The sequence below is a fragment of the Cervus elaphus genome, chromosome 14 (assembly GCF_910594005.1).
Source record: "Cervus elaphus chromosome 14, mCerEla1.1, whole genome shotgun sequence".
In the NCBI taxonomy this organism is placed as follows: Eukaryota; Metazoa; Chordata; class Mammalia; order Artiodactyla; family Cervidae; genus Cervus; species Cervus elaphus.
In genome coordinates this window covers 71676322-71819968 of record NC_057828.1, presented here as the reverse complement: position 1 = coordinate 71819968, position 143647 = coordinate 71676322, and the positions used below count along the sequence as shown (strand labels likewise).

Genomic DNA, 143647 nt, shown 5'->3' with positions numbered 1-143647 from the left:
CCCAGAGGGAAGGGATGGGAAGGAGGTGGGAGGGGGGTTCAGGATGGGGAACACATGTAAATCCATGGCTGATTCATGTCAATGCATGGGAAAAACCACTACAATATTGTAATTAGCCTCCAACTAATATAAATAAATGAAAAAAATAAAAAATAAAAACCCTTTGACATAAGTAAATGCATTTTATTTCATATTTCATATTTCCCCCTTTTGATCCAGATTTGTCTCTGAAAGCATCACTGACTTCTATCTAGACCTGCTTTGCCTCACATCACTGGGATGGACCTCTCCCAGAAAATTAGATCCCATGCCAGGGGGAATTTTTAATTTCTGCTGGCTATTTCAGAGAGTCAGTGTCATAAGGATTAGGCCACATCTGACCAACAGGGAAGCATTCAGGAAAAGACGTGGGCAGTTTCATCATCCAGAAATTTCATTGTTACCTGAATGTTCAAGTGAATAAGCCTTCAGTTCAGTTCAGAAGCTCAGTCGTGTCCGACTCTTTGCAACACCATGGACTGCAGCATGCCAGGCCTCCCTGTCCATCACCAGCTCCCCGAGATTGCTCAAACGCATGTCCACTGAGTCAGTGATGCCATCTAATCATCGCATCCTCTGTCATCCCCTTCTCCTGCCTTCAATCTTTCCCAGCATCAGGGTCTTTTCCAATGAGTCAGTCCTTCACATCAGGTGGCCAAAGTATTGGAGCTTCAGCTTCAGCATCAGTTCTTCCAATGGTTGATTTCCTTTAGGATGGACTGGTTGGATCTCCTTGCAGTCCAAGGGACTCTCCAGAGTCTTCTCCAACACCACACTTCAAAAGCATCAATTCTTTGGTGCTCAGCTTTCTTTATGGTCCAACTGTCACATCTATACATGACTACTGGAAAAACTATAGCTTTGACTAGATGGACCTTTGTTGGGAAAGAAATGTCTCTGCTTTTTAATATGCTGTCTAGGTTGGTCATAACTTTTCTTCCAAGGAGCAAGTGTCTTTTAATTTCAGGGCTGCAGTCACCATCTTCAGTGACTTTGGAGCCCAAGAATAAATAAATAAATAAAGTCTGTCACTGATTCCATTGTTTCCCCATCTATTTGCCATGAAGTGATGGGACCAGATGCCATAAACCTTACTATCACTTCAATCCACTGAGAGACTACCGTCTTGGTGTTTATAGAAGCTTTGGAGCAGGTCTGAGTGAGGAGCAGCATAAGTCTAACTACAAACACACATAGCAAAATTCTAATAATCATAAATAATATTTGAAGTCCTGATCTTACCTAAGTGCCCAGAGCTGAAGACAGCCAGCTGAAAACATGGATAGGGAACAGAGAAGCTTTGTGCTATTTTTCTAAAGTTTCTGGTGAATCTGAAGTAGAACTTTAAAGTTTCTGTGTGTGTGTATGTGTTTAATAGTTATTTATTTGGCTGCACCAGGTCTTAGGGGTGGCCCTTGGGATCTTTACTTGAGGCATGCAAACTCTTAGTTGCAGCTGTGGGACCTAGTTCCCTGACCAGGGATAGAACCTGGGCCTCCTAGGTTCTGTCATGCTCCTTGGGAGCATGGAGTCTTAGTCACTGGACCACCAGGGAAGTCCCGAAATTCACTGCAAGTGTTAATCTAGGTGCAGCAGGAGGTGTTGGCTACGGCATTCTATCAACGGCTGCCCCATGCTGCAAGGAGATAATGAAGCCCTATTTGATTATCTAATACAACCCTCACTGGGGAATCCAGGGATTCCCATTGTTGTTAAGCTTAGCCTCAAGTGGTAGATTTTGTTAATTTAGCCATGGTCCAACAGGTCAGTATGGACTGCACCAGTTCAAGGAACAAATCCTTTCACATGGTAATCAATGGACAGTAATGTGAGGGTGTAAAAAGCGGGCAGCTGAGTCTCATCTCAGCCAATGAGATTTTGGCTGGATTTCTTTCTCTAACGAGAACTTGAAGTTAAGTGAAATGCTATGGTATAAAAAAAGCATTATCCTGTCACATACCAGCTGTGTAAACATTCATAAGCCCATGGTTCTCCTTTGTAATCACATACAAAGGTGGACCCCGAAGGAGTAACATAGTCTCCAGTCAGGAGTGTGATTATTCACATTTCCATTAACAGGTTATGAACTTAGGGATACGTTCTAGCCATGGATCATGTAGCCATTACAGCCAACAACCATCTGGCCCCGGTGCAGCAAAATGCTTAACACAGACTTGTGAGGTTACATTTCTTACAAATTTTGGTCAGCCATTTGCTTCTCGACAGAGGTAAAAGAGAAAAGAAGATCCAAGCAGGTGAAATGTTAGAGGAAGAGGACTTAGAGAAATGCTTTGTAACAGTGTCAAACAGAAACAGTAGAGACATGATCTTATCGTTTTACCCTGTAGACAACTTTAAGGGCTAAGTGCTTAAAATCTAGCAGACCATTGGGAACTAAGGAGAAATTGGTGATAAGGTGTAACTAGGCTTCCCTGGTGGCTAGGACGGTGAAGAATCTACCTGCAAAGCAAGAGACCTGAGTTCAACTCCTGTGTTGGGAAGATCCCCTGGAGAAGAGAATGGCAACCCACTCCAGCATTCTTACCTGGAGAATTCCATGGACAGAGGAGCCTGGTGGGATGCAGTCCATTGTGTTGGAAAGGGTTGGACATGACTAAGTGACTAACACACATAAGTAGACTGTCCTTAAATCTGGAAGACTGAGGTCATGGTAACATATCCCATCCCAACATATCCCACAAGTCCTCCAGCCTCTATAGTTTGAGAATGGATCACTAGAAGAATATCTCCCCATTTGCCAGAAAAGTGCCCTCGAGGAAGGTAAAAAATTCAGCTAACATTAAACAAATTCCAACAAAATGCTGACTGGTCACCATCTTGGACATAGTAAAGTCGCTAAGTGATATTCTGACACCACCAGCCAATTGAACAGGCCTTCTTTAGCAAGGATATTGAAGTAGTATCATTAAACTCAGTAAATTTATCAGTAGAGTAGAGCAGCCCTATTATGAAAAGGATCAGTAATGAGGTTAGAGTAGTGTGTATGTCCCTGGAGAAGGAAACGGCAACCCACTCCAGTATTCTTGCCTGGAGAATTTCATGAACAGTGGAGCCTGGTGGGCTCCACTATATATAGTCCATGGCATCACAGAGTCAGACACGACTGAGAGACTAACTTTTCACTTTAGTGTGAATATATATACCAGCCTGGTTCTGAATATTGGGAAAGCTGTGAGCATCAGACATTATCTGCTTTGCTTTCTAGTTAGTTTTCATTTTATTTCTCCAGTCACTTCACAAGTCCAGTTGGGCACTGGAGCCTTTTTAAGTTGAGAAACATGGGAATTCCCAGTGGTTAGGACTCCATGCTTCCAATGCCAGGGCCCAGGTTCAATACCTGGTTGGTGAACTGAGATTCCCACAAGGTGTGTGGTGTAGCCAGAAAAAAATAGAAACATGAATCCAAAAATTAACACCTTCCAGCGTTGTAGGACAAGAATTAGTTAAGAGTGCCTCTTATGGTTCTTTTCATCTGGGATGTAAAGAATCTTTTTGAAAAAAATTGTTTTTACTTTAAAAAAAAAACAACCTTTTTGAAGATTTTCCAGTAGACAAAACCACCTGCTTATAGAATGTGAATGTGATGTGTGTTGACTCATCTCCCAGGAGCACCCTGTGGAAAGATTGTGCTACGAGGGTATGTTTTTTTTAATCTAAGGCTCTGATTAGTTCTTTGCAGTAATGAAGCATGTCTCCTTTAATTAGTTTAACATGTCGAGAGAAGAAAGAGACAAACGCGTAGGTCTGCTGGTAATGATTTCGAGTGGTGACAGACTGCTTCCCAAAGGAAGTGTAGATTAGACCAAACCCCACAGACTTGCTTCATAATATGGCCAGTAGAATGTATTCCCTGGTCACCATGCAGTTCTGAGGAAACACCCCATGTGGGTGTAATCTTTTCTCTTTTTAAAAAAAAAATGTTTATTTATTCTTTTATTTTTGGTTGCCCTGGGTCTTTGTTGCTACACTTGGGCTTTCTGCAGTTTCAGAAAGCAAAGCAGGGGCTACTCTCTAGCTGTGAATGGGCTTCTCGTGGCGGCGGCTTCTCTTGTGGAGCACGGGCTCTGGGCGTGCGGGCTTCGGTCGTTATGGTGCACCAGGTTCATTGCTCCGAGGCAGCAGAATCTTCCCAGACCAGGGATCGAACCCATGTTCTCTACATAGGCAGGTGGATTCTTATCCACTGTACCACTGGAGAAGTGCCTAACCTTTTCTTACAATATTTCTTCAATCCAATGAGGAAACATACATATCATAACAAGCACAAATTTATAACCTTGGGAAGAAGACAATGGAATTAAATCCATGTGCCATATCTTAAAAGGCCCTTTGTGGTGGTGGTGGTGGTTTAGTTGCTAAGTGGTGTCCAACTCTTGCCACTGCACAGACCACCAGGCTCCTATTTCCATGGGATTTTCCCAGGCAAGATTATTGGAGTGGTTGCCATTTCCTACTCCAGAGGATCTTCCAGACCCAGGATCAAACCCATGGACCTACATCTCCTGAATCTGCATTCAGGCAGATTCTTTACCCCTGAGCCACTGGGGAACAAATCAAAACATCCAGGGACAGTTTGGATAGTTTTCCCTGTTGTTTTTTTTTTAAAGGGTGTACAGCACAAGCTAATTTTGCCTCCTTCAAGGCCTTAAAAATATTTCTTGGGACTTCCCTGGTGATGCAGTAGATAAGAATCTGTCTGCCAATGCAGGGGACACAATTTCAACCTTTGATCTGGGAATATCCCATATGCCGCAGAGCAATTAAGCCTGGGTATCACAACTAAAGAGCCTGTACTCTAGAGCCCGAGTGCTGCAACTACTGAAGCCCACGTGCCTAGAAGCCTGTGCTCTGCAACAAGAGAAGCCACAGCAGTGAGAAGCCCTCCCACTGCAACAAAGAGTAGCCCCTGCTTGTCAAAATTAGAGAAAGTCCACGCAGAAAGCAACAAAGACATGGCGCAACCAACAGTAAATAAATAAATAAAATAACTAATTAATCAAAAAAAATTTCCCAACAGTATTGTCTCATTTATCACAGCCCAGTGAGTCATCTGATGAGTCATTGCCATCAGGACATGGACTCTGGCAAGACAGGTCTTCTTCCAGGGCTATACCATAGATTAGTTAATGGGCTAAAAATACAGCTATCATCAGCCCAATAAAACCTTTGTGCACTGCCTTCAATGGGGCTTCTTTGATCACTTCCATTAGATCCTCTTTGATGATGTAGACAAACTTAATAAAACCTTTCAGGTTGGGTGGCTCATAGGTGGCTGCTCTTGCAGCCTGATCAACCAGATTATTTCCTTTGGTTTCATCTGAATTTAATTTGAATGTCCAGGCACCTTCATGACGACCAGGACAGATGGAAGTTGGGTTGATTTCAACAATTCATTCACCCAATTTTCATTCTTAATCTGGTTTCCTGGAATCTTTGTTTTCAAAGTGTCAAGGTTAGAAACTACCACAAAGTGACTGTCTGTATAGATATTCACAGTTTTACCTTCTTTTTGGGTGTGCAAGCTCAGTTAGGGCATGGAGCCCTGCTTGCTGGGCTGAAGTAGCAGTGGTCAGTGGAGTTTCTTCAGTTACTTCAAAGGAGGAAGTGATTGCATACAATGTTTTCCTTTGCCATTGTTCATATAAGAAACATCAGTAAACTTAAACTTAAGTAAACTTAAATTTCAGTGTTAGCTAGGTATTTCTTGTAAGTCAGCTCCAGGGCCAGATAGTGATGAGGAGTCTGGTCAGTAGGTAAAGGGGAAAGGTTTGTAGGGTTAAGGTTGTTGCCCTGGGAAAGGGTTTTGTGAGAAGTTAGTAACAGCATTTCATGTGAGGTAATATGGCTTACAGAAAGGCATTGAGTGTGATAGGAACTGAGCAAAGTTTCTATTGCTCGGGGAACATAGGTGATGAGTGGACAGCCCATAACCATTTCCTGAGTTGATTTTGTAGAGCTGCTTTTGAAATAGCTCTTAGGCACGGGGGAAGACCTCTGGCTACAGGGTCTAATTATTGACCGCAATGACCAAGGACTCAGTGTTGACCTCTGTGCCTTTTTGTAAACACTCCTAAGGCATTCTCCTCCCTTCCCTACACAAAGAAGGGGAAAGGGAAGCTGGTAACTAGGAAGGCCTAGAACAGATACTCTGAGGACTTCCCTGGTGGTACAGTGATTAAGAATCTGCCTGCCAATTCAGGGGACATGGGTTCGATCCCTGGTACGGGAAGATTCCACATGCGTCAGAGCAATTAAGTCCATGCACTACAACTACTGAACCTGCTCTCTAGAGCCTGAGAGCCGCAACTACTAGAGCCCGCATGCTCTAGGGCCCTCGAGCCACAGCTAATGAGCCCCTGTAACCCAACTACTGAGCCCAAAGGCTGCAACCACTGAAGGCTTTGAGCCTAAAATCTGTGCCCTGCAACAAGAAAAGCCACCAAAAAGGGAAGCCTGCACACTGCAAAGAGTGGCCCCTGCTTACTGAAACTGGAGAAAGTCCAGACCAACCAAAAATAAAGTAAATAAATAAGTAAATTTTAAATATAAAGCAGGTGGTTTGAGAAGTCTGATTTTCAGGATCTGAAGAGTCATACAGGTGTTTTCTTCCCAATTTAAAGGATCTAGTCCTTCAGCTTTGAGCAACATATAAAGAGAGTGGGCTATTAAGGAGAATCAGGTATCCAGTTCCCACAGTATCCAGCCAGACTCCAGAATCCTTGATGTTGTCTTTTGGTCTGTGGCTACTGGAAATTTAAGACACTGAATCCTATTAGGGTCTGCCAGGGTCCAGCCCCGGCAGGATCCAGGGGAACCCTCAGGATGAATGGCGTCGGCGAGAGAGAGACACGTAGGACCAGCCTTGATAGGGCCAAGTCTACTAGGGAGAGAGAGAGAGAGAGAGAGAAAGAAAGAGACCAGACCAGGAATATGCAGCAGAGTCTGGCAGTTGCTTTATTTTTCACCATAGCCTTTATACCCTAAGTTGGTACATTTCTAAGGGGCAGATAAGCATACAGACTTAGGTTAACATTACATCAGCTTGTCCTTCACGAAACCAGGTGTGCTCTGTATATTTTTTGTTTACAGAGTCTTTTCCCATAGATTTTTTTGTACATTATCTTCTGGCCTTGAGGTTAGCAGAAAACAGAAAAGTGGCAGTCTCATGGTACAGCAGGTTGTAACATAATAGAAATACAATCCTGTTAACATAAAGTCAGTCTTTTTGCAGAAATTCTCAGCTAAATTTATCTAAAAAGTTTAACACACAAAGACTCTGTGGCTCTGGAGAGGCAGCCCCTGTTTAGCACTCTTGGTTAAAATTAACAATTATCTTATTGTTTTTACACTAGGGCTAAACTCTTATTTTACTATATCTTTAACTATATTAACAATAGTTTTCACTGCACAACCTCAGCACATTAACATCAATCAAACGTTGATCTAATAACCACTTTTAAAACAATATTTTTTCTATTTTCTAATAGGGCTTCCTCACCCCACAAAGGGCTCTGTGCCTATTAGGGCCTTTTTAATGGTTAATCTCTATGTATAATCTTTTGGCTTTCAGGCCTGTTGACAATTTATGGCTTGCACCTGGTGCAACTTTAAGCAACTTCAAGCAACTTCAGTAGCCGGCCCTGTCTTATTTGTGGTTAATCTATTTTCTTTCTATTAGGTGTCATCTCCAAGGGAACTAGATAGGATTACATTTTTTACAGAACAGAAATGCAAAGGATTGCAAAAACAGCAGATATGGCACAAAATAGGCTCTTAGTCTAAAAGTTAATTACCTGCAAGAAGTCGCCAGCTAATCTCTATCTAAACTATTTTCTATTAGGCGTATATGTGGCTATAATATTTGTGGGGCTTTTCTCACCCCGTGGAGGGACCTGTGCTTAATAGTTTCTTTTGTTAGTGTACTGTGCTTAGAATGTTTAGAACAATCATGAGCATTTTGTGCAATGAGAGCACACATTTATCAAACAAGCCAGAATGCCAGCAAAAGGGTTTGAACTGAAGCATTTCCTTCATCCCTGGCCCCTTCATAGGGTACCAGCGTCCAGGAGATTTATTAATTAGGGTTTTAAGTTGGTCTTCATTCAGTGAAAGAGGAGCAGGAGAGCTCTCAGCAGGCAACACAAGAATCCGCAGCAGGGCAAACAAGAACAACAGCAGAAAAGGGGAGAGGATATAGGGTAGGGTAGAGGCCGAGGCCAACCTGGAGGGTCCCTTATCCTAGACGGCCTTGCCTGTCAGGTATTTTCCTCGTGACCTCGTCATGGATGGGGTCCCGGACGGCCTTGCCTGCCCGGTATTTTCTTCATGACCTCGTCACGGGCGGGACCTCCCATAACGGCTCCCGACAAGGGTCTAAAAGCAGTCCTTGATCTGAGATCAGGTATCCCAGGTATTTGACTGGCATTTGAACAACTTGTAATTTCTCTTTAGAAACCTAATGAACTATAGTTGCTAATGGCTTGAGGAGACTGACGTCGTTTTGCTTACTTGTTTCCTTAGAAAAGGAACAGAGAAGCAGCTTATCAACATGTTGTAAGAGCGTAGATAGACCCTTGTGGAAAAAATGACATCTACTAAATCGCTGTCCAGGATCTGTGAAAAGTAGGAAGGCTTTCAGTCTAGCTAGGTGTATTGTTGTTCTTCCCTCATGAAAGCTAATAAAAATTGACTTTCAGAATCCACAGAGATGCTGCAAAAGCCACCACAGAGGTCTGGTGCAGGGACTGTGGGGCCTTGTGTCTCATATTCCCTTGTGATTGGTTTGAAGTGAAGTGAAAGTTGCTCAGTCATGTCCAGCTCTTTGCAACCCCATGGACTATACAGTCCATGGAGTTCTCCAGGCCAGAATACTGGAGTGGGAAGCCTTTCCCTTCTCCAGGTGATCTTCCCAACCCAGGGATCAAACCCAGGTCTCCTGCATTGCCGGTGGGTTCTTTACCAGCTGAGCCACGAGGGAAATTCCTGCCCAGGCCTCATGGATATTGATTAATGCTTGGAAGAAGTTTACCAGGATCAATTTGAATTTGAATTGGGGGAACTGGATGAATCCACACAATGTCCGTTGTGAATTTTGCCCAGCATTTCTCAGGGACTTCTTTGAGGAGTGTTAACTTTCTGTTCTTTCAAGCTCGTCCTAAGGGCAGAAAACTGCTAATAATAGAACTGAGGAGCTGGAATGCCAGGAGTTGTCCAGGGAACTGAATCAATCTTGAGAATAATTTCCCATTTTAAGAAAAAGAGATGACAGTGTGATACTGTTGCAGCAAAAAGGAAAAAAAAAAAAAGAGGAATGAGGCTTTTTTCTTTCCCTGAGAACAAAGAAGATAAAGAGAATAGTGAGCAGGCCTGAACCCTCTTTTTTTTTTTTTTTTTACTTTAACTGCTCCTAACTCTGCATGTCTGTAACTAAGTTTGCTTTTCTGCCCTCTAACTCTGCAGGATCTACACTTTGCACCTACTTCCTTTTGACTCTAGGCTAACTACATCCTCTATCTGTGTTTACCCTTACAACACCCTTTGCCTTGTAGTTACATATCAAAAAGGCCACAGAACTACCGAACTGCCAGACTCATCACTGGATTACTGATGCCAGTCTGTGACTGTCTTTGTAAAGGGCAAGAGGAAGAAATCAAGATCTGAACACTTTTGTTACTCATCACCAACTCCTGACTGCGAGCTCTCGTCTTATATGAGCCCCCAGACTCCTTGGGGAAGCAGGAGAGGGAGGAATAGTTCTTAAGGCACGAACCTACTGTGTTCCCCCTCTCCGCCAGCTGAGAAATAAAGCCACCTTTCTATTTCCTCCAAACTCTGTTTCTGCACTTTTTATTCAGCTTCACTGAGCAGAAAAAGCCAAGATTCTGGCCAGCAACAAAGAAAAGAGGTTTCTTTCTGGGAAGTTGACAGGAGCAGAACTGACCAGAGGTAAGGAATGATTGTCCTGGAGGGAGCCCAGTTGGAAAAGGAAGGGAGGGGACTTGTAAACTATGGAGGGTTTTCAGGATATTCTGTTTGAACTATCTCAGTGCAGGGAGGAAAGGGTTGTTTGAGATTGGTGGTGTTGAGCACAGAAAGTGTGGCTCCAGTGTCAGTGAAGACAAGAAGGAGCTCACTTCCAATCGTAAGAGAATTGTCACTCTGTTCTTAGAGCAAGCACAGTCCATAAGAAGAACTAAAGGTTTAACTTGGGAGGATTGTTTAAAGTGTTTTAGTTTAAGGCAATCTTTTTTCCAATGGCCAGGCTTCTTATTCAAATGGCAGACATTTTTAGAGTTTGAAGGCTTTGATTTAGTTTGTTGAAGCCTCTGGGAGGAGTCTGATAGCTGTTGAACCAGTAAATTTATGATTTTAGTGGTCTTTAGTTTATTTGAATTGTGAACAAAAAAAGTGAAAATGTTAGTTGCTTAGTCGTGTCCTACTCTTTGAGACCCCATGGAGCCCACCAGGCTCCTCTGTCTATGGAATTCTCCAGGCAAGAATACTGGAGTGTGTAGCCATTTCCTTCTCCAGGGGCTCTTCCTGACCCAAGAATACAATTTTAGTCTCCTGCATTGCAGGCAGAGTCCAATAGGTTTGCCAAATTAACCAAATCAGGAGTTGCCATGGTTTTTCAATTAAGTTAGGCTTATTTTGCCCAAATTGAGATCTTCACCTGGGCCATTTAGGAACATGGAGTTAAAGACTCCATTATCTAAAAGGAGTCCAGGCTTTTCCTTAGAAACAATTTCAAGTCTGTTGTAATATCATGCACAGGTTTGTTAGTCCTTGAGTGCATGCTGTGATTTTATTCCAATCAACAGGTTTTAGGAAGGCCTGAGAAATAGCTTCATATAAAATTTTGCTATTTCTTGGGCTTTAGGGCTATCAGGTGGCAGGATACATTGCAGATCCTCTAAAGGAGGATTCCAGCCAGCTTTAGCCATGATCCCCCAACAAAACTGATAAAGATCAGGAAACAAAGGCTCATAGATTTGAATGACAATGTTAAATTCCTTTGTAAAATGGTGAGGGCCCACAGTTACCTCGGAAAGTTCTTTGACTATAGCTAGCAACTCTTAGTCCAAAGTATATAACATACATTTTAAAAGGTGCCCTCATTACTGGGTTTCAACTTTAAATGTAAGGGGTTTTCTATTTATTTTTCAGCCGCGCTACACAGCTTGCGGGATCTTAGTTCTCTGCCCAGGGATGCAACCCGTGCCCCCTGCAGTGGAAGTGGGGAGTCCTAACCACTGGACTGCCAGGGAATTCCCTAAACGTTGAGTTTGAATTGGTTGAATGAAGGAGATTGGGGGTGGAGGCTGAAGAAGGGGGCCTCAAGGTTTTGGGGTAAAACGGGAGTTCAGCAAGAGAAGAAGAAAAGGAGGGAGATGGGGTAGATGTGGAGGACAGACTTGAGCAGGAACGGGTGACAGATTATAACTCTTTTGTAATTGAGAAACCTTTTAAGAAAGTTTAGAATTTGTATCTTGGAAAGAAGTTGTTTTGCTGTATCTCACTGTTCACTGAACCCAGGGTAGGCAAGGCACGAGCGGGGAAGCTGGAAGAAAACTCAAGGAGCTGCAGACATTTATTCTCTTCTGACTGGTAGAGCAGCCATAGCAGCAGGACGCTGTATTCTCGCCGCTTGTGGTTGACCCAGCAGACGCAGCCATAATGCACCCTCAAGGGTGTTTCAGGTGGAGCTTATATAAGCACGCAGAACAAACGTGGCCCCGTGGCCAAGCGGGTTCATCGCGGCACGCATGCGCAGTGCTACAAATGAGCTCAGCCATGACATAATCATTATTTACCAAACGCGTGGCGAGAGCGAGAGGCTGTGGGGTGAGAGCCTGACCACCGCCATCTTGGCTAGCTTGGTCTTTCCCTACAGATTGGATTTCCCTACAGATTGGGATTTCCCTGATAGCTCAGTTGGTAAAGAATCCGCCTGCAGTGCAGGAGACCCCGGTTTGATTCCTGGGTCGGGAAGACCCCGTGGAGAAGGGATAGGCGACCCACTCCAGTATTCTGGCCTGAAGAACTCCATGGACTGTATAGTCCACAGGGCCGCAAAGAGTCAGACACGACTGAGGGACTCGCACTTCACAGAATTGATTGGGGAGTCAAAGAATTGCAGTTAAGGTCGCATAGATTCTGGTAGCAACCCAAACAGTGTCCTGCTGGGAAGTAAAAGTCAGGAGCTCTTAAAGGCAAGGAAAGAAGGTTCGTATTACCAAGACTTTTAAGTGGAATTGGAGGCAGAAGCTAGGCTAAACAGGTTTGGGTGCCAAGGCTGACACTAGCGGGCGGGGAAAGCTCACCTCCTGACTGTGACAGGTTTCAGGTGTTCTGGCAGTGGTTTGGCCCAGTTCAAAGGGTCATAGTTCCATCCTTGTGTTAGGTTCACCTTGTTAATGGCCTCCAGGCTCCGTTTTAAAACACCTTGCTATCAGTGAATTCATTTTCTTTCACATGAGAAATGGAACATTTCCTGCCGTATCAGTAAACAAGGATGTCACAGTCATCAGCAATTGCAGTCCTCCACAGTGAGCTAGTCATCCCCAAAGGAACTCAGGAAGGAGAGTAATACCTGCCATCTAGCAGCCATTAGGCTGCAGCCATTCCCTACAGTGAGCCCTGAGGAACTCAGGATGTGAAAAACACTAGATGCTGGCCCCAAATAGCTGAGGTGCATGTCAAAGGAATGGTTTCAATGAGCCCAGACTCTTGCATTCCCATACACAGAAATGCGCTAAATTCCTTAACCTGGGTTATCTGGTTTTCTTTAATTTACAAAAAAACCTTCTAATTTCAGACTACCTGTCCTTTGTTGCAAAACATCTATATAACCTGGCTCTCCCGCAACACACACACACCTCCCTCCCCCATCTTCCTGCCTACCCCCCCTTCCCCACCGCTGCCTTCTCAGAGTCACTCTCTCAGGATCACTGAAGATGCTACCTCTAAAAATTTCCGCCAAATAAAACATAATTTTCAGGTTGCGGTATTTTTTTAGTTGACACATATTTCACAAAACCTTACCAAGGTTATTCCCACTCTAAGGTTATAGGATACAGTACTAGGCATATGGCCAACTATGTAAAATTAAACTGTTTTAGTTACATTTCAGAAGGGGGAGAGGACATGATTTTTTTTTTTTTACGACATGATTTATCATGTAATACAGATCAAATTTTAAAACTGAGGTTTATATGACCCCCTCCTTGGTTTTGATTAACTTGCTGGAGCAGCTCACAGAACTCAGGCACACAGTCTACTTACTATCTACTGGTTTATTGCAAAAGAATAAGATAAAGGATACAGATGAACATCAAGATGGAATAGATGCATAGGGCAGGGTATGTGAGGAAGGATGTGGATTTTCTATGCTTTCTCAGGAGCACCACTCTTCCACACCTTCAGGTGTTTGCCTGGTGTTAAAGAAACTCTCCTAATCCAGTACTTTTGGGATTTTGTATGGAGGCTCCAAAATCACTGCAGATGGTGATTGCAGCCATGAAATTAAAAGACGCTTACTCCTTGGAAGGAAAGTTATGATCAACCTAGACAGCATATTAAAAAGCAGAGACATTACTTTGTCAACAAAGGCTATGGTTTTCCAGTGGTCATGTATGGATGTGAGAGTTGGACTATAAAGAAGGCTGAGCATTGAAGAATGGATGCTTTTGAACTGTGGTGTTGGAGAAGACTCTTGAGAGTCCCTTGGACTGCAAGGAGATCCAACCAGTCCATCCTAAAGGAGATCAGTCCTGGATGTTCATTGGAAGGACTGACGTTGAAGCTGAAACTCCAGTACTTTGGCCACCTGATGCGAAGAACTAACTCATTGGAAAAGACCCTGATGCTGGGAAAGATTGAGGGCAGGAGAAGGGGACGACAGATGATAACATGGTTGAATGGCATCACTGACTCAATGGACATGGGTTTGGGTGGACTCCGGGAGCTGGTGATGGACAGGGAGGCCTGGCATGCTGCAGTTCATGGGGTGGCAAAGAGTCGGACATGACTGAGTGACTGAACTGAACTGAACTGATGGAGGCTTTCTCATATAGGCATGATTGATCATTCATTTCATTTCTATCCCCTCTCTCCTGTCTGGAGAATAGGAGGTGAGGCTGAAAATTCCAAGCTTCTTATCATGGCTTGGTCTTTCTGGTGACCAGTCCTGCGAGGGGCCCACCAAGAGCTGCCTCATTAGAAGCGACTAGTGACACTGCTGTTACCCAGGAAATTCCAAGGGATTTATCAACTCTGTGTTAGGAACCAGGGACAAGGGCCAAATATTAAAACAAAGATGCTCCTAGTGCTCTTACCACTTAGGAAATTATAAGAATTTTAGGAGATCTGTGTCAAGAACAGTGTGTGCAGCAGGGTGGTGACAGAGACTGATATGTATTTTATGATCCCACAGCTATAAAACAGTTTCTTTGCAAGCAGTATTTTACTGTTTAAGGAAATTTGTTTTAACCAAAAGTTTCGGACTTACTAAGTTTGTAAGTCGTGTTTAAAATGCTGTAAATGATCTGTCTTGTTAGACTTTTAGCATTGGTGCATGGGTAGATGTAGCATTTGCTACTTTAATTGTGTGAGTACTCCCATTATGCTCAATTTCAAGCTACCTACAAGATGTCACTGAAGCTGAGGTAGAAATCTGATATTAGCCGGAGAAGGCAATGGCATCCCACTCCAGTACTCTTGCCTGGAAAATCCCATGGATGGAAGAGCCTGGTAGGCTGCAGTCCACGGGGTCGCTAAGAGTCGGACACGACTGAGTGACTTCACTTTCACTTTTCACTTTCATGCATTGGAGAAGGAAATGGCAACCCACTCCAGTGTTCTTGCCTGGGGAATCCCAGGGACGGGGGAGCATGGTGGGCTGCCGTCTATGGGGTCACACAGAGTCGAACACGACTGAAGCAACTTAGCAGCAGCAGCAACCACTTTTTGTTTTTCTGAGCACAAAATCCTCCCTCACCATTAAAAAACAAACAAAATAAATTCAAATGAATACAGCTGGAGTAGGGGAGCAGTCAGTCAGAAATAAATGTGTGAATGGAAAACTTTAAATTTGTTGTTCTGAATCTCACCATCTTTAAAACCAACATGCCAACTAGAAATCTGATAAATTCATTTAGGTAAACGAAATAGGAACAAGATGTAACATGGACAATTTACTGTGATTTGACATTGGTTATACTTAAATCACTCAATAGCCAAATTTTAAGCGAGATAGGAAAGGCAGGACCAAATTTAGCAAATCTGTGGGAGGTTTTAGGGCAGGATGTTCTTCCCACTGCAGCACTGAATTCCTAGCACACCTACACAAAAAGGTACACGTAGTTTCCACCATCCTCCAATGCCACTACAATGGTATGCATGAATTACCTGGCTGATGCTCTCAAGAGTATCAGCAATGTCAAGGAGACCCAAATGCCAAATTCTTATCAGGCACTGCTTCAAAGTCATTGCCCGGTTTCTAACTGATGCTGAAGTATGGTTACATTGGTCAATTTTAAGTCATTAATGATCACAGAGCTGGGAAAATTGTGAACCTTATGGGTGGTTAAACAAATGTGGAGTGATCAGTCCTAGATTTGGTGTGCAACTCGAAGATCTAGAAATATGGCAGAATAATCTGCTCTATCCTGTCTGTTTGGTATCATTGTACACTAAGTCCCCTGCATACAAACAAGTTCCATTTCGAGAGCACGTTCATAGGTCTAATTGGTTTATAAGTCAAACAAATTAGCCTAAGTACCCAGCTAACACAGTCAGCTATATAGTACTGTACTGTAACAGATTTATAGTACTTTTCATACTAATAATGCATAAAAACAAACACAAAAAATAAAAACATTTTTAATCTTATGGGACAATACCTTGAAAAACACAGTAGTACAGTTAGCATTCAGGGCCTGGCACTGAGCAAGAAGAGTTTCTGACTGGAGGAGGGAGTGGAGATAGGAGATGGTAAAATTGAAGGATTATCAGCAATAGGAGGTGGAGGGCAAGCTGTAATTTCATTCATGCCTGATGCCTCTTTGAAAGTTCACAGCTTGATGTTTCATATGTAGGGGACCTCCAGTACTGATGGACTCAACTGGTACCACGGATGAAGAAAAAAATGAAAACACACAGAAGGGAAAACCCTAGTATTCTTTTTCTAGGAAGGTAGCGTATACATACAGGTAAATCACTTCAATGGGGCAGGGAGGGGTACATTTCAATGGGGGAAAGTACATCTGGGAGGATTCTAATTTCCAGCTTTCTCCACCTTTATTCCCAACTTAACCTTTCCACAGAATAGAACAGCATTGCCTTGGCTACTCAGGGAAGCACATGGTAACAGTGGTTCCAACGAAAACAGTGCTGCTAAAGTGTACCCCCGCTCCATGACACGTGGATTTGACATCTAGTGACTTTGTTCTGGTTTGTAACATACCCTCTTAGTCTTCAGGAAACCTTTGCTCAGGAACAGCCACATCACTCTTAATTGTATCTTGGACCTTGGCTCCTGGGTATCATTCAGATCTCACATCGCTGAACTATGACGTATTCAGATCTGTCTCAGACTTGGCATTCCACATCCATAAAGTGGCTCAATCTCCTCTTGACTCCCAACCAAGTGATGGTCTCAGTACTGTCCTCTCTGGCAGAGATGAAGGTTCGTGTCATGTTATATATCCAAACATGTGATACTGTATAAAGTATGATTCATACCTAAACTGGTTAATAAGTACCTACCACTGAAGCCTCAAGAGAGAGGAGGCAAGGGTTAAGAGATTAGAATGATAATACAGAGAGATACTACTGAGTTTTTTCCTTTCTGTACCTCATTCATTACTTTCTGGAACTTTGTGAAAGAACATATGAATTTTGTCAAATCCTTTCATAGGAAATATCTTAATTTTCATAAATCAAAGAAATTTAAAGTCAGAAGAAATCTTAAATCTCACATAGCTCACTTTTCCCTGGAGTTTGGAAATTCTATCCACAACATACCTAGTCCAACACAGATTGCCTCTAACTCTTGTCTAGATATGTCACATGTTGTCTAGATATGTCAACTCTTGTCTAGGTATGTCACCTATTGGCTTCTTCCTATGAGGTAAGTGTAATTAGTATATGCCATTGCATGCTACCTTTTAGGGACATCCTCAGATCATCTTCCAGGGAGGAGGTCTACCACTATAAATTTGGTCTAAAGATCCTGTTATACAGAGTGAAGTAAGTCAGAAAGAGAAAACAAATATTGTATATTAACACATATATATGGAATCTAGAAAAATGGTACTGATGAACCAGTACCAATGATAACTGATGAATATTTGCAGGCAGACATAGAGAACGGACTTGTGGACACAGCAGGGGAAGGAGAGGGTGGGATGAATTGAAATAGTGCTGAAACATATGTATTACCATATGTAAAATAGCTAGCTAGTGGGAAGTTGCTGTCTAACATAAGGAGCTCAAAACAGTGCTCTGTAACAACCTAGAGGGGTAAGATGGCATGGGGCGGGGGGGCAGGTGGGAGGTTCAAGAAGGAGGGCAGATTCACAGCCATAAGTGTGAGTTGTGGCAAAAATTGTTGTGTGGCAGCAACCAATACAACATTGTAAAGCAATTATCCTCCAAGTATAAAAACAATAATAATTAAAAAAAAAGAATTCACCTTCTAATACAAGGGGTATGGGTTTGACCCCTGATTGGGGCGCTAAGATCCCACATGCCTCACCACCAAAAAACAAAACGTAATATTGTAACTAATTCAATAAAGACTTTAAAAATGGTCCACATTAAAAAAAAAAAAAAAAGAAAGACAAGATGGGATCAAATCTAAGAACACATGAGAATGAGCTATGACTTTGAGGAGACATGAGCTGATAATAATGGCTCTGGACAACATTTTACTGAGTATTACTATATATCAGTGGTCAAGACAAATTTAAGTTCTTTATATTTATTAGCCATTTATTTCTCACAACAATCTTATGAAGAATATTGTCCCCCCCCTTTCCCTGTGGAAACTGAGGCACAGAGTAACTAATCCAGTCATGCAACTATAAGTCCAACAGCTAGGGTTTGAGTCCAGTTTGTTTGGCTCTGGAGCCTGGGCCCTCAAGTGTGTGCCCGTGTTAAGTCACTTCAGTCGTGTCCCATTCTTTGCGATCCTATGGACTGTAGCCCGCCAGGCTCCTCTGTCCATGGGATTCTCCAGGCAAGAATACTGGAGTAGGTTGCCATGCCCTCCTCCAGGGGATCCTCCTAACCCAGGGATCGAACCCACGTCTCTCACATCTCCTGCATTGGCAGGCAGGTTCTTTACCCCTAGCACCACCTGGGAAACCTATAGTAGACTATCTCAATAACTGTAACTAAGAATACCTAAATCATGTGCCAGGTGTTCTTTCCTCACTCAATGCTCATATTAACAGTCTTATAAGGCATGTACTATTACAGATCAGCTCAGTAACTTGCCCAAGTTCACACAGTTATGTGAATACTGAAGCTGGAATTCAACTCCAAGTAGCCAGGCTTGAGGTCTGATACTCTTCTTTACTATTCTAAATCCTCTTGCTGCTATGCTCCATGATGATGACAGAGTCAGATACAGAATTTCGTTAAGTGCAGGGAAGGCAAAAGATAAGGTGGGCAAGAATAAGACAGGCTCGAGCTGGTGATAGTGTGGAAGGCAATTTTTTATTTTGCTGGCCAGGCTGCATGGCACGGAGAATCTTAGTTCCCCAGCCAGGGATCAAACCTGTGCTCCCTGCAGTGGAACCGTGGTGTCTTAACCACTGGATTGCCAGGGAATTCCACCATGGAGGGAAATTAGATACCATGCTAACTGGTGTCCAGGACACTCAGAGGACTCCCAATCCCATTCCTTCTTGCTAAGGACCATAGAAAATACAAGTTATTTTTAAACAGATGGAGCCTCAACAATCAGAGAGAAGCGCCTCCCTGCAGGGCATTCTGGAAGCTGCCTCTGTGCTGAAAGGAGAGTTATCTTTCCAATCTGGCAGAAGACAATCTCCAACCTTCACTGGATAATGGGGAAATAGAGCCTTCACTGGATAATGGAGAAAATGGGGCCCTAATGTACTTTGCTACTTTTTGATTTCAAGAAGGGGGTGAGAAGTTTGTAGATACCTGACTGTTTACTGTGAACATGTGGATTGGAGGTACTAATGGGGCAAGTAAAGAAAGGTGCATTTAAAATTCTACCCATTGCTGGGGATCATTTTGAAATGTATAGAAATATGGAAAAAGGAAAACACTATATTGTGCACCTGGAATTAACATGTTGTAGGTCATTATACTTCAAAAAAAAAGATCTAAAATTAAATTCTATACACCAGATTCACTTTCTGAACAATTGGTTTTTTGTTTTTTTGGTGAACTATGTAGAAGGTTTCCTAGTACATGAAGGTATGTAAAAAGCCTCAGAATAATGAATAGTAAGTTGTGCTGAATATTATGCAAAGCAATTAGTTCGTTTCTCAGAAATCCATAAAATAGACTTTTTAACAGAATGAAGTCCTCTGGATTTAGTTATTCGTTTGTTCACTCGGGGACATCACTAAGTTATCTAAAATAATATCTAAATCAAAGTTAAAAAATCATATTTGTAGAAGAAATTTGCAAGTTTTTTTTAAAAAGAAATAGATTCACTTACAAAGTAAGTAATTATTTAAAATATACAAAGCTTGTTAGTTGCAATCATTCAGTACATATTTATTGAAAACCTACTGGTAGGTACTGGTCCAAATTCTCAGTAAGCAGCAACAGCATCAATGTAACAAACTTTCAGCCCTGCCTTCAAGGAACTTACATTTTAGTGGGGAAGGAGGAAATAACCAAAAAAAGAAAAGAAATGTAAAATAAAGGACATTTTAGAGTGTGCTAAGCATTAAGGAGAAAAATAAAGCAGGGGAGGCAGTTAGGGTGGAGTGTGCAATTTACGTAGGATGACTAAGGAAGACATTAAAATTCCTTAAGGTTTAGGATTATGTAGTTTTCACCTTCACTGAGAAGTATCTGATAATAGATTTATATGCTACCAAAATAATGATGTTAAGAAGCAATAAAAAGAAAGTGTATCAGGTTTTAGCATTCTCGGTAGCAACACTTTTTAATATTAAATCCATTGTGAAATACCCCTAGTTTCAATTTCCCTTTAATAATGAATATGTGTCTAGAAAAATGGTCCATAGATAGATAGCGGGAAGCTGGTGTATGCACAGGGAGCTCAGCTAGGTGCTCTGTGATGACCTAGAGCCCTGTGATGGGGAGCTGCCCATAGGCTCAAAACAGAGGGCATATATACATACATATTGCTGCAGTCCATGGGGTCCCAAAGGGTCAGACACAACTGAGTGACTGAACAACAACAAATAGGTGATTCACATTGTTGTATAGCATAAATAAACAAAACACTGTAAAGCAATCACACTCCAACTAGAACAAATAAATAATGTGAAAGTGAAAGTCGTTCAGTCCACTCCGACTCACTCTGATCCCATGGACTGTAGCGGGCTAAGCTCCTCTGTCCATGGAATTCCCCAGGCAAGAATACTGGAGTTGATACCCATTCCCTTTTTCAGGGTCTCTTCCTGACCCAAGGATCAACCCCAGGTCTCCCTCATTCCAGGCAGATTCTTTACCAGGGAAGCCACTTGGAGTCTTTTCCTTTTTTCTTCAAATTTAGTTTCCCAAGAAGTAGCAGGGCTGAGATTTTCTGTTGTCCAAAAAGACTTACAAGGCCACGTGCGCTCTTTAGAGCAGGGAATATGTCTGCTTTCTATTTTTTTTATTCCCCAGAGCCCATGATGGTGTGGGGAACATTCCTTTCAAAGCAAGTTTGGTACCTGGAAGCCAAAGAATGAGTTCAGTTAACTACTAACTGCAAGTGTTGGTGCAAGCGAGACCGTTAAGCAACTGGGCCTGCTCAGACACAACACATCCCCAGGAAATTCCAATTTCACAAGGGCAGATTTCTGAAGAAATCTCTTTACTCGGAACAGAATGCTTTCTTGCGTTTTTCCAATGCCGAGATAGTACGAATCATGAAACCTGGTCCAGTCTGCTCTCCAGGCAGGGTCTGATATCGACAGACAGCTGCACTGGGCTAAGGAGGCCAAGTTCGTCCTCTGCCAGGATCAGACTTGGCGCTAGGGGAGCCCCTCTAAGCGGAGAGACTGATGGCCGCCTCTTTGTCTCTGCCCTGTCTCCTACCCCCTCGCTCCCCTCCCAAGTTACTCGATCCAAGGGTCGCCTCTCGCCCGTCCGTCCGCCCATCCCCGAGTCTGAGGACTTCTGCCCACGGCATCCTTCACGGGGGCGATCACCCAGCCGCGCGACCTCCAGCGTGGCCTTCCTCCTCCGCCACCCGGCAAAATCTGCCCCGCCCTGCCCCTCAGGACGCGCTCCGATTGGCTCTCGTGGGCGAGGGCGCTCGCTGATTGGTCCGCGAGCCGTCACCTCGCGGTGACGCTGCGTTCGCCTACCCGGCCTGGCACCCGGGCGGACGCACGCCCGGGCCGCGAGTGGGGACCAGGACCTCGCCTGCGGACTCAGGCGGCGCGGCTTTGCTGCTTTCGGTTCACACCCAGGCTCCCCCGGCTGGGGAGACCGTCGCAGGAGCGCCGGGCCGAGGGGTAGGAGTTTTGGGGGGTGGGGTGCAAGGAGGGCCTCGGGGCGCCGTCTGGGGGAGGGGTGCAGGGCTGGGAGGAGAGCGGGGGCGCCCGGCGGCTCCGGGGAGCCCAGGGACATGGCGCGGCCGGACGATGAGGAGGGGACCGCGGTGGCGAACGGACACCCGCCCGTGAATGGATACCTCCCGGTCCCGGGGGACACGCCGGCCGGAAAGGTGAGCGCGGAGACGCAGAACGGGCCCACGGCCGGCTTCCTGGCCTTGAGCGGGGTTTCTCGGGACAGCCCCAAGACCGCCGCCTCGGGAACCCCGGACGGGCCGAAGACTCCGCTGGCCCCGGAGGAGGAGACCCAGGCCCGGCTGCTGCCCAAGGACCCGGGCGAGGAGACCCCGGGGGGCGAGGGCACCCTGGTGCCCCGGATCGCGCTCTCCCCGAGGCGCTTTGTCGTGCTCCTGATTTTCAGCGCCTACTCCCTGGTGAACGCCTTCCAGTGGATCCAGTACAGCATCATCAGCAACGTCTTCGAGGGCTTCTACAACGTCTCCTCGCTGCACATCGACTGGCTGTCCATGGTGTACATGCTGGCCTACGTGCCCCTCATCTTCCCGGCCACCTGGCTGCTGGATACCAGAGGCCTGCGGCTCACCGCCCTGCTGGGCTCCGGCCTCAACTGCCTGGGCGCCTGGATCAAGTGCGGCAGCGTGCAGCAGCATCTCTTCTGGGTCTCCATGCTGGGCCAGTGCCTGTGCTCCGTGGCCCAGGTGTTCATCCTCGGCTTGCCCTCCCACATCGCTTCAGTGTGGTTTGGGCCCAAGGAAGTGTCCACAGCTTGCGCCACCGCCGTGCTAGGGAATCAGGTAAGGACTGGGTGATAGGTGAAAATCGAATCCTTAAGGACCAGATAAAACGGTTTAGGCCGCGGGGTCTAGGTATATGGATGAACCCTTAGGAGGCATTCTATAAAGGAAGGAGAGGAGATAAGTAGTCATAAAATAGAAAGCAGTCTTGGATGAAAGAGGGGGTTTGGTTTATTTGTGGAAACAGAACTTTCAAAACCAGTTTAAAATGACTACCTTGTTATTTCTGAGAATTACCTGTAAAGTAATTAATGGTATATGCCCATAAATGCATAACACTTATGAGTGCAGCAGTGAAGGAGACTAGGATAGGTATTATATTTGTCACCAGTGTATTCTTTGCAAAAGGAAGGTGTTGGAGTCAAGAATTTTGTTCTTAGTTTGAGTGGTCAGTGTGAACAACTTCTGTTTGATTTTACGTATTAGCAGTCAGTGGAGTGCCTGGTACATAGCAGACGTTTATAAACGATTGCCAAATATTCTAATGATAAGGACCTCACAGCATTACTGTGTCCAGTTACCAACTTTTGATGGTGAGAAAATGCAAGATAAATCACATATCATGGAATTCATTGTAAAAAGGTGGCTTATTTTGCCAAGTCTCCATTAAGGTGTTTCGTAGACTTTACCAACACAATAGGTTCAAATTCCATTAGCATTTCAGTAGCATTATTAGGTAAAATATGTGTATGTGTGTTTGTGTGCACACGCGCATGTGTGTTATTTGCAAAATGGTCCTTTTAATGTAATTTAAATTTTGCATATGGAGTCCTATGATGATTTGTGTAAATTATATTGAGTGTTCATTCAGCTTGAGAAGAATCAAGTTAAAAAGCTATAACAAAAACGTCACCTCTCTCTATGCATATATCACTACATGTAGCTATGTAACCCACTCCAGTACTCTTGCCTGGAGCTTTCCAGAGGAGCCTGGTGGGCTACAGTCCAGTGGTTGCACAGAGTCCCACAGGACTCAAGTGACTAAGCAGTAGCAGTAGCAGCTGTGTAACAAAGGAATGTTACTCTCTTGCTTCTGGTCTAACACTTGTTTCAAGATCACAGTAAAATCTATTTAAAATCGTGTAAAGAGGAACTCCACATGTGGGCCTACTGCTTTTATTTATTTCCTTTAAAAGTACAGACGAAGGGATAGTTTGAAATGTAGTTGTATATTGAAAATAACTTGTGACATATTTTAGTTGGTTGCTTCTGCATGTTTGGGTAGGAACTGTTTCTTTAAAATATTTCTCATTTACAAAATTATACTCAAGATTAATGCTTCATTGAGCATGATGGAAATATCAACTCCTTGCCTCTGGATTATCTATTCCATGAATAGTAAATAGAAATGTTTTCTTATAGGTTGATTTCCCTCTGACACTTAGCGTCATTCTGGGCCTTCCTCCTACCTTCTCCCTAAGTGTTCTCATCCTTTCTTGTCTCTAGTAGCTGTGCAGTTGCTCACGACCCCCAGCTCTGCATCTTTAGCCAACCAGAGATTGCCCCAGCAGTGAAAGCATGGCGTCATAACACTGGACCATCAGGGAATTCCCAAGAGAACCTTTTTTATTTATTTATTTGGCTAGTCTTAGCTCTGACGTGTGGAATCTAGTTCCCTGACCAGAGATGGAACCTGCACCCTCTGCGTTGGAAGCTTGGAATCAACCACTGGGCCACCAGGGACTTTGTAAAACATAGATCAGATCATGTCATAACTGTGCTTTGAACTCTCCAGTGATTTTTCATAGTAATTAAAATTAAATCTAAATTCTTTACTCTGACAAAACTTTACTAATATGTTTTTGGTTGCTTAAACAACACTAAGCTTGCATTTTGCATAAGGGCCTTTGCAAAAACATTCTTTCTGCCTGGAAGGTTCTTCTTCATAGGATCACATTGTTACAACTTTATTATCACTCTGCTCTCAGTTTAAATTCATTTTAAATATCATTCAGTGGCATTTCCTGAGGATCCCATTTAAAGTTGCCCAGTCAATCTGTTATTACACCATTGTTCTTTAATCCTGTGTGTAGTGCTTATCACTGTCTGATATATTTATAAAGTGTTAGTCGCTCAGTCATGTCCAACTCTTTGTGACCCCATGAACTGTAGCCCACCAGGCTCCTCTGTCCATGGAATTCTCCAGGCGAGAATACTGAAGTGAGTTGTCATTTCCTTCTCCATGGTATCTTCCTGACCCAGGGATCAAACCCAGATCTCCCACATTGCAGGCAGATTCTTTACCATCTGTGCCATAGTAATTGTTAATAATTATTAATCTCCCATCCCCACCATTAGATGCTCGATTTCATTAAGTAGGCACATAGTCTGAATGTACAGCATTTACTATAGTGCCTGGCACGTTGTAGTTTCTCCGAAAGAATGTATTCAATAAATTAATGAGCTTCAGACTCATATAGATTCTGGTCAGCCAGGTATTAACACTTGACTCTCCCACATGACCCCACCAATCAAAATTTGCCTTGTCTTCTAGCTCATTGCTCTCCATTTCTACGGCCGCATCTTAGCCTTGGCCACCTGCAGCTGTCACCTAGAGCTTTGCTAACTGATTTGCCTATCTGCAGCTCATGCTTTCTTCCCTCTAATTCTCCACATTCATCCAGTGTGGTCTTTCTAATGTGCAAATCTGTCCTGGGCACTCGCTTGCCCCGCCTGCATTGTCTTCCATTGCCCTTAGGGGAAAAAAGTCAAACTCTCTTAAGATGACAAAGTCAGACTTCCTGTTCTGCCTTCTGCCAGTTGCTCAGCATCACCTGTCTGCAGCCCCTGTTCCTCACATACAAATGCTTCCTTTGCTCTGAGGGAAATTGTGCACTACTTTGAGTTTCTCAGGGCTTCCCTGGTGGCTGAGACAGTAAAGAATTTGCCTGCAGTGCAGGAGACCTGGGTTTGACCAGTTTTACATAAGGTCATGCTCTCTGTTTTCTGTGAACATGATGTCCTTGACTGGGAACATTTCTTGTTCACTTGGCTAACTCTAACTTCTTATCTGGATCTTTACCCCTTCAGAAATTTTTCCGGAACCCCAAGTCTATATAAGATGCTCCTCCAAAGTACTGTCTTGACTAAGGTGACCATATGTTCCAACTGGCCTGGAATAGTTCAGGTGTATACCTGTTGTCCAGCACAACTGCTCATGGAGTCCCCTTCACTCCGACTAGTATTCTTGCTTGGATGATCAATTACACGATCCTGACAGTCTTGACAGCCTCTCCTTCTCATCACAGTTCTGCACTTACCACACTCGTAATTACACATTTAATTGTCTCTACCCAGCTTTTTATAGGGAGAAAGTGAAATATTTGGTAAATGTTCCTGTCTCTGCCTCAGCCTCCTTTTTGAAACCTATCTTGGCCCTTCTCACCTTCAAAGAATAGGATCTCTTGCTCCGTTGAAGCTCCTTTAATATCTTGGTTTTATTTCTCTTGTTGTGATTATCGTAGTCAGACCAATTTTATTTTACTGAGGTGAAATTCACATGAAATTAATCATTTTTAAGTGTACATCTGTGTGGCATTTAATCCATTCATACTGTTGTACAGCCATCACCTCTAGTTCCCAAACATTTTCATCTGCCCTCAAAGAAGACCCATTTCCACTAAGCAATCACTCCTCATTTTCCCCCTCTCTCTAGCCCCTCGCAACCACTAATCTGCTTTTTCCCTATGGATTTCCCTAGTCTAATACTGCATATAAATAAAATCATACATACAAAAAAAAAAAATCATACAGTATGTGACCTTTTGTGTCTGGCTTCTTTTAGCATGTTTTCAAAGTTCACCCATGCTACAGCATCTCTCGGTATTTCATTCTCTAAATAATGTTTCATTGAATAATATACCATGTTTTGTTTATTCATTGATGGATAGTTTGATTGTTTCCACCTTTTGGCTATTGCAAATAGGACTGCTTTGGATATTCATGTGCAATATTCAATACCTGTTTTCAGTTTGGGGGGTATATACCTAAGAGAGGAATTACTGGGTTATATAGTAATTCTATGTTTAACTTTTTAAGGAACTGCCAAGTTGTTTTCCTTGGTAACTGTGCTGTTTGCAATCTTATTAACATTGTACAAGAGTTCCAGTTTCTTTACATCATAACAACATTTGTTATTTTCTGGGTTTTTAAAAAAATTATAGCCATTCTTGAGATTAATCCTTTGTTGCTTCATTTGCTATTATTTTCTCCCATTCTGAAGGCTGTCTTTTCACCTTGCTTATAGTTTCCTTTGTTGTGCAAAAGCTTTTAAGTTTCATTAGGTCCCATTTGTTTATTTTTGCTTTTATTTCCAATATTCTGGGAGATGGGTCATAGAGGATCCTGCTGTGATTTATGTCAGAGAGTGTTTTGCCTATGTTCTTCTCTAGGAGTTTTATAGTCTCTGGTCTTACATTTAGATTTTTAACCCATTTTGAGTTTATTTTTGTATATGGTGTTAGAAAGTGTTCTAGTTTCATTCTTTTACAAGTGGTTGACCAGTTTTCCCAGCACCACTTGTTAAAGAGGTTGTCTTTCTTCCATTGTATATCCTTGCCTCCTTTGTTGAACATAAGGTGTCCATAGGTACGTGGATTTATCTCTGGGCTTTCTATTTTGTTCCATTGATCTATATTTCTGTCTTTGTGCCAGTACCATACTGTCTTGTTGACTATGGCTTTGTAGTAGAGCATGAAGTCAGACAGGTTGATTCCTCCAGTTCCATTCTTCTTTCTCAAGATTGCTTTGGCTATTCGAGGTTTTTTGTATTTCCATACAAACTGTGAAATTATTTGTTCTAGTTCTGTGAAAAATACCGTTGGTAGCTTGATAGGGATTGCATTGAATCTATAGATTGCTTTGGGTAGTATAGTCATTTTCACAATATTGGTTCTTCCAATCCATGAACACGATATATTTCTCCATCTATTTGTGTCCTCTTTGAACACATTTCTGAATAACCAACAAATCATAGAAGAAATCAAAAAAGAAATCAAAATATGCATAGAAACGAATGAAAATGAAAACACAACAACCCAAAACCTATGGGACACTGTAAAAGCAGTGCTAAGGGGAAGGTTCATAGCAATACCAGCTTACTTCAAGAAACAAGAAAAAAGTCAAATAAATAACCTAACTCTACACCTAAAGCAACTGGAGAAGGAAGAAATGAAGAACCTGAGGGTTAGTAGAAGGAAAGAAATCTTAAAAATTAGGGCAGAAATAAATGCAAAAGAGACCATAGCAAAAATCAACAAAGCTAAAAGCTGGTTTTTTGAAAAGGTAAATAAAATTGACAGACCGTTAGCCAGACTCATCAAGAAACAAAGAGAGAAGAACCAAATCAACAAAATTAGAAATGAAAATGGAGAGATCACAACAGACAACACTGAAATACAAAGGATCATAAGAGACTACTACCAGCAGCTATATGCCAATAAAATGAACAACTTGGAAGAAATGGACAAATTCTTAGAAAAGTATAACTTTCTAAAAGTGAACCAGGAAGAAATAGAAGATCTTAACAGACCCATCACAAGCATGGAAATCGAAACTGTAATCAGAAATCTTCCAGCAAACAAAAGCCCAGAACCAGATGGCTTCACAGCTGAATTCTACCAAAAATTTAGAGAAGAGCTAACACCTATCTTACTAAAACTCTTCCAGAAAATTGCAGAAGAAGGCAAACTTCCAAATTCATTCTATGAGGCCACCATCACCCTAACAGCAAAACCAGACAAAGATGCCACACAAAAAAGAAAACTACAGGCCAATATCACTGATGAACATAGATGCAAAAATCCTTAACAAAATTCTAGCAAACAGAATCCAACAACATATTAAAAAAGATCATACATCATGACCAAGTGGGCTTTATCCCAGAAATACAAGGATTCTTTAATATCCGCAAATCAATCAATGTAATATACCATGTTAACAAATTGAAAGATAAAAATCATATGATTATCTCAATAGATGCAGAAAAAGCCTGTGACAAAATTCAACATCCATTTATGATAAAAACTCTCCAGAAAAAAAAAAAAAACAACTCTCCAGAAAGCAGGAATAGAAGGAACATACCTCAACATAATAAAAGCTATATATGACAAACCCACAGCAAACATTATCCTCAATGGTGAAAAATTGAAAGCATTTCCCTTAAAGTCAGGAACAAGACAAGGGTGCCCACTCTCACCACTGCTATTCAACATAGTTTTGGAAGTGTTGACCACAGCAATCAGAGCAGAAAAAGAAATAAAAGGAATCCAGATAGGAAAAGAAGAAGTAAAACTCTCACTGTTTGCAGACAGCATGATCCTCTACATAGAAAACCCTAAAGACTCTACCAGAAAATTACTAGAGCTAATCAATGAATATAGTAATGTTGCAGGATATAAAATTAACACACAGAAATCCCTTGCATTCCTATACACTAACAATGAGAAAACAGAAAGAGAAATTAAGGAAACAATACCATTCACCATTGCAACAAAAAGAATAAAATACTTAGGAGTATATCTACCTAAAGAAACGAAAGAAACGACCAAAAATATAGAAGCAACTCCTGCAGCTCAATTCCAGAAAAATAAATGACCCAATCAAAAAATGGGCCAAAGAACTGAACAGACATTTCTCCAAAGAAGACATACAGATGGCTAACAAACACATGAAAAGATGCTCCACATCACTCATTATCAGAGAAATGCAAATCAAAACCACAATGAGGTACCATTACACGCCAGTCAGGATGGCCGCTATCCAGAAGTCTACAAGCAATCAGTGCTGGAGAGGGTGTGGAGAAAAGGGAACCCTCTTACACTGTTGGTGGGAATGCAAACTAGCACAGCCACTATGGAGAACAGTATGGAGATTCCTTAAAAAACTGGAAATAGAACTGCCATATGACCCAGCAATCCCACTCCTGGGCATAGACACCAAGGAAACCAGATCTGAAAGAGACACGTGTACCCCAATGTTCATCGCAGCACTGTTTGTAATAGCCAGGACATGGAAGCAACCTAGATGCCCATCAGCAGACGAATGGATAAGGAAGCTGTGGTACATATACACAATGGAATATTACTCAGCCATTAAAAAGAATTCATTTGAATCAGTTCTAATGAGATGGATGAAACAGGAGCCCATTATACAGAGTGAAGTAAGCCAGAAAGATAAAGACCAATACAGTATACTAACGCATATATATGGAATTTTTAAAAATGGTAACAATAACCCTATATGCAAAACAGAAAAAGAGACACAGATGTACAGAACAGACTTTTGGACTCTGTGGGAGAAGGCGAGGGTGGGATGTTCTGAGAGAACAGCAATGAAATAAGTATACTATCAAGGGTGAAACAGATCACCAGCCCAGGTTGGATGCATGAGACAAGTGCTCAGGGCTGGTGCACTGGGAAGACCCAGAGGAATGGGATGGGGAGGGAGGTGGGTGGGGGGATCAGGATGGGGAACACATGTAAATCCATGGCTGATTCATGTCAATGTATGGCAAAACCACTACAATATTGTAAAGTAATTAGCCTCCAACTGATAAAAATAAATGAAAAAAATAAATTATAGCCATTCTAGTGGATATAGTTTTGATTTGCATTTCCCCAATAACTAATAATATTGAGCACTTTTTCCTGTGCTTGTTGGGCATTTGTATATCTTCTTTGGAGAAAAGTCTGTTCAGGTCCTTTGCCCATTTTTGAATTGGGATGTTTGTCTTTTTTGTTGTTGAGTTGTAAGAGTTCTCTATATGTTCTGCATAGTAGAGAATTATCAAATATATGCTTTACAGATATTTTTTCCCATTCTGTAGCTTTTCTCTCAGCATTTTGTGTGTGTGTGCATGTGTATTTTTATTCTCTTTTCTGATTTAAGTAGCCAAAGGGTAAGAAGTGTATCTTACACAACTTTATAGCAGCAGCCTCTGAGTGATTGCAGCTTAGTAAATGTTTATTGAATAGGGAAGACATTTGTCAGCAATTTTCCTTTAATAGTAGAATGGTAAAAACACATAAGAACATGGTTCTTTAGAGCTTATGAAAGCACCTTACACCTTATACTTGTGGGGTTTTTTTATGTTGTATTAATTACCTTTTTCTCTTATAATAAGAAGAATTAACAGAACTGTTCCTTTTACAGCTTGGAACTGCAGTTGGCTTTTTGCTGCCACCAGTTTTAGTGCCCAACACACAGAATGACACACAACTGCTGTCGTGTAATATCAGCACCATGTTTTATGGAACATCAGCTGTCGCCACACTTTTATTTATTTTAACAGTAATTGGTAAGTGAGTTACTTTCCCTAAAGCTTAACTAGATAAATGCATGACAAACATAGGAAAATAAAAATAACCAACCCTGAAAACTTGTACTGATAATATCTCAAGTGCTATTTGCCTCTTTCATTCTTGCTGTTCACTTTCTTGATTAGATCATGAATGCTGCAACACTAGGGATATGCTGTGGTCCATTACATCTGTCTTAATATTGTACAGGGTTGGAAGACTAATTCATCTCATTTATCTCCCTACTAATTTTTCTTTCCTGAGAACTGTTGGTTTCAAGCATCTTACCTGCCTCCTCTTTGCATATCCGTCTACACATTCTGCATCTTAGACGCTAACCTCGCCAGGAATAAGTTCTTGTCATGCTTTGCAATGATGCAAATAGGCTGTCACCTTCCTTTGAATGATAAATCCTTCCAGGGATCCCCAATTTAACAATTAACTGGATCTGACAATGTTGGCCAGAGAATGATCGTGGGCAGCAGCAAGCCGCTCAGCAGAATTTCAAACTGTGGCAACTGTCTGCTTGTTAGGCCGCTCCAGCAGAGCTCTGCTGTTACCACTCGTCCCCGAGTCCTCCCGTCCGGGCCTGTCTCTTGAAGCAGTCAGTCAGGATCAGCTGCAAGCAGCCATCATCAGTTTGGAAGACGGTTTGGGAAGGTCTGCTATTTAAAGTTTGTTTTTCATGGGAAATAGTTTTGATTTCAGGGGAAAGAGTAGGTGAGGCTTACTTAAAGTAATGCAGCTGCTAGCGTGACTTTTGGGCACTCAGTATATCTTAAATGGATTTGAAGAAGAAAGGAACCATAAAGATGAATGGCTATCTTTTAATCATTAAAATTTATAGTTAAATTTAATTACAGCTGGAGTTTTAAATTTTGTATATTAATTTTTACCATGGTTATTATAGTAATGAAAAATACAAGTTTTATGATCACCAGATTAAAAAATCCTCAGTTTTCAGAGAAAATTTATGTTTTGATAGAGATCACCTTTAGAGATGAACTGCTGGACCCAGGGAGAGGGAACTCAGGCCACATATTTAATTTCCCTTAAAATAGTGAAGAAAATATTCTCTTGGTAGCATTTAAAGTATTCTGACATGTCCAGGCCACCTATGGTTGGTTTTCATGTTCCAGTTAGGAAGTAGCATATTTGCTGTGTGCTGAGTACTGAAAAAGGACAAATTATGCCTTGTAGTCTTTTGGCAGTGTAACAAAATTTTAAAAGAAATCTTTATTTTTTAAAAAAACAAATAAACAAAAAAAACAACAAATACCTCTATCTACTTTTCTGGTATCCATATTTGATTTGCTGGATGAAATATGAAATATAGTTTATATACATTTCACATAAATGGATCTTCTATTAGCAATAGGAATTATTAAAATATAAAATCCTCTTTCCTTTGATTGCTGTGTATCTTTGCATAAATTCTGGTTTTCCTTTTTTATTGCCTCAATTGCTTGTCTCTTTGGAAGAAGTGAGAGTAATAGATTGTATATAAGATATCTCTAGATATAAAATCATATATATGACACATATGTATTTAAACATATATATATATATGAGATGCTACAAAAGCAAGATTTTTATTTGTCAAAGGAGTAGGACAAAAAATAATAATAGGTGTGACCATTGGCATATCACCCTGTGTTATTTAAGAAATTAAAAGAGAGCTATTCATGTATATAATTACTTATTTATATACTTATGGCTTATGAATAGACAGTGGAAGTGGAAATGGGAGGGAAGAATGAAAAAAAATGGAATGGAAATGAAATAGGAATAAAAAGCTTGTTGTCAAGTTTTGTTTGGTGACCTGTAATCTTATGGTACTAGACATAGTATATAAAAGCAAGATAATATACAGTTGTGTTATGCAAGTCTAGTTTAAAACTGTGACATTTAAATGTAAAATGTACCTGTTTTCCTTATAACTAAATAATTCCTCTTGAGGAAAATCTGGTTTACTTTAAAAACCCACTTTCAAAAATAAATAAATAAATAAATAAAAATAAAAACCCACTTTCTTAAAATTCCTCAATTATTGAGGCAGTCCTACTTCCTTCTAAATTCTACCCATAAATACTTTGGAAACCCAACCAAATCTTATAAAATAATTTAATTTTGCTGATGCTTTTCAGCAATGTGACGTATACCAAATTGGTATTGAGCATTCTTCCTAAAATACTAACTTGAGGATTCATGCCATGTAATCCTATTACCCTCTGTAAGTGTAATCCATCTAGCATTTCTAAGAATTAACCCCAACCTTCCACTGAATTTCATACTAATACCCCATTTTTATTGGGAGAACACTATTATAGTCTCTAACATTTGATTTATATGCCCTAAATATGTTTAAAAGCATACTACATGGTATATTTCATTTAATCTTCACAACCCTATAAGGGCAGTACTATATTATCATTTCTATTTTATAGATGAGGAAACTGGGGCACAGAATTTAAGTAAATTTAACTTACCCATGGTCACAGTTAATAAATGCTAAAGACAAAAATTTGCGCCTAGGCAGTCTAATTCCATTAATAAAATGTTACTTATACAAACATATCATTTTAATTTTTACTTAGTCTGATTTTTTGTTTCAATTCAGATTCCTTTTGTGTAAATGGTAATGCTATTGTATTTGAAAGTTGTTCTTATGCAGATCAATAAACTGTATCACTTAAGTATGTCAGTTAAAATCCTGATTCACTGAAATGAGTAGATGACAGAAATCAAAAGTTAACGGCAGTAAAAATATTTAATATTAAAATTTTAAAATATATGAGTATATAGCATATATACATAATTTTACTTTTTGATTCTTATATTCAAAATATTTATATATTGGTTGCTATTATAAACTTCTAATAGAAATACATTTTACGTAGTCTATAAGAATTTCAAGTCCTGAGAAAAGTCTCTGATTTTATTTTATTTTTAAAAACTATTTATTTATGGCCACACTGCACGGCATGTGGTATCTTAGTTCCCTGACTAGGGATAGAACCATTGCCCCCTGCAGTGGATGTGCCGAGTCCTAACCACTGGGCTGCCAGGGAGTTCACTGAAAATTCTGATTTTTAAATATAAATATTCCTCAAAAGGACAATGCTCAATAATTACAAAATTCTTTTACATCATTTATATCATGTAATCCTCATACTAGCTTGTTGTTATTATCTCCATTTTATGGATGAGAAAGTTGTATAGCTGAGAAGCAGGAATTGATTTCTTCAGAGTCATATAGTAAGTTGAGGCGGAGCCAGGATTAAAACCTGTGTTTGTCTTATAATAAGTTAATATGTGTAATGTCTGCTTGAATCACACAGGTACAAATAATGAAATCAAAAGATAATATTATAATCTGATTTTAAAAAATAGAAGTGGTCCTAAATACAGTAGATTTGTTACTTATTCATCACGGGAGAAAAAGTTTGAATGTGTTGCCCAAAAACCCTTTGGCTACTTTCCATGCCTATTGCCAAGGGTGGAGAGTAACAGTTTTATTAGTTAATTATTTTATTTGCACAACTTTTTGGTGGGGAGAAGGTAGAAGTCTGTTTTTCAAAGGAGAAAGAAAAAGGCATATTTTATCTTTTGAAAGGAATAATGCAGCATAAAAAGGGTGATAGATCAATGGTTTTTTGATTCTCCTTTTTCTTCATAGACTGAAGCCTGACTTTACTGTATTGTGTAGCTTGTAGATAAAGGCTTGATTTTGTCCCGGAGAGCAGCTAAGTTCCTGAAACTAAGAGATAATCCTTGTGTTGAGAAAACGAGTCTAATGGAATTATAGACTACCAGAACTTGTTTTCATCTTGCATTTGAGTTCAAATCTGAGCCATTTAGACTTATTTTACCATAGTAAATAAAAAATCTTAAGAGACTTAAGACTCACTGAACACCCATGACTACATCTTAAGCATAGTTTTTACGTTCTGCAATGTTGTTTTAAACCGTGTGAGTTCTGTTTTACCAATATTAATAAAAAGAGGTATCTCCTTTGCATCTTAACTAGGATGCAAAGAGTCTTTCAGGAGAGGACAACAGACGTCCTCAACAGTGCAAGGAGCAGATAGGGTGAGAGAAGAGGAGGGATTGCAGCTACTTAAACGTTTTATGTCTACCAGCTCTCCAGTGTAAGGATGTTAAAAAGTAAATACGTATGAGTTATGTCTCCTCTTGAATTAGTTGTAAGACCTATAATAATAGAAGTCTTTTAGCTTGGTGTTTTCTTTGTATCGTAATTAATCCATGGTTTGATGAGCAAAGAACTGTAATTTTTCAGTTTTTTAGCAGCAGATAGAGTTAGAGAGTAAAATACTGTGTACAAGTTTAAGAACAGTTTCTTTCTCTTGCAGTAATTTTCAGACCTGGCTGGGTGTTGAGTTTTGCATTTAATACAGATTCTAAGGTTCTGTTCTAGACATTCTGATTCATTGAGCCTTCGGTAGACTCTCAAAATCTGTATTTTTTAAAAATTTCTACGTGATTACAATCGACAGTCAGGTCCATCAGATCTAGCCCACTGTCAAACTACAAAGCAGGCCTTCTTTGTTGGAAGAAAGAAATAGCCACTGTTTAAAGAGAAAGAGGAAGTTCTAATATTTTAGAAAATATTACTTTATTATTAATCCATCAGTGACATCTAAGATGAAAAAGTTCTAGAGATCTGCTGTATAACATTATGCCTATAGTTAACAATACTTATTATACACTTAAAAGTTTGCTAAGAGGACAGATTTCAAGTTAAATATTCTTGTATCAGTAAAAAAATACCAGTGGCAAGTAACATTGGTGGAAATCGAGACATGATTATGTGAAAACTATGTAACCATGTTGATGCCTGCCAACATCATTGAGTGCCAACATCAGACCATTTTAGATTCAGTGAAATACAGCATTTCCCATCTATTTTAATTTAAAATTTTGAGTCAATACCAAAACTAGATTTTAATTTCTGGAGTACCAGTCTTAGCAGATCAGCTCTTCTAGCAACAAGTCTTGATTCCCAGCTAGCAAAACCCTACAGAAATCTCTCCTTTGCCATCTGTTGCAGGAAGTTGGTAGATCCTCCCTTGCTCAGCAAAAGGGCAGTCTCTAAATGTCTGGCTGAGAAGGTTGTGTGATCAAACTGCATAGAAATGAGCAGTACTAGAACTTAAGATCTCAGAAACCATGTATCATACTTTTATTTCTCTCAGCTCTACCCCTGGATTTTCCATATGCAACCAACATGGGTCAGCAAGCAGGACCTAGCTCTGCTCCAATGAATCCTCTTGGACCCTTTCAGTTCTAGAAATAATAAACTTTATATCAGGTTTCAGAAGAAAAGAGGTACTAACTCAAGCCAGTCATCTAAAAGCTCAGTAAGATATTGGCTTACTCATATCTAACCTTATCTCTGATTACAAATTGAACCAAATTTAGAAATAGAATACTTAACATAATAAAAATTAATCTTGCTTAACTAAAACTGGAATAATCCCTGGGCAAAGTTTAACATAGTATTATGGATGGTTTTGTAGTTCAGTTATGTGAATTGGCCAAATCTCTGAGTTTTAGTCAGTCTCAGAGGGTTGAGATGATAATACCAAACTATTCTTCACTTAGAAATTAGTGAAAATGAACAGCCTTACCACAAAAGATTTTTTAGTACCTCTTTAAACTTAAACTAAATTTAGTCTGCTCACTAAGGAAGACACGTATATTGAATTATCTTTTCATGTATGTTTCCAGCATTCAAAGAAAAACCGCAATATCCTCCAAGCCAGGCTCAAGCAGTTCTCCAAGAGAGTCCACCTGGAGAGTACTCCTATGTGAAATCAATAAGGAACCTATTTAAAAACATTCCTTTTGTCCTTTTATTGATCAGTTATGGTAAGTGGTTTTCTTTTATTTTTGTTCATGTCTGTGTAAACCTTTGAGCATTGCAGATTCTGTTCCTTTAGTGGTTTGAGTTTTAATTAATGAGATAATGAAATAGGTTTATTAACTCTATAATAATAGCATAGTCATAAACTTAAATTTTGAACTAAAAGCAAAAACTTCAGAATGGGCTTTTTCACTTGTTTTTAAAACAATAAAAACAAGTTATAGCTATTAGAGACAGAAGCACTTTCTTCTTTCATGAGTTCTCCCAGGGTATTTTTAGGTCCTTTATGAATTACAGTTCTGACCGCCATAAGGCAAATGTCATTAATAATTCCTTTCTTTGGCCTTATGCAAACTGTCATCTAACTGGAGTATTCTGTCAAAATCTCATCCTTCTAGATCTTTCAGCATAGCAGGCAGATATTCCTCCTAACACTGTAGCTTTGACTGTAGGCACCAACACATTTGTTCTGTTTATTCTTTATTTCTTATATTAACACTGTTTGTTAACCAGTACCCCCTATTTCTGTCTTACTTGCCTTCAGATGTCACTGTGATTGTCTTTATATTTTCAGGTGTGGGGAGGGGGTGCACTAGAGGAAAATTCACCCCGTAGCTGAGGAAGAAGCATTTGATAGAATACAGTACCCATTGGTTAAAGACTCTTAGCCATCTGTGAGAAAAACAAACTTTCCGAACCTGACAGAGTTTATCTGCAAAAACCCTGTAGCAAACATCTTTCCAAAGACAGAAGCTCAGAAGCATTACCCTTGAGAATCAATAAGAAGTATCCGTTTGAACAAGGATGCTTATTGTCACCACTTCTGCTCAGCATCCAACTGAAAGTCCTGGCTGGCCCACTAATACAGGAAAAATTAAAAGTACATGAATTGGAAAGAAAAAAGATGCTTTATTCACAGATAACATGACTGTATATAGCAGAGGTCAGCAGACTGTCTTATGAGCCAAATCTGGCCACTGCCTGTTTTTATAAATAACATTTTATTTACTTACATATTTTCTACTATGGCTGCTTTTGAACTACACGAGCAGCACCAAGTAGCCACATCAGAGACCATACAGCCTGCAAAGCTAAAAGTATTTACTGTCTCCTGTTACAAAAAATGCTTGCTAACCCCATGGTCTACAGAATAGTGCAAGAGAACCTACATTCTCTTGTTAGAACTAATAATATTAAATACATAACAACGTGAAAATATCAACTGCATTCCTATAGAAAGATACTTCTTATAATAGCAGCCAGAAGCATAAGGTGCCTGGGAACAAATCTACCAAAGAGAACTTCATGTAGATCAACTATGCTAGCACTGTGCTCAGTTGCTCGGTCATATCTGACTCCTCGCGACCCCATGGACTGCAGTCTGCCAGGCTCCTCCATCCATGGGATTCTGTAGGCAAGAATACTGGAGTGGGTTGCCATGCCCTCCTCCAGAGGGTCTTCCCAACCCAGGGATGGAACCTGAGTTTTCTGCGTCTCCTGCATTGGCAGGTGGGTTCTTTACCAGTGAGCCCCCTCAGGAGCCCCCGAATCAGCTTTACTTAAACTTAAAGGAAGAACTTTATACATTATAAAACACTGAAAGATGTAAGAGAAGACCTAAATTAAGTGGAGGGATATACCATGTTTATGGGGGACTCAACATTGTAATAATGCCAGTTAACCTTACAGGACCACTGTATTAACAAACGCCAGTTGTAGATTTGGGTTGATGGAAAGGTCAGGCACATACAGAGGCTCTGGAAACTGAACCGAGTTTACTTGTAGAAGGAATTAGAAAGAATGAGTTGAGAAACACTGTAGAGAGTTCAACAATATTCCCTAGAACAGCTAGAGAAGCTTGTTGACTTGATGTTCATTGCCAAAGGGGTCTTAATGTCTAAGTGAGGGTCATATCCCACCTTTTAGAAGTGTACTTGTCTGCTCCATCCATGCCTAGTATTATTATGTAGAAAAGATTGGGGCAGACTTGCACATAGGATAGTTTGGCTAGGTACCACACTCCTAGGACAGGTTTTCAGTGTCCAAAACTCAAGAAACCAGAAAGACTGAGAAACTGTTTTTTTTTTTTTTTTGGCATCAGGGCTATTTGGTGAAACTTGTTATCACTTATATCCCAACTGTAGCTACTTGCTATCTGAAACTCAGACAAGTATCTCACTTTAGATTCAGGTAACAATGCTCATTGCTATTATAATTCTTTATCCAGACTCTGGCTGTCCTCACTGAGTCTGGAGTGGGAGTGAGACCACCATAGGGTACCGTGCAGTAGAGGACGCTCAAGCCTCAGCACGGGCCTCATTTGTTTTCCTTGGCCTCCTCAGCCTAAGCTGACTGGGTCTCTGTGCATTCCTGAACCCAATGGGAAGTGAATAACAAAGGCTCGCTACCCAGGGGTTTTTGATAAGATCTCTGGACATAGGCCTCATCTAGCAATCTCCAAATTAAAACAGGGTTTGTAATGAAACTTGGCTAATTGTAAGATTCCTGTGAAAGAAGTGAGGGCCAAAAGCAACAAAGATAGTTTTGATAAAGAACAAGGTGAGGAATTAATTCTGAGATATCAAGGTTTCTAGAGCAGTGGTAATGAGATGCCGTGCATTAGTAAGGGATAGACAGTTAGACAGTCACAAAGAGTTGGACACGACTGAGCGCCTGAACTGAACTGAGACAGTTAGATCACTGGAACACAATAAAGAACCCAGGGGCCTACCCCTGTGTATCAGTCGACATAGGCTAGGTTAGCAATGAAACCCCCACCAAAAAAAAAAAATGGCCTAACACAGCAAATGGCACAGCATGCCAATGCTGCAGTCCACTGTGAACAGGCCACAAGTCACTCGGAGATCCAGGCTGATATCTCAAAACATGCTTCCATGATTACTAAGAAAAGGAGAACTAGCACTCTGGCTCACTTTTGTAATCATATGGCCTTGCCACTAAGTGCCTACATAGAGAAAAACTAGAATATTTGCAAACAGCAGAAGATCCCCTGGAGAAGGAAAGGGCAATCCACTCCAGTATTCTTGCCTGGGAAATCCCTTGGACAGAGGAGCCTGGCAGGCTATACGGGGTCACAAAAGGGTCAGACACGACTTAGCGACTGAACAACAACAAGGTGATGACTAGAACATTATGCATATATGAAAACTTGGTGTTTGTAGAAGAGAAACTACATGGTAACTTATCTTGGGAGAATCGATTATCCATAAAGGAGAAATAATGTGAAGTTAGAACATGAATTGTGGATTAAAGACCAAAGGGTAAATAAAAATCAGAACTTGAATGTTTTTTTGGTTTTTTGTTTTTTGGCCGTGAAGCCTGGCAGGTGGGATCTTAGTTTCCTGACCAGGGATCAAACCCACTCCTACAGTCAAAGTGCAGAGTCTTAAACCTAGGGAAGTCACCCGAACTTTAACGTTTTAGAAGCAAATATAGGAAACCATCTTTAGTAATCTTAAAAGAATTTTCTAAGGCAAAAGAAAAAAAAACCCTAAATTTAAAAATTGATAAATATGATTAAAGTAATGATATTTTCTAGAAAGACATGACATAAACCATGAGAAAATGTCTGCAGTGCATGTAACCAACAAAGGCTTTGCACCTACAATATAAAAGTGACTCCTGCTAATCACTTAGAAAAGAGCAAACCATCTAGGGAAATCAGAGGCATTTATATGTTTGTGTGTGTGTGTTGCTCATATATGATGCTCAGCCTTACTAGGAATCGAGGAAATGCAAATCAAAACCAGAGTGAGATACAATATCGCACACATTTAAATTGGCAAAAAAATTTTTTAAAAAATCTGATGAAGACAAATTTATCAAGAATGTAGAAAGGAACTCTGTTGGTAGTATAAACTGGTGCAACCATTTTGAAGGGCAATTTGACTATATCCAGAAAGTAGAAGTTTTACTTCTAGATTTTTGCTTAGAGAAACCCTTATGTACATAAGAACAAAAGCAATATTTATTGCAATATTGTTTTAAATAGTGAAAAACTGGAAAAAGCCTTAAAGTATCTATTGACTTAGGACAAGAGATAGTTAAATTGAAGTATATTCGCACAGTGGACTATTATACACCACAGAAAACTGATAAGGTAGAACTAAAAGTATCAATATGGATAAATCTCAAAACCATGATATTGAGTGATATGAGCAAATTGCAGACTGATACAATGCCATATTATTCATATAAAATTTAAATACAGGCAACTAATTCTGTTGTTTATTGACACACATGTTGTAATATCTACAGTGATAAATATGAAGGTCAGGGTAGGGATTACCTCTGAGGAAGAATAGGATTAAGGAAGATCTGAAAAAATGAATCTGAAGCAAAGATAGCAAAATGTTAACGTTTGTCAAAGAGTGATGAGTAAGGGTATTTGTTAAATTATTCTCTGTACTATTTTGTATGCTTGAACTATTTAATAATAGAAAAATAATAAGCTTACATTTCAGCTCAGTTAAGAGACTTAGACCTAAAGTGATACAACATATGTGAAGAAACTCCATGATTCAAACCTAGTCACATGCTTCCTGATAGCCAGCTGTTTTTAACTTTCCCTTTTAAAGCATTCCTTAATTGACGTTGTCTTCCTGATTCCTTGTACGCCTTTGATGCAGGGGCGAGATGGCTGCAACAGGGGTTCTGTCTTAACGCTTTAGCGTTCAACTAGCATAGGTGCTCAGGAAGCAATCAGTTGTTGAGTGCTGTTATACAGTGTTATGCCTGGGACTGTGATTTCTGGCCCGTATGTCTGAATCTAAATAATAGTAAATGATGTAATGACAGAATTCTACAGTTGTAATCTCTGCTAAGTTTGGATGTTAACATTGATCAGTCTACCTCTTGAAAGGGAATAGCGAGAGGTCTCAATTTTTTCTGTCAACTGCCTAAGAAGACATTGTATTTTCACAAGTGTTGCAGAGTGCTCCATATCACTTTGTAAACTGGTACATGGCACATTGATAGTTTTCTCTTTATTATTGTAGGTATCATGACTGGAGCATTTTATTCAGTCTCAACATTATTAAATCAAATGATACTGACACATTATGAGGTAAGCTTCTGCCAATATTGTGTTGCATGCCTGGCCAAGAACTTTTCTTCAGCAATATAATTCCTATGAGCATGATCATAAGACTAAAGCTGTATGACCTTGTTGCTATAAAAGATTTATACTTGTTTCAATTGAAATTATGTTTAATCCAAATTATAAAACAACATAGAAAGCAGAAGTCATTATTGTTTTGACAATACCTCTGTCTTTTTCTTTATTCTTTTTTAAAGGGATAGTGTGACTGGTTATATGAGACAAGACCAAAAATATGTAAAAGAAACCAACACAAATATAAAAAAGTAAATATCAAGCCCTGATCTCTCTTTCCTTTTGAAAAGAGAAAGCAGTTATATGTAAAAGCTATCAGATTAACTTTCTTTTCAGACACCTATGAATTGCTTAAGAATTCTAACAAAAATCATTGTCCTTCTAACCATGGAGGATCAAGAAAAATTACCTTTTTGATTTCTCCCATATGTCAGGTTTTGTTTCATTTTTTTTGCTTTAATGTAGAATGTCCATTCACGCTAATACACGTACTGAATTCTTCATGTTATATTGTATGCTTAATTGTATCTGCTTATTTCCATTGACATGAGAAGGTATGGGAATGTGAAGGATCTTTTTGAATTTGAGGTGTCTAATCAACTTCTTTTGAAAAAAATTTTAAGGGCGAAGAAGTGAATGCTGGAAGGATTGGGCTAACACTAGTATTAGCTGGAATGGTGGGATCTATTCTTTGTGGCTTATGGCTGGATTATACCAAAACATACAAGTAAGTGAAAGCAGGCAAATGTATGGTGTACAACCTAAGGTATTTTGGTTTTAAAGGAACCTTTACTTTTCATTCTAAGAAATTTAAAAAGTATTATTATCACTGAAAGACGTGCATTCTAGACACTCTTAGGTTCCCTTCGCTTCTGAATGTTTCAGTGGTCTCTGTATGATCTTACTGGTCATATTTATTTCAACTTTGAGAACTTAGATACCTTATGAACTCTCCTCTCCTCTAATAGTACTCATATATACCACTCCAGAATAGATCAGTTCTATTCTAAAAGGAGCCCTTTCTGAGAAACATTTGACTTTTGATAGAGACTTTATATTGCTGTTTTCCATGTTGTGAGCTTAAAAAGTTTTTTCCTATCAAAAAATTATTAGTGAGCATAAGGCATTTTGATAAGAAGTTTTTGGCTAAAATGCCCTAAAACTGTAATAACACTTGACTATAATACTGTAATAGATAATATGAAGATTCTATATTAATTGTGTACTGTATGGAACCAGAAAAATGCTAATACAAAAGAAAAAGTGAGTAATACCAACTGGGAGACTGAGAAATGCGCTTTCCAAGACAGCATCTTTTGCACTGGGCCTTAAAAGAACAGCTACATCTAAAAAAAAAAGTAGAAGAATAGCTGCGTTTCTTAACAGACAGAAATTTCTCATATGTTTGGGAGAAATGAATGAATGGAACTGTGAATGAATGAAGTAATGGAACTGTGTCCTCTACACCTTTCAAGGCCTAAGATATATTTGATATCATTATCTAAGCCCTTTCAAAGTACCTCTGATCTTAAAATTCTCCAAATAGTTCTCACATGATTTAAAACAGCACTTACTGGGGCTTCATTGTAAAGTAATGGTAGCTTAGACTGAAACCCATTAAATTTGTAGATGAAGAGAGTATGTGTAAAGGATTTATATTTATCAATAGTCTTTGGTCCATTTTATAATTAGGAAACGGATTGGCATACAGATGTTCTTTGTTGCCCTGGCTTTCTTCTCAGGATAACTGCCGTTCATTCACCAAGCTCTTATTACATGCATCACTCTTAGCTAAGAATCGTGGGAAGCAATATTTGATCCCTGTCTTTAGGACCTTTGCAGTCTAATTGGGAAAAATTAAGGTGTTCATGCAGGTAAAGTTCAATAATCATATAACAGACTAAAATAGAAGTCAAGTGTCAATCATGTACATAGAAAATGATTCGGGAGTTTGGAAAAAAGGAAAATCTTGTAAGCTACAGTGGTTAGGAAAAGTATCGTGGAAGAGGCAGAATTGGATCTGAATCTTGAAATACAGATAGGGAACCATCCGTATCCCATTTGTTGCCATAAAAATGATTTTTATCCTTATGGGTATTCTTTTGTCTGAGCATTGGGTATGAGGTGACTTTTGTTGTTGGCTGCAAACTGAAACTTTTGAAACTTCAATTTAATCTTTCAAGTCCATGCCTGGTGGAACCATTTTCCATAGATAAGACGGGGTGAGTCTTGAAATCTGAAGAATTTATTACCATATGGACAGAACAGAATTAGCCACATGGTTTTTAATGTGCCTAAGAAAATCAGACAGAACATTAACAATTCTGTTGTTTTTGTTTTAGACACACTACTCTGACCGTTTACATTCTGTCTTTTGTTGGAATGGTTATCTTTACTTTCACACTGGACCTTGGACACATTATCATCGTGTTTGTCACTGGAGGGTTGCTTGGGTAAGCATTGCACGTGTTAAAAGGAATGATAGTGTGTTGTTAGCATTCTGAAGTATTACTGCTGTGGCTTTTCATTTTTTAAAGTTTATCCAGAAGCCCTTTAATTTTTTAAACTTTAAAAAAGATCTGTCTTGTGCACATAAATGTATAATTCTTTGTGTGTTAGCCTCTCAGTCATGTCTGACTCTTTGAGACCCCATGGACTATAGTCTGCCAGGCTCCTCTGTCCTTGGGATTCTCCAGGCAAGAATACTGGAGTGGGTTGCCATTTCCTTCTCCATAATTTTTTAGAACTATAAAAAATAATTCAAGATTATTTTTTGCTATGCTGTAGGTGAAAAATGGATGAGCCTTACCTAATCCAAAGTCTCTTTACTTGGCTAGAAAGACAACGGACATAGAAAACTAGGAGTATATTTTTCTCTGGAAAAAAATTAGAAATTGTTTTGCTTCCTAGTTCATGGTTTTGCTTCGCACTTCTCCTATCCTCAGGTTAATTGGTGAATCATAATAGTGCCTTCCTTTCACACACCAACCTCAAAACTTTCACTTATTTGATAATTTTAACAAGTCTGAGAAGTAAAGCAGTTGCATCAACAGGTGATATTGTTCTTCCAATGATTTCTTCTGTGATTTTGAATTTATTTTCTATAGTTTCTTCATGACTGGTTACCTCCCCTTGGGTTTCGAATTTGCTGTTGAAATCACTTACCCTGAGTCTGAAGGGACTTCATCCGGTCTTCTCAATGCTGCCGCACAGGTAAACCTCTGATTTCTCTTAAATCTGAGACCATTAGTTTACCAAATATTCTAATGGATAATGAATTTGACTGTAGCTTTTGTTTTTAAAAATTCCACCTTTCAATGCATGTTTCTAGAAGCCAAATCATATGAATAAAATAGCTAAGAAAAGTTCTGGGGGAAATACAGTGTTTGTTTTTAAAAGCAATCTTAATAAAATATTTCTCATTTTATTTTAGATATTTGGAATCTTATTCACATTGGCTCAAGGAAAACTTACATCAGTGTATGGTCCTAGAACAGGGAACATTTTCCTCTGTGTTTGGATGTTTGTAGGCATCATTTTAACAGGTAAATCAGGGTGTATGCCTGCCCGAAGTACTGTGTCACATTGTCTTTGTATATTTAATTTTCATTTCTGTTGCTTCTCAAGACTTGGCAGAACTCAAGGGGAAAAAAATGAAATAAAAGGCAGGATATTGTTTCCCCCTTCAGAAATATGAATCTATGGATTCATTTTTGAGGTTTCAAATTCAATACAATTACCATGCCTGGAAAACAAAACTGTTGTAACAAGTGTCAGTAAAGACTTGGAATGGACAGGACTGGCCTCAGGTTCTGATTTTGCTGCTCGTTAGCTGTGTGACTTTAGACAAGTTACCCAACCTCTCTCGTTGTCCTTTTCTCGTTTATATTAATAGGATGTTAAAAGCTTGCCTTTAGGGCTCGCTATGAGGACTAACTGAGATGGTTGATGAAAAGCTCCTGGCAGGGTCTGGCACCTAGGACCTGTCTGAGCATGCAGGCTGTTATTGTAACCCGGCCTCCCTGGGCTCAGCCCCACCTGCCCACACGTGCTCCCCTGGGTTCCACCCCTGGTTGGGGAACTAAGATTTGAAAAGCCAAGGGGCATGGCCAAAAGAAACAGAAGCAAGACTTATATCCAGTAGTGCTTCCAGGTCCGTGTTAGCTTCTAGTGTGATTTTACTTTGTTAGTTTCTTTCTGCATTTCTTGTCTACATGAGAGACAGAAGCCATGGAGACTCGGAGAGGGGTTGTTTTTTGTTTTTTTTGATCTGCTATAACTTAATTCAAGGATGGAATCTTAACAGGAAGGTGTGAATCAAGGCTTCTTTCTATTATTTGTTGAACACCTGGTCATCCTTTTTGAAACCCCCAATATGAGCTCTTAGCAGTGATAAGCACTTACTTTGGAAATATATAGCCACTTAAGGTCACTGTCATTTATTCATTGCACTCAAAGGAACTGAGTGCACTGTTTCCTCAAAGAAAAAATCCTACCAAGGAAGCGTTTCCCCCCCATTCTCTTCAGTTAGTAAAAGGAAACACATAAAACAATGTTTTGTAACTGAAGGTATGTAAGGTAGTAAACAAACTACCTTGACTACTGATCTGTCATAAGTGATTCCTTATTGATTCTCAGTTTCTAGGAAAGTAACACATAGGTATCAAATAGTGTTATTGTTGCACCAAAAAAGGGAACAGTTTTGTGTTCTCTATTCACTTTATCTTATAGTAAGATTCATAAATGTTAATTCAAACAGGTCAAGTACAGAAAATTAAGTGTAAAAAAAAAAAGATCTTTAAAATCAGCTTTACATTGACAGTTTTACCATTTAAAAATGCTAATTAATGTCTCTCATGTGTTGAGTGTTTTACTGGAGAGAGTACGATGGATTTGTATCCAATAGTCATTTGTATAGACAAAGGAAAGAGGACTGAGAGATTCCTGAGGTGTGCTGAAGGTGATACCTTTTCTTTTTTACATTTTTTTCTGGGAATTGTTGGCAGGTCTTATTTTGACAGAGGAATTACCATTTAATTGCGGTGCATTCTGTTTTCCAGTGTTGACTGTTCTCTGTGAAGCAGTACGCTTCACATATATAATATATATCCACTCCTTAGCCCATTTATACACATTGAAAAAAAATGTTTCTAAACATGTCATAGTGTTTCTCGGTTCTTTGATTAATATTAATGGTAGAGAGATACACAATTTCCCCCTGTAAAAAAGTGAGTAGCATCTTTTATATAGTGGACTTGCAGAACAGTGTCAGGCAGACCAATCGATGTCAGTCACTGGTGCAGTTTAGAGAGTGATTGATTGATTGATTGATTTTTGGCTGCGCCAAATCTTCATCGCTGTGCACAGGCTTCCTCTAGTTGTAGCAAACCGGGGGCAGCTCTCCGTTGGTGTGCGAGCTTCTCGTTGCGGTGGCTTCTCTTGTTGCAGAGCATGGGCTCAAGGGCACGCGGGCTTCAGTAGTTGCAGCATGTGGCTCAGTGGTTGCATCTCACGGGCTCAGAGCACAAGCTCGGTAGTTGTGGTGCGTGGGCTTAGTTGCTCTGCGGCATGTGAGATCTTCCCAAATCAGGGGTGGAATCCATGTTTCCTGCACTGACAGGCGGATTCTTACCCACTGGACCACCAGGGAAGCCCAAGAGTGATGTGTTAATATCAAGCTGCTTGTAATTGGGAGCTCGTTACATCACCAGTTTCTTTAAAATCATTTAAATGCAGTCAGAAAGGCCATTTTACATATATCCAAGTATCTTTGCGTAAATATCTGAATTTCTAAAATGTTGCTACCAGTAACAGAATTCTAAGGGGTAGTATGAATTTCTAAGGAAGCAGTAGTCTAACTTTAAGACTGATTTTACTTTTACCTTTCAACTTTGCTTTATGACCAATTAGATTATTTAACTACCCACCAATCTGTACCTTTTCTTATTTTACACTCTCTGTGTAGTCTGTGGCTTTAACTACCACATTAACGCTAGTAATTTTCAAATCTGTACCTCCAGACCCTGATCTCTTTTACATTTCAGACCAATATGCCTAATCATATATTTATCCTTGAACCTGAATGTCCCACGAGATTTTATGCTCAACCTGTCCAGAACAGAACTTAACCATCTTCCCACCACACCTGTCCTTTTTGTATTTTCGGTTTCAGTAACTAGGACCAAAGACAGTGAAAGTGTGGGTCACTCTGTCACATCTGATTCTTTGTGACCCCATGGACTGTAGCCGATACCAGGCTCCTCTGTCCATGGAATTCTCCAGGCAAGAATACTGGAGTGGGTTGCCATCCCCTTCTCCAGGGGATCTTTCTGACCCAAGGATCGAACCTGGGTCTCCAGCCTTTGCAGACAGATTCTTTACAGTCTGAGCTACCAGGAAAGCCACCATCCATTCAATTGCCCAAACAAGTCTCCCACTTCCCCCTCCCCAACCCCCATTTTTCATATCCTTTCAAACCACTGAGTCTTACTGGTTCGATTCTAAAATATCTCTGAATTCTGTCCCTGTATCACCATTTCTCACATATTCAGGCCTTACCATCTCAGGATGAAGGGCTCTTGACTGGCTTTGCTGCCTCTAGCCTTGTTGCAGATCACACCCCCGCACAGCTGCCTGACTGAGCTCCCTCACACACAGCCCGACCGTGTCCCCCCGCTCACTCCCAGTGCCCTGCCCACCCAGCCTCCTCTCTTGCCGTCTCCCGTCTCCCTCTTGTACTTGACGCTCCACCGATCGCAGACCATCACGGGTGCCAAGAATACACTCTACTCTTCCTGTCCTGATCTCTTGGCATGTACTGGTTTCCGCCTGCCTGGAATGCCTTCCCCTCCCCTCTCCTCTGCTTGACAAGTTCCCACTCGTTTTCTCAAGTTTCAGTTCAAACACGTCTCCTGTTTAGGTAAGCTTTTCCTTATTTCCTTTGGCTGACACAGACGTTTTCCCCATGCTTCCACAATATCCTGTCCACGCCTACATTACTGGAGTTGCTATACAGTGTTAAAACTGTCTGCACGTCAGTGTTTCCCATAGATTGCAGTTGTTCAGTCACTCCGTTGTGTCTGACTCATTTGCAGCCCCATGGATTGTCGCCCACCAGGCTGCTCTGTCCATGGGATTTCCCAGGCAAGAATACTGGAATGGGTGCCATTCCCTTCTCCAGGGGATCTTCCCGACCCAGGGATCAAACCCTTGTCTCCTGATTGCAGACAGATTCTTTACCATCTGAGCCGCCAGAGAAGCCCTTCCCTAGATTAGAGGGTCCTTTAGGGAAAGAATTGCTCTTTTCATCCTTGTGTCTTGGTTCTTGGCATCCTGTATTTGTTCACTAATGAACAACTTGCTAATTAAGTTAATGACTTAGGTAGTGTTCTTTTTTCAGGCTACAAGAATGTTATGGAATATTATGGTACTATAGTGTGCTACATTTGACAATATCAAAAAAGATTTTGCACTGCTTAGAAGAAAGTATATTTATACATACTCTGTGGTAACTTCACTGATCCTTCTCTGTTTGCAGCATTAATCAAGTCCGATCTGAAAAGGCACAATATAAATAAAGGAATTACAAATGGTGATGTTAAAGCTGTAAGTAGTGAATATTTTTATGATTATACTATTGAGAAATGTGTGTATAGTATAAGTGTAAACCCATCTATGTAGTCAGCTTGTTTTTTAATTCCTGAGTCAACTGTGGATCTGTCATAATGACATGCCAGATATGTAATGTAAATTTTTTATCTTCTTATTCTTTCTACAGGTACCAGTTGATAGCCCCACAGATCAAGAATCAAAAACTATCCTGATGTCCAAACAGTCAGAGTCAGCAATTTGACGTGAAGGAAAAGTTAACATCATGTGATAACTGAGTAGTAAAGCCTGGTTTATAGGTTATGGAAAATGGACACTTACTTGAAAATTATTATGTGACTCCTAAATGCAGTTACTGTTTTTATTTAATTATTAATTTAAAGTACTTTTGCTGACATCATTTTAACATAGAAAATAGAAGCTTAGGAGGCTTTCTAAAATGATAATATGGAGGTCCACACCCTTCAAATTGCATAGGAGTACATGCAATTTGTTTATATAAATATGCTATCTAGTGGAACCAAGTGAACAGTATATTCCTAATTATCTCCCTTTCCATCCTTGATAGCTCATTTGGTAAAGAATCTGCCTGCAATGCGGGAGACCTGGGTTTGGTCCCTGGGTTGGGAAGATCCCCTGGAGAAGGGATAGGCTACCGACTCCAGTATCCTTGGGCTTCCCTATGGCTCAGCTGGTAAAGAATCCGCCTGCAATGCGGGAGACCTGGGTTTGATCCCTGGGTTGGGAAGATCCCCTGGAGAAGGGAAAGGCTACCCACTCCAGTACTCTGGCCTGGAGAATTCCATGGACCATCCATGGAGTTGCCAAGAGTCAGACACGACTGAGCGGCTTTCACTTCACTTCACTTGGCATTGTTCATACCAACTGTCTAAGCCCCTCAGTGTGAAAACAGTATACCAATGCGATACTTTTAACCCACCAAATGACACTGTTGGGATGAGACTCTCAGATGACCTCTATGATTTTCCCCATTTCTTGCCATTCTCATTAGAAACTGCTTTGTAACAGGTACTGTCTGTGGTCAACTGTCAGTGTGTAGATGGAACTCATAACTTTGGTCTTAGGCTTATGTTCTCATTAAGCAAAGAAGCCCAGACACAGACTCGTCGCCCTGAGTTCGTCTCTGTGCTGCCTTCCCAGTCATTGTAAGAAAGCTAACACTATATTTACTATATTTTTTCACTCCAACTTGAAATTGAGTAGTTTTGTATGCATCATCTTTTTTACTTCCCGCCCCCTTCAGTATGTAACTTTCTTGTAAAAACATTTCACCCTGTGTTTCCCGGTCTTTCTCATGGTTTCTTGTATCACACCTTATACTTTGGCCTTGACGATTCCTGAGATAAGGAAATCTCTAATAACTTCAGGGAGACCGGGTGTTCCCAATTAGGGGAGACCTCTTGAAATGCTGTCTGTGGTGATTCTACAACATAGTTTCTTCAGACCACTCTCCTCCCCCGAGACCTGTGCCCACGTGTGGCGCCCTCGGTGCGCTGGGCTCGGGGACTCGTTTCTTCACCACGGAATGCGCACAGGCTCCGACCTGCTGGAACAGCCTGCTGTTTTCTGTGCTCAGGGTAAGGAGAACAGGACCAAATGTGTTTCCACAGTGCCTACCACTGCGCCTCGTTTACAGTGAGAATCTCAGCGTTCACATCCTGGCTCTCTGAGCTGAGAGGGAACATCTTTAGAGTAATGACATTGAAACAGCCATAATATTTGTATTATGTCCACATAAACACAAAAAGCCAATCAGGTATTCCCTTGAATACCCTTGAAGTGAATTAGCAATTCTGATCTGGGCGCGCTATGTGCATTGCTTAATATTAAAATTATAGCAGTCTCTGTAACCAAACGACTGTGAATTATGTGGAATCGTACCCTGGAGAACGTGTTACCAGAAGAACTTAGCTGGGAATCAGGAACTTCAGGTCTGTGTCCTGGTGGGTCTGTTTCTAGCTTCCCTGTAAATCTCCAGGCAGCATTTTCCTCATCTGTATATAATGAATGTAAAATCTGATCTCAAAGATCATTTTTTGAATCTTAAATGCACTCATCAGGGGATAGACCAAATCATTGTACCACAGGAACTTAAATCTAGCTGGAGGAAAATTCCCTGGACAATTGAATAAACAACGGTGGTTGTTACCTTGTAGATACGGGGAATTTAAAGTCTGTTTTCAGCCTTTTTGTTCAGTTGGTGTTAGCTCAGGCAGATGACGCTGTATCATTAACTTCCTTAGATAGTCACATCACAGATTTTATGGCCAAAAATACATTTTAAGGTCCCTCCTTTAAATGATTGTTTTTATTTTTAAACTGTCAATGTTGTTTCAAATAATCATGTCCTTGTCAAGTTCCTGAGGTTTTGAACAAATTACAGATAAAAGTTGGAATATTTTATTCCTGAAAAGCATATATACATATATGTCATGTTTATTTGTCCTAGTTGATTAGAAAAAGAATGAAATAGTATGTGGCAGAACACAGAATGAATTGATAAGTTTTTTGTATTTTTAGTTAAATTTGTAATGTGTCAAACAAGAATATCATATAATTCTATGTTGTATCTTTGAAAAATGGAGTTGAGTAACTCACTTGTGTACATTTTAGTTGAGTGATTTGAGAAAGAAACTGGATGTTTTCAAAGTATTTTGAAATGTTGCAAGTATAGCTTTTGCCTTTTGTGAATGTTGGAGAAATATCTTTAAAAATGTGTTTTAAAAATATGTGTAAACTTATAGAGTATTGCCAGAAGAATCCCTGTCTGTCTTAAGTCATTTTTTATGTTCTAATTTCTGCTCTTTGTACTATTTAGCTATATGCTTGTTCTTCAGTATTTCAGACCTCAGATAAATTTATTTTTTTAATGTTAATTTTGTATGGCTTTTTCTTTTTTTTTTTTTTAAGTTCTGATACTTCAGTACACTTGGGGAATAGAAAAAGGGTTATAAGACTTCAGAATGGGCCAAGAGAGAAGTGGTTTGTGGATTACCATGTAACAAATCTCACCAGGGTCAGGGCCAGGGCCAGGGCCAGGGCCAGGGTCAGGGCCAGGGCCAGGTCAGGGTCAGGGTCAGGGCCAGGGCCAGGGTCAGGGTCAGGGCCAGGGTCAGAGCTGAGCCACAAAGGAGCCAGGGCTCAGTCTCTCCCCTTGCTTCGGTGTCTGCCTCTCACTGGCCAGCCTGGCGGCCCTGCCATGAACCATCATGGACACTCCACCTAAGCTCCAGACTGTTCTCTGCCTTTTTTCTCCTTCTAGCATGTGCCTGTGTGAGACCTTATAGCCTAGAATATGTGTCACTGTTCCTAAAGGCCTTGTTGCTTAATAAAAACAATTTACAGGTTTCTTCATTGAAAATACATGTTCATGCTTCATAACATTAAATGAGATCATACATGAAAAGCATTTAAAATTAAGGTTAATACAGTCAACACTCAAAAAGTTGGGTATTATTTTAATCCATTAATGACTGGTAACTAGCAGCAATTGCTACTTACGTGTATTTAGATTTGAAGAGAGGCATTCAGGTGACTTACATCAAAAGAATACCAGTGAGGGAAATATGAGGTCCTGTGGAGGATCTACAGAGAAGATAATTAGGGAGCAGGGCAGCGGAGGCTGTTCTATTGAAGTCAGACCAGGCCCGGGGGCTGCCCACTCCAAATCCTCCCAAAGCTAGTCTTGTGTCCTAATAAATAGGTTACTATCTGTTAAGGAAATTGTAATGAAAACTAGAAGCCAGATAAAAGATTAGTCTACAGCAGAGACTCCCAAAGTTTTTTTTTTTTTTTAATTTTTATTGTTTGGCTGTGATGGGTCTTAGATGAGGCATGTGGGATCTAGTTCCCTGACCAGGGCTCAAACCTGAGTCCCCTGCGTTGGGAGTGTAGCGACTTAGCTGCTGGACCACCAGGGAAGTCCCTCCCTAAGGTTTAGATCTCAGAATTCTTACACACTTAAAAATCCTTGAGGATCCCGAAGAACTTCTGTTTTATGAGTTATATGTCAATATGAATTATATTAGAAACAAAACCAAAACTGTTCATTTAAAAATAACTATATCTTGACATAAATTTCATTATTATGAAAATAACCTTTCTAAAACAAAACAAAGGTAGTGAGACAAGTGACCCTTTAATGTTTAAAGAGTACAAAACTCTCCAATGTCTAGTGTCATAGAAGATAGCTGGATTCTTAGATTCTTCATTCAAACTGTAAAGATACCCTATTTTGACATGTTTGAAGAAAAGTCTTGCACGTATATGGACTTGGAAAAGTATTTCACTAGTCTTTTCAGATAATTGTGGGTATTCCTAGCATTTTACTAGTCTTTTCAGATAATTGTGGATACTCCTTAATACTATACCAAAATCTGAATTGGTAGTGTCTTAAAGGTTAGTTGCTGTGAAATCTGAAACCAGAGTTCCTACTTTGTTATGTTAAAACCTAATGTTCTCTCTTGTTCTATAAAAATATTTCATAGTATTATGCACTTTGAAAATAGGATTTCACTGAAGTATGCAGCTTTTGCAAATATTGATACATTTCATCATATGATGCCAGACAAATCACCTCTGATCTCATTAGAAAGTCTTTCAAGTACCGGGAAGCAGTCAGGCCCATATGCATATTCTAAGTCTTGTTGTGGCAGACGCAGGATTTCCAAAACGCTAATTTTATTTTGAAAACTTGCTTCTCATCACTGGGTAAAAAATTCTGCCAGTTGTTCCTTGAAGTGACTCACTTTGTGGTTCCTTGAGAAAATACCTGCCAATGCCCACGTCTGGGTAACTGTAATTTATGTCAGTCATTATTTCAAGTGAAAATGATGGTCTACGAAAATCAGGCTGTAGATCAGCTTGTGACTCAAATAATTGTACGTGGGCTTTTCCTCCAAACAACCCTCATACTTTGGTGTGTGGCAGAGTGTGTTATGCATACATGCCGTGTCATCACAAAATATTAAAAAGTCACATACCCGAGGACTGGGATACAATAGCTGTTATTCCTTCATCGAGGACATTCTTAGGTAAAATGGACTTTTTTAGAAACTGCAAAGGCATGGTAGTGAAAAATCCAGTGGCCACCAGTAGTATGGTTTGATGTCACAGCCGTTTTTGGGCTAAGATGCCAGCAGTTATTTACATCACCACATTTGCAGATGTCACCCAGTAAAAAAATGTAAACAACTTCTTTGTATTATTATAAGAGTTTTGACATGGATTCCCTGTAAAGAGGCTTGGGGACTCTCAAGTCTCTGTCTGCCAATCACACTTGGAGAATCACTGTTCTAGAGAAGAGACTGGCTTTCGATCAACGATTGACAGTGTGAGAAAAAAAGAAGAGTGGACATGTGGATATGGGGACATGTGGGATGAACCGGGAGGTTGAAACTGACATATATACACTACCATGTGTAAAACAGATAGTGGGAAGCTGCTGCGTAATGCCGGGAGCTCATTCTGGTGCCGTGTGATGACCTGGAAGGGTGGGATGGGGGCGGGGGGGGGGAGGTCCCAGGGGGAGGGCATGTATGTATACATGTTGCTGATTCACTTTGTTTGACAGCAGAAACTAACACAACATTGTAAAGCAGTTATTTGTTGTTGTTTAATTGCTCGGTTGTATCCAACTCGTTTGAGACCCCATGGACTGTAGCCCACCAGACTCCTCTGTCCATGGGATTCTCCAGGCAAGAATACTGGAGTGGGTTGCCATTTCCTTCTGCAGGGGATCTTCCTGACCCAGGGATCGAACCCACAGCTCCTGCATTGGCAGCTGGATTCTTTACTACTGAGTGACCAGGGAAGCCCAAAGCAATTATACTTCTCAATTTTAAAAAAAAAAAAAAAGGGCAGAAAGTAAGAGGGGGGTCAAGGATCAAAGGTCTCTAATGAGTAGACAGGAGAAAGGAGACTCACTGGAGACAGAAAACCCCATGAGAAAGAAAGGCAGAACTGGGGATTTTTTTCAGTTGTCGTATAGTAAGTAGACTTCAGCATCTCAGCCCTTTCCTTCATTATTTATTTGGCTTCATTGAGTCTGCGTTTCAGCATGCTGGTCCTCCGCTGCAGTACCCGGCGTCTCTAGTTGTGGACTCAGTAATTGTGACATGCAGGCTTAGTTTCCCCACAGCACGTGGGATCTTAGTTCCCAGACCAGGGATCAAACCCATGTCTTCTGCGTTGCCCAGAAGATTCTTAACCACCGGGGAACTGTTAAGCCCTTTCTTAGATCCTATTGGGAAACACCAAAATTACATTTAGATTTTCAGTAAAACGAAAGACTTCCATTCAGAAAAAAGTACCATTCTCATTTTCCACTGCAGGCAAAGGTACACAGGTAAGGGGCACATTTCTGAAATCAGATCTCCTATAACCTGCCTGCTCAACCTCAGCTTCTGGGACCAAGATGCCTGTCCCACCCACTCTTTGCAGGTGGAACCAGTCATTCATTCTTGAGGGTGACCATCACCCTGAAGTAACTCGGAGTGGCCTTGACACCGTCCTGAGCATGGAAGATGCTTCTATGACTTCTCACAGGAGATACAATACCTTTGGGTCCGTAAAGAGAGAGAAGGTTTCAAGGTGCACTGACCTCGTCTTAAATCTGTACTGAGATCTATGGATGTCCTGTGAGCAGGTTTGAATCAGAAGAAAGAGGACATGGGTCTAGAGGCCCTAAAGCCTTGAGAAAAGAAGGGAATGGGGTTCAGGAGAGAGGGGGAAACGACTCATAAGGTAAAGTATATGAACTTCACATCCCATTGAGACAAATGACAGGTCGAGCCTCTGTCTAGTGCTGTCCCATGTATTCATTTGCACTTTTCCCTTCATTGCTATTGTTTTAAGTCCATGATGAAATGGTCACTGGAAAGAGAACTGCCCAAAACCAGGAGACACTTGATTTCCAGTTGCAGCCTCGAGGTTTTGGTTGACACATGCTGCTTGAGCAGACCTCTCTTCGTCAGGAAAACATCTGATTCCTCCAGGGACTGAAATGGACCCACCCCCCTGAGATTAGTGGACAGAGTACATTTTCATAAAGCTTCATAATGCATAAGAGTAAAACTGACATGAGTGACAATGATCTCTTTTTCAGTCAAAAGCCCAATCCTTCAAAACATTAGTTCAGTCGCTCAGTTGTGTCCGACTCTTTGCGACCGCATGGGCTGCAGCATGCCAGGCTTCCCTGTCCATCACCAAACATATTTGACCCTTCAAACATATTTTGACCCAAAACCAAGAGAGGTGAACTCCAGATCGTCAGCTGGAGTGGGATTTATGGATGGACAAAGCTTCCCCATTACATAATCAGCAGCTCAGTATTAGAGGAGTCCCTGAGGACAGTACACCTGGGCATAGATTCATCACCTCCAAACCTATGCAGTGCTTGCTGCTATTATGCATGACACTTTTTTTGTATAGTTAGACCATATTTTGAAATTTTTATCTTTTTGGCTGCAATGGGTCTTCATTGCTGCACTAGCTTTCTCTGGTTGCATAGAGTAGGGGCTACTCTTCATTGTGGTATGCAGGCTTCTCATTGAAGTAACTTCTCTTGTTGCAGAACACGGGCTCCAGGTTCCTGGGCTTGAGTAGTTGGAGCATACAGACTTAGTTGCTCCGAGGCCTGTGGGATCTCCCCAGACAGGGATCGAACCTGTGTTCCCTGCATTGGCAGGTAGATTCTTAACCACTGGACTACCAGGGATGTCTAGACTATATTACTGATGTGCATTATTTTATTGCCTCTGCAGTACTGTGAGCCTTTTGAAAGCACCCATCATGGAATGTTGGGTTAAAACACGAGCAGCCTTTGGGAGCCTAAAGTCTTAGGTATGATGAAACCCAACTGCCGATAGTCTTACGGCAGTAATAGAAACCCTCTGAATTTCTGTTTCTTCCTTTACAAGATGGGATAATATTTCCTTGTTTGTAGGTTTGTGGTGAGGATTAAATTTATGTAGAAAGTTGCTTCTGAACAAATGAGACCCATTATTATTCTCATTGACAGTATAAATAGGGACTTATTATAGATAACACTTGCGAAGCAGTTGACTGGGAGAACTGAAGTTTAAGTGTTTGAATTTCATGTTATTCACAGCAGCTGCCGGTAAGATTATTAATATCCAAAGGATTTAGATATTAATACTTCTGTGTGCAAGTGGGTGCAGTCCTGGACACTGTGACCAGCACATGAAACTAATGAATTCCGGAGAGATATAGATCTGAGCAAACACGATAGGAATCAACGTACTTTGGCGCCAAAGAACAAAACTGAGACGTTCTTGTGGGCAGGGGAAAAAAAAATGGTTTTTATGTGTATTGCACAACCCACAACAAAGGAAATTAAATCACAAACTAGGAAGGAAGCTAATGACAAGTCCACTGCCCGTCCACAACTCTTCATTTCTCCTTGTTTCCTTTCAACTCACATGCATGAGTAATCGTCCATAGACATAAGGCAATTTGTATACTCAACATAATATCATAAGCACTTCGCATATTACTACATGGCCTTTGTAACCATTTTATTGAGATATAATTGACATATAACATTGTATTTAAGGTGAACAACATGATTTGATTTCTATATTGTTAAATGATTACCACAGTAAGTTTAGTTAACATATATCACCTCACACAGTTACATTTTTTTTCTTGTGATGAGACCTTATAAGATTTACTCTCTTAGCAACTTTCAAACAACCATTATTTTAAATCATTGTGTAATATTCCAATGAGACTGATACACTATAATTTACTGAATGGTTCCTTACTCGGGGCCATTCATTTGTTCACTTAGTCAGCATTTACAGAGCATTTACAATTGTGTCAGAGTTTACACCAGGAACTGGAAATATAAAGCAGTGTCCCGCCCTCAAAATGCTCAAAGACAGGAAAAATCATCAGGGTCCACAGCACTTGATCTAGACCGTCCACGTGCAATTGACAACAGACCCCCAAGGAGGTGGCATCCCTCTGTGGTGCTCTCAGCTCTTACCCTGGGAGGCACACAAGGGTTTCCCCTTCTTTGGAATGGAGGCGGATTATCATACTTGCCTTTGAGGCCCCGATTTCATTGTTTTAGGCCCCAGGGCCTCTGCGCCCAGCCCAGCACTCCCTCACCCTCACCTTCTGGATTGTCAAAACCCTCTCCACTCCCTGCATCTCAATGAGACAGGAAGCCCTGAAGTGTAGTCCTGGGTTATGTTTGCATTTTAAATGGATAAGGCTCAAACAGTCTCCGCTGTCTGAGAAGACAGACTAGGCGAGGCTTTGCTCCCTGTGTCCCTGAATCACTTTGCTTTAGGCTCGTGTGTCTTTTACCTCCGAGTAAATCTATCCTTTCCTTAGCGCTGAAGGTCTGGCTGCCAGACCCGCACCCGGCACAGGGCAAGGAGAGCCAGTTCTACCCCAAACTGGGGAGAGCACGCCCTCTACTGGTCATCTCATAACCTGCCTCAGTTCAGTTCCGCTCAGTCGCTCAGTGTCCGACTCTCTGGGATTTGATGAACTGCAGCACGCCAGGCCTCCCTGTCCATCACCAACTCCCAGAGTTTACTCAAACTCATGTCCATTGAGTCGGTGATGCCATTCAATCATCTCATCCTCTATCGTCCCCTTCTCCTCCCGCCTTCAATCTTTCCCAGGATCAGGGTCTTTTCAAATGAGTCCGTTTTTTGCATCAGGTGGCCAAAGTATTGGAGTTTCAATTTCAGCATCAGTTCTTCTAAGGAATATTCAGGACTGATTTCCTTTAGGATGGACTGGTTGGATCTCCTTGCAGTCCAAGGGACTCTCAAGAGTCTCCTCCAACAGCACCGTTCAGAAGCATCAATTCTTTGGTGCTCAGCTTTCTTTATAGTTCAACTCTCACATCCATACATGACCACTGGAAAAACCATAGCTTTGACTAGATGGACCTTTGTTGGCAAAGTAATATCTTTGCTTTTTAAGATGCTGTCTAGGTTGTACTGTTTCAGACTCACTGCCAAAATTTCACTGGGGATGGCAGTGTGTGTTTGTGGGGTGGGGCATAGGATATGCTGGTTTATTTAAGCCATATCCAAGCCAGCAAGAGCTACTTAACCCAAACACACACACACACATGCACACACATGAGTGTCTGTCCCGCCACGCAGGGCAACAGCAATCTCTCACCTGTTTAGTGATGCTTCCAAGCCAAACAATGGGATGGGTAGTGAATGTCCAGACTCCTCTTAACTGCCCGGGACAATTTCTGTAAAATGGAGCCCAGCTCAGTGATTCTTCCCTGGAGGCTGCTCCCGTGCCCCTGGGGGTCCCTTGGACCACGCTGTTCCAGACTCAGCCCAGTGTCCGAACAGTGGGCTTCCTTCCGCTGATTGCTCACAGCTGGGCAGTGGACTCTCACCCTTCTCCACTCCTGCTGACCAAATATCAAGTAGTGGCCTGTGCGGAACGAAACTTTTTTTTTATGTTGGGCAAAAGGATTTGCACGCAGCTTAGTCTCTAAACCGGGTTACCAGAGGACTCGTGGAAACATGCTCTCCACGTTGGGATAAACGCTTGTCTGCACCTGGAAGATGAGCCTCCTTCAACAGGGGACTTTCCTTGGCGTTTCTCCCGGTCAGGTGTTTCTCAGGTAGGCTCCCAAACCCTTTTCTCCTGCCGGCACACCTAGAAAAGGGTGCTCTTTGTACAACACCCTGGGGCAGAGGGTGAGGCTGCTCTGAAGGCCCCAGGCCCCAGGCCCCGCCTCCCACACCAGGGCTCACTCTCCTGGCAGGCCTCATCCAGACTCTCAGCATCCCGGGCCTGCCTCGGAAGCCCCCAGAGTGGGGGGCCTTGTTAAACTCCAGCGTGCTGTGCCCCACCCCCGAGGTTCTGATTCTGCAGGTGGGAGGTGGGGCCTGAGGACCAGTATCCCACACAAGCGCCCAGGTGGCGCACCGCAGCAGGTCTGCGGCCCACACTTCGAGAGCTCCCGCTCCACAGAAGCTGCCTCTGATCTGGCTTCCCTGGGTGGGTGCCTCTTTAGGGGGTCTCCCCAGGCTCAGCCTCCCCCCCAACAACCCCGTACCTGCTCCCCTAGCTTGCCCCAGAAACCCTTCCTCCAGCCTCACCGGAAACAGGACCTGGCTGTTTCTTTCATGATCCAGAGGGGAGGCTTCTGTCTTTTCCCTGTGAAGAGGAACATGGTAGAGATTGGGTTTCTTAACCGTCTGGACGGCCCTGAGCCGGCAGGTGCATTTGTGGCCGTGGAGGCGACGCACGCAGGTGGCACCGCCGGCCCGTCTCCAGCCTGCTCGGGACACATGGCCTCGGGCACCTGTGTAGAAACAACCCAAGCACCCATGCGAGACACCGGGCGGGCCAGGCTGGTCCCTGGAGAGAGTCAGCTGTCGCTCTTCCCTATCAGATGTTTATCTTCCTCCCTTCCCCTTGCTTTTGGACCACTTCAGAGAACAGGGTTGATCTGAGATGGGGGCAGTGGACTTTGCTTCTAGGAAAGGAGGGTTGGAAAAACCAGCCTCTAGGAAAGCAGCTTTCTCCCCGGTGAAGATGGCATTAACGTTCATCTGGTTCCCGCAGTATCCTGATCACCATGAATCGAGGATGGCAAGCAACACGCTTACCTGTTTTCGAGAAAAGGTAGCAAAGGAGAGAAGAGACTCCGTCCCAGAGACTGGGCACAAAATCCAGCACTTTCAACAGGCCAAACTCCTGGGCTTGATGCTAAGGCCTCCTGAGCAAGTAAAGGAGGGAAAAAGGGACCTCCCTGGCGGTCCAGGGGTTAAGACTCCATGCTTCCACAGCAGGCAAGCACGATGCGACCATAAAATAAAATAAAAAAAATTAAAGGAGGGAAAGAGATGTTTGTGGTCTCACTTCTTAAGTTCTAGGAGTCACCTAGTGATCCCGGCATGGCCACGCTGGGTCAGACTCACACAAGACAACCACTTCTCAGAATTATGTATTCACTTCTCGAACTACCAAGTATGGGTTCGCCCAACCCTTCCTCTGCCTGTTTATGTTTTCTCTGTTTTATTCATAAGGACAATGAATTGTATGATTAGGACTTCCATTTTTTTCTTCTTCTTTAAATGACCTCTTAAGATCTTCTCTGGGTTTCTGTCTCACAGGTGAATTATGGGGTTTATTCATTTATCCATTCAACAAACATTAAACAGTAATTTCGGGCCCGGGTTGCAGAGCCAAGTGAGACCTGCTGCCAGGTCTGGTAGTCTGGTGAGGACAGACATATGGAGGATTTAAACGGTGAGAAAGTGCTGAGGAGGGGATCTGAGCTGAGTGCTGAGGCACATGAGCGAGGATAAACTCTGTGGATGGGGCTGGGGAAGGCTCTGAGCGGAGCTGCGTCTGGCAGGAGCATCTCCAGGCCCCGTGGGACCTCCCCCGAGTTTTCTGTCTTCTCCAAACAAGAGCTTAGCAAAAGCTGCCCTGGGCAACAGCTCTGCCCTCAGCACATGCATTTGAAACCCTACCTCCCCAGTGCTGTTTTTATTCTCGAGTTTCCTTCCGCACTAGCTCAGCTGACTTTCCCAAAAGGAATATGTGGCTGGTATATTTGCTGTGTTCCTGTCACTTCATCGCCTGCTAGGAACAAGTGAGCACTTTAAAATTGGGAAAGATTCTCCTGAATTTGAAGGGTTTATAGGAACTCTAGCTGGGCAGGGGACCAGATCCCATGAAACACCCTTTCCAAAACTCAAATTCAGTTTGTACAACAATAACCAGGGATGCTTGCAATGAAAAACAAAACAAAACCGAATGAAAAAAACCTCATGGGTCGTTCCAGCCCACTCCCAGAAATTGATTCTTTAGACCCAGGATGCTGCCATGGAATTTTTCACAAGCAACTGGCCATCTTTGCCTCTGCAGGTTCTTACCACTTATTTGGAGGACTACTTGGGCTGCCGCTAAGTGAAGAGATTCCCCCAGAAAACAAGGTTCAAGGGGTGGGGAGGGGGGCTTGGAGGATCCAGTGAAGCCTCTGGCTTAAGAAGGAACCAGAGAACCACTTGGGGCATTGTCCACAGCTGGGAAAAAGCTCACTGAAGGCCTCACTGCAGAAGGGTCCACAGGAACATCACTGATCCATCAGCAAGCATGCTGGTCAGGTTCCCGACTGAAGGGCTAAGGTCCTTCTAGAGGAGGAGACAATAACATACCCCATCTGCTGAGAGCATTACAGTTCCCAAAGGGCTTCACTGCATGATCTCATCTGACCATCATAGTCACCACATGTCAGAGGCAGGTTTTGATCCCTGTAACCCTGGCAGCACCAAGAGATGCTGGGAGAGACTTCAGCATCACCCTGGCCAGCTCCCCGTTCCCCAACCCACCCCCAACAAGCCTACCATCTAAGCAAGATGGTGTACGCGTGCTTGTTGACAATATCCCAGCATCTCCTTTTAGGGCCCCAAGCGCCTCCTATAACAAACTCTGAAGCCTCACTGATCACAGCCATTTTGCAGAGGGGTAAACTCAGGCTCAGCCTTGCCAAAAGTTGCGTAGCTAGAAAAAACGGAGCTGGGACTAGGACAGATTCGCAAGGCAGGCCTCTCCCTTGCCTCACATGAGCTGCCTCCTTGGGGAAAGGGGGGTCAGAAAACCCAAGCGGGGAGAGGCAGGCACAACCCCAGCCTCAGGCTCTGACCTGAGGGATGACCCAGAGGCAGGCACGTCCCTAAGGTGTCGGCGTGGATGGTCAGCCTGGTGGGCATCATGGGCTGGCTTTCTTAGCCCCGGCACCAATCTGCTGCTGGCACTCCTGCCTCTAGCACCCACGGCACAGTTGCCTGGACTGCTCTCGGGCATCAGGCCCCCTGCAAACTCTCACTAGTGTGCTTAAGGCAGCCCCCTTTCTATGTAGACTCCACCCTCTGGGACTTGTAGCGAGGATCTGGGTCAGTGACGGAAGTCAGACATAGAGAGGTGGACACTCTGCTAATTATGACAATGATCATAAGCCACACTTCTTGTTCTGTTCAGTCGCTCAATCGTGTCTGACTCTTTGCAACCCCATGGACTGCAGCACATCAGTTCCTCTGTCCTTCACCATCTCCCAGAGCTTGCTCAAACTCATGTCCATTGAGTAGATGACGCTGTCTACCATCTCATCCCCCACTGCCCGCTTCTCCTTTGGCCTTTGGTCTTTCCCAGTATCAGGGTCTTTTCCATTAGGTCAACTCTGCATCAGGTGGCCAAAGCATTGGAGCTTCAGCTTCAGCAACAGTCCTTCCAATGATTAGTCAGGGTTGACTTCCTCAAGGAGAAAATCAATCACATTGGTGATTCCCAAGCCTGGAGATCTGGGGATCTTTTGGCATAAAGTTGAACAAGCCATGCCTACTTGCTTCTGTGTCAGATACCCGGAGGGAGCTGGAGGTTCATATATGTTAGGCTCTTTGATAACACCTCTATGTTGAATAAAGTTTGAAGTTTAAACCCACCCATGCTTCTCCTGTGTTTATCTTAGTGATGGTTGTGTAGTTTAGGGTCTGCAGCAGAAAATGTATCTTAAAAAGCTACCTTGGCTCTTTCTTGTCCGGTCCCAGGCTGTTCAGGATCTGCAGGCCCCAATGCAGACATGGCCAAGTCCAAGAACCACACCACGCACAAACAGTCCCCAAAACGGCACAGAAACAGCATCAAGAAATCAAGGATATGAGTCTCTTAAGGTGGTGGACCCCAAGTTCCTGAGGATCATGCACTTTGCCAAGAAATACAACAAGAAGGGCCGGAAGAAGATGCCAACAACTCCAAGGCCACAAGTGCAGGTACTGAGGCTGTCAAGACCCTCGTGAAGCCCAAGGAAGTCAAGCCCAAGATCCCAATGGGCGGCAGCCACAAGCTCAGCCAACTTGCCTACACTGCTCACCCCAAGCTCAGGAAACGTGCCTGTGCCCGCATCGTCAAGGGTCTCAGGCTCCGCTGGCCAAAGTCCCAGGCCAAGTCTTCAACCAAGGCCAGGGCACATGCAGCTGCGGCTCTGGCTCCCAAGGGTGCCGAGGCCCACACCAAAGCTCTGGAGTAGAGACCTTCATCTGTCGGTGTGAAGACAGAAGGACCCATGTGACCCCTGGGCTGCTGTCTGCATAGGGCTGGTGTCCTCCTGTGCTATCTGAGCAAATAAACCTGCGACAGGATCTGTCAAAAACAAAACAAAAACTTACCTTGCTTTCCAGTGACCTGCAGTGTGAGGTGTCTGTGGTCCACCCGATGGACCCAGGAGACAGCGGGGCATCTGGGCACGACATCAGCCACCCCAGGCTCGGCTCGGGTCCACTTGGCTGGCCGCCTGCACATGTGGCTCTAGGGGCCCATCCGTCCCTCCCCTGGCAGAGCCCCCCGCCCCCCCCCCCCCCCCCACCTCAGACTCTGCACTCCAAACCATCGCTGGGGTTGGGTGGGGTTGATGGCAGCCCTGGGAGGGTGGAGACGGGCACCTTCTGGATGTAGCTTTGGCCTGGGATGGAGAGGCTCTCCCTCTGACCTGGGAACACAAGCCCGTGTCCCTGGTTTTGGATTTGGCTGGAGCAGCCTCCCTTGTCAGCGCTGCTGTTGAGCCCCCAAAGATGATGCTGGGGGCTGAGGGCAGGGCAGCTAGGCAAGGATGCTCTCTTGCTGTGGGATCCCCATGGGTTTCTGGGTCTGAGAACTGCCTGGCATGATAGGCAGCCCAGAAGGGCTCTGCAGTGGGGAGGTGGGCAGCAGGCAGAGACGGACAGAGCACACAGCCTTCGGTGTCAGCTCTCACTAGCTGACTACCTGGAGGCAGGTTACTCAGCTCCCTGAGCCGTCATGCTGGGAATTCAGTGTGGGTGGGTTAAATGAGGCGGAGATGGCGGGCTCCCCACACAACTCAGGACGCCCGGCCGATGCTGGTTCCCGTGCCCTTCCCCTTCTCTTAGAGTCTGCGTCTCCAGCGCACAGTCAGGGCAAGCCAGATGTCAGGAACAAAGGGACAGCCTTCCCAGCAAGCTGGCCTCCTCCCCAGGACCCCCCACAGCTGCCAGCTCCTTCCTTAAAAAACAGAGCCAGTGCCCTGGAGCATGGGCAGGGGCAAAGGAAACAGCGAGGGGTCTTTGTCTCTGGACATTCGCTCCTGGCTGAGCTCAGGCGGCAGCCCCATCTCTGCAGTGCTGGTCACACAGGCTGCAGGAGGCTGAGCCTGGAGGGGTCATCTCTTGTCCTCTCTCCCCAAGTTCCTGGCAGAGGCCCAGGGAGGGCCAAACCAGGTGAGTGGCCTTGCTCAGAGGGTCTGGATAGAGCTGTGTGCTCGCCCAGGGACGAGGCGGCTCTGCTTCTCCTGGAACCCCCTAAACATGACAGCAGCTTTTGGACCCTGGCCCCTGATGGGTCATCGTCTGAACACTGAGGCCTCTTCCAGCCCACTCTGCCAGGTCCCCATGAAATGTAAACACAGGTGGGCTTGCCCTTCTGGAAACAGACTTGGGTTTGGCTCTGGGCTGGACTCTAGGTCTTTAAAATTGTCCATGAAGCAGCCTTGGGTGAACAGCCTGTGTGGCCTGTGGACTCCCCAGTGTTTTCCATTATTGTTTCCTCACTGATGGATTATATGAGCTGTACTGAGAGCTTCCCTAGCGGCTCAGATGGTAAGGCGTCTGCCTACAATGCGCAGACCCGGGTTCAATCCCTGAGTTGGGAAGATCTCCTGGAGAAGGAAATGACAACCCACTCTAGTACTCTTGCCTGGAAAATCCCTTGGATGGAGGAACCTGGTAGGCTATAGTCCCTGGGGTTGCAAAGACAGGACTGAGCGATTTCACTTTCACTTTCTCCTCAGTCCAGTCTGCCCCCCTTGTTGTTCACTCTGTGGCCACTGGGTGGCAGAGTGAGGCACCGTCCTATTGGCACCCTCCAGCTGGGGCTCCATCGCTTCATGGCAAATAGATGGGGAAACAATGGAAACAGTGACAGACTCTATTTCCTTGGGCTCCAAAATCACTGCAGATGGTGACTGCAGCCAGGAAATTAAAAGACACTTGCTCCTTGGAAGAAAAGCTATGACCAACCCAGACAGCATATTAAAAAGCAGAGACGTTACTTTACCGACAAAGGTCTGTATAGTCGAAGCTATCATTTTTCCAGTAGTCATGTATGGATGTGAGAGTTGGACCACAAAGAAAGCTGAGCACTGAAGAATTCATAACTTTTGAACTGTGGTGTTTAAGAAGAGTCTTGAGTGTCCCTTGGACTGCAAGAAGATCAAACCAGTCAATCCTAAAGGAAATCAGTCATCAGTCCTGAATAATCATTAGAAGGACTGATGCTGAAGCTGAAGCTCCAATACTTTGGCCACCTGATGTGAAGAATTGACTCATTTGAAAAGACCCTGATGCTGGGAGGGACTGAGAGCAGGAGGAGAAGGGGACGACAGAGGATGAGATGGTTGGATGGCATCACCGACTCAATGGACATGAGTTTGAGTAAACTCCAAGAGTTGGTAATAGACGGGGGGCCTGGCGTGCTGCAGTCCATGGGGTGGCAAAGAGCAGGACATGACTGAGCAACTGAACTGAACTGATTAGGGGCTCCACGGATACAGCCCAGCTTCTCAGACTTGAAGAATCACCCAAGGACTTGTTCAACTGCTTTTGTCCTGCCTCTTACTAGCTGTGTGAATCTGGCAGGTTACTAACTTCTCTGAGCCAATTTTCTGATTCAGCCGTCCGAGGTGGGGCTGAGAATTTGTATTTCTATCAAGTTTCCAGGTGATATGGCAGCTGCTGTTCAGGGGACAGTGTCAGGGGCTCAAAGTCCCTCCCTTGCTCCTGGGAGTCCAGTGGCCTGGGATCAAACGCTCTGATCTCATAAAAAGTGGGTAGAGGTGACCATGCACGGCCGTCCTTTGGGAAGGCTCTGGTGCTGGCATTTCCCGCCCCATCCCCCTCCCAACATCCTTTATCACCATCCCTAGGGCGTATCTCCACTGAAGCACTCAATGGCCAAACAGTCAACCTGTCTGTAACCACAGAAGCCCAACACCGAGTGGACGCCATTGAAGAGAGAACAGAGATTGGAGAAGATGACAGAGGACAGAAATAGCCGCGCACATGCGCACTGGCCCCAGGGCGACGCCAGACGGGACAATGCCCACCTGTACTGGGGTTTGAGCCAGGAGGCAATCCAAGAGGGCCCCTCCTGCCCTTCTTCACTGCACCTTTCCCAGGCTCCTTGTGGCATGTGTCAGGGTTCTGGCTCAAGGCACCCCAGGGCTTTGACAACCCCATGGCACACAAGCTGAGAGAGACAGAGAGAGAAATGGACAGAGAAACACAGAGCAAGGCAAAGAGAATATAACTTGGGAGCTTTGGATCAGGGCGGGAATGGCATCACTTCCACCGACATTCCACTGGTAAGAACCCAGTCGCATGCCACAAGGAGCTTGCAGAAGGTGCTGTGAACAAGGGCAGAAAGCGGCTCTAGGATTTTCTCCCATCTCAAAAGTACAAGTGTTAGTCGCTCAGTCATGTCCCATGGACTCTTTGAGACCCCCCATGGACTGTAGCCCACCAGGCTCCCCTGTCCATGGAATTCTCCAGGCAGGAATACTGGAGTGGGTTGCCATTTCCTTCTCCAGGGAAACTTCCTGATCCAGGGATTTAACCCAGGTCTCCTGCATTGCAGGCAGATTCTTCACCATCTGAGCCACCAGGGAAGCCCCAGTCCTTCATGGCTGCATGGAACAGAGCACCCCCTTCCCCACACCCATTAGGACTTTATGAGAGAACAATGAACTCCCACTGAATTAATCTGCTGAAATCTCAGACTCCATCTATCTACCTGCAACAGAATGCAGCATTCCCCAACCAATGTATCAGACACGAATGGGAAGGGAGAAAGACAGTAGACACCCCCACAACATACAGCCCTGCCGGTCACTCCATTAGTCTGATGAGAACAAGCTCATCTAACATCTCGGGCTCTAGCACAGTAACAATCACCACCTATGGAGTGTGCCCATGCGCCACACTGCTTTCCCTTCAGGAATTCATTTTATCCCTTGTAAGAATGTGAGAGGTGGTACAACTGTAATCCTTGTTTTGAAGATGCAGATCTGAGGTGGGCGGCCAGCGCGCCGTTAAGTACTGTACCCAAGGTCACGCAGTGATCACCTCTGGTAAGAGGCAGCGGCAAGATCTGACTCCAGGCTGCCTGTCTGTGGCCCACATGCTCTAAACTGCACCAAACCCTCCCGAAAGACTCAAGGCCCAGTCCTTGGCTGTGGGGAGCTTAAACTGAGCTGGGAAGACATCATGGTGTATACTTGAGAGTATTTGGGGTGGAGGAAAAGAATTTGTCTAACCCTAAGATGGCTTGTTAAACGCAAATGTGATGACCCCATAGTTGAAGGAGGAGGTTGGGAGTAAGGGAAGATGGGATTAACGCAACAGTAACAGATCCCTGGTAACCTTAGGAGTTTGATGAAACAGTGTGTCAGTTTGGAGAACCCTGTATGAATCTACAGATTCCCCAACTTCCCTTCCCCTCCTGCTCTCCACACCATCCCGCATCCTCCTCTTCAGCTTCGCGATTTCAGGTCTTTCCCAAGAGCTGAACCCAGAAGTGGGTCTGTCTCTTTCACTGCTGTATCCCCAGCCCCTCGAACGGGGCTAGGCCTATAGTAGGTGCTCAGTATTTGTGGGATAAATTGATGGGGAGAAATATAGCTGGCAGGGGCTTGGCAGCAAGAGTTTGTTCACTTGGAGCCTCAAATCTTTGAATGTTATGGGCCGTGGAATCTCAAGAGGCCATCTGGTCCATGCCTTGCTTCCACTGGGGGCTGTCTGCCAATCATCCCGTCTCTTCTTTCCCTAAAGACCTAATACATGACAGCAGGGCTGATAGAGGTTTTGAGAGACCACGTAGTCCGGGTGATCTCCGCTTGGATCTGTACAGTGTTCCAGTTTATGGTATACCAATGCCTGGACCTGCTCTTGGAAAGATTCTGATTTGATTGGTCTGGGCTGTTGCCCAGGTATCAGAATTTTTAGTAGCTCCTTAGGTGCTCCTCATGTGCTGCTGAGGCTTAGAACTAGAGAACTAATCCAAACCCTTTGTTTTATAGACCAAGCCTCAGAGAAGGGAAGGGGCATGCCCAGGATTACTCAGCCAATTCTTGAAGGGATGAGCCCCAAGTCCAGTGAGCACGCTTCTCTACTCCAAAGGCCTCCCCATCATCTCTTCTGAAAATGCATTTTTTGATCTCCTGGGTTTTGTGGCTGAAAGTGATTCCTAAGGTTAGAACCTTTAAACCTTTCCTTGATCTTCCCAGAGTGGATTCAGCTTTAACCCAGAGTTTCAATGCAGTCCAAAAGCAGTTTCACCCAGGTCCTCCTTCTTGCCCTGGATGGTCCTCCCTTTATGACCACATGCAAGTTCTTCACCGTCTTGGGGAGGTCTCCCTGCACGCCTGGGGAGTGTCTCTGCTCCACAAGCTTTCCCTGCTCAGTTCCTTTCTGGGTTTCTTTCCTCCACTCAGTTGCCTTTAATGCACTTATTCTTCTCCAGGCTAAAGTCCTCCCCGAGAACCCCCCGCCCACTGCGCTGTCCCTGCAGGAAAGACCTGGCAGACAGTGGGCTTTGCCTCCTTTTGCATTTCTCCTTGATGACTCCCCTCTGGCTCTGCAAAGGGAAAGCTGGCCCCAGAAAACTGCCTCTGTCCTCCTCCCAGCTGGCACACAGCTAACTTGAGTCATGCCCTTGGAACACACATAATCGGATCTCATTTGTTAAAAAAAATAAAACAAAACCAAAAAAAAAACCCCAGCAGTGCAAAACACACACTGATAAAGGCTTTGGCTAAAGATGATACAAAGTAGACCGACTGTTCCTTAACCAGGAGCGCAGTAAACACCCTCTTCCTGGGAGAGCCTCCCAGAGGGTATTTTGGGCAGCCCGGAGAGTTTTTAACCCTCATTAGCTCCAACTAAAAATGGACCCACTGGAATTTCTACAGGCAGCTATTAAGCAGGAGTAGAACTCGCAGGGCATTATTACCAACAGGGTGACTAATTATGCCTCCCAAGCCAGCGGGGTGGGGTAGGGGGGGTGGGGGCGGGGGACAGAGGATGCTGTTGGGTTCCTGCCTTCCAGGGGGTGAAATCACTCCTCTCTCATCCTTGACAATTTCTCCATCTCCCAACCAGGCCTCTGGGCTGTCCAGGTCACCCTCTGGTGAACTTGACTGATAGTTTCTCTTTCAAGAATGTTACAGCCAACCTGAGAAGACCCAGAGGGATGGGATGGGGAGGGAGATGGGAGGGGGGATTAGGATGGGGAACACATGTAAATCCATGGCTGATTCATGTCAATGTATGGCAAAAACCACTACAATATTGTAAAACAATTAGCCTCCAACTAATAAAAATAAATGAAAAAAAAAAGAATGTTACAGCCAACCAAGCCATCCGTGCCCCGCAGGTAAGGAGCTCACACACTCATCATTGAGAAGTCTGATGATGTTCAGCAAGTGCTAAGCCCAGCAGGGGCTCCACACACAGCTAACTTCTCCTCTGCCAGTTGCTTCCTCCTGCCTGGTCTTATTTAATCCTTCCACAACTCCTATGAGGTGGCTGTCGTTGGATCAATTTTCAGAAGAGCAAACGAGTTCAAGGTTACGTGGCTCGGCTGAGTCTGCACAGTATTCTTTGCACGGACTGTACCTGGAAACCCTTCTCGATCATGATATGGTGATCGTTTTCCTGAAGGCAGGGGACTTAGAGACGCCACAGGAACATCTCAAAAGGCAGAGAACCATGTCCAAGGAGAGAGGAAGGAAGAGAAGAGAGGGTTAAAAAAAAAATCATCTACTCCAGAGGGGCACTATATATAAGACATGGCCCGTAGATATGTTTTAATTGGCCTGCACACTCTTTTATGATGGAATTTGTTGCCAATGTTTGAAAAGCCAGAACATTTCCCCCAAAGATCCAGACTCCCAAGTTTGTCTCTTTTACTTTTTTTGGCGTGCCAGGCCTTAGTTGCAGCATGCTGGATCTAGTTTCCTGATCAGGGATTGAACCCAGGACCCCTGCGTGGGCAGGCGGATTCTTAACCACTGGACTACCAGGGAAGTCCCCCAGGCTTGTCCTCAAAAACTGTAATCACTTGGCCAACCATTGGTGGAGGCAGACTAAGGCTTCCTTCCTCTTTACAGAGGACAGCACTCTCCAGCGTGCCACCGTGCCCACTCGGCCAGCATCACCTATTTCTGTTCCTTGCCTGACACGTTGACAATTGCATTTATGGCCCCTGATCTATTTCCACCGACCCCCTCCCTGTAAGAAAAACAGGACCTGGTGAGGTGACACGATCAAAGGCACACGGGGTGACCTAAGACAACTTAGCTTCCCTATGCTGCAGTTTCCTCACCTGTAAGATGGACATATTGATGGTGCTTGCCTTAACTTGGGCTGATAGAACAACATACCACAGTCTGGATGGATGAAACAACAGACATTTATTTGCTCAGAGTTCTGGAGGGCAGGAAGTCCATGATCCAGGTGCCAGTAAATTTAGTTTCTGGTGAGAGCTCTCTTCCTGGCTTAAGGCGGTCACCTTTTTGCGATGTCCTCACATGGCCTTTCCTCAGTAAGTACACTGCAGGGAAGGGCAAGCTATCTGATGCCTCTTCTTGTGAGGATACTGACCCTATCGGGTCAGGGCCCCACCCTATGATCTCACTTAACCTTAATCCTTTCTGTAGGGACTCCATCTCCAAATATGGCCACATAGTTAGGGCTTCAGCGTACAAATTTGAGGAGGGACACAAATCAGTCCTCAACATTCAAAACACTAAGATCATGGCTCAGCGACAGATTTTATTTTCTCAGGCTCCAAAATCACTGCAGACGGTGATTGCAGCCACGAAATTAAAAGACGCTTGCTCCTTGGAAGGAAAGCTATGACAAACCTAGACAGTAGGTTAAAAAGCAGAGACATCATTTTGCTGACCAAAGCCCCTATAGTCAAAGCTATGGTTTTTCCAGTAGTCATGTATGGATGTGAGAGTTGGACTATAAAGAAAGCTGAGCACTGAATAACTGATGCTTTTGAACTGTGGTGTTGGAGAAGACTTTTGAGAGTCCCTTGAACTGCAGTAAGATCAAACCAGTCAATCCTAAAAGAAATCAATCCTCAATATATGTTGGAAGGACTGATGCTGAAGCTGAAGCTCCAATACATTGGGCAACTGATCCAAAGAGCCAACTCACTGGAAAAGATCCTGATGCTGGGAAAAACTGAAGGCAAAAGGAGAAGGGGATGACAGAGGATGAGATGGTTGGATGGCATCATTGATTCAATGGACATGAATTTGAGCAAACTCCGGGAGAGAGTGAAGGACAGGGAGGCCTGGCATGCTGCAGTCCACGGGGTGGCAAAGAGTCGGACATGATTGAGCGGCTGAACAACAACAGTTCAGTCCATATTGGTGCCCATTTCCTAGGGCTGCTGTGTGAGGCTGGACTGAGTCCATGAGGGAAAAGCACTCAGCGTCTGGCGCATCATATGTTCTCAGTAAATGTCAGCAATAACATGTGACAATAACAGTGAGGGCGTAGGCTTCCTCTTTAGCTTTTTGTAGCACTTCCTCTGCCAGGAGAGATGCTTGTCACGGTCTCTCAGCTGCTCCCCAGACAACTGTCTTTCATAAGGTCAAAGAAGGTATTAGCATTGAGGAAGGAAGACACGTTGGCACGTGTCTAATGCTGACTCTTTCCTTAGGTTGGACACTCAGGGAGCCTCCAGGAGGCTCCTTGGTCATCTCCTCTGGGAAAGCTGAACACCTCCCCGTGTAACTGGGCTCACACTCCCTCTTCAGTGTCCCTGGGCAGACAGTCAGCCTGTAAATGTGCTTAGCTTATGGCCCAGATACACAAATGCCTGGTTTTCCTTCTTGTGTTAAGTCCTTGTCCCATCTTTCCTGTCTTTCCTTTTCATCTCTGGGTGTGGGAGATTCCCTGGAAGGCACTGGGCCTGCGTCCGGGCCCTGGAGATCCAGGTGTACTAGTCAACTCGGTTTGCCCCACAGTCCACTCTCCGCTCTGCGCTGTGCCGGAGGCTGTCCTCTCTGGACCGGGCTCCCGTCTCCTGCCCTCACCTGCTCATTCAGGCCTCAGGCTGGTAACAGCTTCTGGGTTCTGCACCATCCTTGATGGTCCCCTTCATCTCCCTTCTCCTCTTTCAACAGGCCCTTCAAAAAATACTTTTCACTTAAACCTGTTCAAGAGTCCCACCTGTCTTCTGCTTGATCCCTGACTCATATAGAAGGAACCTTATCTGTACAAAGATTTTCAAGGCACAGTAGAGAGGTCTGAACCCAGAAAAACTGCTCAGTGGTGGGGTGCTGGGTCAGGCACTCATTCTGCTCAGGGATGATTGTCCTGCTCCAATTTCCAAGACTATTCCACATACATACCCTGTGGCATTCACCAAACACCTGAGCTGGCTACCTGCCTCAGACAGGAATGCTGCAGACAGCTAAGATTGGCAGATGGAGTACCCTTTGTATCACCTGGGTTCCTGGACCTTCAGAAACACCCCAGGGTAGGTCCTGTAGGACCCGATCATGCGTCTTCATAGCAATTGCCTTAGGTCTCATTCATCAGCCGGGGCAGGCCTGGGTCACCGCACTTCCATATTCGTTTGGGAAACAGATGTTATCTTGTTAAATTGCTTCTGTCTTCCTATAGTGCCCGAGAGCCAAAAGGGGAGCTTCCTGACATAACCCCAGCTGTCCCAAGGCATCTGAGCAATGACTCCTCTCTGCATGAATCTCAGGAAATGCCCCAAAGCCAAATTCAAGTATTTGCAAGATGGCTGCTGCTAGAGACTGTATTTTATTTACCTATTTATTTACTTACTTATGGCTGCACTGGGTCTTCACTGCAGTACACGGGCTTCTCATTGTGGTGGCTTCTTGTTGTGGCTCCCGAGTTCTAGAACACGGGCTTAGTAGTTGTGGCATGCAGGCTTAGCTGCTGCGTGGCATGTGATATCTTCCCGGACTAGGGATCGAGCCCATGCTGCCTTCACTTGCAAGCGGATTCCTCACCACTGAACCACCAAGGAAGTCCCGAGAGACTCAATTTTTGTGTCCGTCCAAAATTCATATGTCAAATCCTTAATTCCCAGTGCAATGGTATTAGGAGGAGATGGGACCCCGGGCAGTGATTAGGTCATAAGGGTGGAGCCCTCATGAATGGGATTAGTGTCCTTGTAAAAGAGGCCCTGCAGAGCTCGTGTGTCCCCTCCACCAGGCGAGGACACGCTGAGAAGCTGGCTGTGCAGGAACCAGAAAGTGGGTCCTCACCAGTGCCTAGAATCTGCCAGCACCTTGAACTTGGACTTCCCAGCCTCTGGAACTGTGAGAAATCAATGTGTGTTGTTTTTAAGTCATGCAGTGCATGGTCTTTTTGTGAAGGGGTGGGCACAGAGTCTCTGACTGCACTGGCAGGAGTGACAAGAGGTTTCTTCTCTGAAGGCTGCCATTGTCATTTCACAGCATGTGATCCTCTTCCTCTCCGGGAAAAATAGTAGCTGAAATCCAAGAAAGTCTTAAATTTCTGCTCCCTCTAGCCAAATGTCCTCAGAGCACCCCAGCACCCCAAACCTGGCAGGAAGAACCGTTGTCCAGGGCCCGAAGCTGCGAGTGGATCATTCAGGCCCCAGTGTGGTCTCTCCCTGGTGCCTCCCTGGTCTGAGTCACTTTGCTTTCATTTCTCCTCTGTGCTCCCCCTTCTCTGGTGATCCTTCTCCAGGGCATTGGTTAGAGAAACTAATGAACCTGAAATTCAAAGGACTTCTCTAGGAGGCAAAGGTTTGAAACATCACGACAGTAAAACATTTTGATCATAAGAACATCTGGGTCTTGACTGTGATGACCATTTAAATCCACATTCTTCTTGCTATTAAAAAAAAAAGAATAGAAGAAAAGAGTTGGATTAAGAGAATCTAGGTGTAATTTCTAGTTCTAACACTTATTAACTGTATCATCTTATGCAAGTTACCTAACCTTCTAAACCTCAGTTACTTCCTTTGAGAGATGGGAATAATAACACCTGCCTTACAGGCTTAGTGTAATAGACGGTTATTATGTATTCAGGAGTTAGTCAGTCCCCCTGCCCACCTTTCAAAAACTTTTTACTCAGAAATAATTTCGAACTCACAGAAAAGTGGCAGGAATAAGAATAGTGCAAAAATTGTCCACATACTCTTTACCATTAACATTTCACTTTAAATCTTTTATTATTTTCTCCTACACACGCACCCAGAGTGAGGTTTCTTTCTGAAACACTTGAGAGTAAGTTACACATTTAATAGCCCTTTCCCCTGTATACCTCAACGTATATTTTCTTTTTAAAATAAATTATTTATTTCTTTGCTTATTTATTTTTATTTAAACATTTTTTGCTCGCCCTCGGCCTTCGTTGCTGCTCTCAGGCTTCCTCCAGCTGCCGTGAGCGGGGTCGACTCCCCGTCACTGTGCCGGCCTCTCTCCTTGTGGAGCACAGGCTTTAGGCACACAGGCTTCAGTAGTTTCGGCTCACAGGGTTACTTGCTCTGTGGCACGTGGAATCTTCTTGGACCAGGGATCGAACCCACGTCCCCTGCATTGGCAGGTGGATTTTTATCCACTGTACCACCAGGGAAGTCCCCTAAGTACATTTTCTAAGAAAATAAACCAGGATATTCTCTCACATCACTATAGTACAATTACTAACTTCCATAAAGCTGACAAAGACACAATACTTTTATCTAATTGAACATCTAGATTCCAGCTTTGTCAACTGACCAGCTAATGTCATCTACACCATTTTTTCCCTCTTAGGTCAGGATCTAGTTTATGATCCGATATCACATTTAGCCACCATGTTTTTCTACTTTAACTTTTTTTTTTTTTGGCCTTGCCACGGGGCTTGTGGGATGACCACCAGAGAAGACTTTCCTCAATCTGGAACATTTCCACAGATTTTCTTTGTCTTTTATTACATTGACAGTTAAAAAATACAGCTTTTTGAATGAAATTTTCCTTATTTTGGATTGGTATGATCTTTGATGTTTCTTCATAATTAGATTCATGTTAAGGATGCTAGTCAGACTGTTGTATAGGGGATGTTGTATTCTCTGAATATCACATTTGGAGACACGTGATATACATCTGCCCATAATTGGTGACAATAACTGTGACCACCTGGTCAAGGTGCTGTGTTACTCCACTGAATAGTTACCACTTTCCCTTGAAACTCATGAGCAATCTGAAGTAAGACACTTAAGATGATGCAGATATCCTGCTTCTCATTGAAATGTCCCCCCAGCATGCATTTATGACTCTGGCCTGAAAAAAATCTACCATGAGGATTGCAAAGTGATGATTTTCTAACTCTGGTATTCCATTCACATTTACATTCTACTGTAAACAAGATTCTTCCCTTCTACACCACTTATTTGTGTATTTATTTATAATCAATATAGACTTGTGGATTTCTATTTTTCCACCAGCTGTCTATCTGGTTACCCTGGGGAGGGCTGCTGTCTTGCAGGCTCAGCATCAGTCTTTGCTGTTGGCCGGCTGAGCTTCCTCAACGATGGCAATAGCCGTGCACCAGATCTGGTTTCAATTTAGAAATGAGGTAAGGGTCTATGATTTTTCACTATGGTGACTGAAGTTGGCCTTCTGCTCATAGCTTTCTGTTCTTTCTAATTATACAAATGAAGTAATACTTTAATCAGCTGCTCACCTATCACCCCTGGTAGGGTGACCATGGGTATCAGTTTGACTGGGATGGTTCTAGTGTACACTTATTTCCCCCATGTAATCATTACTAGCACCCTTTTCACTCTTGAAAGTGGCTCAATTTAGACAATATGTATGTGTGCATGCTAAGTCACTTCAGTCGTGTCCAGCTCTCTGTGACCCCATGGACTGTAGCCCATTAGGGTCCTCTGTCCATGGGATTCTCCAGGCAAGAGTACTGGAGTGGGTTGCCATGCTTTCCTCCAGGGGATCTTCCCAAACCAGGAATGGACCCATGTCTCTTATGTGTCCTGCATTGGTAGGTGGGTTCTTTACCACTGGAAAGCCCAATTTAGACAATAAATTCCATGAATATCCTCCCCTTAGGGACACCATGATTTATTATCCAAACACCAGGGGTTCCTGCAGATAAAGTCACCCTGGTCTTCCCTCCTCCTTGCTGTCCATCGTGGGAAGTATTCCACCTTGTCCTTTATGACCATGTGCTCCTACCTGGGCTTTGCAGTTCTGTGATTTTTATCATCTCCACTAAAATCATGAAGCTCAGTTCCACAGCAGCTTCCCCCATACATCAACCTTAAACTACAAGGACACTCATTATGTCATGCTAAAAAAAAAAAAAAAAAAATCTTCCTTACTAGTACACTCTTTATTGCTTCAGTGAAGAGTGTGTCCTCTGGGCTGGCCCAGGGAACTAGTCAGGTGGCGGATTCTTGAGCCGTATATAATAAACGCTTCTAATAGTCCCTCCTTCCTGAATCTTCAGAACCCTTCCTCAACACTGCACATGGAAGTCTGGCTTCTCCACTTTGCTTACTGTAGGCCATTTTTGAGACAAGGCTTCAAAGAGCCATCCCAGAAAACTCTCCAGACAAGCTCCAAGCATCCTTGCTAAAATATTAAATCTCGAGTTCTGTGTGAATATCCCCAAATTAGTGAATTCTCCCAATTGAGCTTCCTGCTTCACCCCCACCCCCAAATAGAACATCTTCAAGATCCACTCCCACACACATTTCTACAGTTCCTGCCAGTACACATTAGCCAAGTCCCACAAGATCTTTGGCAGGTATGCTCTTTCTCCCTGGAACAGGACTTCTTCTTCTAAGTGTGGGCTGTGCGACAGCCTGACTCTGGGTTTTGGCAGAGGCAGTAAGTGGCGGGGCCAGGTCTTGAGAAGAGGCCATGAAGAAAGGAACCTTCTTTGGGCAGGAACATTCAGGAGATTTGAAGGGTCAAGAAACTTATCCACCCCTATCCCAGGTCTCAGGGTCCCAGTCTTTCCCTATCAGGGCTCTGCTTTGATGTGGATGCCTATCAAGGCCATGCATTTAGTCTTTTTTGCAGTTCTGCTACCCTTGTGATCAAACCGGTCCATCCTAAAGGAAATCTACCCTGGATATTCATTGGAAGGGCTCATGCTGAAACTGAAGCTCCAATACTTTGGCCACCTGATGCCAAGAGCCGACTCATTAGAAAAGACCCTGGATGCTGGGAAAGATTGAAGGCAATAGGAGAAGAGGGTGACAGAGGATGAGATGGTTAGAGAGCATCACCTACTCAATAGACGTGTTTGAGCAATCTCTGGGAGATAGTGAAGGACAGAGGGGCCTGGTGTGTTGCAGTCCATGAAGCTGCAAAGAGTTGGACATAACTCAGTGACTAAACAGCCACAGCTACTTGCGCTCCCAATGTTTCCCTCTCCATCAATTCACCTCAATTAAATAAGTGAAAGCTGTGATGCTATTGCATATCGAAGCTACTGCCATCTCTCTTGTCACCAGCAAAGGACTCTACTGATTTCATGGAGCTAGGAAACACAACCCCCAAATCCATCCTGAGGACTTGCTTTCTAGAACCACTTGTAAAACCAGTTGTGTTAGTTCTGTTTCTCTAGAAAACAGGATCTGAAGGCAGAGATGAAATCTGATTGAGAAGGCAGCAAGAGTGAGTGAAAAGGGAAATGAAGAGGGCTAGGAAGAGAAGCAGTGCAAGATGGTATGTCATCTTGCAGGTAACTGCTTCACCACCCTTTGCAGAGTCCTGGCAGGTGCTTCAGGAAGAATGTCTGCTCAGCCATGCGGGATGTCTCCAGACAGACTGTGTTAGAAAATCATGACTCAGAACAGTCCATAGGAGGCAGGAAGGAAAGATAATTTATTTGCCCAGCTCCCTCTCATCTCCTCTTTCTATTGGTCTAATGTCCCTCTGTCGCTTCAGTTCTTTCCGACTCTTTGCGACTCCATGGACTATAGCCCCAGGCTACTCTGTCCATGGGGATCCTCCAGGTAAGAACACTGGAGTGGGTTGCAATTTCCTCCTCCAGGGGAATCTTCCCAACCAAGGGATCGAACTGTGCCTCTTATGTCTCCTGCATTGGCAGGCAGGTTCTTTACCACTAGCGCCATCTGGGAAGCCCCAAAATGTTCCCTAGAGGGAATTAATTCCCTTAGATTCCCCATTGAGGGCTGTTTAAAAGCCACATCCTGCAGTGTGACATTTCATCTGATACAGAAGTAGTAGAAGGGTCAGAGACACCAGACACGCGGTCAGCCAGCCTGGCTGTACGGCAGCAGCCAAGAAGGACCTGACTGGGCAAGCGACTGTCGGTCCCAGATGGCTGAACTGCACAGATTCGGCTGGCTGTGAAGGGAGCTGTGGAGGCAGGAAAAAAGGCAACATCTAGCAGTGTGATTAGGCTCATAAGATGCATCTCATACATCCATCAAGAGGCTACTAATATCAACAGATGGTGGAGCTAGACGTATCATCCTCAGGTTAGGATTTTGTCTTATTTATCTTTGAGACCCTAGCAACTGGCACTTGGATAAGAAGATACCATTTGAACTCAGTCTGTATGGCTCCAAACCTTCCTACTATACGTCTCTGCTATGCCCGTTGTTATGCTGGTGAACAAATGTGACCATGCTCTCAGAGGTTGAGCAGCTGGTCATCAGGTGTCCCTGTTCAAGTTGCAAGTTGGCCTTGCCTCACTGTGTGTATATGTGGCTATGTCACTCTTGCTAACCACCTGAGCCCTGGCTGCCAAAGGGGAAAAGGAGGCGATAAATTAGGCATTTGGGATTAACATATATATAGTACTATATAAGGGCTTCCCTGGTAGCTCAGCTGGTAAAGAATCCGCCTGCAATGCAGGAGACCCTGGTTTGATTCCTGGGTCAGAAAGATCCCCTGGAGCAGGGATAAGCTACCCACTCCAGTATTCTTAGGTTTCCTTGATGGCTCAGGCAGTAAAGAATCCTCCTGCAATCAATCCCTAGGTTGGGAAGATCCCCTGGAGGAGGGCATGGCAACCTACTCCAATATTCTTACCTGTAAAATTCCATGGATAGAGGAGGCTGGTGGGCTACAGTCCACAGGGTTGCAGAGAGTCAGACACGACTGAGTGACTAAACATAGCACAGTACTATATATAAAAAAGATAACCAACAAGAACCTACTGTATCGCATAAGGAACTATACTCAATATTTTGTAACAATCTAAAAAGCAAAAGAATCTGAGAAAGAATACATATATTATAAATACAAGAATATATATTACATATAAAAGAATATATATATATAGCTGAATCACTTTTATGTGCACCTGGAACTAACACAATATTGTAAATCAACTATACTTCAATTAAAAAATTAAAAACAAACAAAAAAACCCCCTAAAACCCATAATCTGTCTGGCCTGGGTTCACTTGAGAGTTATATAACACAAAATACACAAAGAAATGGAGAACAGAGTTGGCTGGTCCACACAATGAGTACAATTCTTAGACACAAAAGGATTCTGAACAAAAGGGCCCTTCTGACTTCCAGTCCTTTCAGTGGGACAGCACAGCTCACATCAGAAGCTGTCTTACCACCTCTTTGGAAAATTAACCAAATCTCATAGCTGTCTTCTTAGACCGTTTCACTTGACTCCCCACTGCACCCCATCCCCTGGGATGGAGGATGGATAGTTGGAATACTGGAGATGAAAAACAAAAGAGTTTCCTTCACCTGTGAGGGAGTCTTGAGGTGCCTAGGCCAGGAAGATGATCGGTGACCCTTCTCTGGTCCCTAGGATCTTGATCCGGGTGAAGCAGGATCCAGGCCCTGGGTTGGCAGAGACCTTGTCGTTGTTTGCATTTGGCCTGAGTGGGGACACTGGAAATTGATGCCAAGGACGCTGACACTTGCCAGACACTCTGTGATGTTCACTAATAGGTCTGATCACTTGAGCTTAGGGAGCTCCCTTTTCTCCTGAGGGCTTGTGAGGCCACATTCTCTGCTCTACATACAGATCTACATCCTGAAACCCTAGTCTCCTGGACTTGAAACCCCGGGGGAAGTGAAGAGAAAGAGACGGAGACACGAGTGAGAAAAGGGAGGAAGGCTGTTTGAGGTGAGAATACAGCTCATTCCTCTGAGGCATGTTTTCTCCTAATCAGGAAATGAAAACCGAGGCAATTATGTATTGAGAGGATAACTCTCTTTCCATTCCCTATTTTTTCCAGGTGTGCTTGTACTTGAATTACTCAGATAATTTCCTGAATGTTATTATTAGGTCCATTTCCTCTGTCTATCCGGACCTAAGTTAGTCTCACTGTGGAATCTATGAAGTTCTGGGCCTGGGCTCTGTCGGTGATGCTGCAGGACTGGTCAGGAATCCAGGTCTCTACCTCAGCTTTTTTCTGAGCGAGGAGCTACACTCCAGCACCCACCCCTCACCACACCCTCCTCTGAAAGTGAAGTTCCAGTTCTACATGAGCAACTAACCCATAGCATCCAGAAACAGATCAGTCATCAGTGGTCTTTGATGACTGCATTTTTTTCCTCTTCATTACAAAAAAAAAATTATCTATTTTAATTGAAGGATAATTGCTTTACAGTGTTGTGTTGGATTCTGCCTTACGTCAACATGAATCAGCCATAAGTATACATGTCGCCTTCCTCGCGAAACTCCTTTCCACTTCCCACCCCATCCCACTCCTCTAGGTTGTCACAGAGACCCAGTTTGAGTTCCCCGAGTCATAGAGTAAATTCACACTGCCTGTCTATTTTACATGAGGTAGTGTATATGTCTCCATGCTACTCTCTCCATTACCCCCCTCCCCATAAGTCTATTCTTTATGCCTGCGGATGATTACATTTTTAATTCAAGGTTAACCTAGCAGACGGTTAACCTAGGTTAACCTAGCATCTGCTTGCAATGTGGGAGACCTGGGTTCAATCCCTGGGTCGGGAACATCCTCTGGAGAAGGAAATGGCACCCCACTCCAGTACTCTTGCCTGGAGAATCCCATGGACACGGGGGCCTGGTGTGCTGAGCGACTTCACTCACTTTAACCTAGCATTGCTGTCACAGCTGCTTTAACCTCTCAAAGCTGGCAGGCTGGCCTGGAGTTTAAAGAGAAAGGCTATTACAGCCAGGCTCCTAAGTCTCCATAAGAGAGAAGTCAGAGGATCACAGAATCTCAGAGCCAGAACAGACCTTGGAGAGTGAGCAATCTGCTCTTCTCTTTCCAGAAAGAGGCCAAGGCGCAGAACAGGCGAATGGCTTGTCCTGGGTCACACAGCTCAGCCAAGTGATAAACCTGGCCTCAGGGCTAGCCCTCAGGTCAGGACTCTGGTGCTTTTCCCCTCTCACCTTGCTCTTCTCTTGAAAAAGAAGATGTCTTTAAGACAAAGGTCTTTCCCTGGAGAGTGTGGGAGGGCCTCCACTTCACCCTGGCTCTGAAGCATCTCTCCCTCCTCTCCTAACTCAGTAGCTGTGACAAGAGTGCGGACCTTGATGACCTCTCTGTTGCACATCAACTTGGGTGTAAAAGGACTTTATTAGTCTCACTGGACTCATGTCTCACAAGGACTGATGCTGAAGCTGAAGCTCCAATACTCTGACCACCTGATGTGAAGAGCTGACTCATTGGAAAAGGCCCTGATGCTGGGAAAGATTGAAGGCAGGAGGAGAAGGGGACGCCAGAGGATGAGATGGCTGGATGGCATCACCACCTCAATGGACATGGAGTTTGAGTAGACTCCTGGAGTTGGTGATGGACAGGGAGGCCTGGCGTGCTGCAGTCCATGGGGTCACAGAGAGTCGGACACGACTGAGCAATTGAACAACAATAATGTCAGAGGGTCTCTGGCTGTGTCACCTAGTGAGTTTTGGGGAACTTGTAACATATATATATAAGCATTATTCCATCATGTGAACAACCCTGCCTGAACCACCCATCACTGCCTGGTAGCGGCAGGTGAGTGTGTCCGGTGTTCCTCAGGGAATGTCTTACCACAAGCCCTCGTCTACCTTGGGGTCACTTCTTGGGTGGCTTTACTCTCAGGGTCACTCCTTGGGTGACTTTACTTCTCCTCTGCTTCCCACAGTGGCAACCCCCGCAGTACCACGACCCTTGGGGGAACTCGGATCCTAAGTCCCAGGGACCGACGCTTCCGCCCCCGCGGGGGTCCCAGGACACGACCGCGATCGCATTTCGCGCGGCCGCCGGGGTCCCCTCCTCCCCTTCGCTCCCGCCCAGGAACCTGGGGAGCCAATCAGAGCGCGCCGGAGCCCCGGGTTGTGAGAGTCCCGCGCTCGGGCCCCGCCCCTCTTTGTTGCGGCGGCCAATGGACGCAGTCAGAACATCGGCGGCTGCCCGGGTGACTCGGTTATCTGTCACAGAATAACATTCGAGAATGGGACATGGAATGAGACGACGGCCGCAGCACCCCCAAGCCCAGGCCCAGAAGCAGCCCCCGCCTTCCCCGCCGCCCGGAGAGGCTCCGCAGCCATGAGGCCGATAGTCCGGAGGTAAGGTTCCGGAGCTGCGGGGCGCCCTTTCCCGCGCCCCGCCTGCAGCCAGTCCACACCCCGGCCCCCCGCCGGGGGTGCCCGGCGCTGGAACTCGGGGAAGGAGGCGGGTGGAGCCACTGCCCCTGGAGCCGGGGGCCGGGGGCCGCCCCTCGCGCGCCCGGCTTCGGGAGGCTTCCTGGAAGAAACGCGGCGGTCTTTGCAAGCTAGGCTACCGCTTGCGCCCTCGCGGCAGCCCCGGGCGCTCACGTGCCGGCACGTTCTGGCTCGGCTCTCGGCCACATCTGGCGACCCAGGAATGTGCGGAGCCTTGCGGGGACCCCCGGTTCCTTTCCGCGGCGTGTCTTTATTCTTCTCCCTTCCCCGTCCACTCCTCAGCCTCCACGCTCCTTCTATTTCCCTCCCGTGGTTTAGGTGGGTGTGAAGCTTTGTGGCAATATCCAAGTCGCCTTGCTAGGTAATTGCAGGGCTGGAAGCTGGTGTGCAATTCCCTGGTTGGGGGTGGGCTCTGTCCGCGCGCAGTGCGGAGCGGACAGTGAAGTGGGGACCCTGCAAAGCCCCACTGCCTTGGCCACGGCCCCTCTGGATATCCACTTACCCGTGGTGTGTGCTGTCTCACTGATTTCAGGCACTGCCCGTAAGCAGAGCTCCGGCCGCCGCTCCCCCTTGGTGCGTCCTGCCGCAGCGAGAGGCATGGAGAAGGCCGCCCCCGCCGGACGCTGATCCCCGCGCTGCGCCCGCGAGCACACGCCCCCTGCGCAGCCCTCCGCGTCCCTTGCCCCGGCCCCACCATGACCGGCTCCGCGGCCGATACTCACCGCCGCCCCCACCCCAAAGGCGCCAAAGGCACCCGGTCCCGGAGCAGCCACGCGCGGCCCGTGAGCCTCGCTACCAGCGGGGGCTCGGAGGAGGAGGACAAAGACGGCGGGGTGCTGTTTCACGTTAACAAGAGCGGCTTCCCCATTGACAGCCACACCTGGGAGCGCATGTGGCTGCACGTGGCCAAAGTGCACCCCAAGGGGGGAGAGATGGTGGGCGCCATCAGGAACGCCACCTTCTTGGCAAAGGTTAGTAGATCCGAAGGAGGGCGTGGGCTGGGCAGGGATGGGACCATTTTACCTGCATGTAGCGAACAGAGGCAATTTCCATTTTCCTGGTCCTGCTGCAAACTCCCTTCCCCGCCTAATTCTTCCCGCCAGCTCCCACCCCCTTTGCTTAATGGAGATGTTTGTCTTGGATGTCTTAGCAATGGGAGAGAGAAAGGAAGAGGGCTTACTGTCCTGGGACTGTGTGGTCGACTTGTGCCAAGGTTTCTTTGAATCTGGAGCCAAATTCTGTTATTTATTTACCCTGTGTACATCCTCCTTCAGCGAAAACTGAAGCCCCCACTTAGCACCAGTGATGCCAAGAATGCATAGACTCCCTCTTCACCCTCTTTGGAGTCTCTTGGTCCTCCTCTGTGGTCCCCTCGAAAATGATTTATTAGACTGTGAATGAATTTACAACCAACCAGTCAGACTTCTCATCGTGAATCATTCCTAGACTTTTTGCCAATTTTTTTTAAATGACAATGACTTTTACCTCTGAAACTCGCAAAAGGGTCAACCCTCTCTTTTCCCAGCTTATCTGGGCTCTGAGAAAAGAGAAAAAAGAGTTTTAACCATGACTTAAAAGGGACTTTCCAGTACACATGCTGAAAGAAACTCACAGGATAGAGAAAGAGACTCAGGAATGAAACTCTTTCTACCTTGGAGAGAAGCCAGTGAGCCAGCTGAGTTTGGTGGCCAAGGATAATGTTGTTAAAATGGAGGGACATGTGCAGGGGTCTCTGTGTGAAACATCAGAATGCAAACTGGAGGAGGACTGCTCCAGAGCCTGGGGGCTGTAGCATGGCAGATGGTTTCCCGTGCACCCTGGGGACTCTGGTATGGCTGAGAAGATTCCTGGGCAGGTCTAGGAATGCCAGACCCGAGACCTGGAAAGCCATCTGGTCAAGTCCCCAACCTGGAGCATCTGGTGACCTGAGCCTCTGAGCCTGCAGGCCAGAAAGCTGTGTGTGCCCTTGGGGAACGTGGCAGAGCCTGTAAGCTTCCTGTGGCAGTTGGTTACAGTGTTTTATTATCCTGCTGGTCAAGGAGATCTTTCATTTTGCCCAAAGAGAATCTTGCCTGCTTTCGTGTCAGCTGTAATTACCCTTGCTGAGTCCTTCTGGAGGACTCTGAGCCTGAAAACAACTCTGGTACCGATGTACAGTTCTGATTTCCGAGTTGGTCCTTACTTAAGTGAGGCTTTCTCATTTAGCACCCTCAGCACCCACCCTGCTTTTAACTGTGACTTCATCCTTCTCCCGACATTGTGGATGGGGACCCCCTTTCTCTCTAGGAATCAGAGAATGTCAGCCTTGGTAGAGATTCATCCCTGCCTCTCAGCAAAAACCCTCCCTTTTTCTGAAGGCCTCCTGGGAATGGAGGGCTCGCTACCCCACAGGGCAGCTTCCAGGCCTGGCCAGATTTTGCTTACTGAGGAGCTCTTCTTAAACTGAGCAGAAGTCCGTCCCCAGCCCCGCCCCCACCCCGGGTCTGTGTCATCAACAGTTCTTCTGCTCAAGAAGCCAAGGGCAGCACACACGGACTTCTGTGCTGCTCACAGCTCCCTCGAGCATTGTGAGATGGTTCTCTTGGTGTGAGGGAAGGACTTGGCGTAAAAAATCAAGCTACTGAATCCTAGTCCTGGTTGTGCTCCCTCTAGCTTCGTGACCTAGATCACTCATTTAAAAATCTCCCGCCTTCATTTTCTCATCTATAAAATGGGAGTAGATCAGGTAGGATGTAAAGTTCTTTCCAACTCTCAAATCCTGTGGGGTTATGACCCGTTAGTTTTCAGGTTTCCGGTGATCTGTGCGACACCAGAGGGGCACTGGACTATTCTGCATCTTCCTTTAATCGTCTTTGTCCACAGGTCCTTCTTCACCTTTTTTTTAATGTATCATAGTTACCAGATCAACTCACTCTGCTTGTCCTCTTTCTAGGACAGCTGCTACTTTGTCATCAGTCCGTCCCGGAAAGCAAGCACAATATGAAACACAATATTCCGAATGTTGTCTGAGCAGCTTAGAACATACACCACTACTTCCAGAGACCTGTGCTTTGATACTTCCATTATTGTGGCTGAATTCTGGGTTCTTAAAAAAGAGTGTTCTTTCTTTTCGTTTTTTTAATATAGTGGCCATATCGTATTGTACTTTCACAGTAATGCTAAGGTCACATGAGAGCTTCTGCCAAGCCAGGACAACCCTAGCCTGAACGTGGGTGTCCGCTTTTTGAGCCTAAATAAAAAACTTCACTTTTCTCTCCTATGTTGTATCATGATGCTTGCTTCTCCATCCTCAGCCCCACTGCAGCATCCCTTCTCTCCTGGTTCTGACATCCCCCAAACTCTGACCCTGCACGGGCCCTGGGATGGGAACAGCTCTTTTCTTTTTAAAAAATTTCTATTGGCATATAGTTGCTTGACAGTGTTGTGTTGTAAATCAGCTACATGTATACATATATCCCCTTTTCAGCTTTCCTTCCAATTTAGGTCACCACAGAGCATTGAGCAGAGGGAATAGCTTCGAAAACTCCCGCTTCCAGGAACCTCTGATTCGAAGACTAGACCTGCTCTCAGCTCAGCAGAGTTTTTCCTCTGGGGCCAAGTCCTTTTCTCTTTTAATCAAATCAGTGTCTTGCTGAGGAATTTGTACAGAAGCAGGGGGTAGGGGGAGTGGTGGTAGAAAAGTTGGAGAGTTTGAGAGAGATTAACCTTTCGGTGGGCTTCCCAGTTGGCTCAGCAGTAAATAACCCGCCTGCCAATGCAGGAGATGTGGGTTCCATCCCTGAGTTGGGAAGATCCCCTGGGGAAGGAAATGGCAACCTACTCCAGTATTTTTGCCTGGGAAATCCCATGACAGAGGAGCCTGGCAGGCTACAGTCCATGGGGTTGCAAAAGAGTCAGACACGACTTAGTGACTAAACAACAACAAACCCTTTTTTTGACAATTGAATATGGATTAAGAAACAAAAGAAGTGACCAGGGTAAAGTATCAAAGACCTAAAAGGACTGAATGACACTTCCTTTGACACAGGCATTCTGTTAGTAAGTTCTGTCCAGAGATCCAGGTGCCCCCACTGGGGAAGGGGGGACAGATGTCACCTGCTCTGCGATCCTCCTTCTAAATGTGTGACCTCAGGCCTCTACCCTACTGGTTACTGGGTCTGAAGTTCCCACTGACTAGGTGAAAGCCAGGGTTTTTTAGGGATAGTGCAAGAAAGCAGCGCGAGTTAGTTGGCTGATAATCAAGATTGGGAAGGAGAGGCAGAGAAGATGGCTGGCTCAGAAAAAAACAGCTGAGCCAACTAGGAGACAGCGCCTCCTGCTTCTTGACTGCCTGGAGCTCGACTCTCCTGGGGCAGACAAACAGATGGATTCAGCGGGAAGCATCAAGCCGTTTCTTGCAGACGCCACGTTTTTGTAACTCATCCTCACATTGATCCCAAATTGGGACATAATTCACATTTAGTGGACTCCGCTTGGCCTGAGTGAAGAAGTGTGAGGGCTGTGGAGCCAGGCTTTACTGCAGTCAGGGCTCCACTCCTGCCGCCTGCCGGCACACACGGGCAGCTCACTTTATCCCCTGTCCCGTCCAAACCATCAGTCCCCCCTTCCTGCTCAGCCTAAGGATGTGACCACTGACCATACCAGGGTACCATCAGCAGATTTCTGGGGCCCAGCCTGGGCTCAGGAGTGAAGTTCCATGCTTCCCTCCAGCTTGCCAGAGAAGATTCTTCTGCCTGGAACCTGCACAGCGTGTGGTACATTTCCAGGGCAGGATGGCAAAAGGCTGTGCTTTCTTGTCAAAGACTCCTGGTGCCCGGGGCTCTCGCTGCCTCCCTGGCCCCTTTCCTGGCTGCCCCTTCTCTCCACATGGTGATGTACGGGGGTGACACGCACAGTGGCATCTGTCCACATCCTTGCTCCTTGCATGCTTCTGACGGGTCATCTCGTTTGGCAAGGATGGAGAGAGAGAGAGCCTGTCTGCCAAAGCTGGCCTGTGGTCCGTTTCCCTTTTCTTCTTGAACAGCCGTCTTCCTGTCCACTCCCCTTCCCCCACCCCCTGACCACAGGCAGGCACAGTGCCTGTGGTGGTTAGAAGCTCGTGGAAGGGGTAGTTTAGATTTGTGCCCTCTAGATTCAGCCTTCTTCAGCTGGGATGTGGCTTGAGAAAGTTGGATGCAGTTGGCAGGAGGGACTTGATAGGAACAGGAGAAATCTAGGTTGAAGTCTCGGGTGAATTGGGGCAGGAAAACTGCAGGCGAGACTCTCAGGACCCCAGTCAGGGAGGAGGAGAAAAAGGAGTGTTCCCTGGGCTTTCCATGAAGAGGCTGTACCAGTTAATTTTCCCATCATGCCATAGGAGAGCATCCTACCAGGACTGGGTATCCACACTTCAGGATATCTCTATTGGAGAGGCAAAAAATGATACTCTGCAGTGGCTTTAATTTGCAGTTCTTAAGTTGTGCACTGGAACATTAAAAAAAAATATTTATTCACTCTTTGCATTCCTTCTTTTGTGAACTGTCTTTTCATGGTCATTTTAAAAATTGTGGGAAAACATATAATTTACCATTTTAAATGTATAATTCATCTTGTACTTATAATTAAGTACATGAATTACATGTACTTACATGTAAGTTCACATGTACTTACAATTAACTTCATGAATGAAGTTAATGAATTACTCATGTAATTCACATTGTAAGTAGGTTCACACTGTCGTACAACCATTACCACCTTCCATCTACAGAAGTTTTTCTTCTTCCTCGACTAAAACTTTGTACCCATTAAACACTGAGTTCTCCTTTTTCCCTCCCTCAGCCCCTGGCAACCACACTTCTTTTACTACTTGTCTCTATGAATTCGACAGCTATAGGAACCTCACATAAGAGAGATCATCCAGTATTTGTCCTTTTGTGACTGGATTATTTCACTTAGCATCATGTCTTTAAAGTTCTGGCTTATATAGCAAGTGTCAGAATGTCCCTTCTTTTTAAGGCTGGATAGTAATGCATGACCAGTGTACTACATTGTGTTCATCCGTTATCTGTTTGATGGACACTTGGGTGTCCATCTGAGCCATTTTCTTTTTTTGAAAATACAAATGTGCCTGTTTTTATTGTAAGCTTACCTACAGAATCTCTTTCTTTTTAAAAATATTCATTTATTTAGGCTGCGCCAGGCGTTAACTCTGGCATGTGGGATCTTCAGTCTTCTGTTGGGGCATGCTGGCTCTAGCTGTGGCATGTGATATCTGGTTCCCTGACCAGGGATGGAACCTGGGCCCCCTGCCTTGGGAGCATAGAATCTTAGCCACTGGACCCCCAGGGAAGTCCCTGGGGCCATTTTCTTTTTATGAAAGCCTAGAGAGTTTTCTTAACCTCTTCGTGTGAACTCTTCATGAATTAAGGACAACTCATGGCCACCACATATCCACAGGGGGATGTGGATGTTTTCATTCTTTTCCTTCAGGCTGAGAAGGCATCTCTGTGATGCTCCTGAGTTGAACCTCCAGGGGCTCAAACTCTGCTGATTCTGTTTTCCAGTTCCTGAAAAGTGGACACCATTCAGACTCCTCACCCCCCCCCCACTGACCCCGTCTAGACCCCTGAAAACACACCGTTGATGAATAATGATAGCACAGCTAACACAAAGAGCCCCGCGCGCCGAGCCCCAAGTTGCCTGCTTTATACATTAGGTCATATAATCCTCACCGCCAGCCTGGAAGGTCTGAAGTAGGTGGTATTCTTTCTTATTTTATCAAGAAGGACCTGGAGGCTTAGAGAGGGGGGGCAGCTTGCCCAGGGTCCACGGCACTTAGGTGAGAAAGCAGGGACTCGTAATTAGCCCGCAGGGAGCCTGCCTGGTTTGCAGTCGTCGGCCTGTGGGGGCGTGGGCAGCCGGAGGCTGACCCAGCCTGAGCCCCCCGCCAGCTGTCCCAGACAGCAGGGTGGGCTGGAGCCAGATGACCTCATCCCCTCGGCGGTCCCCAGCTGGGGTTTGGGGAATGTGGCCGCGGCTCCTGCACTCGCTCTCAGCCGGGGCTGAGGTAAGCGGGCAGCTGTTTTGAAAAGCCCTTGGGCGCCACTGGGCTTGCTATTCTGAGGACCAGCTGCCCCCCTGACTCCCACCCCCGGCATCCGGCCCTTGCGGGCTCCGTTGGGCTTGGGGGAGTTGAAATCACTTGGTGGTCGGCCCTGAAAGCTGAGTCAGAACGAAGTGGCTCTGGCTTCCTCAGGGCTTTGGCCAAGGGATGTCCCTCTGGGGATCCCTCAGGTGGCCAGCTAACTAGGTACCAGCCCCACTCTTCCGTGGCGATGGATGCCCGTGGCTTCGTGAGCGGTGCCATTGCCCTTTCCGGTGCCTGTCCCACCTCCCGCCTTGTACCCGGCCCAGAGCCCGGAACACGGGAGGCGCAAAAGAAATGGTTGTCCGCTGCTTCCTCACTTCTGTGTGAAAGCTCTGGCACTTTCTCACACAGAATTCCAGGTGTGGGTAGATCCGTGGATGTTAGTGCGAAAGAAAAGCAGGGACAAGCTTCCCCGTGTTTGCTAGGGCAGAAACACAAGGACACAAGGATTCGTATTTTGACCCCCCGGGGCTTGTGGGGAGGGCCATGTAAACAAATGTTCAAATGGGAACATTTTGCTCCCAAAAATGACTCTCCGTGACAGGAATGTGATTTGAGTTGATGTGTCGTAAGCAAATGTTTGCAGGACAGCTGTGTGAACGTGTGCACTCCAGTCTCACATTTTCTTTTTCTCTCAAACACACACACACACACACGTTGCACCTTGGCTGTGAAATAGGATGTGTGGCTAGTTCCTCCTTAAATAAAAGCAGCAGAAGGTGCAGAAGTTTGAAGAACCTCCTGCTTCAGGCCCAGAGGCCCTGCGCCCTCCAGCTTGGCTGCAGAGCCTGAGCCTGCAGAGCTGGGGGCAGAACCGGGGACCTTCATGGACCGAGTCTGGCTCCGGTGCCCACAGGCTGTCCAGCTCTGCCCCCAAGTCTCTTCACCAGTGGCTTCCCCTTCTAGCAGCTAAGCGCTCTGTCCCCAGGGTCTCCCTTTCCCTCTTTTCTTCGAGAGTGGGACTAACCTGACCTGCGGCCCCTTCTGCTCCTCCCTACGTGGGCCTCCTCTCCCTCCTGCCGGAGCCCCCAGCCCACATGGGCTGGGGGGCCCTGTCCCAGCATCTCCCCACCAGAGAGGCCAAGTTAGAAGGGAAGTAAAGCAGAAACCACCCCCTTTCTTCCCAGGAGTGACTGGATTAGAAGCACTTGCTCATTTTCGCTCTTGGCCTGGTCGGTGGGGTGGCTCAGAGCTGAGCGCCATCTCGGCTCTAAATTCCTAAGAGGCACTTACCTCCCCCTTCCCCGTCCTGGGAGCTAGTGTTGACCTAGAGGCAGATTAGGAAGTGCAAGGGAGACTGGCCGCCAGGAGGGGTCAAAAGGTAAGACGGCTCCTGAGTTGGAAGAGGTGCCCTTCCCTGGGAAGAGTGGAGACAAGAGGGGAGTCTTTACGAATCCGCTCGGGGCTGGACTCAGGGAAGGGGTGCCACGGGCATTGCAGGGGCTGGTGTCGAGGAGAAATGCTAGGTGTAGTGGCGTGTTGCTGTCCTTCGGGGCACCGTTCATCTTGTATTCAGAGGTGCCCTGGAGAAGAACACAGGTTACCCCAGCCATGCAGCCAAAGTGTAATCATGCAGTAAAAGTGTGAGGATTAATGGAGCAGCTTGGAACGTCCCGGCCTGGGAGGGGAGGGTGGGACACTGCAGGATGTGGTCTTTGGCCTCAAGAAGCGGGGAGGCTCCCGTGGGGAGGAAGGCCGTGTTCACACAACACGCAGAGAGTCGTAGGGAGTCACCGCGACCCAGGGCGGGGTGTGTGCCAAGGGAACACAGGATGTCGGCAGGGGGCTGACTGGTCTGGGGAGACCCTATCCTGGAGGCACCAGTTGAATGGGTGCCCAGGGCGGGGTGGCCAGCTGCGCTTGGGAGCAGCTCTGTGGTGGTCCTGACCCTTGGTCCACCCCGAGGCACTGGGCCCCACAGCATCTCCTTGATACGACCATCTCTCTCTACTTCTCTGCAGCCTTCGATACCCCAGGTTCCAAACTACAGGCTGTCGATGACGATCCCGGACTGGCTCCAGGCGATCCAGAACTACATGAAGACACTACAGTATCCTTCCGACCGGGGTCAGAGGAGGAGACCCAGCCAAGGGGATGGGCATGGTGATCGCAAGTCTGATGGCCTGTGTGTTCGCAGATGGTCAGCAAATGCGGGGTGAGGTCGATGAGGCCGGGGACGGAGGAACGCCGTGATGTGAGAGTCTCGGAGTGACCCTGGGGGGCCATAGTTGCAATGATCAGACCCTCTCCCTTTAAGCAGCCGGCAAGGGGCGGCCAGGCAGTGGTGGGCAGGGCACGCCCCTGCTCCTCCTGTCTCTTCCTCTCTCTCTCTCTCCCTCCTCCCTCTCAGTCATCCTTGGCTCCTTCCAGCTCTCTTCTTCTGCCAGCTTCCTCTTCTCTCTTCCCTTCTAGTCTTCTGTTTCCTTGTCTTGGCTCTCACTTTTTGGCCTGATCCTGACCACGCCTCACCTACCAGAAGCCCGTCCGGTGCCTCCTTTCACACCTGGTGCTCTTGGTCCACTTTGCATGAGTGAGTGTGGCTCTGGCTGGGGGCCCTCTCCGCTTTGCGTGAGTTTGAAGAAGAGCCAAGGAACCTTGTGGTTCCCGGCTGGGTGCGGACCTGGCTCTCTTTTCTCCTCTGATCTAAGGAGTTGTCTGCAGTCGGGATTAGATCAGTTCTGAGCACCCGCGTGAGCTACGTTGTAAGAACCCAGAGGGCAGGGTCAGATGGTCCCCCCCGCCACGGCTGGTGCTTTATCCGGGATAGGGGTCAGGCGGGAGCCGGGCTGTGAGCGATGTAAGTGAGCAGGAGGGGCTGTCTGCCCGAGTGAGTCAGGGAGCATCTTGGCTCAGCCAGCGTCTGGCTCCCTGCCGCCATCCTGGCCCCCAGCATGTGGTCCATGAGGTCAGGCCTCTGCTGACCTCTGTCCTTCCTCCCTAAAGACAGAGAGCTTAGCAGAGAGGATTTCACGGGGCACTGCACGTGTCCCATCTGCCCTGGAAGAGGCCTCCCCTCTCTGCTACGGGCAAGAAGGTTCCCTGTGGACTTGTGTGTTTTCCCTGAAGGGAAGGGTGCTGGCAGATGAGAACTGCCTCTTGTTTGGGTGATCTCTCTCAGTTCCTTCACAGACGATGAATTCCCTGCGTGGCTTTTTCCCAGTAGAATCGTAAAGTAGTATTAGAGTTAGAAGGTAGCACCAGCCTCCAAGGGTCAGGCTGACAGCCCTAGCCTAGGGAAGGACGTCTGATTCGGTGCTGATCGCCAAAGTGGGAACTCGCGTGTGGAGCTCCCGGTGGCCCAGAAACATAAACTCTTGCCAGAGTCAACCTGGACCCCCAAGAGCTGAGCCTTTCTGGATGTGACTGACTCCTCACAACATTCTAGAAGGTGATGGAAATTAGAACTTAGAATTGCCCACCCCACTTCTACTTGGGACTTCCCTGACAGGTAAAGAATCTGCCTGCAATGCAGGAGACACAGGACACATGGATTTTATCCCTGAGTCGGGAAGGTCCCTCGGAGGAGGAAATGGCAACCCACTCCAGTATTCTTGCCTGGGAAATCCCATGGACAGAGGAGTCTGGCAGGCTACAGTCCATGGGGTCACAAAGAGTCGGACATGACTGAGCGACTAATACTAAATATACCAGGAGTCTCACTGCTTGAATGAAATCTTTGGTAAAGTGAAAAACCACTTCACAGTGAGACTGTGGAGTCCTTTATTTTCCTCTTACCTCCAGGGTTTTGTACATTGTATTTTTAAAAGCTGAGCGGGCCTGTATTTTTATGGGTTATTCTTATAGCTCATGCTGGTAATTTCCCAACGGTTGAGCCTCTTAAAATCATCCCCTGGCCACGCCCCAAGAACCTCCAAGCCATCAGTCCCAGATGGGGTGACTCTGAATAACATCCGGGGTCAAGACCTGGCCTGAAATCAGAATCACCAGGGTGGAGCCCAGAATCTGCTTATCACAGACTCCCCAGGTGGTTGTTAAACACGCTCATGTCCTAGGGGCCAAGCGCGTCTTTGCCAAGACAGGAATCCCAGCTCTTCTTGGGAGGGTGTGCAATGCCTTGAGGTGATCATTGCCTCCCTCTGCAGCTGCCTGTACCATTGTAGGGGCACGCATCTAACCTCATACTCCTCTCCTGGGCTACAGGTTCAGGCTTCATTAGCACCTTCCCAATACACACTTTTTCTGTAGGATTTTGTTTGAGGCAGAAAACAGAAACAGAAAGCAACTTTTCTTTAGGTTCAGAAAAAATCAAGATCCAGTGTTAAGAGAGCCTGCTATCAGAGAATCTCCGGTCCCCTTCAGAATGAGCTGATGTGGGCTTGCAGGTCTCTGAGACCTTGTGGGCCACCAGCTCAACCCCAGGTTGTGGGTAATGGGGTCAGTCTCCTCAGATTTAATAATCAATGTCAAGTGTCAGTCAGACATGACATGGAAGGGATGTCTCCCCAGTAAACTTTGCTGCAGTCCGTGTGCTCTCGAGAAACTGCTGCCGTCTATCTGCCCTCCATCCCTCCATCCCTCTGTCCATCAACCTACCCTTCTGTCTGCAGCCAGCCAGCCAACCTTTCATTCATCCATCCACCTATCCTCTCTTCTATTTTTTAATGTTTATTTTATGATTTATTTGGCCATACCTGGTCTTAGTTTTGGCACACAGGATCTTTAGTTGTGGCATGTGGGATCTAGTTCCCTGACGAGGGATAGAATCCAGCCTCCCTGAATTGGGAGCACAGAGTCTGAGCCACTGAATCGCCAGGGAAGTCCCATATAACCACTCTTCTGTCAACCCCATTCTCCCTTCCTTCCTTGCATCCACCCTCTTATCCATCCATCCGTCCACCCAGCCATTCACTTATCCCTCATATTTAATAATATTTGCTAACTGGAATATGTTGGACTTGTGCCAAGCTTTAGGGTGATACAAAGATGATAGATAAACAGTCCCAGCTCTCAAAATTATAGTTTAGTAGGTGAATTAAGACATGTAGTCAACAAAACAAAATACAGAGCATATTGAAAAGAGCTATTCTGAAGGTCTGGGGTGCTTTGGGGCCTAAGTTAAAAGATTTCCAGGGCAGGTCAGTGAGGAGGAAGACGCTGTTGGTGATATTCCGGCTACCGGACACCTGGACAGCCCCGACAGCCCCGACTCCCTCATCCCTTCAAGAAATGAAACATAGCTTCCTCTGCTGGATTACTGGGGCCTTTGGAGTTTTCTGTCACTTTCTCTTTACATACTTCATACAGATACAATCATACAGGGACCCAGTTCTTTGAAATTAGGAAGATGAGACCGCTGAGTGGGTAAGTGGTGCATGGTCTATGGACCAGGAGACTGTGCTTCTGTCTAAGAGCTGTCATCTTTCTCTCCCACTCTTGGTCCTTTATCCCAGTGCTCAGACATTCTGGTCCGTAAGGGGTGAGGGTGGGGCTGCCCCAGGACCAGGGTGGCGGTGAGACTGAGGTCTGGGCCACTCTGGTCAGCCAAGCTCAGTGGTGGAGACTAACTCAGGGATGGGGGAGACATATGAAATTTGTTTTATGTGGCCTTTTTCACTTGCTCCCTTGTAACATCCCTTGTCCTGGGTTAGTGGGAGGGTGCTGTGGATTAGGGACACTAACCTCACAAAGGGTTTCCCAGGTGGCGCTGGTGGTAAAGAACCCGCCTACCAATACAGGAGACCCGGGTTCGATCCCTGGTTTGGGAAGATCCCCTGAAAGAGGGCATGGCAACCCACTCCAGTATTCTCGCCTGGAGAATCTCCATGGACAGGGAGAGGAACCTGGTAGGTTACAGTCCATGGGATCGCAAAGAGTCGGATATGACTGAAGCGACATAGCGTGCATGCATGCAACCTCCCAAAACTACCTCTTGGAGAGAGGAGTGGCGAATTTAGGAATTTTAGTTCTGCCAAGTGCTTTGCCAGCCTCCTGCGAGGCCAGTTCTCCCCTTTTCCTCTGTATTCATGCTGGGCCTAGCGTGGAGACTTGTGGGTTGACACACAGACCAACTGCATAATTAAAGGAGCCTGAGATCCTTCCTTGTGCTCTACCTACAGGTTAATGGAAACAGCGAAAGAAATGACTCGGGAGTCCCTGCCTATCAAATGCCTTGAAGCTGTCATCCTGGGCATGTATCCTTTAAGGGATGTGAGTTTAAATGTGCTCTGTAGATGGTAGCATCACTCTGGAGCTGGTTGTGCCTTTCGTATCCTAGGTCCTCAGAGATGACGTTCGTCATCTGCGTGGAGGAAATTGTCAAGCTCCCCTGGTGCTTCTCTTGAACTTTCACCATCTGGACTTGAACCAAATCAGAGCTCGGCTGCTCGGCCATCCTCAGTGTAACCGGGGAGCTGAAGCCTGCTTCGAGGCCAGCTCCCAGGCCAGACGCATTCGTCGCGAGGAGAAGTCTAGCTTCCGGGGGACTAGCGAGAGCGTATGTGTCATTATTTTTTGCATTAACCTGGCATTGCAACAGTAAGGACACTCCCAGGGGATTATTCAAACCCATCTGCAGGAAGAATTCCCAAAGTGGACTGTGGAGAGGCAGTCCACCGTGTGGTGTAGTGTCTGGGCCCTACAGGATGTAAGGCTGAAAGCAGAGTCTGGACTCTTCACACTTTGCATTCCATTTTCCACTAGGTGCCTGGATCCTCAGCCTGAGGGGAAATACGGTCCAGGATAACCGTGGTGACCCTTGACTTCTTAGTGGTGGCGGCAGTAGAACGTGATCTGGTAGAAAAGCAGAGAAACTCCCCGTCCCGGGACGGACGGCTCGAGTGAACCAGCCAGGGAACGCAGCCAGGCCTGAGCTCGAGAGGTGGTCCCAGGTTAGGACAGGTAGGTCCTTGAGTGCCGTGCTGAGAAGGGTGACTTTTTCCAAAGACAGCAAGCAGCCTTGCTGAAACCTCTGGAGCAGAGATGGGACATGATGAGCGTGCACTCCAGAGAGACAGTTCTTGGGCGGACAGAAGGGCAGCCGGGGACGGTGAGACTGCATCTTTGAAGCCAGTGAGGAGCCGTTCCCCGAGGGGGGTGGCGGTGCTTGAACCATGGTCTTGGCCATTGGGATGGCTTTGAGGGGACAGTTTCAGAAGATCTCAGGGACCGAGAATTAGCCGGCACTGATGCAGAAGGAGGTCCATGAGTACTACAGGTTTCTGGATCAGTCAACCATCTGTGGAAGATGGGCTGAAGGAAGGCGAGAGACTCAGGTGCAGACCTGAACTCAAGACAGTAGCCATGAAGGTCGAGGAGGGGAGTTGGACATGTCTTCAGCCCCACGCGGGGACTCATATGTGCGGAGCTGGAGGAGAGAGGCCATGCCTCTGCATTTCTGGTGTGGCAAATTGAGTGATTGGGTAGTAATGCCACTGTCCACGGGGAGGACTTACGGGGAAGGTCAGAGTTACAGGGAGGAGAGTTCAGATTTGGACATGTTGAATTTGAGGTGCCTGGGGGGTGTCGAGTCATGTATTAGACCGTGGAGCTCAGGAGGAAGGTCCTCGCTGGAAATAGAAACTTGCAGGCAGTGGGCGTTTTAGGGGTGGTCGTGGTTTCAAGGATAACATCCCAGGGTTTTCTGCTTTAGTTGGATACAAGGAGCCTTTGACACAGACTGAGGAGGGCAGTTAAGAGAAGTGGAAGGAAAACCAGGAGAGAGAGAGGAGACACAGACGTCAGCGGGAGGCTTCAGACTGGGGACGGTAGGCTGGGTCTGGGCTGTTTTCCTGGCCCTCTGGACATCTTCATGGGGAAGGGAACTTTGCTCCTCTCGTCTGCTGACCGCTATCTGGCCGGATCTGAAACACGACTGTCCACAGTTGCCCAGGCTCGTACCTGAAGAATGGGAACTTGAGCTTCGTGGAGGCCCTTGCCCACCCTTCTAAGGCATACCTCCCCGCTGCTCCCCACCCGGGAGATGGACACGTCTGGGAGCCCAGCAGGAAGGCAGGGGTAGGGGTGGGGGACAGCAGATGGCTCCAGGCCCCACCCTTTGGAGGCAGGAGTCCACACAGCTGGTGGGCAGAGCCTCCTGTAAGGTTAATGGGCGGACAGTTGTCAGGGATTTGCTGGCGGTGGGTGAAGGAGCCCCTTGCCGTGGGCACCAGCTGCCTCCAGACCCTGTGCTGGTGGGGGTCGCGGGGCCCCTGGACGGAGGTCGTCTGGCGTCACGCGGCAGTCCTGTACGCAGTAGTCTTGTTGCCACGCAATTGCATCAGTCCAAGTGGAAATTAGCTTAGGTTCCTGGAGTTGCTTAAAACCCTTGGGGTTGGGGGGCTGGACCAGTTCGGAGGCCAGCCTGCTCTGGCTCTCTTTTGTTCTTACCATTGTGTCATTTCAGGGAAGTGGAGGGAGGGTGGAGAAATACTGCCGAACTCGGGGAAATTTGACTCCTGCGTAGACAAGACACAGAGCTGGATTCTAAAAGTGACAGCCTCTTTGTCTTTGCTCTGTCAGCATCCCTGTGACCTGCTTTCCTCCCAGGCACAGCCAAGGGTGAACTCAGGTCGTCCGTCTGCCTCCCACGGGTCCTTCCGCAGGTCCTGGGGGACGAGGGGTACGCTGGTGACTCTCAAATAGGTTGACTCAGCTGCTTCTTGCAGCCCTGTGTCCATCAGCTTGTCCTTGTTTCTTGTGTTTGACGTGAGCGCGGAGTTCAGGATTCTTTCATGAAGGGCCACTTCTTTTGATCGTGGTTTTGTGATTGTGCTGGAGAGAGAGAGACTTGGGGGTCATGGCACTTCTTTTTGGGGGCCCCATTGGCCCTACTAGGGTTTAATCCTGGAGCTCAAGTGCTAGGGTTTCTCCAGTAACAGCTGTATTATCAGAGGCAGGGTAGGCATCGCCCCAGCAGGCTGGGTGCTGGGCCGACCCTCCCTGGGATGGGGGCACTGCTGCTTTCCTTTCCCAAGAAAAGCTCCGGCTACTTCCCGGTCCTCATCCACACTTCCTAGCCCCCTCCCTCTCGGTTCACAGAGAATCCAGGTCCCACTGATTGCCGACATGATGGAGCCAATCTGAGTGATTGATGACTCGTCACAGGATGGGCTAGTGGTCCCTCCGGTCACTCCCCACCCTCTCTTCTCCCCTTGACTGACTCTTGTCCTGTAGGAATCCTGGTGTGGTCACACCGAGGCCCCTTCTCTGCTCTCCCTGAGGTTGCTGGGATTCCTCTCTCTCAGTGCGGATCGCATTGGGGTGGGTTTTTTCAGTTTTACTGAGATAAAATTGACTTAGAGCACTGTGTAAGTTTAAGATGTACACTGTAATGACTTGACATATATATTGCAAATGCAGGGTTTCTAAGAATTGTGGTGACATATTCATAACTTGTTCAGTCGTTCAGCCGTATCCAACTCTTTGCTACCTCATGTACTGCAGCAGGCCAGGCTTCCCTGTCCATCACCAACACCCGGAGCTTGCTCCAGCTCATGTTAATTGAGTCGGTGATGCCATCCAACCATCTCATCCTCTCAACCATGTGATCCTCTTCTCCTCCTGCCCTCAGTCTTCCCCAGCATCCCCTAATGTGTCAGCGCTTCTCATCAGGTGGCCACAGTATTAGAGCTTCAGCTTCAGCATCAGTCCTTCCAATGAATATTCAGGACTGATTTCCTTTAGGATGGACTGGCTTACATTTACCATTTTTAACTATACAATTCAGTAGCATGGAGGACATTCACACTGTTGTACGGCCATCACCACTGTCTGTCTCCAATGCCTCCTCTTCCCAACTGAAATGCTAAGCTCATTAAACAGGGTCCCCAGCCCCAGACAACCACCATCCTACATTATGCCTCTGTTATGAGTTCAACTCCTCCAGATACCTCATGAAGTTGAATCATACAGTGTTTGTCCTTTTCTGACTGGCTTATTTCACATACATTAATTTTCCTCAAGTTTCTTTCCTGTTGTAGCATATATATGCTAGAATTTCCTTCCTTTTTAAGGCTGAACTATTCCATTGTATGTATATACCGCACATTGTTTATCCATTCATCGCTTGAATAGACTCTTTGGTTTTTTCCACCTCTCGTGAGGAATGCTGCTATGACATTGGTGTGCACGTATCTGTTGGAGTCCTCGCTTTTGGTTCTCTTGGGTGTGTGCCCAAAGTACGGTTGCGGGGTCATATGGTAATTCTGTGTTTAATTTGCTTGAGGAGCTGCCATGCTGATGGTATTGTGTCCTTTCCCGCCCCGCCCTGGCCACACCCTATAGCATGGGGATCTTCCCCAGCCGGGGATCAAACCCTTGCCCCTGGAAGGAGAAGCATGGAGTCTTAGCCACTTCACCATCAGGGAAGCCCCAGTGCTGTGTCCATGTTGAGTCCGTCTCTCTATCACACTTTCAGGGAAGAGCTGTGTACTTCATCTTTGACTCCACAGCCCTACCTAGCAGTCTGTCTGGCGTAGGAAGTAGTGTTTGTTACGCTGACTTAACTGAGGAGTGCCCTTGTTCCAGTCCCAGAGAACTCGCCCCAGAAAGCAGGGAAGAATTTATGTAAGAGGACCCAGAAGGATGTGATTTCACTCCCTTACTGCCAGCTAACCTCACATGATAAAGTGAAGAGAAAGCAGGTAACCATTTTTATAGAGAGGAGCCATCTGTGATTAAATTGAGGTCAGACGACAAGACTTCTTCCTTTTAAGGATACCTGGATTAGCCCTATACCTTGTGCAGTCCTTTTTTAAAAAAACTTATTTTTATTTGAAAAATTTTAATATAATTTTAAAGGTTACTTTCCATCTACAGTTATTACAAAATACTGGCTCCATTCCCGGTGTTGTACAATACATTCTTGAGCTGGTCTTACACCCAACAGTTTGTTCCTCCCCGCTTCCCATCCCTATGTTGCCCCTTCCCCCTACTGGTACCTACTAGTGTCTTCTCTATATCCATGAGTCTTGCTTCTTTTTTGTTATGTTTACTAGTATGTTGTGGTTTTTGGATTCCCCAGGTAAGCGATATCCAGTGTTTGTCTTTCTCTGTAGAGTGCAGTCCTTTTAAGCATAAGGAGATGTATCCTCACAAGGTAAGGTTCATCCTTTCAGCAAGCATTAACCAGACACTTCTGTGTGCTAGGCCTGTGGGATGCCCGGGATGCAGCGTGCAACTCCTGCCCTTGTAAGATACAAACACATCCACACAATGCTGGGCGAATAAACATAGAGCGCTCGGGGAGTTCTTGCAGGGGATGCGGAGACTTCACCCACCCTGAGGAAGGTCAGGGAAGGTGTCAGCCGGGAAGTGAGGCTCTTCCAGTCAGGGTGTGGCCCGTGTAAAAATGAGAAAGTCCATAGCATCCTTACCACTCATGATTCTTAGGAGACCCCAAAGATCTCTGCCAGGTTTAAATCCCTTGTGCTATAAGGCTGACCTGCAAGAAGCCAAAAAAGAAGTTATACTAAAATAGGGACATGAAGTCTTATACAGTGGGTTTAGTAGTTTATTTTTGAAAGTTTCGTAGGTCACTTTGGTCTCATAGCTTTGTAACGTGTTTGTTGTTGTTCAGTCACTAAGTCGTGTCTGACTCTGCGACTCCATGGACTGTAGCCCACCAGGCTCTTCTGTCCTCCACTGTCTCCCAGAGTTTGCTCAAATTCATGTCCGTTGAGTCCGTGCTACTATAATCATCTCATCCTCTGCTCCCGCCTTCTCCTTTTGCCTTTAATCTTTCCCAGCATCAGAGTCTTTTCCAATGAGTCAGATGTAATCTAAAGGTCATTTAAATTTTTCAGTTATATTTGACTTCATATTCTGGGGGAATACATGTGCTGAGGGCAGTGGGCATAGACCTGTGGCTTCTTTATGGTCTCAGGGTGTATCCTGCAAAAATGTCATAGGTTGGGAATTCCCTGGCGGTCCAGGGGTTAGGACTCTGTGCTTTTGCTGCCAAGCATGCAGGTTCAGTTCCTGGTTGGGGAACTAAGATCCTGCAAGCTGTGCAGCCACAAAAATAAATCATCACGGATCAGCTGTAGGTCAGTGTGTGGGGGAGATGAGACAGCACAGAGGATGGCGAGCAGGGGCTGAATCATGGCAGACTTTGCGGAGGGATTTGGACTAAGTCCTGGAGGAGGTGAGAGACACTGAAAACTTCAGCAGAAGAATGATACGTGCCTCATTTTGGCTTCAGTAGATCTTTCTGGCCACTGTGTAGAAAGTGAATTGGAGCAGAGATAAGAAATGGTGAAGACAAGAGAGTAGAGAACTGTACCCCCTTACCAAGTATTACTACTTACCATGCACACGCCAGCTTCCTAGGTGGCACCAGCAGTAAAGAACCTGCCTGCCAATGCAGGTAGATGTAACAGACACGGGTTTGATCCCTGGGTTGGGAAGACACCCTGGAGGAGGGCACGGCAACCCACTCCAGTTTGCTTGCCTGGAGAATCCCATGGACGGGGAGCCAGGCAGGCTACGTATGGTCCGTGGGGTGGCAAAGAGTCAGACATGATTGAAGCGACTTAGCGTGCACTCATACGCCAAGCCAGTTAAGAGCCTGACTTGTTACTTATTTTAGCAAAAGCCTGGTGACACCAGCAGTTTTCAACAGAGTGTATCTGAATTTCTAGTGTCTCTCTTCAGAAGGGCTGGATGAGTCACCGTAGCCACACCAGGACCGTCTGGAGACCTGGAGACAGACTTGAGGGTGTGGTGCCTCTTGTCCATCATTGCAGCGTTTGGAGTCTGTGGGGCAGTTACCTGAAGCTGTAGGCTGTGGAGTTGCTGAGCCCAAACTGAGTTAATAGAGAGAGATTGGATGGCTCGGTCCCAATGAGCCAGTCCGTGGAGAGAGCTGAGCTGTGTCACCCGGTGATCTGGGGACTGAGGGGGGCCCGGGGTTCGGATGCTGCAGGCAGCTCTCTTGGCACTGGGTACTTCAGCCAGTACCCAAGGCTGCTGGCATGGGTGTGCCAGGGCCAGTGAGAGGAGCAGACAAGGTCCGGGTGTGACGCATCCTGACACCATCCCAGCGCTTCCTTTTCCATCGGTTGGTCTGTGTCTTTTCCATCGCCACTGCGTTGCTTTGACTCTGGTCATCAGTTCTCCCCGCACCGTTGCAGAGGCCTTCAGTTTCTGGTCTGCTCCACATACCCGAGTCAGAATTAATGACTGAGAACATCATTCCAGTGACATAAACCAACTTTTAATAGCTCGTCATCCCCTGTAGAGCACCAGGTAAAGAAAGAGTACCTTGTGATTGTTGTGTTTGTATTTATTTAATTACTAAAGAAGAAAGGAAATCTCCGCTCTTTGTCCCATGTAAGTTTGGTTTGGTGTGCACCAGATGCAGGTATCTCAAAGATAGCGAGTGAATTCCTATAAGAGGATTGATCTGGAAAGATGAGGTCTGGGTCTGCTCAGAGGCAGAGGAGTGGATCCCCTGACCGTGTGATCCACGTCCCCTTCCTGGGAGTCCAAGTTCTGGTATCTTCAAGGCCTCCTTTCTCTTCCTTGACTCAGATTGTCTTAAGATACTTAACGAATGGACAGCCTTCCATCGAGCGATTCCCCATCAGCTTTAAAACCTACTTCTCAGGAAACTACTTTCACCACGTCGTGCTGGGGATTTACTGCAATGGCCACTATGGCTCGCTGGGCATGAGCCGAAGGGCTGAGCTGATGGACAAGCCGTTGACCTTTCGGACTCTGAGTGACCTCATCTTTGACTTTGAAGACTCCTACAAGAAGTATCTTCACACAGTCAAGAAGGTCAAGATTGGACTCTATGTCCCCCACGAGCCTCATAGCTTCCAGCCCATCGAGTGGAAGCAGCTGGTCCTCAATGTCTCAAAAATGTTGAGGGCTGACATAAGGAAGGAGCTGGAGAAATACGCCAGGGACATGAGAATGAAGGTAGGTGCAAGGGAGGCAGATACGGGACGCAAGACCGTTCTTTCATTTTCCCTCTCTCTCTCTCTGTCTCTTTCTAGACACGTGCCCCGTGTTTCTGAGATGGTCAAAAGTTTCTCAAGGTTATCTTGCTTAGTAGCCACCCTTTTAAATAATTTTGGGGACTTCCGTGACAGTCCAGTGGTTAAGACTCCAAGCTTCCACTGCAGAGAGCACTGAGTTCAATTCCTGGTCAGGGAACTAAAATTCCACATGCCACGTGGTGTGGCCAAAATAGAATAATAATAAAAAATTCATAAAGGATTTTGTAAGGCGAGTGCAGAGAAAAAGAGAGTGAGCCCGGCAGTCAGGCAAGAAAAGGAAATTTATTAGAGGGAAAAGAGAGGGTGACTGGCTCTTAAGGAGAACCAGCGTTCTCCCTTTCTGATGGAGCCCTTCTTATACCCCACCAATGAAAAATTCTCTGAAGGGATGGTCACATAGCCGGAGGTCTGGAATCTGGTGGTCTTGCAGCTTTGAGAAGATAGGCACCTGTGAGATAACAGGATGCCATTTGGGCAATTTGGTCAGTCTCACAGATCGCTGTGATTTATCCTTTGTTTGCGAGGTCAACATAAAGAGCCATCTTATCAATGAGACCCCATGTGGACCCTATCAGATTTGATTTTTGACATGGACAATTTAAGTTTCTTTGCATTTACTACTTTAAAAATCAGAGCTAAAGTCCATGTGGGTTTTGTAGCTGAATCAAAGTCTTGGCCTGTAGTTCCTTGAGTTCTGCGAGTTAATCTAAACTGTTAATCACTGTATACTAAGGCTCCAGTTTTGTTCTGTTTTGTCCTAGTAATAAGAGTGGGCAATCATGTCAGTTTCCTTGAGACCTAGGGCTTTCCAAAGACATAAAACTTTCAGCATTTAAAACCAAGACGGGGACTTCCCTAGTGGTCCGGTGGCTAAGAATCTGCCTGCCAGTGCAAGAGACATGGGTTCGATCCCTGGTCTGGGAAGATTCCACATGCCACGGGGCAACTAAGTCTGTGCCTCACAGCTACTGAGCCTGAGCTCTAGAGCCCGAGAGCCACCGCTGCTGAAACCTGGGTGCCCTAGAGCCGGCGCTCTCCAACAGGAGAAGCCACCGCACGGGGTGGGCCGTGCACTGCAGCTCAGGGATCGAGCCCGGGTCTCCCGCGTTGGAGGCAGACGCTTTAACCTCCGAGCCACCAGGGAAGCCCGCGCTGCAGCCAGAGGGTAGCAGCGTCCCTGCTTGCTGCAACTCGAGAAAGCTGGAACGCAGCAAAAATAAATAAATAATGAAATTATTTTTTTAAAAAAAGCTAAAAAAAGAAAAGCCAAGAAAGTCTCAGGCAAACCAGGATGAGTGGGTGACCCTGCTGTATAATTTATCAGATTATACCGAGTCATGTTTTATCTCTGGTTGGCTTTGTGAGCTGCAAAGCCCTTGGGCATAAAATTCTGACCTGGTGTCCCAGTAGCAAGCAAAGGAGCACGCGTCCTGCTGTAGTTTTTATAAATGACGCTCATCAGCCCTTCTTCCATCCACCGCGTCACTGGCAAGGGGACAGGATGCCTGCTTGTCCTTGCGCCTCCGGGGCTCGTGGAGTCACTGAGGGCTGTGTCTACACCGAGGTCCACGCGAGAAAGGGATTATGCAGAATTCATGCTTGGTTGTGTTTAGCACCTGGGGACTTGTCATCTTCACTTGGTAGGACTTGGAATGGAGATTTTTTTTTTCTAGGCGCACCATGAGCATGTGGGATCTTAGTTCCCTGACCAGGGATCGAACCTGGGCCCCCTGCAGTGGAAGTGTGGGGTCCTAACCACTAGACCGCCCGGGAATTCCCTGGAATGGAGATTCCTGATCCTTTGAACCCACTGTGTGCACACGTGTGGTCTTCCCGGGTGGTACTAGCGACTAAGAACCTGCCTGCCAATGCAGGAGATGTCAGAGATGCAGAGAAGAGGGTTCCATCCCTGGAGCAGGGCATGGCAACCCACTCCAGTGTTCTTGCCTGGAAAATCCCATGGACAGAGGAGCCTGGTGGGCTACAGTCCATAGAGTCACAAAGAGTTGGACATGACTGAAGCTACTTAGCACGCATGCGCATGTGCATGTATGTGGGGTGGAAGGATCCAAGGAAGAACAAACTGGCTTCTGGGGCAACGTGGATGGGACTTTGTCTTCACAAGAGGGGAATTTACTGAGCAACCAAACAGCCCCAGGAGGCTGAGGCATTGGGCTGTCTGTGATGGGGGAAGGGGCACAGGATCATCCTGTCATCCTCTGAGCAGTGGCCCCTCTGCTTCTTGTGGTGACCTTCTGAAACCAGGTCAGAATTTTATGCCCAAGGGCTTTGCAACTCACAAAGCCAACCAGAGATAAAACGTGACTCCGTATAATCTGATAAATTGTACAGCAGGGTGACCCACTCATCCTGGTTTGCCTGAGACTTTCTTGGCTTTTCTTTTTATTAACTTTTTAATAATTTCATTATTTATTTCTTTATTTTTGGTCATGCTGGGTCTTTGTTGCTGCCCTCCAGCTTTCTCTAGTTGCAGCAAGGTGCCTCATGAGAGAGGCCCCTGGGTGGCGCAGACCTCCTCCCGGAAGTCTTCCAGCCCGGGGCCTTGGGCAGCTGGGATGACGAGTGGGCGGGGCTGGGATGCTGGGCTTTAGGAAGGCACAGAGGGTCCCTGGGGAGCCAGCGTGGTGACTCCTCCTATCTCCTCCAGATCCTGAAACCTGCAAGTGCCCACTCTCCAACCCAAGTGAGAAGCCGGGGGAAATCCCTGTCACCCCGCAGGAGGCAGGCAAGCCCCCCGCGACGGCTCGGCAGGCGAGACAAGTCGTGAGTAGTATCCTCCCCTCCCCCCGCCATGCCCCAACTCAAGGCCCAGCGGTTACACTCGTGGGGTTGTCCTGGGCTTGGCATTCGAACCAAACGGTGATCTCCAAGAGATGGGCCTCTCGCACGGGGGACATCTCTGATGGAAAAGGGTCCTCCATGCATGTCACCCCCAGTGCTCTCACCCTCCTGACGGTCAGATGGAGACACGGCTGGAGGGATAAGCCCCAGACGCCGTGAGATGGAGAAGAGCCTGGAAGGAGCCCTGGCCTTAGTTAGGAAGCCGGGGTCTGGAGCCAGCTCGGCTGCTTACGGAGCTGTGGGGCCTTAGACATGTCATGCAGCCTTTCTGGGCTCACATTCTCTCACCCCAAAAATGAGAACGTTAGAAGAGGTGAACTTGCCTGTTAATAGAACCTTAGCCCTCTGTGCCCAGTAGAAAGTTCGATCGCCCTCCGTGGATGGTGGCATCAGAAACAGCGCTCGGCCTCCCCTCTTTCCTTGGCTGGCTGTACCCTCCTCTGTTTTAGCCTCGAAGCTGGTGACTCCTCGCCTCCTTCTTAGATCAAAATGATCCACTTAAGAAATGATAGATTGGAGGTGCTGAGGCTGCCCAAAGTAGCCAGTGATAATCCCCCGGCAAATACGTGGGCCTTAAGTACCCTGGGGCAAAAATACTGCCTTGATGAATACCAGTAGCCTGCTGTGTCTGTCACACGGGTTCTCACCGTGGGGGGGACCCAGGGGTGCAGGGCACAGAGGGGCCCCGGCGCGTCTGCCCGTTCGCCTTGCAGCCCGGGCAAATGCTTGGGGGCGTCTTAGTTTCCTTTTGCGCCAAAGGGGATCAGAATGCTTTTCCTGCCCATCTCACAGGGTGCTGTAAGCTCAGGTTGGAAGGTGTGATAAGAGGGATCTGTGGATGGTGAACTGTGTTACACCGCATGTTGTTACTGTCACGGCATTCCTGTAGTGGGAGGAGAGAGTTTTAGTTTTCCTTTTCAGAGGAAGGAACCAGGGCCCAAAAGATCTTGTGCTGTGTCAGTGACAGAACTGGGGCTGGAACCCAGGCCTCTTCACCCTGGGAAGGTCGTGGGGGAGGAGAGCGTTGCTTCGGTCTGGGGAAGAACAGGACAGGATGGAGTATTGTCATTTCCAGGGAAGTTTTCCTGTTCATCTCTGTGCCGCCTCCCACTGCCAGTCCCAGGCTTCTGCACCAACAGCCAGGAAGGTCTTGGGACTGGAGCCCAGGATTTGAAAGGGGAGGGTTGAGTGCTCCTATAACTGAAGATCAGAGTGGTTTCTTTTTTTCTTTAATTTTAATTGGAGGATAATTGCTTTACAGTATCATGTTGGCTACTGCCATACAACAACGTGAATCAGCCATAAGTATGTATGTCCCCTTCTTCTTGTGCCTTCCCCCCTCCCACCCCACCCCACCCCTCTGGCTTGTCGCAGAGTAGGACATGTTGAAGTCCCTGTATTATACAGTAACTCCCGGCGGTTTCAACATAGGTTTGTCCTTTTAGAGAGCAGGATGGCTTTAGACCTGTCATACACAGCCTCTGACCCTATTCCTGCCCCTGATGCTGGGCAGCACCCTTGATCCTGACCCTCACCCTGTCTGTCCTCTCTGATTCAAACATCCATTCATTACTGTCACTGAACAAAGCAGCCGTTGTCTCAGAGGACTATGGACCTGGAAGCCCTTCCCAGAGGGTCACGGGGCAGAGTGTAAGGGGCCCTGCCCAAAATGGGAATCTATCTGGTGGCCCCTGGAGTAGGGGAAGGGTAGCCTTTAATCTGCATGGTTATCCTATCTGATTGGATTTGTGCACAGGATGGCAGTCGTTGGTTTTTAAGGCAATTCCTGTTAGGGTCATTTTACTTGGATCCACGGGAGCTTTGCAGTCCAAGGAAGATTACGTTTTTAACTGCAAAGAGTTACCGTGATTGCCCAGGGATGGTAAAGCCCATACGATCTTATAAGCTGGTTGTAGAGACAAAAGTCGGGATGACAAGCGGCTGGTGATGGTCGTGGTGTTGGTGCTGGTTTGAGTGGAGGAAGAAGGGAATTTGAATTTGGACCGTGGGCTTTGACGTGCTTCTTAGGCATGGAGGAGGGGAGTGGAGGGAATGTCATAGAAGTTGCTGAAATTGCAGATGTGGAGTTCAAGGATGTTGGGGAATAGAGATCCTGCCTCTAGAGCCATCTACTTGGAAGGGACAGCTGGATCAGTTTGCCAGGAAAGAAAGGAGAAAGAGGAAAAGAAGTGATGTCAGAGTCCTGAGTGTGTGAGCAGAAGACCCAGCATAGGAGATGGGGAAGAAATAGAGAGTGGGAGAAAGGGTCAGCGTGAAGGCATCCACCTGTGCACACCGAGGACAGCGCAGAAGGACTTAGGGGCGATGAGGGGGTAGAAGTTGACACTGTATATCACGTGGCTCTGATGCTGCTGGGAGGGAGGCCGAGTCATCTGGTGGGAGTGGGGAAGCGGCTTATCAGTACAGGGTGAAAACTGGGCACACGGGGCCCGGCTGAGGAGAGATGGAAGGATGGTATAACCCTGTTCGCAAGGGCTTCCCTGGTGGCTCAGATGGTAAAGAATCTGCTTGCAATGCAGGAGAGCTGGGTTCTATCCTTGGGTCGGGAAGATCCCCTGGAGAAGGGAATGACTACCACACTCCCAGTATCCTTGCCTGGAGAATTCCATGGACAGGCTCCTCTGTCCATGGGATCACGAAGACTTGGACATGAGTGAGCGGTTTTCGCTTTAACGCTTGAGCACTAGGAGGCGAGCTTGTTAACACAGATTGCCGGGCCCCTCCCCCAGCAGTTCTGATGCAGCAGATCTGGGCGGGGGCCTGAGAAGGTGCCCTTCTAACAGGTCCGGGGTGATGCTGGTGCTGCTGGTCTAGGGATGCCACCTGGAGAGCCAGCGTCTGGTCAGGCATTGTGGGAGAACCAAGTTGGGGCTTGACCTTCGAAAAATAACAATGTCAAGTCTGCTGAGAGGGGCAGATGAGGCCATCGAGCGTGGATCAGGGGCTCAGCCCTGCCTAGTTGAGGTTGCTGTTGTGAAATCAGAGGGTGTGGCCCTGGCGTGGGCCTGTGATTGGGCCCCACTGAAGTCACCCTGGGAGGAACCCAATGGGTCCTTCCCCCGGGGGCCAGATAGAGAAGTCCTGACCTCAGTCATCGCCCAGGCCATGCCCCTGCCCTAATCTCCGGCTACTTTGTCACGCAGCCAAGGCAAGCGAGCACGCTGGCGCCTGAAGCGGACAGCTGTTAGATTGCCATGGATGCGAGCGCACAGCCACCCTCCAGCGTCAGGGCCCCCTGCCCTCCCGAGGCGTGGGAGTGGGCCTGGGGACGGGGAGGAAGACTGCGGAGAGGGCAGTAGTCACCGAGAGGTCAGGAAGGAAGACCTTCGGGGAGGTGCAGTTCAAGTCCATCACCCCTCTTCATTCCCTGAACTGGTCCCGGCTCCAGCTGGGCAGGCCCCAGGACCACAGAGGGTGACAGCTCTTGGTTCAGTGGAAATGTAGACTTTTCCAAAATGATGAAGAGGGGCTGCAACAAGCCCCCGAATCCCATGAGACGCATGACCCCTGCTGGTAGCCCCTTCTCCTGGGCTGAGCCCTGATTCCCAGGGGTCTTCATAAACTCCTCCCAAGGGTCAGAATTCGGGGAGAGGGGTTTCTGGCCCACAACTAGGACCAGGTGGCCTTGGCTGCTTGACCAGCCAGGGAGCCCAGGTGGCTTGTGGGTTCCTGTGGACACTCTGATGTGAGCAAGTCCAGTAAGATCATGGTTATTCTTGGTGGAAGCTCCTGCTGCTGCTTTTCTCTGCTCGCAGCAATTGGAGGCCAGGAGAGGAATCTGGGGGGCAAGTATCTTGGCTAGAGTTTCACAGTGGATGGAGGCATTACAAGGGCTTCCCAGGTAGCGCTAGTGGTAAAGAGCCTGCTTGCCAATGCAGGAGACTTAAGAGAGAGACGCAGGTTCGATCCTTAGGTCGGGAAGATCTCCTGGAGGAGGGCATGGCAACCCTCTCCAGTATTCTTGCCAGGAGAATCCTGTGGACAGAGGAACCTGGCGGGCTACCATCCATGGAGTCTCAAAGAGTCAGACACAACTGAAGCGACTTAGCACGCACGCACAGAGATGTTACAAGGATGGCAGCGTCTCTTCCACGGTTCCTCCTTAACCCTGACTTCCGGATTGCAGGGCAGGATAAGGGATGACAGGGGCCCCCATGCAAGAAGAGAGGGAAGGAGGGATGCAGGAGACAAGAGTAACATGAAGGCTGTGGGAGGTGGGGACCATGAGACGCGCCAGGCACCAAGCTCCTCCCTCCCTCTCCAGATCCCAGCTTCCACCACTGCAACAGACTGGGACCCAGGACGGCCTGGTTCCTAGAGGTGTGTCTGGAGAAAAGCAGCTTCCCAGCCTCTACTCATGGCCTTCCCCAAGCAGGCTTTTCTCCAGGTAATCTGGCTTTTGGGTGAGGAAACGAGAAAGTAACAAATGTGGTTATGATCCAGTAACTCGATCAAACTCCAGGCCTCTTCGTGTGTAGCATGATCAGGACCAGGAAGGGTTTGGTGACTGTTACTGAGTTGTTATTTCAGCACCACTTAATGCCAAGTCATTTCTAAATGTGGCGGGTGCTGCCGTGAAGCTGGGGAGTGGCCCCAAGAGGGGAGAGTTACCATAACAGGCAAGAGGCCTTCAGCTGTGGGGTCCCAGCCCTGTCTGTGCGTGTGGATAATTTTAGTGGTTTTGCGTCCCCCGCCCCCTCCTCCTTGCAGCTGGGGCTCCTTCCAGCCCTGCATTCCTCGCCATTTTTGCACTTGTCTGAATAATCCTTCTCGAAAGGAGCATCAGTGTCACTGGGTTGACAGGACAGTCAGCTGAGAGGGAGGGCAAATGGCAGTGACTCTGTTAGTGTCAGCTGAGACAGCGTTCCTTCCGAAAGAGAAACAGGGACTCCCACCCCCACCCCTCCGCCCCCCAGTCCTTCCGCCTCCTCTCTGCTCCTCTGGGAGTGTCTAAAAAACATTTGGAGAAGACTCTTGAGAGTCCCTTGGACTGCAAGGAGATCCAACCAGTCCATCCTAAAGGAGATCAGTCCTGGGTGTTCATTGGAAGGACTGATATTGAAGCTGAAATTCCAATACTTTGGCCACCTGATGCGAAGAGTTGACTCATTGGAAAAGACCCTGATGCTGGGAGGGATTGGGGGCAGGAGGAGAAGGGGGAGACAGAGGATGAGATGGCTCGATGGCATCACCGACTCGATGGGCATGAGTTTGAGTAAACTCCAGGAGTTGGTGATGGACAGGGAAGCCTGGCGTGCTGCGATTCATGGGGTCGCAAAGAGCCGGACATGACTGAGCGACTGAACTGAACTGAACTGAACTGAAAGAACCTTCCACACAGAACAGTCAGGTTGTTTCCTGTGGTTCTTAAACAGAGAGAGCGAGCTTGCTATGTAGGTGGAAAAGACCTTCGGTGAACTTAAACCAGCTCCTTGAGGACAGTGGGCCTCAGTCTCGCTGAGATTCTCAACAGGGGCCCGGGCGCCCCCTGGGGGAGAAAGGTTAGAAGTGCAGCAGAAAAGGAGAGTTTTATAATGATGCTGCCCATGAGTGCCTGGGGGCCCGGAGGGTGAATGTCGTGCCAAGCTCAGGACCATTCCCGCCCCCCAGTAAAGAACCAGTCCACCTAAAATGCCCCCACTGAGAACCCCGAATGCTCCCTGGGGTCCTTTCCATCTCTGACAGTCCCCAGGTCTTGGCTTCCTGATCCATGGGCTGAACCCGAGAGAGTGGTGGTGAGTGGACAGTGGTTTTCTGGCTGGGCTGCCTGTGTTCCCATGAAGGCAGCTCCTGCCAATCCGAGTGACCCCGAGAACATTCTTCTGAACTGGGGCAAGAGCCCCTCAGGGCCCATGGGAACATCTTTATCTTCTCTGCCCGTCAGGCTTCTTTCCTCCCTCCGCCTGGTGCCCTCTCTTCTTTGCTGCTCATGCCTTTTTCTTCCCTTCGTCATCCTCTTTGATTTCCCTTCTTTGTCATCCATCTCGAGGGTGGTCCGCGGCTCTGCTGGGCTCTGCTGGGCTCTGCTTGCCCCGTGGAGACCCTCAGGGTCACAGAGGTTACTCAGCCCAGTGAGAGCCCTCCTTTCACTGCTGGGCCACAGCCGGATGAAGGAATTCCTGCCTTGTTCTGTCACCAGGCTCATGAAGGTGCCTCCAGGCAACGGGGCTGAGCGAGGCCCTAAGTCATTTCTAAGTGAAGTCATAATGAAGTCAGAAGCGGTTCGGGTCCTTGGTCTGATCACATTGAAGCTATTTTGAATGGGCCCCAAGAAGTCATTCTCCTTAGATTCCAAGTGAGGAAATCTCCCCCGGCAGGGGTGGGTGGTGGGGGGTGGTTGGAAAGGGGAAAATTCCCTTCACATGGAACGTAGAGGAGACACAGGGAGCGAGACCTAGGAAGGTTGTGGAGGGAGAAGTCAAACCTCCCGGACGAAGTGGGGTTTCATCAACTCAGGCACCCAGAGAAGGCAGTTTCCAACTCAGAGGCCCTCCCTGCTTCATCCCCTGGGGGATTTCGTGTGGTCCAAGGTGCCCGGAGATGCTTGAAGAAACCAAGATGAAGTGATGGGCCTTATTGAGAAAGACTGCCTCTGGCAGAGTGAGCCAGGAGCCTCCAGGGCTGACGATTGAAGATAGTCACGCAGGGCTGGGGTTCCTCAGGGGCTCTCTGCCCCAGAAAGGAGAGGTGAGGTCAGAGCCGGAATCCACGCCTGGGAATCTCAGTGGCCTTGGCTTCTGGTCTCTGGCCAGAGCCTCCTGCCTGGGGAGGGCTTGAAAGAAAGGCCAGGGGGCTGGAGCTCTCTCCAGAGCCATATCCCTCGTGGCTCGGGCCTGTCTGGTCACAAGCAGCCTCAGCTGTCTGCCCGCTCAGCTGCCGGCAGCGGTGCCTGTGATCCTGGAAAGGGAGGAATGTCAGAAGGGGGGGGCTTTGAATGACGGTGGCAGGTGGGAGGGAGCCCCCCTCAGTGTTCCTCCCCGAGGCGTATCGAGTCTGGCCTGGCCTGACTCCTGCCCAACTAGACAAGAGAGGAGGGCCTTGGGTCTCCCTGAACTTGTGAATGCTGGGCTGATGCCACCCCTGATTTAATCTCTTCCACCCTCTTAACGTGGAGGAGAAAATGGCAGCCCACTCCAGTCCTCTTGCCTGGAAAATCGCGTGGACAGAGAAAGCTGGCCGGCTGTAGTCCACGGGGTCACAAAAGAGCTGGACACGACTGAGCACACACACGCACGTACACACCCTTAACACCGAGGACTGAAAAGTTTAACGTTGCACTGTTGCGATACATCGCTTTCTAGAATCCAGAGACCACGGAGAGTCCAGCTAAACTGGTCCTTGTGGGTGTGCAGTGTGTGAGGGTGTCGCCTGTGAACACGGGCGTGTGCGTGCGTGTGAGGGGTTGTGACCTCAAGGGAGGCAGGAGCGAAAAGCCTGAGCAGCCTGCCCAGTGGCCTGTGCGTCCCCGTCAGGCAGCCAGCCCTGAACTGGGCTTAGCTGGGCCGCGTCCCTGAAGTATCTCACACTCGCCCGGGAGAAGGAAGGGGTACATTTCCATTAGAAGAAGGGGAATGGCTTTTTGCTTCACTGACCGGCCGTTTGTCTTGGTGACCCCACGATCTGAAAGGTGCTTGGCACAAAGTCTGAGTGTGTTGATTTCTCAGTGTCCGGCTCTGCCACCCCATGGACTGTAGCCTGCCAGGCTCCTCTGTCCGTGGGATTCTCCAGGCAAGAATACGGAGCAGGATGGGTTGCCATTCCCTGCTCCAGGGATCTTCCTGACCCAGGGATCGAACCTGGGTCTCCTGCATTGCAGGCAGATTCTTTACCGTCTGAGCCACCAGGGAAGCCCAGGGGTGGCTTAGTAAGTTCTTGTGAATGAGGAAGTGGTACCCAAGTTCCAGGAGCCCTGCTGGCCGACTGCCATTCAGGCCCTCTGACCCATCCTGCCCAGTGACGGCTTGGGGGCTAGGGGTGTGAGGAGAGGAGACGCCCCAGACACAGCCTTCGTCCCAGGGAGAGGGAGGGACCTGGGTGGTTTAGGCGGGACCCTCTAGGCTTTTCCTCCACTTATGGCCTCTCTCCTGAAGCCCGGTCTCACACAGACACACCAGCTCGTTCAGCCCCAGGTTGGGCTGTCGCCCCACTCACATCCCCAACACGCTCCATCACTTTGTGATTCCCAGGCTGCTTGTGGCTTCCCTGATGCTGCCGTCCAGTCTAGCCAAGCTCTTTTTGGCCCTGAGGCTGCCCCAGGTGGGGCACATAGGAGATGGGTCACTGTCCCTGAACCGTCTAGATGCAGTTAGCCCATACTAGGGTATGTGGTGAATACCAGTGGCACGTCCCACAAAATGCTTTCTCTATGGAACCGTAGAGAGGAGGCCCTCTCCCGACCCCCTCCCGCTCTGCAGAGCTCCGTTGAGCTGGCTCCTGGGATGCAGGCCTGAGGGTGGACCCAGGACCAGGCCATCAGGCAGTCAGCCTGGTTCACCCTTAGATACACTGACATTGACATGAGGCTGGGACAGTCCATTTCTGCGTGGAGAGAAGTGCCCCCTCCTTCCTTCCACAAAAGTGCACCCAAGGAAACCTGAAGCCCCTACCCCGCGTCCCCTAAAATAGAAGGCACCCGAGAGCCTTTCAGAGGGAAAGACCTCCTTGTTTGGACTAGGGAAGGATTTGGAGAAATACATTGTTCTAAAATAATAACCCTGGATCTGATGTGCAAGGTTCTGGGCAAGTGCAGACCCAGCTGAATCATCATCCTGGGGCTTGTGTTTCTTAAAAATAACCCCCCTTGCAGTATTCTAATTATAGCCGGGGGAGCACTCGGAAGGGCCTCGCCACAATAGCTCCCCCAGCCCTGGCCCTGAGACGAGCTGGCAAGGACTGAGCCGTTGTTTCTGGCTGGGCTCCCAGGCGGGTGGCATGCTGCGATAACCCACTTCTGCCCTTCGCCAGGCCAGGAAATCCAGCCAGTGTTGCCATGAGAGAGAAGGGTTTCACCTTGCAGACAGTTCGCCAGGAATCTCAGTTTAACTCATTTTCTGCCAGTGTTGTCGTTCAGTCAGTCGTGTCCGACTCTTTGGGACCCCATGGACTACAGCACACCAGGCTTCCCTGTCCTTCACTGTTTCCCAGAGCTTGCTCAAACTCATGTCCATTGAGTGGATGATGCCATCCATCTCATCCTCTGTCGTCCCCTTCTTCTCCTGCCTTCAGTCTTTCCCAGCATCAGGGTCTTTTCCAATGAGTCAGTTCTTCGCATCAGGTGGCCAAAGTATTGGAGCTTCAGCTTCAGCATCAGTCCTTCCAATGAATATTCAGAGTTGATTTCCTTTGGATGGATGGGTTTGATCTCCTTGGAATCCAAGGGACTCTCAAGAGTCTTCTCCAACACCACAGTTCTGCCAGTTTTAGCCTTTTTCCCTCCTCCCCTGTGTTCAGGGCCGTTGTGGGAGGCAGGAGGGTGGGGGTACAGAGGAAGGAGACGACTTAGTCCCTTTCCGTTGGAAGGCCCCACGCTGTCTGTTGTCGCAGAACCAAATTCAGCTGTACAAGTAGGCAGGTTCCCCAAGTGACCTTCAAAGATAAGGTAAAGCCTCTCCTATATACAGAAAAAAAAATCTTCTAGTTACTTCTTAGAATGTTTGTTCATGATGGCTTGAATTCTGGCTTAGGACTTTGTTAAAATAAAAATATCCCATCACAAAACTATCATAATGAAATCCTATCAGCCATTTAGTAGGAACTAGACCGGCTTCCCTGGTGGCTCAGCACTGAAAAATCTTCCTGCAATGTAGGAGATGAGAGTTTGATCCCTGGATCAGGAAGATCCCCTGGAGAAGGAAATGGCAACCCACTCCAGTGTTCTTGCCTGGGAAATCCCTAAGACAGAGGAGCCCGGCAGACTACAGTCCATGGGGTCGTAAAGAGTAGGCCATGACTTAGCGATTAAAAACAGCAAAGGAACTAGACCAGAGTTTATTGAGAGGTACAGAATATTCAACAGTGGGGATTTGCAGATGAATTTACTTGATCCATGCTCTAAAGTTGTTTGCAGACTCTGATGCAGACTCAAGAATTATGAACCTTTGGGATTCTTTAACCTAGTGGACCCCAACCTTTTTGGCACCAGGGAATTTTCATGGAAGACAGTTTTTCCGTGGACCAGCGTGAGGTGGGGATGGTTCAGGCAGTAATGCTCGTGGCGGGGAGCAGCCGCTGGCTCCCTGCTGTGTGGCCTGGTGCCTAACAGGAGTTGGGGACCCGCTCCAACGATGTACAGAAGGAGATGGCAGAGCATGTGGAGCAAGGAGCGGTGCATTGCGGGGAGATTTCATCAGAAAATCCTTCACGGGGAAGTGGCATCTGGGTTGGTCCTTGAAGGGATGAGAAGAGACATGCGGGAGGCAATCCAGAAGCCAAGATGCAGAGACAGGAGTGGCCTGACGTCTTCCTCAGATACTTGGGAGGATGCTCTGTGTGGGGAGCAGGAGACCGAGGGTCAATGTCATTGCATCTTGATCAAGGTCATCCACTTTTGATTCTGGAGGAAAATTCTGGTTTCCACCTCTTGCTAACCACGTGACTTTGAGCATGTTTCCAAACTTTCAGGGCCTCTCTTTCTTCCTCCGTCAAATGGATGGTAACAGTATCAGCACTGGAAGGCTGTGGTGGGAGTGGTGGGAATGAATTGACCCGTGTAAGCCCCTTAGAACAATGCTTGGTACAGAGTAAGTGCCTAATAAATAAAAGCTATTTATAGTGGTGGTTTCTCAGCAACTGGGGGCTTGGGGGAACTGGCGGAATAGTTAAGGAAACGTTTAGAAAAAGAAGGCCAAAGGGCCCCAAGGCAAAGTGCATCTGTTTTCAAGGATGCTGAGAGCAGAACGTGGTAAAGATAAAGGGAGAAGTTTCAGGAACATAGAAACTTGAATAAAAGGTGAAAATGCTCTTCCTTGCGGCTGAGAGGCTTCAAGAGGAAGCCAGGAGAGTGGCCAAGAAGTGGCTTCAGAGCAGGTGGCGTCCGAGTGGCTCGCGCTTGTGGCCCGTCGCTGCAGGGACCCCAGGGAAGCCCCTGTTACGGGCTCAGCGGGAGGGGTTTGTTCATTCCTTGACCTTCCCTGTCGCCTGTCCTGCCACGGACTTTCCAGCAGGTGCTGTTGGTCGCAGAAACGAGGGAGAGAAAATAGGCGAGTGTGGGTTTATCCCAGCCCCTGAGAAACATTAGGAAGCTAGGGTCTTACTAGCTTTCATCTCACATATGAAGGGCAGCACCTTTAGAGTTTCAGGAGGAGGAGAGGTGTGACTTGGTATTGAGGAAAATGCCAGGACAGGAAGAAAGCTTATGCAAGAAAGGCTCGGAAAGGTGAGGCGAGCTGATTGATAAATGCTGCGAGGACCGCGGAGCAAGGGGTTCTCTTGTTAAAGCACAAGGAACTGCTTAACCTTTGGAGGCAGTGGGAGATCTCAGAGCCGCCATGGCTCAGGGCCCACGTAGTGTGCGAGATCCCAGGGGAGAAGACAGACTCTTAGATGGTTTTCTGGACTTCATTTTAGATGTGGCTGCTTCTCTGAAAGGATTCTGGAGCACTTGCTCGAACTTGTTCTTATTCCGCATACTAATAACTCAACACCGTTACTAGTATCATGTCTGAATTAGCTGCTAACTAGTGAGTTAATGGCTTCCCTGATGACTCAGATGGTAAAGAATCCGCCTGCAATGCAGGAGACCCAGGTTCGATCCCTGAGTTGAGAAGATCCCCTGGAGCAGGGAATGGCTACCCACACTCATTTTAAAAATGGGAAAAAAAAATTGTGAGATAAATCCTGAGAATGCTTAGGCATGATCTTATGTCGGGAAGTCTCCTAGGAAGTAGTTTTAAAGACAGTTTTAAAAGACAGATGATGAGCTGCTGAAGGACTTCTTTCCCCAGCTTGAAGTACTTTCTTGTATGACTCCCGTGAATGCTTGAATGTAGTGTCATATTGCAAAGTACATGAGAAAATGTATTACATTTGGGGAAGAGAGGTGATTTGCCTTAGAATGATTTTCCACATGGACATGCTTTTTCAGATGAATTCTGAAAGATTCATCCTAAGTTTATACCTTCAAGCCTGAAATAGAGACGGACAATGTCTAGGAGAACCTGAGTCACCCCAGACATCTGGGAGGTGCTGGGCTTCCCCAGGGCACTGAGGACGCCAAGGTTTCTAGGAGCATCTGGTTCAGGTGCTTAGTTCTGTTGTAGTCGAACTTTAGACCCTTGCAAGGGTTACAGATACGTGTCAGAGGTTACAGTGTGCCCAAATTCAGGCTTGAAGTTAAACAAACTCATTCAGCAACCTGTACCTTTCGTTTTGAACTTTACATTGAAAACCTGTTAAAAGGCTCCTTAAAGCCTATAAAGGCGGACTTCAGAACAAGAAGTAGAGTTGGGAGCCAAGGCTGGTGGGTGGTGGGGGGCGCGGTGGGGTGTGCTGTGGAAATACCCAAAGGGTCGAGGGCCCTGACAACAACGCTAAATGATCTTTCTGTATCCCCTCCCCTCTCCCCCCACCATCTTTCTCTCCCCCGCAGGCCTGCACTGCCTGAAAAGGCGGCTGACGTCAGCACTCTGAACGAAGTGGGCTATCAGATCCGGATTTAGGCCGGCCCTACCGCAGCAGCAGGGCTTCTATGGTGCTTTTCTCTGCCTTTACCCAGCATCTTCAGGAGGAACTGCAGCTATTTATTGAGAACTGGTGAATTTTATTCTTACGGATTCACTTGGAAGTAGACTCTGAGTGGCTGGTAACAACAACAAAAAAACTCATGAAGGGACAACCAAGAAAAGGCTGTGGTAGACCCCACTGGGGTTGGACTGTCCCCCTCACTCCAGATAGAAAGGGTAAGACCATAACTGTAGTTTTTTTTATTTTCCCATTTACCTACTTTCTTTTACTTGCTTTGAACATTATGCCTCACTAGTAGTCCATGTTTATGAAGCCCTCCCCCCTCCCACTTTTGATACAGTAAGGTAACTCAATCAGTATTAATGTCTTTTTCAGCAATAACAGAGGCAAAGATTGGTGGGTTTTTTTTTTAAGCAGTCAATATTACCTCAGCATCTTGACATCAGATATGCAAACATAATGGTGGGTTGTTTTTTTTTTTTAATTCTATTTGTATTGTTTCCCCAGTATTTCCCATGGGGATCTCCACGAGGTTTGGAATTTTTTTCCTGGTGCACACGTAATGAGATTTTAGGTATTATATGCAAGTGTTTCCTTAAAGAGCACTGAAATTCTGGCAATACGGGAGATCATTTTCGGGATCTTGGAGTTACTACTTTCTTAATCTTTCTTACAGCATTCACTGACAGCAGCTTTTATTCTTTCAAAACAAAACAGAAAAGCAAGTTCAGAAGCTATTCTGTGTTCTGTCACTAACATTTAAACTTTGCAGACTCCAGTGAAAAGCACACGAGGTCATGCACTGTTACACACATTTAGCAGTATTGCGATTACCTCTGACAATACCACACTCAGACAGAGACCGAGACAGAGAATCAGTAGGTCTTGAGAACTAGGTAACCTTTCTGTTCACATTTCACCTGAGTTTTAAGCTCTGAGTCAGGCCTTGGTTCTGCAGGACTCACTGTTGTTGGGTATGTGTTCTGACGTCTTATATTAAGACCAAATATGGCATGATGTGATTATTTCCCAGTACCATTTTTAGGTACCACTTCATGATATTTAGGAACTGGTATTGGAAAAGGCAGTGAATTGGAGAAGCAGAATCTTTGTTTTTCAAATGGAAAAGACTTCCGGTACAGTGTTACACCTTATAGCCTGATGTTCTCCTGATGTTCTCTAAGGAGCATGGTGTGAGTATCTGGCCTGCATATGGCAGTTACAGTGTAACTTCTGCTGCAGATCACAGAGTAACTCACACACCAAGTCTGTGTATTATCAAGAGTACAGCTTCTACTTCACTTGTTTGATCTTAGCAACCATGCCAACTCAGGAGACCAAAAAGCATATTTAAGTGAAGTCTGCTAGTCAACAAAAATGTTATTTCAGTTTGGGGCCTCCCCCTCTGGCTTTCTTTACCTGATTTTGGGAAGGGAGTAAAAAAATCTGCTCATTCAGATTCTTTACCCCTGAGGGCAATACGGGAAGGAAGAAGACTCTATCCTTTAGCCATGTGCAACTGAGCTCACTATACCCTAAGAATCAGTGTTATTAATGGAAAGTACTTTCCCTGAAAAAAGAAGTCAAATGTCCTTTACATGAAAAAGGACCAAGTAAGTCCAATCTACATCTCAGTTAGATTAAACCAGTTAAACACATTCGGGACTTAACCACTTTTAAGAATAGTACTATCAGTAGAATTGAAAATGAGTTATTTTAATCTTCTCAAGACAAACCCATTTGCAGCCTCCTGGCCACATGTATTTAGATATTTGGAGTAGTCCGTGAATCATTTCATTTTCATTCTGAAATACGGACTTGGCTCTCTCTAGATGAACTGTAATCATGTTTACCAATCTGAAAGTTTATTATATCCAATAAGTAGACTACATATAATACTGCAGCCATCCTAAGGGCTTGGAATAGGATTTCCCAAGTATTAAGTACAGTCCAGTCTAAAATATGGAATGTCAACATTTGCATATCCTTGTCCCCCACAGAAGGGGGAAGGAATTAGGAATACAACCTGTTTCTAATATGCTGATATCTAAGCCTTAAAACTGCCAACTGGCTTCAAGATTCAATCAGTAACCTGATTTCTTCCACACCCACTTCTTGATTTTAAGACTTATTTCCCCAAAGCAAGAGTTAGTCACAGAAACATGAAAATAAGTTAAAATGTTCTTAGTTGTTACTCTTTTTATTGCCAATGGAATACGTTAATTTCTAAAGGACACAAGAAAAGTACCAAATTTACATTCTAGTGAATTGGTAATACGGTAAGGGAAAAAAAATGACATGATTTATCTTTTACCCCACAGAATTGATTTTAAATCTGGTTATAATTCAAAAGATAAAATCCATGAAATGATTTGAAATCTAGTTTTTAAAAAAAGTTAATGCAAGAGAAATTTTATGCTTAAGCCATTGTGAAAATACTTGCAAAGTTTAAATGAATGACAGGACTCTTGATTCTAGACTACATGTTGTGCTGTTTTGAGTACTTTTATTTCAGAAAGTGATATTTAGTATTTTCTATACACTCTGAAATCATGAGCATTTCACTTTTTCTAAGTCAATTATTTCATAAGGATTTTATTAATAGATATTGGTAAATAGAACTTTGGAAATCTTAATTACGTATTCTTACTATACCCGAGGCTTTTGTAAGCTCTAGTTTTATGTACAACCTTGTACAGTTTTTTTTGACATACAATTCAGAATCTTGTTTATTCTCTTGGACTTTGTTCTGGCCAATACATTTTTTTTAGATCTCTTAAGAAAAACTGTGATTGTTTTAGTGGGTATTTTTCTAAGTAAATGAAAACTTGTATAATGGTATTTTAGAGAATGCCAGATAAGTGCATGTTTCAATTTAATGTTTTTCTCATTACCTGTATGTTTATACACAGCATGGGACTTTCAATAAAATCATCCTGGAAACTCAAGGATTGTTTTCCTTCTAAAAATATAAATGGTGTCATTTTTTTTTTATTCCTCTTATTATATACTTGTTCTAGTAAATTAATTTATCACTCTCACCCTTGTCTTCTTCCACAATTTTCAGATTCTGTATTAAATTTATCACTATTTTGGTGTATCTTAATTCACTTATTGGCTTCCTTATATTTTGGCATCACACAAGGCAACAAGTGAACTACACAGCTTATTTCATCTACCACAAAACCGTCAGGCACAAATGTACTACTACAATAATTTATTAGGTAACTTACATGGACAAAGTGCAAATGACTTGACAAAGTGAATGTTTTTCCAACCCTTTGAACTCTGGATCTCTAACTTAGTGTTTTTAGGAAAGCAAAGGGTTAAGAGCAGACAAGTTGCTAAATTCCAGAAAAGACAATTTCAAACACACCTACTGATATCAAAAGCTATAGTAAAACCAAAATTTCATTATTGCAATTCTGCAATATATCCCTTTCCATTTAAAACCTGGATAGCACAGCAGGTGAGATGGGGAGATTTGGTTTCAGCAATTAACCAAATTTAATTGCTTATGGCAGGTAAATACAAGGCTCCAACAGTTATTAACTCTTCTGATCAAACAAAGTAAAGACACGTGGACAGTTAATTTTAGTGGCGCTTTAAAAGCCTGTGAGAAAGTTACAAAGGATTCCTTGGCCTACAGTACACATACTACTACTTCATTCTAAATTGCTAAAGTTGAAAGCAATTTTATGGGATTAACTCAAAGTGAAGTACGTGAAAAGGGCCTAAAATCACAATATATTAATCAGGATACAAAAAAATAAGTTTTCAGAGGTTTTCAGGGATGTTCGTTTATCAAGAATACCTATATATAAAGTTAGTTGTTAACAAATTCATACAACATACTTATCCATGAATCTTCATTTTTCTTTCCCTAATACTAAAAGGGATAAAAATACTATCTGCTGTTACCATTCGCTGATGACAATATCTGCTAATCAGAACATGTAATACTTTGAAAACTGTTACTACAAAATGTGGAAAATCCTAGAACTATACGGTTAATACTGTTAAGTTTAAAAAAAAAGTGATACAATAAACAAGTATTTCTATAACACTATAACTTTTACTAGGCAAATCCTTACAACCCACATACTTTTGGGGGGTATTTATCTGGTTTATTTATTTTTTAATAATTGCTGTAAATACTTCAGTAGAAAAAGTCCGAGCCTATAAAGTAACTACTGCTGCTAATTTAAAATGAAGCATTCTATTCAGAAAACCCACTGTAAAAAACTTTTATAATTCAGAATAATTCAATATAAAATTACTTAGTAAAAATGTACATAGTTCTTTGATCCCAATTCTAGAAAAGAGTAAATTTTCACTTAGGTTTTAAAATGATTCAAACACTCATTAAGAGCCAACTGCAGGATTTTTTCAGACCCACTCTTAACCAACTTTATAAAAAGACCAGCACCATCTCACACTGCTGAATCATGATAAAGACAGAAACCCAAAACATTATAGAAACGACAACAGTTGAACCACAACAAAACAGTTAATATCAACTATTAAAGAGTCTTAGGTCTCCAAGTTAATATCTCCCCTCTAGAGTTCTGCTGGCTTGCTCTTATTTCTGAGGCAAATAAAAAGAATCTTATAGCTGCCACTTTGTTCCAAATACAAGTTTCCTAATAAATTTCTACAGGATTGGTTCGGTAAAGTAAAATCTTTCCTTCAATCCAGAATCTTTTCTTGAAACTAGAAAAAAAAAAAAAAAAATTACTAGGGAAACCCAAGGCATGGCCCCAGAATGACTCTCTTAGGCATCCTATACAGTCCACTATAGGATGGAGGGTGGGCTTGTCCAAAACACCTCATCCCACTAGTTACGGTGACCTACATTTTCCCAATAAAATGCAGGCACATTCGTTGGCTCAGGATGGTAATAAAATGGATTAAGCAATTTGTACAGTTCTAAAAAGTACTATCAAGCCCCATCAAAGACAAACTAAAATGGTTAGATACTTGTGAACAACCCAATAATTTCTGAGATGAATGAGTTAGGACTCAACAGACACGATCCTATTGATGAAATCAGGCCTTCTGCAAGGGAATGAGTTGTGGTTTGCAAGAACTCAAAAGATATTCTGGATCCACCTTAAAGCTTGCTAAAAACACGAAATTCTTTCCTAAGAGACTAAAGAAGTTGAGCCGTATTTAAAAATCACTGTCAATTTTACTGGGATTTAGAATAAATATTTACAACTTTTTTTGCAATCAACAGCATTTAGATCTCACTTGTCAGGAAAATATTTTTTCATTATTAAAAAAAAAAAGTGTAAACTTGTTTCTTCTGTTACCTGTTTCAAACATTTAACATAAACCTCTTCAGAAATTTCATAGTGTAAAAATAAATAAACATGCAAACTCTTAAGAACTCTTTGGGGGAAAAAAAAACCAAATGGGAACGCAAAGTATATATGTAATCAAAAGTCAGAGCTCAAGTCTGAATTTAGCCAATAAAGGCAGATGATCCGAAGAGTTATTTTCATTTGGAAGTCCATTAACAGTCCATAAGTCTTCTTCTGTAAGAAGTGACAGTCTGGCTAGAAGTTTCAAGCCACCAACCAAAGTAACTTCAGCTCCTACATTAAAAAAGCACATACACATTTAGTGAAACAACAGGTTGTAAATTGACCACAGAAGTCTTTAAAAGAAAAAAATGATATGTAACTTGACACTGCCCTGGAAGTCTAATATGAAAGTTTAAAATATGGTTAGTTTTTTATTGTTATAACCTAATTATAACTCTCAAACAAACAGCAGTCTCAGATGTTTGCTTTCCTATTTCAGATTTTTTTTTTCAATTTCAAATTCTACAAATCATCTTTAGAAGAAAATATCAATGTAACACGTAAGAATGTTAAGAGTAATTTGAGATTGACAACTACCTAAGAAATTCACCCATCAACTTTTCTGTAATTGTATAAAACTGAAAGACTAAGCCACATCTAAGTAGAACATTTATTAAGTGACTACAGAATAAATTAGTGTAATTTGGTCCCAGAGAGTCAGTACCCACAGAAGTGGAATAAAAGAAGACAGGCTCTTAATGTTAACATTGGAGATGCTGGTCCATGGCACACTCCCGCCATCTAGTGGATATATATAGTATGACAACTACCAGAACTAACACAAATTCAAAGCAGCAAGGTTATTTTGTAGAGTTGATCTAGGGGAGAGGAGTTGGCCATCTCCTGAGTGTTACTAGTAAGGTTACTTTTGGAGAGAAAGAAAAAAGCAGAAGGGAAAATTGGGAAAGAAAAGTAGCACTGAAAAAAAGGAAAAGGAAGAGAAAAAAGAGGAAAATCAGAAAAGACAAAATAGCTGCCCACATTTAGGATTTTCAGTTTTCTGAATACTTTTCTGACTCCCAGGTCCCTGGTGTAAAGAATCTGTAAAGAATTTTCCTGCAATGCAGGAGACCCAGGTTCAATCCCTGGGTTAGGAAGATCCCCTGGAAAAGGGAACAACAACCCACTCTAGTATTCTTGCCTGGAGAATCCCATGGACAGAAGAGCCTGATGGACTAGTCCATGGGGTTGTTAGAAGGTCAGACACAACTAAGCAACTCATCATTTTCACTACTTTAAACCTCACTTTCTTCTCCACGTTAAATCCTTTAACCAATATTAATACCTTGTTTTCAATGAATCATACAAGGAAAAGTGTTTTATCACCTTTGCTTTTTGAAAACACACTTTTCAGACTTCTCTTTCCAGAAAGAACCAATATTCCAGGGTCAACATGACAAAACTGTCAGCTTTGGTAGTACAAGCAAGGCCCTACAATGAAGGCAGCATACCTTAGTAAAATTTAAGTACAAAACTGTATGATACTGCTGTCGCAAGAAAAACAATAAACTTGTGGTGAGTAAAAACCAAAAGGCAATATAAAAGATCTAAAAAGCAACTCAGAAGGTGACTGGGATTGGAGGCTAGAGCTGAGGATGTAATTCACAGGGAATAATTTGCTTTGAGGTATTTCACTGCCTCCATCTTTTGCAGGTGATAAACTGATTTACTCAGATACATTACCAATCTGTCAAATACATTACCAATTTTAAAATATTTTTAATTTCTAAATCGAGAACTTTATCCAGATGTTTGGCTTTCTCAGCTTCAGCCCTGAAGTTTTTAGTTACTGTGTTCTCAAGCAGAATTCAAGATTACACGCATTCTTTACCTGGCTGCTCTGCAACACCTTCCTTTTCAGCAGAATAGAAAATATAATCCACAGTTATGGCACTTCGGGAATGACAGGTGGTCACTTCTGGGATTCCAGTGTCAGGAAAATAATGTGAATAAACAGATGACAAGCTGAAATGGTGCTGTAAATTTGAAGATAACCTAAATTGAAGGAAAAAAAAAGTAGCATCCATCAAGTTTTTCATGATTTTTATAATTCCTCCTACTTAAAGCACTTTTTCACTTAAATTTCCAGACAAAACCAGACATTAGGACAATATTTATTTAAACAAACCATAGCACAATTTCACATTTATTTATGCAGTGATATCCAAAATCCATTAATAGGGCTATACTAAGTGGGGTGGGGTGGAGGAGCTCAATAATTAACATACCAATGTGATTATTAAAATTAATTATAACACATTTGAGAGCCTCCACTTACTAATGAACACATATTCCAAAATAATTTGTAAGTTTGCTGCTTCTAAAATAGAAAATTAAAGTGGCCTTTAGGAATATTATTTAGAACTGACAGACTTTTGATGTCAGAGAGGCCATATTTTTCCATGGTTATCCTTGCTATGGTATGTGAGATAATTTTGTACTGCATTTTAAAACAGCTTCTATATAATGGCTTACAATTACCCCATTTTTTAAATACACATGATGTTACAGGCAAAAGGTTTAAAAATCATCTCCCATTAATACATCATGAATTTTAAGGATATTTTATTTCATGAAACAAAACAAAATTTAAAAGACATTATTTTGTTCATCCAACACACATTTATCAAACATCTCTAAGTTCCAGGCACTATCTCTTGAGTGCTAAGGATACACAGATAAAGGTGCTGCCCTGCGTTTAAAGAGCTCATAGGTCAATAAGCACAGGTAATTGCTTCAAATCATTCTACTGCCAAGTTTTAGAAACTTTTTATATCTAAGGACTTATAGTTACAATATTACTAAATGTAAATTAGGTCTACTGCAAACTGTTCTTACTACTAACATTTTAGTTTACAGATACAAGTATGCATATAAAGACACTCACTGTATTTTAAAGATATAAGTACTTTTTCTTATACTCTATTGTGTTATAAAAAGATTTCAGAATTACTCAAAACTAAGTATCTGCTAGCAAGAGTAGCCTTTTTAATGATCTCACTCGGAAGTTTCTACTGTGAAAGGTTTAAAATTTTTAAATAATTTTTTTAAATTAAAAAAAAATTGCTTCTTTCTTACTAGTTCTTATTTAAGAGATATTTTCCCCAAACGAGATATACAAAATATAATAAGACTAAGAAGGCAGATAAAAAGAATTAGAGGTGATTCTGAAATTTAAGTGTTAAAACAAAAGTCAAAGCTATAGAAGAATCATACTATGAAAAAAACAAGACATTTTGAGAATCTCCTAAGACACAAATCAAAGTCTCCATCCTGTTGTATTAAATATATATGTTTTTCAACCACAGCCCGAAGCATCCATGATTCTTTAATAAAAACAAACCCAGGCATCTTTACCTGGCTACCTATGATGACCTCTCCCTGTAGTTTAAGAGATAAGTTTAGGTAATTATCTTTCTACAGCCATATTCTTTTTTTGGATCAATTCTCCTATAGATTTATTTTTGAGATCCAGTAAGCAGTTAAAGGAGGCTAAGGATCCTCTTGAAATCTCAGAGATATTTTTCTGTGTTCTTCACCTCTGTTTTAAGTAATAGCAATGTCAGTGGGTTCAGGTCCATGGACAAATTGTTTCTATAAACAACAATGCTTAAGTGCTTACTGTATGTTAAACACTGAGTTTTACATGCTTTGTCTCATCTAGTTCCCATAACAACCAATTTATAAAGAAACAATCTTTTAAAAATGTTCAATTTCTTGCTTAAAATCACACAGCTAAAGAGCAGCAAAGTCAGGGTTAGAACTCAGGTCTCTTTGACTAAGAGCCAGTGTTCTTCACCAGCACAAAGTATCATCAGCTTTATTTTTTAACCAAGTGATTTTTGGGAAATGATTTCTTTACTCAACTAGAGTCAGCACATGTCTACTGCTGCTTTCCAGAACTCACTTTTCCGCTGTTACCAGGACCTCTGTCTTGTCCGGCTCTGTCTGTGTCAGATCACCGTCTGGAAGAACAAAGAGAAGCTTAGTAATACTATCAGTGTATTGTTTTGTTCTACTTTGCCTTAGAGTACTTTTACTCTAGGAACAATAGTTAAGGCATATCTTGTTTAGATAGATGCCTAGTTAAATGGTTCATCCCAGAATCTGTATTATGACGTTCTCCAGAATTAGCAAAAATAAAACACAAACATGTCCAAAGCAACATGCAAAAGTAATTTTGGAAGTTGATTTTCAAAAGGTAATCAGAGTTCTTAAAAAAAAAAAAAAAATGAACAACTCTATGCTTTTATAAATGAATATTCATCTCTGAGATGTTCTCTCTTTAAAATTTTAGTTGCATGCCTTCAAAGGGAACACTATTATCAAGACTGCCGAAATGGATTGCAAACACTTACCTGGCTTTTCTACTTTTGGTAACTGCTGTACCTCATACACACAGTTCTGTGAGATACCTAGGTTTGGGGGCCAAATTGGAATAGATAAAATTCTTTGTCCCCGTGAAGACTGTTCCTGGCCAGATACCTAAACAAAATTTCAACAGGTATCTTAGGTGGATAGATTTTAAATTATGTACTGAAAAGTTTATTTCTTAAATGAAAGGAAATCCAAGAATGGTAAATATTATCCTTTATTCATTATATCATTTGTGCTTGTAAAACTTTGCTCAAATACAGTTCAGAAAACATTACTTACATAAAAATGGTAATTTTTCCTATGCATGTTTTTCTTGAATTTGGAAATCTAAATCATCTATAGCTTTGGACTAATACTTCTCCTTTTTTTACTACCTGCATTATAGTTCCTGTTATATAAAACACTAAGAAAGATCAACTCATAAAATTTTAAACTGTCATCCAAAACTCGGTGGTAAGGGTCTGGTTAAATGTACTGAAGAGGAAAGGATCTGAACTAAGCAGAAGAACAATAAAAATAAAAACATGGGATAAATTATACTCAGCTAAACAACTGAAATATTTATCCTTATGTAAAGGAAAATTTATATAATAAGCAAATATTAAATTACTGTTTTTCTAACTCTTTTGCCCACATCTGGCATTCAGAACGCTCCTCTGCACCTGTGAGTAGTTCCTTGTTTATGAAGGACTCATGCTGTCAATCCTTTTATTTCCCTTCTTCACCCCCATTCTGAATTTGTTGTTGGCTCCTACTTCCTCCAAGCAGAATGTTGTCACAAACAGATGGAAAAGTGAATTCAATCCAGTGAATATAATTACTTATGAGTAGCTATGGATCATCACTGCAGCTTGGTAAACCGACTCATCTGAGGTTTCCAAACAGCTCTGGGATTACTTTACAAGGTAAAGCTCTGTCCTCACTTTACAATGAAGAGACTTACACCCACCTCCTAATAAGGAGGAGTGCACTTACCTTTCCTATGGCAAGTCCTTCATAATTCAATTTTCCTTCCTTAATAAAACTATAGAGTGGAGAACCAGGAACAGAATTGAAGTCCCCACACATAACAATGGGGCAGAGGCTGCCATCTTTCTGATGGGCAACACTGGAAATCTCTGCCAGAAGCATTGCCAATTGGGTCAGTTTAATGTCACCTCGCCTCGGGTTATACAACAGATGTGTGTTAGCTACGCAGATGGCAGGGGAGGCGGCGCTTGGAATCTTGGGCTGCAAGAGCAACACTAATCCAACGTTGTCTCTGTCCAGTAGAGGAACATCGCGGCGGTAGAATTCCACGGGGTTCACTGACAAGAGTGAGAACTTGGAATGTTTGAAGCAAATGGCACAACCATCAGGCTTCCTTCCTGTCCGCATCTTGTATTCACAGTGATAACCTGTAAGAAAGAAAAACATTTTTACAAAGATGACTGTTTTTTCATATATATATGAAAGTAACAGTACTGTGTTTTGCCACACTTGCAAAAAATAATATATATGGTAAAACGAAATTCTAATTTTTGGACAATGTGAGTGAAGTCACTCAGCCGTGTCTGACTCTTTGCAACCCCATGGACTGTAGCCTGCCAGGATCCTCTGTCCATGGGATTTTCCAGGCAAGAATACCGGAGTGGGTTGCCATTTCCATCTCCAGGAGATCTTCCCGACTCAGGGATCAAATCCGGGTATGCCACACGGCAGGCAGACGCTTTACCCTCTGAGCACCCGGGAAGCCGGGACAATGTTTACGGAAGTGTTTTTAAAAATATTAGTCATGTAGGATGTTAAAAAGTGTTGGAATAAAAAAAGTCTATGATTGGGTCAAACAGATTTTTTTTACCAGCAGACTGCAGTGTTACATGCGTGTATGTTATCACACTCCCATTTCCATCCTGACAGAAATCAGAGTCAAGGCAAAGACACTGACCTTATAGTCATCGTTGCCCTCTCCCCCGACCCCAGGTCTCTCACCTGTTTGCCTCTAACTCTTCCCTGCTTTTTCCACTCCACACACGGCAGCTTCTCTTGCCTCAAGGCACCCCAGCCTTCCCGTAGCCATCCCCACTACCCGGAGTACTCCAGTCACCACTCTTCCTTCACCTCCTTTAAGTCTTTACCCAAAAGTTGCTTTCTTGGATCATTTTGTAAAACTGAAAGCTGACCCATTTCCCCTTTCCTGTGCTTTTCTCCAGAAGACTCTCATTACCTGAGGTACTGTTTACTTGTCTGTCCAGTTTACTCTTGGCCTTTCTCCACTAGGACGTATGCTCCGCAAGGATAGGGACCTGTTACCTGTTTTGCTCACTGCTCTATCCCCACTGCCTTCAACAGTGCATGGTGTACAGTAGACACTCAAAAAAATACGTGCTGGATGAATGAACGCAACGTAGGCAGCATTTCTCAAAGAGATGACCTGTTTCTAAAGGTACTCATTCAATTAGGCACTGTGGACACGGGTGTCATAAAATGATGAACTAGATACAGTGCTCCCTGATCTCATGGAACTCAGAATCTTAGGAGTCTGGTAGAAGGCAAAGAGACCCCTGGAAAGGCAGCTATGAAGAGATTCTTGCACATCCTTCCATTTGAACTAAAATACGTATCAACACAAAAGTTCCCATTTGAAATACTTCAATCTTTTTTTGACCTCTTGAAATGGGTATTAAGCGGTTTTTCAAAATTAAAATTTTTAGTCCAAATATACCACACACCTTTGTTATCAAGCTATGCTTTAACAACCCATTAAGTAAATCTGGCTAAAATAAAAGTTACATTTGTACCCAGTGATTCCAAACTTGGCCTGATCTCGGTTCCATAATGATCTTCTTGAACTTCTTGCAAACAAAGTACCTTGGAAGAAAAAATGGCTTGAATTAAAACAAAAAAATACAAATATGAACTTTCTGGTGCTTTTGTTTTAAAAATAGGTTTCTAAAATTCTAAAAACCTGATGAAAGCTGAAATAATTTTTTCTTGTATAAATCTATCAAATTAATGTCTCCAAGTTTGATCAGTCCCCAAAACCATGACCTTTACTCACATGAATCCCTCTTATTATCCAAAACTGGTATTTCCCAAAGGAAATATTTATAATTTACATGCTGGAATATTTTTCCTGAATTTACAAGTTCATTCATACTAAATCCTCCTAGTCGTTTCTTAAGAGGTAATTTTTTGAATGCCATCATCTAAATTAATTTTTGCATGAATTATTAAAATTTTCAATCAAAGGAAGTATTTACTGAACACTTAATATTGTACCAGCCCGTCTCAAAACTGATACTTAAAAAAATTTTGGGATCTTTTCTGAAAAGTTATGTAATCATTTATATCAACAACCATTAGCAAGTTATTCCTCCAAAATTATAATACCCTACTCAAAGCTGTTCCATCATCTTATCTATTAAAAAAAATTTTTTTTGGCCATACTGTGGCTTGCGGGATCGTAGTTCCCCGACCGGGAACGGAACTCGAGCCTCGGGCAGTGTTAAGCACAGAGTCCTAACCACTGGACTGCTAGGGAATTCACCTATAACTATACAGGCCTTCCCTTCTGACTTCAGAAACAAAAGGGGTAAAAAACCATTTAGTTCAGAAATGAATCCAACTTTTCCTTAGGTGAAAAATTCTGATATTTTACACTTACATCTGCATCAAAGTGTTTAATTTCTTTCAGAATATTGGGAAACCTAAAACTCCAGTGTAATACTGGCCGCCGGCAGTGTTTATAAAGGTGTGAATTGTCTTCCAGTAAATCTTGTGACAGTATATTATAAGACATCACTGAAAAGTCAAACTTGCTCTCACTGTCTTCACATATGGGGTCAACATTTTCATCTCCTAGGATCTTCGTGTTTTCTTTATTATGGTTACATATATATTCCCAATGCCGCTGTATTGTGCCTGTTAAAATATATTAGACAAAATACAAAGAATAAAAAAAAAGATCATATATTTTCCTGCACATAAGTATTTTTTGCCTTTTAAAAACTCTTACAGGCAATGAACAGAATGTTTTCCCCTAGGATATGGTACTGTAGCACCTCATGACTAGATAAGGTCGTCAAATTGTTTACGAAGACCATAAAATGACACACTGCCTGACCCGAGAGGCACAAAGCATGTTTAAGAGGGCTCTGAGTGTGGGTTAACAAAGCTAAGACTATACAGGGGTCATGATTTCTCACCTTCCCATGGTCACGACATGGATTTGCCACAGACATGCTCGGCAACTTCAGAGCCAGGACAATATGTGTGGCACAGCTGGTCTTTCAACAAGATAATTTCATATTGTATTTTATCACCTACTACTAGTATGACGGGATCATCAAATGCTTAACTATGTTCCTGAGACAGTTCATCTGAGAAATCTGGTTTAGACGTGAATGAAGGGCATATAATGACAGTAAATGGAAGCAGTATTTACTGGAAGAATGCTAACGAAATAAACAAAAGAAATATTTTTAACGCACGCCAAAGCAAAAGTTAAATGTAACATAGCTATACAATGCTAGTAAATGATAACTCCTGATTGACAAACCTAGCATGCAACAATCAGGAATGTGTGACAGTTTATATTCCGCAAAGACACCATGTACACTGAAAAAGTATTGAGAACAAGATGAAATAGCAAGAAATTCTGAAATTATAAGCAGTCTTTGATTTAGACAAGACTACTTAAAAAAAATACATATACACACATATATATGTATCTATAGATATATAAACACAGTACCATATATATAAATACTCATACACAACACACATACTCCTTCGATCTTCCTCTCCCCACCAATAAGGAGGATACTCTTACTGTCATGAAAGCTATGAAGACAAATGTGGAACTTCTTAGAGAATCTATAAGCTCAGAAGGGAAAAACAAGAAACGGGATGAACTCGGGAAACAAAAATATTTGAAGATGGACTTTCAAGCACAATTAGATGATATGAGAAAATCTCAGCCCTAGTATATCTCCCTTTTCCTGCAAGGCTTTCATTTCACTGATTTAGAATTCCTGTTTCTCCAATTAAAAATTAAATAAAAAATAAATTAAGGAAGAGTATTCTAAACATGGGAGGAAAAGACTACAAGGAAATATACCACTATTTTTAAGAGTAATTATCTCTGATAGGAAGGACTGTGAAAGATTTTTCCAAATCTTCTGCAATTATGATATATTTACAGAACATCAACATACTCTAGTGGGGTAGGGGAACTAGCTGCAGGCAGTCAAAAGGTACAAACTTTCAGTTATAAGATAAATAAGTACTAGGGATGTGATGTACAACATGGTAAATTTAATTAACACTGTAGTATGTTCTATATGATGGTTGTTAGAGTAAATTCTAAAAGCTCACATTACATACAAAATATTTCTTTCCCTTTTCTGTTGTATCTCTTTGGGATGATGGAGGTTCACAAAACTTATTGTGGTAATCCTTCCATGATGTATGTAAAGGTAAATCATTATGCTGTTCACCTTAAACTTAGACCATGCTAGTAATGTCAGTTATATCTCAAAAAAGGTGAAAGGAAAAAAAGTATCAGTACACTCTAGAAATGTCAATGAAGTGAAAATTTTAAGTGACTTTAATCAGATTTCTTCGCTCAAAATCTAAAAGCTGCTATCTGCTGCACTGAAGGAATAGAATTCTGATCAGAGGACAGAAGAGTAAGGTAGTTTTTATGAATATCGAGGTCTGAGTGGAACAGGGGAGTTGGAATTATGATACCATAAAGGTACTAAAAGCCTGAGGAGAAAGGTAAAAAATGATGAAGGAAAGAAAACCAAATTAATAAAAGCATTCAACTATCACATAATTTAGCCCAGTGCTTGTATTATGCCCAGGAAAGAGAGGGAAACTATCCCTTATCCTTCACTGAATATGGAGAATCCTACTCCTAAAGGCCTTTCTTTTTTTGGGCTCCAAAATCACTGCAGACGGTGATTGCAACCATGAAATTAAAAGACGCTTACTCCTTGGAAAGAAAGTTATGACCAACCTAGACAGCATATTATAAAGCAGAGACATTACTGTGTCAACAAAGGTTTGTCTAGTCAAAGCTACGGTTTTTCCAGTAGTCATGTATGGATGTGAGAGTTGGACTATAAAGAAAGCTGAGCACAGAAGAATTGATGCTTTTGAACTATGGTGTTGGAGAAGACTCTTGGAGAGTCCCTTGGACTGCAAGGAGATCCAACCAGTCCATCCTAAAGGAGATCAGTCCTGGGTGTTCATTGGAAGGACTTATGTTGAAGCTAAACTCTTAATACGTTGGCCTCCTGATGCAAAGAGTTGACTCATTTGAAAAGACCCTGATGCTGGGAAAGATTGAGGGCAGGACAAGGGGATGACAGAGGATGAGATGGTTGGATGGCATCACCAATTCAATGCACATGAGTTTGGGTGAACTCTGGGAGTTGGTGATGGACAGGGAAGCCTAGTGTGCTGCAGTTCATGGGGTCTCAAAGAGTCGGACACGACTGAGTGGCTGAAATGAAGTGAACCGAACCCCTAAAGGCCAGAACTAAAGCTACTTATATTGACTCTGCACAGCTACTCTGAGATTTGTAACATAGTTTCTATGAGGAAAACAGAATTGATTCTTAAGAACTGATTATTGAGAACACAATTCCCTCATAAATTGGGGACTGTCTACGGTTTTAGCCACAAATCATTAAATCTTATGTATAGGAGATGGAGAGGGTTCTAGTCATACAACAAAATGTTAGCTATCATTGCAAACTTACAGCACTACCCTGGGGGCAGTGCTGCATTAAATTCATTCATGCTTTCTTATAAAATATGTATATGTAAAGGCATATAAAAGCATAAGATTTGTATAGTCCTGGCAATTAAGAGTTTAAACCAACTCTTTTGGCAATTCCATTTTTTTAAATGACCAAGACCACAAGACGATCAAATCAATACAGTAGCTTTCAGACTTCTACAGTCTGTATAACCCTTTGACATTATTTTTCATGTCCTGACCATCAACCCCTGGTAGGCTGGGACTGGGGCTGGGATGATGGGGTAAACACATTTTATTCTGACCACATTTGCTTTGAATAAACATACAGAAATTTGTTTGAATGCTAGGGTTCCATGGAAGACGATTTGAAAACTACTGAGAGAGTGGACAGTCTTTGGCTTTCACAGACTTCACAACATAAATTCACACTACAAAAGTTTATATACCTTCCATGTCAGGAGGAACAAGGTGGTCACAGCAGAGAAGACAGATGAGTCAAAAAAAGCAAGCAATTAGGCCTGATTGGGTTTCTAGGGTGCCTAATTAAAAGGTCATAATTGGGTCACACAAATCCTTCAAATACCACTTTAAAGTGACAGGCAAGTTAGCAATGCTGTTCTCTTGATTGAAAAGTAGTATTAGTGAAATATCAGAAGTCACAAATATGGCTTAACGAAGAGCATTTTCCTTATTCACAAAACCTAGGAAGAACGGACATATAGAGAGTCAGGTTGCAATCAAAGTTTATCGGTCTGTAAATGTAATTCCCCATCCATTAAAGGGAAAACAACACCACCAGGATTTTCTGAGTACCTACTATGAAGCCAACAATGTGTTAGGCACTTTGAATATGTCTCACTTCATCCTCCACAGGCTTTCAAAGCAGGTATTATTTTACACTAGGAAACCAAGGAGAAGGGAGGCTCAGTAACCTGTCCAAACTCACACAGTTAGTGGTGGAGCAGAGAGCGGGAGCGCTTCCTAAGCCCATGCCTGGGGTCACTACGCCACCTCTCCACCTGAGAGCCCACCAGATTCACAAAAGGCTAAACAGAAGAGAAGCGTGTCAACCTGATGAACAATGACTACGTGAACGAGCAGCCATCTCATGTCCTCATACAGCCTTAGAAGATGGGTTGTTCTTAGGAACCTAATTTTAATGATTCAAATATACCTTTTAATCATTCAAACAAATACCTGTTTGCAAACACATTGGTCGTTAAGCGCTATACAAATAGATTTCCACTTCTTCTGAGTAATTAGAATTTCTACTTAAATGTGTAGAAGTCTACTTAGAAGAGCTCTAACTAATCTAGATCTGACTCCCAGGTAAGACTAGCTCTCAACGCCTTCCTTTGACAAACTTATGTCTGCTCCCTGCAAATTAACACCCACACAGCCTATTTCCAAGTATCTTCAGAGGAATGATCTTCATTGACAACTGTAGCTCAATAAGAATGACAATTCCAATACTTAGACTACTCGTGTATACTTTTGGAGGGGGGCAGGGCTGGCAGCTCAGAGAGTCTGGTGAATTGTTGAGAGTAAAAAGAACAGGAGAAAAATAGAAATAACCAAGATAGCTAGAAAAAACTGTCTCAAAGTTGAATAAGATGTGCTTAAAAGATAAACTTCCCAAAGACTCTTGATTATGTCTAAAGATCCATCATGAGAAATATAAATTTAATAAGCTAAAATGTGATTCTGTAAGAAAATATTTTTCACTTATGATTGTTTCTATTTAAGGAAATTCTTTTGTCTTATATGATAATGCTAACATTAAAAATGAAAACATGATGTTTTTTAATAGATCTGTGGAATCCCAAGAATACATGTATCAATTTCTAAGAAATCTAAGAACCTTTGTTTCAAAAACAGTGAATTTTAAAATTATTCTTAATGTTGCCATCTGGTTCTCCATTGTTTTCCAACTTTATATGAAGAGTGACTTTTATTTTTACTGCCAGAAATACACAATTAATTGAAGATTTCTTTTTTAAAGACTTAATTTTAAAAAATAATTTGTTTCCCTAACAGAAAAGTACTGGTTAAAAATAAACATCAAACACTTCTAAAACCTGCAGGAGGTTTTCTTAAGAATTAAATATGAAAAGTTTCAATTACTCTATGGCTTATGTCTATTTCTGCACCAAGATAAATGTCACCTTTACCTTGGTGTTTTCTTCGTTTTGATGAAGGCTCATCTCCCTCAGAGTTCATGATGTAACTAGAGAGATGAATCAAAGAAGTCTGGCTCAGGCTGTCAGGTCTCCAGTTCCAGTACTGAAACGGAGCTCTAGACTCAAACAAACAAGGTGGTCGCCAATTTAGTGAGAAATGCCTACTACTGAAGTATGGGTAAGGAGCACGAGAATAATGTCCAGGCCACCTCATACAACTAGAAATATGTCTGTTCCAGCAACACTTTTGCAGATTCTCCCACGGTGTAGTCCAGTCTCTGCCCAGACTCTTCTGGTGGTGGGGTAACATGGGGTATCTAAAAGAAATAAATACACTCCTTGAGGTACCACTTTTTGTTCAGCTATATATTACACAGAATCTAACTCTGTTTCCTCAAGGGAAGGTAATGTCTAATATTTAAAATCTGACTTCCCAATCTGAAAGATTTCACTGCTAGTGGCAATACCTCAAAACGCTCCCTAAACAACTATGAATGGTATTCTAAATACTTAACAGAGAATCCACCAGCCTCCCCAAGTACCAGATAAAACTTCCAAAAGTCCACACAATTCAACTGAGAGATAAACCAATCACCAAACCGTATTGAGTAGCTTTCTAGCATCTAATGAAACCTAATGGACAAATAAAACCCACAGCACACATAATACTTGAATATAGAACACATAAGCTGACTATAATAAAAGTGAATCTCTCTAACCTGAGTTTGGAGTAAAAATATGTTTCTGAACAACTTTTTTATACCAAGGTTTTATTTTCCAAACATCTTTATAGCTAAGAAAACAGAAGCCTATCACTACTTCACAAAACTACCTACCTCTCCTGCTAATCAGTACATAATTTATTTTTCCATGCTACTTTTTTCTCTTTAAAGCTTGCTCCTCCTTGAGGGAAATGAAAAAGAATTACTTACTAGAAATTCACCAACACTCCAAACCCTACAGCACCAATTATCTGATACCAATTATATGATAGGCTCTCTAGTGAAAAATGTCTCCAAAATAGTGTTATCATTATTTTGAAAAGATATATTGCTCTCAGGCTCTCTTATGAAACAATGCAACTTAAGCATTAAAACACTATCTGAAAAAAAAAACAACAAAAAAAAACACTATCTGGCAAATAGCTACAACTCTGAGAAAGATGCCTCCTGTCCTCCAGAATTCATTAAAGCTATATTTCCAAGTCAATGTCAATAATCTCCACTTTAATCACCAAAGGAATTTTGTTTAAATTGTATATACTGTTATTTGACTTTTATATGTCAGATTTGTTTCAACAGCATTTACATTTTTATTATTATATAAATTTATTGAGCAGTTTACCCTTTCTCAAACTGCTCTCTAAAGTCAACATAATTGTAAACTTTTAAAGGCATGACATGGGTAAGTCTATCCTGTTTTGTGACAAGACTGAAAGCCATAGAGATCTGGAGAAAAGCAATACACCTTCTATCCCAATAAGCTACCGTATTCTAACATAATACTTGCACTACAAAACTTATTCACTGTATTTGTGGTTACTTATGCAGACTTATTTTCTCTTAAGTTGATGGGCTCCTGTGGGGCAGAGCACCCTAATTCGTTTTAATCTGGGTCTCTTCCCAAGTGCCTAGGACAGTGCGTGGCACACAGCTGGTACTCAGGAAACGCTGCCTACGGAACAGTAAAGTCCCCAAACTCCAGGAGTCAAAACCTGATCCCCGTAACTTACGTATAAACTAAGAGGGTGCAATGTTTCCCACGTGTGATAACACACCAGTCAGTTTCATATGGTAAACAATTAAATAATATCTAAGCATTTATTTTAAAGTGTATTAGGAAAAAAATCAGTATATCAAAGCCAGCAACTCGTGGATACTACTTAGAAAGGTGCTAATGTGGGCAGCACCTCTTGAAGTGATTTTTATTCAAAGATAAGTCAATTTCACAAATTATCCGGTAATATCGATGTGGAACCAGAATTTGGTAATCACCGTGAAAGGTTGGGATCCCAGGGTCGGGGAGGGGAAAAGTTTGCCGGGCATCCACACACCAAGAGAGCATCCCCTGGGCGTGTGCACAAGGCGCGCGCCTCCCTCGGGGTCAGGCCGCCCCGGACCCACGGCGGACGGTGGCCTCGCTAACTGACCCGCAGCTCCCCGCCCGGGGCTCCGCGGGGTTGGGGGAGGAGGCCGGGGACCCGGAGGCTCGGGCTGGGTTACGGGAAGTGGGCCGGGGCTCCGAGGCCAGCCCGGCCCGGGGAAGCACGAGCCCGGCCCTCGGCCGACGCGTTCGGCGCCTCGGCCCGCTCTGCGCGGGCCGCGCGCCGGGATTACCTATCCCTCAGGGTCTCCAGAGGTCTGTCCCGGCTGCACCGCGGCCCGGACCCTCTTCCTCTTCCAACCCCGACACCCCAGCCCGCCCCGCCCCGGTTCCCCCGGGTCGCCCGCTCCCGCCCCCGGGCCGCCCGCCCCTCCCTCTTCCCTCCCGCCACCCAGCCCTACTGACCGGCCTCTCCCCACCACACAGCGGCCGTAGCCCCTCCTCACACAGCGCCACGCTTCCATCTTTCCACTCCGCGGCCTTCCAGTTCCCGGCTCCCGGTCACAACGTCCACCTCTACGGCCGATTTGGCGGCGTCAAGCACCAGGGGCTCCCCATCACTAGACGCGGGGCCTCGCGGCCCGACTGCAAAGCATGCCGGGAAGTTCGATCTCGCCCGCCGCCAAGTCCCCATCTTGCGCTGCAAAAGTCACTGAATTGTCTCGGCGCCAAATTGTGTTCAAGAAGCATGCGCAGAGCGCGTGAAGCCGGCGCAGCCATTTCTGAGTGGGGCGAAACAGCCGACTTGGGTCTTAAAGAGACAGGAAATTAACTAAGAGCTAAACAGCTTGATTAAAGATCATGGGAGGGTTCACTGCAGTTGGGTTTCCCAGGTGGCGCTAATGGTAAAGAAACACAGCCCACCCCTGCCAAGGCCGGAGACTGAAGAGACGTCGGTTAGATCCCTGGGTGGGGCGGATCCCCTGGAGGAGGGCATGGCAACCCACTCCAGTATTCTTGCCTGGAGAATCCCAGGGACAGAGGAGCCTGGCGGGCTGCAGTCAATAGGGTCTCACAGAGTCGGACACGACTGAAGACACTTAGCAAGCAAGCACTGCAGTTACTGTTAAAAAGGGAAGAAAAAAAAAGTGTATTTGTATCCGCTCAAGGTAGGGAAAAACTAATCTGGGTTCCCACAGAATTGTGGTACCACAGACTTTCAATTTTTAGGGACCACGTCTGCAGAGCTCACTTTTAAATGCCCACCTCTGTTCAATGCAGATTGCAAGTGCAGTGTCCTGCTTTTGCTCCTGGCTCTTCAGGAGTGGCAGTTGGGTTTTTTGTGGTCTCTTTTTTGTTTTTGATAATTAGCCCCAACTGTGCTGTGCTTAGTCGCTTAGTGGTGTGGGACTCTGCGACCCCATGGCCTGTAGCCCGCCAGGTTCCTCCGTCAATGGGATTCTCCAGGCAAGAATTCTGGAGTGGGTTGCTGTGCCCTCTGCAAGGGAATCTTCCCCACCCAGGGATTGAACCCAGGTCTCCCGCATTACGGGCGGATTCTTTACCAGCTGAGACACCAGGGAAGCCCATGAATACTGGAGTGGGTAGCCTATCCCTTCTCCAGGGGATCTTTCCAACCCAGGAATGGAACCGGGGTCTCCTGCATTGCAGGCGGATTCTTTATCAGCTGAGCTATTAGGGACGCCCTTTCCCCAACTTTGCATGCACACAATTGTTTTTAGTCTTTTATAGTTTCTTTGTATTTTGTTGTTCAAGGAGATGTTTACCAGGTGCAAGCATTGCAGCCAAGGGTCTCAGGTCTCAGGTTCCAGACTGTCTCAAAGTTATTGCCAACACTGAATTAAGGACTACTTACTGAACCCTTGTTCCTAAGGGAAATACAGAGTTAGATTCCCGGGAACCACTGATCACAACATGTTAGTCACTAAAGCAATATATAACCTTGTTTTATATATTGATTTATATTTGTTTAAAGACACTTTATTTAGTATATATTTTTGATTCA

At 44.8% G+C, this 143647-nt stretch overlaps 3 protein-coding genes and 1 pseudogene across 14 annotated transcripts; 3 read left to right on the top strand and 1 right to left on the bottom strand.

Moving 5' to 3' along the window:
- Positions 1-21673: 21673 nt before the first annotated feature.
- On the top strand, positions 21674-49851 carry FLVCR1 (FLVCR heme transporter 1). The gene is made up of 10 exons (XM_043923871.1): positions 21674-22597; positions 30749-30893; positions 36646-36786; positions 41800-41867; positions 42539-42642; positions 44258-44368; positions 45023-45128; positions 45349-45460; positions 49453-49520; positions 49693-49851. The coding sequence occupies exons 1-10, from the start codon at positions 21857-21859 to the stop codon at positions 49765-49767; spliced, it is 1671 nt and encodes a 556-aa protein (XP_043779806.1). The 5' UTR covers positions 21674-21856; the 3' UTR covers positions 49768-49851.
- A 14298-nt stretch (positions 49852-64149) lies between these two features.
- Positions 64150-64596, top strand: LOC122707628 (annotated as a pseudogene).
- A 20322-nt stretch (positions 64597-84918) lies between these two features.
- VASH2 (vasohibin 2) lies at positions 84919-123869 on the top strand. Of its 4 annotated transcripts, XM_043923221.1 has the most exons (8): positions 84919-85215; positions 93332-93420; positions 96636-96692; positions 97448-97522; positions 104873-105254; positions 108003-108118; positions 112482-112604; positions 120804-123869. In XM_043923221.1, the coding sequence occupies exons 1-8, from the start codon at positions 84940-84942 to the stop codon at positions 120871-120873; spliced, it is 1188 nt and encodes a 395-aa protein (XP_043779156.1). In that variant the 5' UTR covers positions 84919-84939; the 3' UTR covers positions 120874-123869. The 4 variants fall into 4 exon arrangements, with proteins under 4 accessions (XP_043779156.1, XP_043779157.1, XP_043779158.1 ...); XM_043923222.1 differs by lacking the exon at positions 112482-112604; XM_043923223.1 differs by lacking the exons at positions 96636-96692; positions 97448-97522.
- A 229-nt stretch (positions 123870-124098) lies between these two features.
- ANGEL2 (angel homolog 2) lies at positions 124099-142325 on the bottom strand. 9 transcript variants are annotated; one of them, XM_043923212.1, is made up of 9 exons: positions 142128-142325; positions 139570-139895; positions 134291-134547; positions 133425-133494; positions 131620-132041; positions 130626-130752; positions 130175-130232; positions 128099-128262; positions 124099-126498 (listed from the first exon to the last, which is right to left on the bottom strand). In XM_043923212.1, the coding sequence occupies exons 1-9, from the start codon at positions 142313-142315 to the stop codon at positions 126347-126349; spliced, it is 1764 nt and encodes a 587-aa protein (XP_043779147.1). In that variant the 5' UTR covers positions 142316-142325; the 3' UTR covers positions 124099-126346. The 9 variants fall into 9 exon arrangements, with proteins under 9 accessions (XP_043779147.1, XP_043779148.1, XP_043779151.1 ...); XM_043923213.1 differs by having other exon boundaries at positions 142087-142296; XM_043923216.1 differs by lacking the exon at positions 139570-139895 and adding an exon at positions 137845-138099 and having other exon boundaries at positions 142087-142222.
- Positions 142326-143647: the final 1322 nt, after the last annotated feature.

Bases quoted from the DNA above. Each gene is read 5' to 3' on its own strand.
- VASH2 (XM_043923221.1), top strand. From the start codon at position 84,940: ATGACCGGCTCCGCGGCCGATACTCACCGCCGCCCCCACCCCAAAGGC. The intron at 93,421-96,635 runs GTATCCTTCCGA...TACTTCATACAG, and splicing joins AACTACATGAAGACACTACA to ATACAATCATACAGGGACCC. The intron at 96,693-97,447 runs GTAAGTGGTGCA...CTCTACCTACAG, and splicing joins AAGATGAGACCGCTGAGTGG to GTTAATGGAAACAGCGAAAG.
- ANGEL2 (XM_043923212.1), bottom strand. From the start codon at position 142,315: ATGGGGACTTGGCGGCGGGCGAGATCGAACTTCCCGGCATGCTTTGCA. The intron at 132,042-133,424 runs GTACAAATGTAA...TCTTTCTTACAG, and splicing joins GCCAAGTTTGGAATCACTGG to GTTATCACTGTGAATACAAG. The intron at 130,233-130,625 runs GTAAGTGTTTGC...TTGTTCTTCCAG, and splicing joins ACCAAAAGTAGAAAAGCCAG to ACGGTGATCTGACACAGACA.
- FLVCR1 (XM_043923871.1), top strand. From the start codon at position 21,857: ATGGCGCGGCCGGACGATGAGGAGGGGACCGCGGTGGCGAACGGACAC. The intron at 45,461-49,452 runs GTAAATCAGGGT...CTCTGTTTGCAG, and splicing joins TGTAGGCATCATTTTAACAG to CATTAATCAAGTCCGATCTG. The intron at 49,521-49,692 runs GTAAGTAGTGAA...TTCTTTCTACAG, and splicing joins CAAATGGTGATGTTAAAGCT to GTACCAGTTGATAGCCCCAC.